Source organism: Phyllostomus discolor, chromosome 4, assembly GCF_004126475.2.
Source record: "Phyllostomus discolor isolate MPI-MPIP mPhyDis1 chromosome 4, mPhyDis1.pri.v3, whole genome shotgun sequence".
Lineage (NCBI taxonomy): Eukaryota > Metazoa > Chordata > Mammalia > Chiroptera > Phyllostomidae > Phyllostomus > Phyllostomus discolor.
Genome location: NC_040906.2, coordinates 180389307 through 180533485, shown reverse-complemented (window position 1 = coordinate 180533485; position 144179 = coordinate 180389307). Strand labels below are relative to the sequence as shown.

The 144179-nt window shown below is 35.4% G+C and overlaps 1 long non-coding RNA gene across 1 annotated transcript; it reads left to right on the top strand.

Moving 5' to 3' along the window:
- The first annotated feature begins 34474 nt into the window (after positions 1 to 34474).
- Positions 34475 to 122633, top strand: LOC118499924. The gene is made up of 3 exons (XR_004902462.1): positions 34475 to 34718; positions 37312 to 37448; positions 122605 to 122633. It is a non-coding gene; the product is annotated as an uncharacterized LOC118499924 (long non-coding RNA).
- The last annotated feature ends 21546 nt before the right edge of the window (positions 122634 to 144179 follow it).

The window sequence follows — 144179 nt, the reverse complement described above, 5'->3', positions numbered from 1 at the left end:
CACGGTTTGAGATGTGTCTTTAAATTACACAGGAATATTTTGAGTATTAAACCATTGTGACTCTACTAAGAATCTGCTGGCTTGCAATGTGCTCTTATAATGTGGTTGGTATCATTTTTTTTCTCTTCAGTTTCAGGTTGGCTCTTTATGCTATTGATAATGATGTAAGCGGTGGTAAAGTATAACACATATGGCAATATTAATAAAGTAGACATACATTTTATGAGGTTATCATAGAATTGACCACCCTCAGTATTTCAGATTGCCCCTCCCTCCCTCCCTCCCTCCTTCCTTCCTTCCCTTCCTCCCTTCCTTCCTTCCTTCCTTCCTTCCTTCCTTCCTTCTTTCCTGATTTTTCCTTAATTTATTTCTTATTCTTTTAATGGCTGGAAAGTATGGATTAACTTATGAATGGATGTGATTATGTATTGTGAACTCAAATATTTTTTGAAGCTAAAATGAATACTTAGAGCCATGAAAAAGCTTTTGGTAGTCATTGCTGCTTTTATCTTGGGTGTATGTTTTTTATTCTTCATATTTTATATGTTTCTGGATGCAGCTCATATCAAGGATAGAAATGAAGAGAAAAAATCACACAAACATCTTTCCTTTTAACTGCATAATTTCCTAAGGATTAATGGTAAGGACTTTGAAGGCATATATACATTTCTATAGTGTAATAATTCTCTCAAACATGTAGATAAGAGTTTGGGAAACCCACTAAATGTCCTCGAAGCAGAGAGGAAAAAACACTGAGGTTTTATTTACAACAATGAAGAAAAATATTAAAAAGTTTGGGAGGAAAAATAGCTATGTTGGGGCAGATGCACGGAAATAAACAACTTATCTCAATCATAATGAACTCTCTTGAAAGTCTTATCTGAATTATTACTAGTAATTTTTCTTGTTGTCCTTATACTTCAATATTGTATGAAGATTTTTAACAATACATATAAAAAATAGAGAAGTAAATCAGAGCTTTGCCATCAGCTTAAGGATTCATATTTTTCCTCCATGTTTCCTTCACTGACCCCATGAAAACATCTCAATGCCACTGTGGTTTCCATGATTTAGAAAAATAAGATGTTTTTTCGTGGTAGAAAACACAGAAATAGAGTCATGTTTCTACAACTATGGATAACTCAGATGCTATTAAAATGATTTAATGAAGCTTTTAGATGCAGACTTCCAACTGCTCAGCTCTGATTGTCAGGTTTTATGTGCAAACTCTATGCATGTTTGGACTTTCTTTCTATTTACAGCTGGGAATACTTTGCATTAGATGAAGGTAATATCTTAGTTTCTACACTGAGATATCTCAGAATTGCTGAGGAGTTTTTGCCAATAAATATTTGGATATTAGTTTGTTTGCTTTAATACTATGTATCATTGTCTCGTAATAGGGGAGTTAACCACATAGTATAATTTAAATATATGGTATTTCTTTTTAGTATTTTGTTTTATGCTTTCATGTTTTTGTATGAACTATATTTTTGTTTTTACTTGTCTAAGATTTGGAAAGTTAGCATTCTAGTTTTAATTCTATTAGTGGTTTACTAGTAAGATGAAAATACTTTTTAAAAAATCTTAGTTTTTTAATTTACTTATTACTGAAGGTAGTATTTATATTAATAACTTCTATTTGTTTAGTTCTTAATTTTTAATTCTGTAACTAGTGTATTTACCTAATTTAATATGTCATGGTGGACTAAGCATTCATACAGCTTTCCACCTTTACATGTCCCCATCTGCTTCCTGGTGTCTTGGCCACGTGCTCAGTGGAGATCTTTGGCCATCACACTGTGAAGCCACCTCCCCAAGTATCACTCGAGTCTCAAGTTTGCTTGGAAAGAACTCAGGCTCTATGCACTTGAAGAAGGCAGACCTGCAGCGGCCTCTCAAGCAGGCTCAACTCAACTAAATTCATGCCAATTCTTCCTCCTACCAAGGGTTCTGCATTCAGATGAGCACTGAGAATTGGGCATGAGATGTTTTTCTCAGAGGCTCTTTGGATAAGATGAATAATTCAAGTCAGAAGTTCAGGCAAGTTACCTGGTGAGGAAAAGTTGACCAATGAGGAATAGGAAATGAGAGTGAGTAACAGTATATGTTACATGAACTTGATTGCAATTTTTTATGTCAAATGACCTCAGTTGTAATTTTTTTCTCTCCCTTCTAGCTCTGTAACTTAAACTAGCTATTTTCCCACTGTTTGTATATCTATAAATATGAGGATATATTTTAAGAGAATTAGAGGGTAGAATGTATGTAAAGTCATTTGAAAAATGTTTTGTAAATATTTACTATTATTGTATATTTAAATATTTGCTACCTAGCCTACATATCCATCATTTAGGTTTTTTTATTTTCCCATAATATCTTGGGAGAATATTTCAGGCATGTCCACTCACTACATCATTGGTTTGATTTCCCACAGTGTGGAAATAATCATTTTAATCAAATAAAGTCTTGCAGTGTGGATTTTAATTCTGTTCCTTCATTTTAGCTCAGGAAATCAAAGCTTCCTTATCTCAACTCTATCAATGTCCTTGTGATTCTGCTAGATTTTCATCTGACCCTTATGGCTTTTTCTTGTTTCACAAATGCTCTACTATCTTGTATCCTAATTAAAATACCTACATTTCATACTTATTTTTTAAAGCTCTCTTTCTTCCATTGGTCCTTAAATTTGATGTAACCTTTCACAGGTTACATTACATTTTTTTCCTCAGAGATCCAGCTTTCTTTTATTTTATTTTTCTATTTATTCACTCTTGGGTTTTATCAAAACATTGCATGTATGTGTTACCCTTTGGCTTCAGAGTCTTTTTACTTTAGTGGTGGTTAAGTCTACTTCTTAAACTTTTGGCTAAAATGGTAGGTTGACACACAGAGTTTTTCCTCAGTTTTCATTATCTGCAACTGTTAACCTAGTGTTACTATCGAATATGCGATATACTTCTACATCCCACTGTCTGCTAGATGCCATTTTGAGCACATAAACATATTAAAAACTATAATCTTCAATACACCTTGCTTCCACAAATCTTGTTTTTACCTGTACCTGTACTGACTCAATTTGTAGTAAGTATACCTTCTGGAAATAATGGTGTCATTACTATTGTGCTCACACACTATTCTCTTCCTAGTTGCTCAGAGTTTGCAGGATTAGAACAGATGTGGAAAGGGAGGTCCACATGGGGCCTTGGGAAGTGGAAGTGGGAAAAAACCCTTTGCCGGCTTCAGTGACCTGCACCTACCAGGAGGGATTTATAAGGACTCCCTCTGGTTGGTTCACTTCTTGTCCAGCGAGCTGTGATGAATTAGTTTCCTACCTAAAGTACCTACTAGATGACTTGATACAAGGTAGGTGATCAGCAAATATATATTCCTTCCTTTTTTTTTATGGTGAACAGTGCCAGCTACTTTTCATTGGTATTTTTTTTCCAAATGCTTCTTCAATTCTTGTATTATTGTTAGTCTTAATTCCCAGTGTTATGTCATCTTTTCATAGACTTTTAGATGGTAAATAGTGAGATTTATCAGAGACTTCTGGCCTTTTTATACTGAAGTGTGTATGTTGTATTAAAAAGATTGCTTTGGTACCACTAGGGCAGGTGCATTGATGGGGATTGAGGCTGAATAAACAAAAAGAGTTAGTAGGCTACATTCATGTTTCTAACCCAAAATGATGAAAACTTGTACATTAGTGAGAGGTTTGCAGAGAAGAGAAATGATTCAAGAGGTATTTGGGAGGTATAGTAACAATACTTTGCAATAAATTATATGTGATGTCTGAAGGAGATAGATGAATAAGAGGAAAGGGCTCACAATAAGTAACAGATTCTAACTTGCACTATTAAGTCAATAAGAGTACAGGGGAGAGTAGATTGCAGGGTAGCGAATTAAAAAAATTCAGTTTCTGACATGTTAATCGCATGGAGTCTGCTGAATCTCCATTTGGAGATATTGAGAAGGTAGTTGTAATTATAGATGTGTAGTTTAAGAGATCAGTCAGGACAGGAGATGTGGGTTTGGGAGTTACCAGCATATGAATGAAGGATTAGAGTAGATGAATAATGTTGTGTATAAGAGGGCAGATGACAGAGGAAGGAAAGACGGTAGGTGAGGAAATCAGTTAGAAAGTCGCAATAGTCCTGGAAAGAAATGATCACTGTTTCCAGAGCACCAACAATGCAAATGGAGGGAAGGATCACATTTTAGGAAGCTTATTGTGACTATACAACTAAAAACATGGTAGGGAGGTAGTTTGGAAGAAATTTGCTGCTGGGACTCCAGTGGATGGGGCAGAGCACAGAGCCTAAGGAAAGGTGGGAAAATTTGGAACGCCTGATATGAGCCAACAGGAGGGAGAGGCAAGATTGGGACCAAGTGCTACACTGTAGACCCAAGTGAAGCCAGAAATAATACATTTTTAGGGGCTACAATTTTCACAAATATATGACTTTCTTTATATTTCATGGGTGTTAAGAAGGAAGTATGTGGGTTTGTTGCATTGATGCATTTTGGAGGTTTTCTGATCAGTGGAAATTGGTCCTGTCCAAAATGTCCTTGATATTTGGTCCTGTCCTAGTCATCTATGGAGACATTTGGTCAGTGTCAACCCAACTATCTCACTCCATGTACCGTTACTAATGAGGCTACTGAGATGAGAAGGGATATTATTGGCAATACAGTCTCAGAACAGTTATTAGACCAATAAAACATGATAATATTTTTTATAAATTAATTCTGTAAACTGAAAGTATGAATAAACACTATGGGTTATTTGACCCCAAGCAGGTTAAGCATGGATGTTTTTGACATTTGACATTTGGCAGATTTCTTAGTGGCAGTTTGTTTATGGCATGTCATGTCAATGTGATAATTATCCTGTGTATGACAACAGGGATGGCTGTCATAAGGGTGAACCCTGACAGAAAATAAATCAGATGATTGTTTGATTCCATCTGATGTCTACATTATCTCTATCCTGGCCATGCTATCTGAAACTTTCCTTAGATTACTTTCTTTGCATCAACTTTTTAAAAAAAGCAGCTCATGATGGCAGTGAACTCACAATAAGATGAGTGATGTAGCAGCTCCTTAACACAGGCAGAAAAGAATGACCAAGTTGAAGTGCCGGATGCATGGCTGAAGAATGGGGATTATAATGGTTATAGAAAAACTGAAGTTACTATTGTTATTCTTTTTAACCCAAGCTAGTTTTTATGCTTCTAATAACTTACAATTAAAAAAAAATTAATGACAAGAATGAACCACACCACTTGCAATTTTGTTTCACTTTCAACTTTGCAAAAGCATAGTAACAATTTTATATATATATATATATATATTAATATTTATAAAATGTCTTTTATTCTGATAGGTCAAGTCACTTAATACATATAGCAAGTTAAACCAGCTAACAACCTAAATATTTTTGTTAGAGTGGCAATGTGTGTTTGCTTCTGTGATGGTCTGTTTCCAGAGATAACTGCCCACTTTAAGTTCCTTTAGGGAAAGGATTTTTGTTTTGTTCATCATTTGGTATTCTGTGCTGAGTGAAATGCTTTAAATACAGTAGGTGATCAATGACTTTTACTGCATAGATAATGGAGCATAAAAATTATAAACTAAAAGAAAAATTACAGTTCAAGATATACCCAGGTAAATTCTACGGGAAAACTTCCATCAATGGAAATAAGAATCCTACTTACCCAGGATCCTATCACGCAGTCCTGAAAAAACCGAAACCATGAATTCCAGTGTGTAGTTACTGAAATAAACAATTTCTCCTTTTTGTGACATCAAGTTGAGTAAGCACACAAACCTGGTTTTGGCCAATTTGGTGTGGCCAGAAAGAGAGCTTAATTCATAGTATGGATTAGTTAGGGGGGGTGCACTGTTTCCCATCATCGCTGAAACTTCTCAGGCCTTTTGTCCCTATTGAATACCTTTTGTTCTTTAAAGCAATATTGCCTTTGCTTTTGAGTAGGAGGACTTGTTTGACCACAAACTTCCAGACTCAATTTTTGCATATCCTGATGGAAATTCTCAAATTTCCCTACTGAATGTAAACATCTGTGTGATGTTTAAACTGAAATTTACTGAGTGTTGGCAAGGATTTGCTGAAGTGAATAGGGTGGTGCCTTTGTATTGATTGAGCTGTTTGAAACATTAAAGTGATAAAACAGAGTCAGTTTAGTGTATGCTAGCCCCTCTGCCTCGGGTCACCTCTGATGCTTCTGTTTCCTCCCATCAAGGGGCTCCTCTGGAATTTACTAATCTCTTTACCTCTTTGCCTGAAATTCAGCTGAAGTCTCCACATTTTGTTTCTTCTCTATAATTTACATATTAAGATCCTTCATCCTATCTGCATCTTTCTCAAACTATATTTTAGGATGACTGCCCTAATCTAAATATAATAAAGACAACATTAGAAAATGAATTGTAACATTCCAAGGTGGCTCTATAAAGAATACCATGTAGATATGATTCATATTTCCTACAGTTTTTCATAAAAGGCTTACAGTGCTGGCCTGGAAAAAAATTAAATATTATAGATGTGATAACTGAAAAACTATGCAGACACCATTCAATTATAAATTATAACCATTTGAGACTGGCAGATGTACTAAACATCCTGAGGATACAAATATGAACTAAGTGTGAATTGGAGCAGAGATGAAGGACAACTGAAGTGAAACTCAAAGTTTATCAATTAAGCGTTATACAGTGTTATCAACACTTTATACCCTATTTAGGGGAATAGGATATATCTTATCATTTAGGATAGATAATGTACTTAATGTATCTTTAGGTATTAATGGGTTTATTTTTAATAGGAATGCATAGGCTCCTTAATAAAGTTATATTAAACCAATATCTTTTGGTACCTAAGATATAATTTAAATATGACATGAAGTACATACAGTGGTTTGTCCGGCCTTTAAGTTATCCCAAGCCAATGGTAAAGTATCACTTCTTGCTTTCAAGCAGTTAACAGAGGTGAATCTCTCTTAAGGTAGCTCTTTTACAAGTATTGTATTTTTAAATTATTTTTTATCTTATTTGAGATTTTATACTCTTTTTGCAAGCTAAAATGTTATCTTTTGCATTTTCATAGATGCTGGCAGAAGACACAAGATTCCCCCCTCGGGAAAAAAAAGAAAAAAAACCCAACCATATTATCAGCAATAGTCAGAGCATCGGCACTTTCTTGTACTGGCTCCTGACACCCCAGTTCTCATAAGACAGTGCAAAGAGAATGTAATGCCTGCCCATGCAGAGGCGTGGTACGAAAGGAGAGGGGTCCTGAGATTGGGCAATCTGAATCTTTTACAGTAGATAGTAACCATAAACATACTTTTTATTATACAGACAGTAGGCAAGCCTGCTTTTTGCTTTGGTGGGAAACACTATCTTTATCTTTGAAGGCTCTTCATTTTACAAACATTCTTATAAAGACAGTCTGGGAAAGTGACAGGAAGTGCCTCTGCTCACAAGAAGTGGAAAAATGAAAGAGAGCCATGGCAAATTGTCTACCTAACAAAATTTGACAAAAATATGACTCTTCTCTAGATATTGTATAGTTCAATTGTTGAGTGGTCTGAGGAGCCTATTACTTTTATTCTGTCAGAGCAATAGCGCTAAATTGGCTTCAGAGGGTCCAGAATATCTTAGGAGGGTTGGACATTTTTGTCTTCTCCACTGGTTAGCTGTGGTGGTAAGCATCCAGCCTAATTTTCTTCAAGTGGACCAATTGACACACCATTCAACATCCAAAATAATTTTTTTATAAAGGTCCCAACAGCCTTACTTCATTTATTCATAGGCAAGATAGTATCACAAACATTTCACTACATGCCACCTTCTCTGATTTCTGCCCTGCTCATGATCTTTTTAGCTTCTGACTTTTTGTCTTATTTCCTGTCTATGTCTTTACATTTGTTTCCTGGATCTTCCATCTAATAATATTCCTCTGATAGTGACCAGCAATCTCTGCGATAATACTAGTGCTCCGTCTTTGGTTTACATCTGCTGTCTAGTGCTCTGCAAAACAAATCTGATCCAGCCAGGCCTCCTGGATTATGTCTTGTGCTTCAGAACTAGTCCACAGGGTTGGAGTCCACACCCAGTTTTCACCAGCTTTCATGAAAAGAAGCCAGGCTCTACCCAAAGCATGAACACCCTCTGTATGATTCCCACCAGATGGTCATCAAGCTTTTACTTGATTTGTGTCTTCTGGGTTGACAATGCAGTCAAAAGGATCATATAGTAATGCACCCCTGGGAGTTATATTTTGAAAACCATTTCAATAAAGATTCAGACCTTGAATTTAAAACCTATTACACTATGGATCAGATATATACACATTAAAAATTAGAGAAAATACATGATTTTCCCAAGACATATAGAATTGCCCAGCCCTGAATGCCTCAAATATAATCTCTGGGACCTGGGGGTGTGTGTCAGGGCTTCTTCCCTTGGTTGGGATATTTTGAAAGAAAAAAACACACAAATATTTGAAAAAATAAAATCTTGAAAATAATAAATATTGTAATTTAACTACTCCACACAAATTTCTGTTATATTTAAGCACAGGAAAACAGTGTGCAGACTGACATGAAGGTCAATGTGAACAACAGTATCAAATCATGCCCATCTGCACAGCTCTGGTGTATTGTACCTCATGGCCTTTATCACCTCACAATTTCATCATTTTAATTTTTTGATATTTTTGTTTCCATACTATTTAGTATATTGTTTTATGCTGTGAACTAAAGCAAAATATTAACAAATTCATAACATCTTCACATATTTTGTTATCATGTATTTAATTCACCTGGATTAGAATAGTTTGGATTAAAACATGGCTTTTGCTGCAGGTACTGAATATTATTACCTTGGTGTTTGGCAACAAAGGCAATGTTGTGGATTTTTTGTAAGTCAGAAATTCATAGAATTATAGAATATATTGTATCTGTAGAAATTAAAACACTTTTCTGAACAAAGGACAAAACTGAGTTCCCGGGGGAAACACAGCTTGATTGATGCCATACAATTAATTAATGACAAAGCCTGGATCTCAGTTGAGGTCTCCCAATGTCAAATTCAACATTTTTTCCACTATAACCTGTTGTGATTATTTTAGCTTGATATTGAAACATGAATCAGAATTGAAGAATTAAAAAATGAAAGCTAATACTCCTTAACATAAGAGAGGATAATATTCTTAAGAAATATAGATCAAATGCATACAAATTACTTGGGAGAAATTGAACGCATAACCAATATAGAGAGACAGGTCATCAGGTTAAAAGGTGAACAATAGCATTAGAAGTTATATAAATCAGATAAAGATAATCAAATCTCATACCGAAGCACATAAATTGATTGCTCCAGGGATCCAGTGCCTCCTTCTCTTTCTCCCTCTCTCTCCCTTATGAAGTAATTTCTTGGCCCTTAGAACTGTTTTCACGATTTATTCAAAGTGTTGCTGCCAGAGACCCATCTCATTTGGCAGAAGGAAGGGAACAAAGCGCCCAACAACTCCACTGCTTTCTACAAAGGGTTTGACTCCCACTGTTTCTTCATTTCTTGGCTTTGGGCAATGACAGATTGCAGAATCAGATGTTGCACAGAAGTCCTGATAACAACTTAGAAAGATGACCATTGCTTGCTTCCTTCTTGCTCTGTTGTGTTTCACTCCCTGCCCCCACTGGAAAGGAAAGTTGACTGTGTATGCCTCCAGGCCTTAAGGAACTATTCTTATCTCCATCTTCACAGGTATCTAATTCTCTTCAGCAAGAGCACAACTGACCCTCCAGAGGAGGAGATTGATATTTCTATAGATCTACTATTTCACAGGCTGCTAGTGCACTTCCTTTACTCTAAGTATTCACTTGGCAACTTTTATGTGCTTGAATGCAATATGAAAATAAAAATCACTTTTTGTTAGTCTAATAAATAATTGTCTATATATGTAGAAATGAAGCTCAGGGGAGTGTGCTCTCTGCAGTAGGAAAAGCACATATGTACTTGGAGGCAGACTGGTTTTGAGTGAAGACTCAACTGCTAACTTACCAACTGGGTCATCCTAAGCAAGTTAGTCCGTAGCTTTACTGTCCTTACCTATAGAATAAGAATAATAATGTCTACTCTTTGTACTATAGAACAATGTGTGAGAATCAAATGGAAAGATGTGACTGAAGGCTTTTCTATAAATTGTATAATCCTGTGCAAATGGAAGTCATCACTGTTGGTTACTATTGAAGAATGTGAGAGGATTAGAGAACAGTTTTTCCATAGACAGTCAGACATATGAAAAATATCAACTTCAATTTGTCTTCAAGTGTTTGTGTATTTAATTGTCTCAGTTCTGTAATACTGTGATTTGTACTTGTGATGGAGAGTTACTACTGCCTTTTTATCAGAGCACTCATCTTGACCGTGGTAAGGATAAGGTTCTGGAAAGTACCTATATGGTGATGTTTGCTGAAGCAGAATGTCCACCATTAACAGAGATACCCAAGAAGAAGGCATAGTCCTGTTCAATACCATTCACTTGAAATTCTGTGGAGCACCTTGAAATGAAAGTGAAAAAATACTAAGCTAGGATTCATGAAGCCTGGGTTTGAGTATTGCCTCTGACTAGCCCTTAATAACAAGGATAATGAAGATGATGATGATGATAGTATTGGTAATGATGATGTTGAAGATAATAACAACAGTAATGACAATAACATTTATTGAACAGTTGCTCTGGGTCAAGCACTATGCTGAGTGCATTATAGACATTAAATTATTTAATCATCTTAACTATTCTATCAAGTAGGTATTATAATTACCCCCATTTATAGATGAGGTGGCTGAGAATCAAAGAATCCAACCTAGAAACTATTTTTAAAAGCCAGTCTTACTCTAAGGCTATGAATTATTTGAATATTCTAGTTCCTTAATGTGTCCATGTCTTATTTCATTTGTAAAATGGAAGAATTAGGGTAGATTCTCATGAAGTTTCTTCAAACTTTGTCATTTTGTAGGTATGATTAATTTTTAAAATTTTTTTGCAAAACACAGAATTCCTAAAGCAAACTTGGGGTATTCTACACCTCTGAAAGAAAAGAGAAAATGATACCACTTCATTTTAATATTATAAAAAATTAAATTACTAAAATAACTGGAAGAGTAGTAATTTTTACCTCTTGCCCCATTTCTCACCTTTCATCCATTTATTATGCATTCTTATTCTCACTAACTTCTTTATACATAGGTATATCTGTTTCTTTCTGTTATACAAATATATAAATGTTTCTTAGCATTTCCATATCAACTTTATACTCACCACTTGAAATTGTACTTCTATTTTACCCAAATTTTACATTCACTTTTCTAAGTATCTGAATGTGATTAAAAAGTTATCATTGTGCCAGTTCTCCTTGTTCTTTTCTTGCCTCTTTGGCTCTTGACTCCCTTAAATATTTCAAGTAATTTTATTTTCCTATATTCCATTTCCGTTCATGGCCAGCAACAATATGAAATCTAGGTACCTCTTAGAACATCTCACTTTATCAACAAGTCAGCTACTCTGCCAAGTTAATTCTATCATCACAAAGCCAACAGATGCAGCCCTTGGTCTCCGTTATCATAGTCAGTATTCTAGCACCGATTGCTGTCAAATCATTTCTGAAATGTTACAGTTACTATTTGATTGGTTTCTCCTCTTTTGATTCATCTGCATAGTTTTGGCAGGAAAAAAAATCAGCTTTGACTTGCCTTTTTTCTCCTCAAAATAATGCCTACTAATATAACTTCAAACAGGTTTTGAAGATTGCAGGCAGAATAAGTTGACCCTAGTTATGTGACTTGACTTCACGTTATTCCCAATAAGTCTTCCACGCCAACCAAGTTAGCTTGCTTACTGTGAGCACTCCTCCCTCCGTGTACCAGACTCACAGGGGCATTTGGCTCTTTCTCATATCATTTTCCCACCTAAAAGCACCAGTTTCCGGTGCACTTCTATAGGCATTATTTCATTTTATGTTTTCTATAATCATAAGAGATATGTAGGTATTAGTATTTTCCTGGTTTTTCAAATGAGAAACCTAAGGTTTATAAAGGTTAACTGGCTTGCAAATATCACATGACTCTCAATGGACCCAAAGTCTTGTGATTGCAAAAACTGGGGTGTACTGCTTCAGAACCCTTCTTAGAAAGCTCTCCCATGCCTTATTACCTTTCAATTTATTATTCAAACCCAATCAAATTTTCTCTTTTCCTTAAAATTTCTTATGGTTACCAAAGCTCACAGAGAAGTCTTAGATTAGAAAAACTATATACTAGATGTTTAATTAAAATATTTACTTTTTATTTCTACCTTCTGTTTTAGATCATAAATGGCTAGTGTAGTATACATTTTTTTTTTTCTTCTGAGGGCCTGCTATGGTTCTTTGATACTCAAATTACTTTTGTGAATAGTTTGTATTCTGTCTTTAAAGGTCAGAGCTTCCTATGCCTAACGCTCTTAAAGCAAGGGTTCACCTTTGTCTTTAATTATTATTTTTGTTAATTACCTTTTCAACAAAATTATTGTCAATATTTAAAAGCAGTATAAAAGAAGTCTATTTAAAAGGACAACATTTGTTTTTCCCATAGCAATTCAATAATAAAGTTAGTACATTTGACTCAGCAATGTCTAGTGTATTTGTCCCTTGCTTAACGCTTTTAATTTTAATATGAAAAATATAACTTGACATTACAAACTCACTTCAGTTCTCAGTTACTAAATCTTTTCTGAGAACAAGGCATGGCTGCTCAGTTTTTTCTGATAATGGAGGAGATACGGATTCGCTAAGTAAAAGTTAGTATTATTCCACCGTGTTTAACCCAAAGATCGACAAACAGAAATGTCAACTGACTACCTTATAAGACTTTTAATCATCTTTCTTGCTGTCATAGTGCTTTTACATTGCTAAATTCTCTCTACTGAGCTTGGTCTTATTCATATGATCACACATGACAAGCGAAGAAGAGACAATATCAAGTACATACTAACATTTCCTAGTCTTTTTGTATTGAAGAAATCTTAAGAAAAACACTAAATTAGAATTTTTTTTCACATGCAAAAATTAAATGATAAATTTTATACACATCTATTTTAAGTGAAGTTTGTTTACATTGACTTATCCACATTTCCTGTATCTACCTATAATTATTATTGAAACCTGCAGATCTGTCCAATTATATTTTGCAATTGCTTATTCATTGAAAACATTACAAACACTCAGATTTTTAAAAATATATCACAAATAATCACTGTGGATGGAATAGAAAGGTCATATCTACTAGGAAGAGATGAAACCTGTTTTCAGCCGTGTCTCCTATAAGAGGTGTTTCCAAAATTATCCCACTCTCAGTTATGCATTATTCAGATGGCTGGTTTCACTTGCAGAGGTTCTAATTAGTATGAATGGAATGGGGCTGAGGCATTCCTACTTTTAAAATATCCTAAAGATGATTCTTATGATGAGTCAACATTTTGAATTACAATTTTAGAGACTTGCTCAGGATTATCGTTCTCTCTGAAGACTTTTGTAGGTTGTTTGCTTCTTGAGTGGGGATGTCTTGTTTTAAATATTTTAGGCATGGGAAATTGACCTACAAAAACAGGAAAAAATTATTCATCCAACGAAAATTATTTGAATATAAAATCATTGCCGTAGGTACTCAGAATCCAAAAAAGATGCTACTCTAGCCCTTTGTGTAATTCTATACCCTTTAAGGAAAACAGCACCCTATCAAGATTGCATCATTTCATCTATTAACAATCATGAAAAAGTTATAATTCTTCAATTAAACAAGAATTGTTGAGCATAGGAAATGGTCTGTGTTAGACCAATCAATAATTCCACCATGGGTAAGAAGCAGCCCTTGCTATCTAAAGGCTTATAATAACAACAAACACCTGTAAAGACATAGGGGGTAAGATACAAATACAAAAAAAGAAAATTAAAAGTAAATCTCATAAGAATGACACAAGATTTGAGAAAGAGGATTTTACAGACAAATTCATGATCAACAAAGGCTGCATGAAAAAATGATATTTATGGCAGGCAATTGTTGATAAATAGTAGTTTTCCAGAGAGATGAAAGAGGATGGTGTTCCATAATAGGAAAAAGAGCTTAAGTGAATCTTCTGAAACTGGACAACACAGGACATAATTGGGAAACATGACATAGTTTACTTTAGTTCAAAATTATGGTCCAGGAACAGCACATAGTGGGTGGGTAGTCAACGAGCCAAGTGTCTAGATGTTGCACAAGTATTGAAATCATCAGACACAACACAGAGTTAACAGCAAAGAGAAAGACACTCTCCAGGAGATAAAATATTCAATGAATGAGAGGGAACTGGAGATTGACAAACATCTGCAACAAAGATAGCAGATAACAATAACGTGGGACCCTCCAAATAATCCCATTAAAGAAATGAACAAAGGCCTGAATAGACTTTTTTTTAAAAGGGCATACAAATGGCCAATAGATATGTGAAAGGGTTCTCAGTATCACTAATCATCAGGCAAATGCAGATCAAAACACAGTGAGGTATCACCTCATACCTGTTAAGATGGATCAAAAAAGGCAAGAAATAGCAAATGTTGGCCAGGATGTGGAGAAAAGGGAACACTTGCACACTGTGGCTAGGAATGATTATTGGTACAGCCACAGTGGAAACCACTAAAGAGGTCCTCAAAAAGGGGAAAATAGATATACCATATGATTCAGAAATTCCATTCCCAGGTATACATCCAAAGAAAATGGAATCAGTACATCAAAGACATATCTGCACTCCCACGTGTATTGTGCCATTAGTCACAATGGCCAAGATACAGAACAACCTACGTGTCTCTGAAAGGATGGATAAATAAAATACAGTGTAAAGGAATGTAATGGAATTATTATTTAGCTTTAAAAAGCGAGGAAGTTCTGCCATTTGTGAAAACATGGATGGACCTGCAGAGCATATGCTAAGTGAACTAAGGCAGACAACGAAGGACAATACTGTATGGCATTACTTAAATATGAGATTTTTTTTTAAAAAAACAGCTGATCTCATGAAACAGAGTAGAATAGTGGTTGCCAGGGGTTGGAGAGATGGGGAAATGCAGGGAGATTTAGGTCAGAGGATACAAAATTTTGTAGGTCAAAGATACAAAAAATAGCTATAAGAAGAATAAGTTCTGAGATCTAATTTATAGTATGTTGACTATAGTTAATAATACAGTATGGTATACTTGAAATTTATTGAAAGTAGATCCAAAACATGCTGACTACAAATAAAATGTTAACTATGAGGTGATGCATGTATTGATTAACGTGGTCTTGAGAATCATTTTATCATGTATATGTATATCAATTATGTTGTACACTTTAAATATATACAATTCTATTTACCAATTATTCCTCAGTGAAGCTGGAAAAAAGGATAGCTCAGAGTATCTACATGCAGCAGCTGTCAGTTATCTGAACAAAAATACAAAGCAGTAACTTCTGGTTGAGGAAATCAAAGGTAAAGATCAATTCAGGCACATGACTTCCAATAAGCCTGCATTTCTGGGCATTTAATTTTAATATTCTAAAAGTATTTAGAAAGTTGTGATAGAACCTCAATAACCTTTCTTCCAAAAGCACTACCAACTAATTCGTGGCTCACCCCAACTCTTTCTAATTTGTAATTTTTTCGTGCTTTGTATTTGTTTTAAGATGTTCAAGACAAGCCATAGTACAAAGTAGGGATGTAATGGAGCAGAAAATGCTGAAGATTTGCTTGAAATTAAAAGAGACATGCAGAGTACATTACTATGTATCCAGTGGGGCTTAACATATATTTATTTAATATTAGACATTTTGCATTTTGAGAGAGTTCATAAAAGAATAATCAGTTTTATGTAAATATATGTATGTATATGTATATTTTGTTAAATTATGGTTTAAGATGTTGCTTACTCTCTTATTAGAGAACCTATGTAGCAAATTTGCATTTATTTAGTTTTAAGATGAAATTTGTCGTTGTGGAGTGAATTGCATGCTTTCTTTAGCAAAACAAACAAATGAACAAATATCTATTGAACACAACATGTTTTGTTTTTGTTTTTTGCCTTAACTGCCAGAAAATTTAGAGAAAGTGTCAGTGTCAGATCTTTAATAACAGTCTTTATCCCTATGTTTGGTGGCGCCTGTCTGTTTCCTTTATAGAGTTCTAGAACTTTATAACTGGTCAGGGATTTGGAAATAATTTAGTGCAAACTCCTCCATTTCCAAAAGATTAGATATACAGATTAGTCACATTTCATACTTTTTTCTTTACCCACCTAGCTGCAACAAGCCCATCTTTGGTTTGCCTACTTGCCTCTTACTATTCTTTTCCCACCTCACTTGCAATCTAAATTTGTCTATCTCCTACTCTATTCCCTTAAGAGCAGAAATCTCTTTTGGGTGTTCATAAAAGAGAATGGGTTTCTTTTTAATTGGCAAATATTGACCCAGTCTCTCATCTTTATTCCAGCCCAATTCCAAAAATATCCATTTTTCATTTGGTATTCATCCTTTTATTTGTTCATTTCTTTTTTTCTATATGGCTGGTGAAACAGCAATGAAGAAGACAGAAAAAAGAATTATCTTCAAAGAACTGACATTTTAGTTAGTAAAGACATTCAATAAAAATTAATTACACAGATTTTAGACTTCGAAAGTGCTGTGGAGATAAAAGTAAGGCAGCAGATAAAGGATGTGAGGCAGGGAGGGGTTTGTAATTTTAAGTAGTATAGTCAGAAGCAGAATGATCAAGGAGATGATTGGTTAGCCATGGAATGGGGTGGAAGAGGAAGGAGCTGGGATCATTTTCTGGGCTGAGAGGGAGTGAAGGGGGAGTACTCAGAGATGAGTGGATATCAAAGGCAAGCAGCAACTAGGCAACATGGGGCTTATTTGACCACTGTCTAGATTTGGGATTTTACACCAAGTGAGATAGAGCCATTAAAGCAGAAGGTATTTGAATTTTGAGCAAAGAGTGTTACTCTGAGTAATTGTTTAAAGAAAGGACTATATGGAAGCAAGTGTGGAAGTAGAAACCCTTTAAGAAGATTTTGCAATAATTCAAGAGGGAGGAAATGTTGATTTAGAAAAAAGTGGTAGGGGAAAGGTTGGTGATAACTGGTCAGACTCTGGATCTACTCAGAAGGTGAAGCCACCAAGGATTTTAAATATTGGATTTGACTATAAGAAGAAGAGAGGGGTTAAGAATGACACCAAAGCATTTTGTCTTGAGCAACTGAAAGGATGGAGTTGTTATTCACACAGATGATAAAGATTGTCAAAGGAGAAGGGTTTGGGGGAGAATAGCAGGAGTTCATTTGGGATATATATATGTGTTTAAGAAATTAATTGAACATCTAAGTAGAAATTCTGAGTAGGCAGTTGGATATATGTCTATATGTAAGTAGTTTGGGGAAGAGGCATGGACAGGAGTATAAATCTGTGAGCTATCTATTTATATGATGTCTGTCCAGAAAGTATCCATCTCTGTAATATAAAAATAGAGACATTTATTGAAGAAGATAAATACAGGAAACAATATAATAGGACAATGACACCTCATGATTCATCTCTGGTTATGATCTTCTTGAGGGAATAGGGTTCATTGGCAGCAATTTGAATCAAGTCATTAACAACTGCAGCACAACCTTCCTTCTGCTCTAGTAGCAGAAGCCACAGAACGAATTTTGCCATGACATGTTTCATGCCAAAATCCTGTGTCAAAATATTGGACACAGTAGTTTTTGGAATCCCCAGATCAGCTTCTAGTTCTTGCACTGTCAGTTCTTGATCTTTGTTGATTGCAGCCTGTACATGTTCAGCATTCTCAGGTGTTCTGCTTGTTGCAGGCGTTCTAGAACACGGATCACTTTCAACAGATGCTCAGCCATCTTTAAAGTGTTTGTGCCATACTTAATCTGCACTGCACTCATTGCACCATCCCTGAAAGCCTTCTGAATCATCCAAATAGTTTCTGGGGAGGAATGTTCAAGCTTAATGCAAAATTTGTTGCAAATTTTTGCTCTACTAACTCAGTCATTTTGAATGCAATGGCCACCCACTACACATGCTCACTCAATGATATCTACGGCCCCCACTGACTGGTACAATGAGGTCATCATTGTTCATGCATGCACATTTCAGTCCACCTTCCTTGACTTCCAGGTTATATCGTTGTCATGCAAACAGTTCTCATTATATTAACAATGGCTGAGCTTTTTCCAGACAGACATCATATACAGTAAAAAATGAGGAAAAAGTGACCATTATTTTTTTTTTTGATGCTCTTCTGTTGGAATAATATGTCCTAATATAAAAATCTGGCTTCTACCAAATCCCTAGTATCAATAAATTATTTTATACTGAGTGAGATTGGGTGGCAAGATAGGAATTAATTTATCTTCCAAGTTCAACAAAAAATAATTTACATTCCTTTGAAAGGCAGAGTATATATCCTAAATGAAGAAGAAACACATACTCTTGTTATAAAGATAGATTTAGTGGTGACCCTTTTCTTGCATATTTTCTTGCATTTTTCCTTTTTAATTTTACTTAGTCTTAAAATCTGTCTCAATTTTCTCAAATGAATGTTTAATATAGTTAAACTATAAAGGACATATACTTGTATGTTTTTGTGTAAGCAAGTATGTATGGAAGAGACTGTGTATGTATGTTCATGTATATTCTTTTAGGTTAAGGGAGTGTTTAAAGTCAACGAAAATATTTCTTGTGTCCTATGTAGGTCTACATAGGAGATCTCTGAAAATATAAAGTACCTAGGGCCTAAATGTACTGATTAGAAGATCTGAATGTCGCCAGGAATGACCCACAGAGTGAATAATTTGTTTCCCTAGGAACATATGGAATGCACTGATTTCAGGAAATACTTTCAGAGTGCACACATATTTCTTCAAGACGTTAACATCCCAGGGGAGGAGGAGGAATAAAAACATGACAGGGAGTAATTTAAAATGGCAGGTACTGCAGTTTTCCTTTCCTGTGCTGGAAACCTGATATTTGATACGATTGTAGATGATTTTCTTATGATTGCTATTAAAAGTTGATACTGTTCTTCCCAAAATTCTCTAAGATTTATTTTTTCCTCCTCTTGTGTGGAATTTTGTTGTTTTTGAATGGCTTAGATTGTGGGTACAAAGAAATCAAAACATTGCACATTATTTCTTATAATGTAACCACAAGAAAATGCAAATGCTGAGGCTCTGATTCACAAAAGAATATTGCCTATTAGTTACGGTATGGTTCAGTGGGAAAATGGAGTCTGAAATTAAATTATATTTCACTAGACTGTAACACAATCAAACCTTGATTTTTGTATATCAGTTATATTGTTTTCCTTTTTAATTTTAATCTTTTCAATATTTTTTATAAGATTATGACACCTCAGGAGACTTAAATGCTGGACTTAAACACTGACAACCTGGGTTCCATGTCCAATTTTGCCAATAATAAGATGTGGAACTGAACAAATTATTTTAATTCTTTGGGTTCTATCTTTCTCAACCTATAAATGAGGACTGATGTTACGCATTTAAAGATTACTATGAGGATCACATAATGCAAATGAATAAATGTGTTTTTTATTTGCTTCCAAATGCCCAGTCTTTGGTGGATGTTATAAATATTAGACTTGCTGGGTATGTTATATCTACAAACCCTAGAGAATATAGTTTTCTATTGGAATATAAACTTTGAAAGAAAAAATTTTTGTAGAAAATAATTTTCAGGGTTACTTATATAAATGTCATCTTCCTTTTCTGAAATTAACCTTTGTTATACTGTGGAAAGATGGTTTCTGAATTTAAAAGCCATAGGCTTCATCTAAAGACACAGTTTTTTATAACAATGGCTTGATGATGATGACCACAGTAAGAAATACATCTTATATTACAACCTATTCCATTCATATATATGTATATACATATGCATGAAACAAAAGTTTCATAAACTTATACACATCTTTGTTATATGTGTAGCACTCTGATTTTCTATTCTTTTTTAGTCTATTTTATTATTTTAAAAAATTATGACTGCAATCCAATAATTTGATTTCAAGATTCCCTGATAGAGCACCATCCAATAGCTTGAAAACTCTTTAAAAAAATTAGAAATTAAGTATTCTGTAGAAGAGCCTTTTATCTGGTTGTATTCCTACAGATTATATTCATATAAGTTTAAAATTTACAGGATTCTTGGCAATCACCTTATTAGCATTCCTTTCTACTGTCACAAAGATAACATTATTTTTGGACACAAACTTAAGTGATCAAAAATCAGTCTTCAAGTTTCAACTTCAGGCAAACTTGTCACCTGCCTCCTAATGGTAGTAACATTTACAACATTTCACCATTAACTTACTCTGACAGATGAAGTTCTTGTGTAAAGGGCAACACAGACCCCATACAGGCTGGCTTCATCAGTGTACAACTGTGCAAGTCTCATGGGGCATTGCCCTTAGAAGAGATCTGTGATTGTTTTAATGCTCTGTTGTCTCATTTTCAATTCTTAATAGTATTATCTTAGAACTTGTGTTTTATAAATGGAGTTTGATGGGATAATAGAACATGCAGGCAAGCAAAGAATAAATGAACACTATCTGTGTTCACCATTCCTCACACCACATTTCTATTTAGCCTTTGCGATTTCTCATCAACACACAATTCTATGGATTCATGATGTGCTGGAGTTCTGGAAGACTCAAAGCAAGTATAAGGTAAGCATGTGATGGAAGTCACTGTTATAGAAGTAAAAAAAAAAACAAAAACAGGGAAGCCTAAAGTTCTTTTTCTTTTCAGTCTTCCTTACAGGTGAGCCACAAATAGAGTGTTGGAAGAATGTGTGTATACCAAGAAGTGAAGTAAAACAGTTAAGTTAGTTTTATGAAGAGTATTCTTTGTTGTAATAATAACAGAGTACATATGAATGTCCAAGCAAAGAAATTAAAATAACAATGTGTAATTTTAGTTATTCTGGGTAAGATTTTTATATCTGGTTGCATTTTTAACTGGCTTTGCATAATATAAACTTAACAGTACAATTCATAATAATTAAAATTTTAACCAATGTCACCCTATTAAACTTAACCTAAAATTTTTTTAAGTTAAAAAAGTAATTTAAAATTTAAATTTTCTCTATGTAGAATGACATTAACTAAGAATAAAAGCAGCATGACAGTCCAGAAGAGAAACACCAAAAGAAAGAAAAGAACTTTATATATTAGTAATTTTATGGTATTTTTTTTCTGCTTTATGAACAAGGGACTGTGGGGGGGCGGGGGCTCTGCCACAGAGCCCCCTCCCTCTGCTAAGGATGAGAGTAAGTCTACCAAAACATGATCTACTTGGGGAGGAAAAGTGGCCAATCTCTCAAAGGAGAAGGGTCAGGAGCCTTTTTCTCAATGGGCTTTTATTGGGTTCAATTTGCACAGGAATACAGGTAAAGCTCTTTAATCATTGTCAGGCAGTAAGGATCAAACAATAGATAACAAAGAACTCTGAGGGCCTATTTTGAGTCAGGGTCTGATAGCTAAAGAGCAATAAAACTTTTGAGGAACAAACTCACTTCTTGCTTGGACCCTTATCATTTAATTGTGAGCATTCTAAACAAAGCAGGTTTCACAGGATTTTACATATTCTTTCTTAGGCCCGATTGCCCAGGGATCCCGCCCTTTTCAGCACAGGGCTGCACCACCCTGCCATTGTTTCAGGCTTAAGTCAGGCAGGGGAGGTAAGGCAGCCAAGAGATTAGGAGACTTCTCACAGACAGAATGAGGACTCAGGCTTTGTCAAAACTGAAGGGTGAGGGTCCATCATCCCCTTTTGCTGTAGCTCCCTAAGTCCTTCCCAGGGGGCCTCCCAGGTGATCGTGCCTGTCTTAGATCATTCCCCCCTTGGGGAATCTTACGGGTCATTGGCTGATCAATCAAGCCTTGGGGGCCAGTTATGGACGAAGTAAAAGGAGCAGAAGCAGTGCTCCTGCCAGGGAGATAAGCTTTGTCTCCTTAGTGGCTTCTGGTCCAAAGGTCACTTTCTCAGCTTTAGCCTTTGTGGGGGTTACAGCTTTTGAAGCCAGGGAGGGCAGTTCCCAACAGTTCTTAGTAAAGCAGATTTCACAGGATTTTATGCATTCTTTCTTAGGCCTGATTGCCCTGGGGAACCGCCCATTCCTGCCCAGGGCTGCATTGCCCTCTGGCAATGTTTCAGGTTTAAGTCAGGCAGTGTAGGTAAGGCAGCCAAGAGATTAGGAGACTTCTTGCAGACAGAATGAGGACTCGGGCTATATCAAAACCAAGAGGCGAGGGTCCATCACTCCAACTTTCTGTAGCCCCCCAAGTCCTTCCCTGAGGTCCCCTTTATGACTGTGCTTGTCTTAGGTCATGCCTCCTTTGAGGAATCTTACCCATAATTGGCTAACCAGTCATCCACTGGGGACCAGGCAGGGTGAAGTAAAAGGGGGCATAGGCGGCACCCCTGCCAGGGATATAAGCTTTGTCTCCTTAGTGTCTTAAGGTCCCAAGGTCCTTTACTCAGCCTTAGCCATTGCGGGGGTTACAGCTTCTGAAACCAGGCCGGGCAGTTCTCAACAAGGGACTCCACATTTACATTTTGTGCTGAGCTTTACAAATGATGTAGTTGGCCCAGGCTATATGACTTATAATCTATATTATGTAATAATTAGATATATGTGAAATATATTTATTATATAATATGTATATGCATGTATGTATGTATATGTATTGCACACATATATGAGTTGATTAAGACAAACTAGCAGATACTTTAAAAATGATATGAATTAACTCCTAAGTCATTTCCTTATATTTATTTTATATTTAAATTTGTATTATTTATTATTTATTCTATACCTTCACTCAATGATTACTTTTTCCTATTAAGTTGTCCTAGACACTAGAGATTCACAGCAATGAACAAGACAGTTGGTATCCCTGCTTTCATGTATCTTAACATGTGGGGAATGCACCTGTTAAAATTGCTTGCATTGGTAATTATTTCATGACAAATATGTAAAGGGGAAGAAGGAAAGGTCCAAATGCTGCAAAGGAGTATAATAGACTATACCTGAACTGCTAATACTAATTCAAAAACAACTTTAAATTTCTACTTCTCTTTATTAACAATTTTCCCTCCCTAGTAGATATCAGGCAGTGTGTGAAGCCACAAGGATACAATGAACCTTGACCCCAAGCAGCTCCCAGTCCATTAAGAGTGTTACACTTGTTAGTTGTTAATATAGAATAACAGATGATAATGTTATGGCAGAGATAGGTTCGAGGTGGAGCAATGATGAAGTGATCATTCTCTGAGGTTCTGGGTCGTGAGCATGATGGGGTGATGGGGATTAAGATCCCTTAAAGAAGCCTTCTACAAAAAGGAATGTGGGTGCAACAAATTTTATTAGATTTCAGAAATCAATATTTTAAGTAGTGGCTTTTTAAGTCAAATGAATCAAAGCAGAACTTTCCTGTTATGTGGCCTTTTCCTCAGCTCTAATGAGAACATCTCCTCCAGATCTCCTCCTCTTCCTGTTGAAATCGAGATTTTACTAGCTCCAGTTCTAGAAAACTCTTTGGATACCAAGGAATTATTCCATCAGCTATTTAGAAGAAATTTGTTGTTAGGTTAGTTGGCTAATGTTATTACCTTCACATAAGTGAAAACAGCATACTTCACATTAGTAGGGCTTCTCTCTGTTTGATTGATTATTACTCCTTACTAGCCAAAAGCCTTGCTTTTCCCCCTAACTTTCAGAGTGTCCTGACATATTTCTCTTACATTCAATTTTATGTCTTTTAACATTTAATCTCCAGGATTCAATATTCATATATAAGTTTTTTTCTAATATTAAGTATTAACATAGTAAAGGAACCTTACCTTCCTAAACTTTTCAAAACATTTAACAAATTAAAATTTCTGTATGTATTACTTAGTACAAAGTAGCCTGAAACATTCCAAATAATGGAATATTTTCTCTTGATTTGTAATTAAACCATCTCTAATTACTCTTAGGCTAATGGCAGTTTTCCTTGTTTAAGAACTTGATTTTGAGGGATTCCATGTGAATTAATGGAATATGTACCTTAAATAATTTTTTATTATTTTCTTGAATGAACATGTTGATCTTGTATTTAACTGCATAGGTGCATTGCTGTGCAATTCATGACCTTCTTTTCCTAAATTCCCTTTCTCAGAATGCGTAATTTTCAGGTGGTCCAGTGTTGACCTACTTCACTGTTATTTTACAGTTTGTTTTCTGAAAGTGAATATACTCTCTTCTAATTACTGTTTTACATTGTCTTATGTGTGTGTTGATTTATAATTGGAGTCTGGTTGTACCTCATATTCTTGTGCTATTTCCTTCCTTGCAACTGAGAATCAGTCCACGTTTACACTTGTGGAGTTAGACATTTAGGAAACACACTTAGAACTGGTGCCTGTGTCATAACTACATGAATTTGAATAGTTCTGAAACAGTCTTAAATTTAATGGAAATTTTTCCCAAAATTAATTAGGACTCTCCAGGTAAACATACCCATTTCTTTTTGAAATTTTAGGAGAGAAGAATATTTAAGATTGTTTTTTTGAAATTAGAAACAGTGAAGTAATAGGACCTAGTAGAACCTGATGAACCTAGTATAAGTACCTCAGAAGAGAACCATGGCTATAGACATTAACAGAATGTCATTAAAGGTTTTCTCAGTTTCCTTCTTTGTCTGTGTAGTAAGGGAACTTAGGTACAAAATTCTAATCCTTAGAAAAAAATCCAACATTACAAAAATCTGACAACTAAATTTACTTCTAATAGCCCTCATACATAGCACAATGATTCTAGTTTCAGCATTGTGGATTTCTTTCCCTTTATGATTATATCGATTTATATAAAATCACAAAAAAAACTCAAAGCACCAAATAAATCACAAAATAAAATTTCCCAAGTGCATATTACATTCAAACATAAGAACCAAGAAGACTGCCCTGTAAATGTGTCTTACCCACTCTGGTCGGGCAGACCCCTGGCTGGCTGCTGTGTTTCGTGCCTGGTTCTGCAGCCGCCAGCCACGTATTCTGAGAGGACCAAGGGCAGAGTGCAAACCATGACAGAGCAAAATCAGAAGGAAAAGAGACTGCCATCCATTCTCTCACAGTTTTAGCTTTCGGTTTATAATTTGTAGAAGAATGTCCAGTTTGAGAATGGAACCAGCTAAATGAGACCTTATGTCTGTAGAGCTGCAGTTGCCCACAAGAGAGTGACTGTATCGTCAATCAATGTAAGAGAACAAATTATCTTATTTGAGTGAGGGCAGCAAACCAGGGAATTCCCACAGTCTGGCCTGTTACTGAGACATATAATATCACCACAAGTGATGTTTCCAGTGCCCGACATGCTGTGAACACCCCACTGAACAAAAGACTGTCATCACCAAGTAATATATTTAGAGTATGTTTGATGGAATCTGAGTGAAAAAGAAGTATCTGATTATGCTGTTCTGATTATTCTAAATTTCAAAGCATAGTTGTTTCACCAGGGAGGGGGAAAACACACACACAATAACCCTAAGATCGAATTACTCAATAACTTAGATAACAGGAGGACATGCCAAGCAGAACTAGGCCCGAGTGCCTTGGCTCGGAGATCATGTTCATTCTTCTCATATTCAGTTCTTAACTTAGTAATGAGTCATATACTATAAGTTCATTTGGCCTGCATTATCCTATAATAACAATATTTATAGTGGTGGTTGGTTTCCAGGATGGGTACAGAGGCCCACTTTATACAATAAAACATATGCTTAAAGTATAAATATTTACAGATTTATTTTTGTTTTTCACAATAAAATTATATAGAAATGCTTTAAAATATTTCTCCACAGGTTGGTGCTTGAAGAAAAGTACACCTCAATTAGAAGGGGAGTTAGAAAATGAAAGTTTCATGTAGGTTTTTAAGTGGATTCATGGGAATTTTTAAGTTCCTTAAAGATTAACAGCATTCATATAATATAGGTCTGATTCTACTTTAACACTGTTAACCTTTCTGTTTTCTCAGTTCAGGGCATATTCCACAGACCCACACTTGTGTTATCAGCCATGGCAGCATAGTAGAGGAAAAGAGTAGGAGAGAGGAATGACCATTTTTCCAAAAAACTGAGCATGCAATGAGAGATATATAAGAAGGGGTAAAGTGGTCAAAGTGGTATATTTACAAACAAGGGAAAACTTACCAAGATGGAATTACCTTTATTGTGGTAGAAGTGAAAATATAGGAAACTCACTGTAGAGTCAGATCTTTTCAGGCAAAGAAGTAGATAGTGGGGAAGACGTGCTCAATTAAACAAAGTGTGTGCAAAGCAACAGGACCAGGTAGGCCGAAACATTCACTAGTGCAGACAAAGGAAGGAAATGGAAACAAGAACCGGAAATGGAAACAAGAACCGGAACTGGAGAAAAGCTGCATCAGCATAATGAGTATCATCAGGGTGGTTTCAATCCAGCCAGAAGGACAAACTAGCTGAAAACACAAATTCTACTCAATTATTAAGTTCTAATGAAGAGCCATATACTGTGTTCATTTCTTCACATGAGGTATTGTACTTATTCCTCACAAGAACCTCAAGTGGATATTATGATCATCAAGGTTGGTACAGTAATATTATTATCCCAATTTTGCAGGTGAGAAAAGTATGACATAGGGAGGTTAAATAATTTGTCTAAGGTTATTCGGTGGGTGAGTGGGAGATTTGATAGTCAGACCTGGGAAGTTTGATATTGAGGAACTCACATTTTATGCAAACATCCCCAAAGATGATTAAATGGTCTAAACCTAGGACAAGAAGGTTTAGGGGCAATACTATCCACAGCCCAGATTGGGTTCTGCTGAGGTTTACTTGTGGCCCCTGCTGTCATCGATAACCTCTATTTCCAACTGCTTGGACTTCCCCTATCCCTTGGAGGTACCAGGTAACACGTATCAGATCAAATAGTTCCCCTTCCTAGCCACTAGGTGGTGGTTAGTACTGTCAACTTGAAAGAGTATTTCCTGATATGAATAAGGTGATAAAGGACAAAAAATGTGCAGTTTTCAGTGGTCACAGTAAGAATTCATTTTGTATTGTAAAGTGGTAAATTGCCAGTGGTGAGATGGGCAATTGTCATTGAAAAAGAAAAAAAAATGTAGAAAGGACAGATTTTCTCATTTCTAAACTTTTCCTGAGTATCTATTGAGGCAGACAGTAAGAACACAAAGATAAGCTCAACAGTGAAGCATGAGATATACAAACACATAATGGTAGTTCTGTATCAATGTGGTAATCGGCTACATAGAGATATAGATTGTAGAGATATGAAATGGAAGAGAAATGCCCTCAAATGAGGTGGACGCATGTGTGTGTGTGTGTGTGTGTGTGTATGGTCATCTACATGCATAGTCAAGGAAAGATTATAAAGGTTTAGGTATGGATGCACTAAAACCTAGATAAAGACTTTGTCAGTTAGGATATAGGATGCAGTAGCATGTATAGAACAAAGTTGGGCTGCATCAAAAATACCTATATTATCAGAATATAAATTACAGTTTTTTTATTTTTAGTGACAATAACTCAAATTATAATAAGTTATATCTTATCGTTCCATCAGTATTGAACTATGTGTTTGAAGAGTTTGTCTACCAATGCTTATTTAAATAATAAGTAATTCCTCGTTTTATATGAATTGAAAACATCAAACTTCTAGAAGTTCTGGTGAGATGATGTACTCAGCATTATTATACCCACTCAACAACAAATAAAATACAGCAAATTATATGAACATAAGTTGAAATAATTGTTTTCTGTTATTTTTATCAAGGACATCAATGTGGAAAACAATTTAGAATTTCAAGCTGAATAAGATCAATTTTCTCATTTGTCATTTTTGTGTTGTGGAAAGCCTGCATTTGGGGAGGTAAGCTCTATGGTATCAGATACACTTTTGTTCTTGGCATGCCAGCGAGTGTTCAGATTGATATCATATTTGTAGCTCAAGAAAACACCAGGGTTGATAGTATCACTATGTTGGCCAAAGTGAGTAGAAGCCTTTGAGTTTCCTCTGGGACCAACAGCATCAGAATGAACCCATGCACAGTTAGCCCACCTCCCAGAGGACCACTGGGAGTAGTTGGAGTGAGACTGAGCCAGTCCTAATGTTTGGAAGCCCTCAGTCGGTGTTCTATGATGTCTGGAAAAGTTGGGCTGTGCACATGGCATAAGGGTACACACACACTATGGACATAGACTTGGACCCTCTTGCTAGACATGCTAAAAGAATGACACTAAAATGTATATTTTTAAGATTGGCCATCTAATACATAAAACTATGCAGAGCAAGAGCAATAGAAATTCCTTTAATTATTAACTTAAACTATGTGTTGCAAGGAAGAAAATTTAAATTTTTATTCTACTTCTATCAACGTGTATGTCTGCAACCCTGAGAAAGCTTGAGTGCAAGTCCCTCACTAAGAAGCATACTACTTACTGTATATAACAAAAACAGGATCTCTTCACTTTATACCATAAGGATAGTCATAATTACACGATGATTAAATGCCTACTTATGTATATGAAAATTAACCAATCACTCTGATGATTACTCAGAATTTATTTAAAAAATCACACCTTGATTATGCAAATTGAACATGTTTGAGATTAAGAAAAAATCTGTAATTTGAAAGCTAAAAGAACCTAAAGAGCAACTCAATGATATTTTCATTGTGCCAAGGTTGACCTGGAATTTAATTAGTGGTGAAGATGGAAAGAGTTTAGTTATTTACATAATAAAAATAAAAGAATTTACATTTCTGTCAACAGAATAATGCATGAAAAGATGGAGTCTTAGCAATACAGACATTTTCTTCTCAATGGGCTAAACACAGGTGGAGTCATATATTTTTTTAAAAATGTCTAGGTCATTTTTATGTTACCTGCTGTGCTAATATCTTATCATCACTATCCTTACTTTCCTACCATTGCCACCAAATTGTCAGTAAAATATTGTAAGACAACACTTTTACCTGCATAGAGTTTTGAAGAAATCTTTGCATCAAGAGTGACAGAGAAAAGTGATAACCCCTGAGCGAAATAAGAAGTGCACCTCAGATGAAATGTGGGCTCAGGGAGAAGATGAGAATTTTTTCCAAATTCAGACTTTAAAGGAAAACAAAAACTTGTATTGATTTATGATGCTAGTTTTTATTACTTATGAGTTTCAAGAGTACTTCTAAGAAATTAATGAAATAAATGATCTAGAACCACGATACTTCTAAATTACCTAGCATAAGTAACTAAGAAGACAACTTTCACACCCTGGGTCATATACAAATACCACAAGAAAAAATAATGTCCTCTATAGATGAGCTCACAATAAAAAGTTACCAACCAAATGAGGAAAAAAATTACTATTAAGACATATAACAGCAGAATTAGGCGTATAGAGATTTTCAGTACAGAATTACAGGTTAAGAATTTTAAAGTAAGTATGTTTACATTCATATCAGCACACACACACAAGTATAAGATATTACAGAAAAATAAGAAGCTTTGAAAAATAACCAAATAAAATTCTTAGAAAAACAATATAATTTTTAGAAGACTAATTGAAGGAAAGGTAGGTGCAATAAAAAGGAAAATCTCTTAACATAGATCTCTGGAATCATCCAGAATGCAGGAGACAGACAAAAAAAAAGATTAAAAACATAGAAGATACATTAAGGTACCTGAGGGATGGTGACAAGAGTCCACATTTGTTATGGAGTGTAATAGAGCCAGTGTATGAAGACTTTCTCAGAAGTGCTGAAAGTCATAAACACTTTTATATTAAAAACAACCTGTTGAGTCCCAAGCAGGATTTATGAAAATAAATCCATACATATAAATTTTATAATGAACTACTGAATCACCAGTGAATACAAGAAAATCTTAAAAACAAACACCAAAATTATATTGTTCACAGAACATAAGTAGACTTTTTGAGAAAAAGACCCCAGTATGTACCTTTATTTAAAAATAGGTTCAATGCAGATATTATTAGTTAAATATGAGGTCATATTAGAATGGGGTGGATTTCATAATCTGATATGACTAGTGTCCTTAGGAAATGGTGAAATTTAGAGACAGACAGACAGTGAAGAATGATGATGGGAAAAGGCTTAGGTAGAAGATGGGCATTTCTAAGCCAAGGAAAGAAACTTGAATCAGATCCTCCCCTCATAGACCTCAGAAGGAACCAATCCTGATCACACTTTGATTTTGCATTTCTGGCTTCCAGAACTGTCTAGCAATAAATCTCCACTGTTTAAGTCGCCCAGTCTGTGGTACTTTGCTAACACCAGCTTAGCACCTTAGTATGCTACACAGCAACAACATAATAGTTTCACAATACTGAAAAAGAGTAATAACTTTTGATGAAAATTATATACCCAGTTCTTATTCACAGGTAATGGCAATAGGAAGATAGTTTAATTTTTTTCTATTCATAGAATGTTGTAAAAATTTCTGAAAAGTTTTATCTCAGGAAGAAGAAAATTGAATTCAGAAGGAAGAAATTGAATACATACATGATATACAATTAGGTTTTCAAACATGTAGATAAATTTAAGCAATCATTTGCTCAATAAAACAAAGGTCATGATGACTTTTAAATGATTATAATGCCATTAAAATAAAAACAGTATGTATATTTGGAAAAGAACAATTAAAGCATAATAAATTTCTTATATTGTTTGAGAGGGATGCAGAAATGAAAAAAGAAACCTAGGAAAGAGAAGATGCAACAATAGAAGAATATTAAATATGAGACGATAGAACTCATATTTAAGAGAAAAATATCAGAGATGAATTTGAAAAGAATGCTAGAAGAAAAACAGAGAGATTATTATAGAAGTAAGAAACCAAACACATTTAAGTAGAAATTAGAGAAATAGAAAATTACTAGAAAAAGTATGATAAGTTAGGATATGTTGGATATGTTATCCAACATATGCATAATTGGAATTTTTGAAGAAGAAAAATAATGGAAAATAACAAAAATATAAAGATATAATTGGCAACCATCAAAATGCTCTCCATATCCATGATTCTGTCTCTGATGGTTGCCAGATGGGAAGGGGGTTTTGGAGAATGGGTGAAGGAACGAGGGGATTAAGAAATACAAACAGGTAGTTACAGAATAGCCATAGGGATGTAAAGTACAGTATAGGAAATGGAGTAGCCAAAGAACTTATATGTGTGACCCATGGACATGAACAAAGGTGTGGGGATTGCCTGAGGGAGTGGTGGGTGCTGGTGGAGGGGGGCAAAGGGAGAAAAATTGAGACAACAGTCATAGCAACATCAATAAAATATAATTTAAAAATATATAATTTCTTTTAAAAATCTACATATTGAAGTACTACCATGTTTGCCTGGGAATATTCGTCCTGAAGAGTTGACATTAAGATATATTTTAGTAAAACTTCAATTTTAACTATAAAGGGAAAAATGCAAATAGTCATAGAACTAGATAAAATCACTTATAATATGTGTTTTGGGGTGGTGAGGGGTTGATGTTATTCTTAATTAGTTTCACTACTGTGAGTTTCCTGAACTTCATTCCTTCATTCATAGCAAGTATAAACTCCTCCAGACAAAATGCAAGAACAAACATGACAAGCTACTTCAAACTACCTAAAGTTGCTGAAAAGTAAAGAAAAGTCAATTTGTGGAGGAAGATATCCTATATGTCTCCAGCAGAATGAGTGAAAGGAGGTAGAGGGAGAAAGAAAGGAAGGGGAACACTGAATATGGTGGATTCGTAGGCTCATTTTTTACTCTGAACGATGTGAATTACATTTGGGAGATTTGGTCAATGGTGTCAAACAATCTGAACATTTTGAAACATCAAAAGCAATTTGCTGCACCATTATCCAGGCAGACAACCAAGATAGGGTTTCAAACTTTAGTGAGAATCAACCATGACAATGCTGGTAGGTGACACAATATAAAGGTTGAAATTTGATTATTGGGAATGTCATCTATGACCTTGACAGCGAGATAAATGTACAGTAATGGAGATGAATGCTCAAGAGAGAATGAGAGAGAATCCTGAAGACAGTCCCATCTTTGGATTTTCTAGTTAATAAAAGCTTCCTTTTTAATGAAGCTATTTTGAATTGAGTTTTGTCTTGTGATAGCAAAAGAGGCCCAATTAATTTTTTAAAAAGGCATAGGATGATTGCTAGTGTAACAGTTACACACAATATGTTATGCTCATAGAAAATAGTTTTCACAGGAGTACAACACTGACAAACCTCTGCTTACAGAAATAATTGATTTTTTAATCAAAATCCTTTATCTTGATTATTAGTACCACTATCAAGAGCTATGTCCTTAGATATTTGAGTAATGTGTTCCTAATATAGATCTTGTTAATGCTATGTTATAAATCTCTCAGATTGGTCACAATCTTTTCTGTGTTTTAGCTCAGTAATATCATGTGGTTTAGATTTTTAAATTCTGTGTGTATTAAGCTAATCGCTGGTCTGAAATAAACATAAATTTGTTTTTGCTTTTTATATATCGCAGTGATATCTCTGCTAACATCTGTCAAGAAAGTTTCTATGGAAACTGAGCATAATCTATCAAATTATACATACAAATTTAACATATTTTCCATATCCTTTCTAGTTGAAGTTTTGTGCATATGTTCTGTCTTATACTACTCTGTATTTCAATGTCTTAATTTTCTTTTTAATAAAAGCAGAAGTTATTTGATATGTTAACATTGTATTGTCATACAGAGGGAATTTCTTTAAGCTTTTAAAAATACTTTGGCAGGAGTGGTGGGGAGAAAATGCAGACAACTGTAATTGAACAGCAATAAAGTAATTAAAAAACAAAACAAAAAACAAAAGCAAACTTCAAAAAAATACTTTGGCAGTACTATTTTAGAAAATAGAGTATATCGAAAAAGACAGGCAAAGCAAATTGTACTCTTAGAGCACACTTTTGCATCTGGTACTTAGAAAAAACAACTTTTGAGTATTACAAATTCAAAATTATCTAGAAAATATTTGAATTGTTAAGAAGATTATGTCATTTAGAAAGGGATTGCAAGTAGTTGAATAAGCAAGATGATTTCTAACCTTTAAATTTTTATGCAAAATACTATGTCGTGACATAGGAATCATGGCAACAACCTTTGATATTTCTATTTAAAACAATAAGCAAGTAGAACACAGTAAAAAAACTAGATTCATGGAGCATCATTTAAAATTATTTAATTGGATACATAAGTAATTTAACCCAAGATATTTACTGGTCACTGAATTGAGCTGTTTACCGATCAGGTGTTAACATCGCAGATAGGTCATAGCACAGGTCAAAACTGTCATGTAGCAGGTCATTTCAATGTTCTAGGTCTTCTTGGAAGATGAGACACTGATGCTGGGTGGTGGTCTGGATTGGATTACCCTTGTGGTGACTTACAAAGCATCCCACATCGACTGCTAACTGTATTGTTTGTGCAGCATATTTAAAATTAGCAATATAGCAATTTTGCTTCACAAATATTAAATCACAATTGTTTAAATGCCAACTTCTGATTTTAAGGGAAAAAGTCTATCCCTTTACATTGCAACCAAATTTTAGGTTAAACTCCTGGATGCTTTAGTTTATTTTAACTGAGTTGTTTCATATCTATTTTTTATTTTTGCCAAAGACTTATTTCCTGTTCTATAAGGCTAAAAACATTGTCTTCTATGCATTCATATGCCACACATAGGGCAATAAATGATGCTTTAACACTGTATTTAAAATATCCCTATAACCACTGTGTGATAGATAGAATCCTAAAATGGCCCCCAAATTCTGTCTCACTGGTATACACAGACTCTATAACTTTCTTACCTGGAAAGTAGACAGTAACACTAGTGGTATTCAGCCAGAAAGATAGCAAAGAGGAACTAGACAATGAGTTTAATAAACTGGGAAGCATAAGCCTGCTTGTTAGCCAGGAAGCTACAGCTACACACTCCAGAAAACCAACATTTCTCCCTTTCCCCCTCCAGTACCAGATTGGGGGTGGGAATAGGAGTAGGCAGGCACAGGTGCAATAGAAGTCAAAATGGTGCAGGGGGAGGTGCTTGATCAGAGAGGCCTGTCAGCCTAGCCTGGGGAAAGAAGGGAATGGTTGTGAAGAGGACCCATCCAAAGCCCACAGAAGCTTAGGAAGTTAACTGGTCATTTTGAAAAAGCATCTGATCAGCCCCAATCCCAAACTAATATAATCCCAGAGGAACAAAGAAATGCTCTCTGGCTCTCTCTCTCTTTCTCTCCATCTCTTTCTCTCTTGCTCATGACCTGCTTTTACATGGTGCACTCTCTTGTTCTCTCTATGGCGATGTGGCCTTAGCAGTCACATGGCCCATGACGGTGCAACTCTACACACAGGCTCCAATAAGAAGCCTGGAATGAACCACAGCTAGAACCACATGCTAAGCTAACTTTGATATGGAGCAGAAACTCTGGGCAGTGACCTTCATCCTGGTCCTACTGAAGACAAGACTGGACATTTTCCATGGTGAGACAGATGGAAATGAGACATTGGGAAGTCAGGAGGGCAGCTCCCTTAATTGTGCATTATCAATAAACCATTCCACAAGGTCACATCCTCACATGCGGTCTCAGGAAATTCTTTTCCTTTAGACACCATGAGCCCCACTTCCACTGGTAACAAATGGCATTCCACCAGTAACAACAGGACCTGTGAATATACTGGACTATGGCTTCCTTGATCATGTTGTGCTGTATAAGACTCTGCCTTAATAGCCTGGAGGGAAGTTCTCCTGCTGGTTTTAAAGAAGCAGCTGCCAAATTATGACAGGGTCAAATGGCTAGGGCCTGAGGATTACTCTAGAAGCTGCAAGAAACTGAATTCTGCTAACTCTCTGAAATGAGCTTGGAAGAGGACCCTGAGCCCAGATAGGGATGCAGCCTATGTCAGTATCTTGGTGGTCCATGTTAAACCCTGAGGAGAGAACCCAGATGCAATGTGCCTGGCCTTCTGACCTACAGACACTGTGAGATGTTGTGTCAAGGTAGTAAGTGTGGTAATTGGTTATGCAGTAATAGGAAACTAATAAATACAATCTCACTTTCTTTTCTATATTCCTTTCCCTTCTCTTCTGCCATTGTAGTAACGGCAGTAGCAGAGGGCCTTACATGATTAATCTCAAAGTAAGCTATCAAGATGGTAATTATAACATGGCAAACCTAAGCTGGCTTTCTGTGTGTTAGGTGACATTCTGTAAGTGCTATTTTCCTGTGTCATTTCTATATTTATACTTGTGTGTTTTCTTAGTTCAGGCATATGTCTTTAAAAATTCCTGGAAGAGGTCCTTGTTCCCAAGAATTTGTAATGAAAATGAAACATTCTTCATAAATGACTGATATTATAAAATGAACTATTTGTATTAATTAAACATTTTCCCAATGGATTTGAATATTTTCTAGACCATGTTTTATCATGTTCATTTCTGAAATTGGGATGCAGTGCCTTAAACTAATACAGAAAGAATCTTGCTTCTCGAAGGCAGAGGACTGAGTTGTTTTGTAGCTCTTATTACCTGCACCTGTGTGGACTTAGCCTTGTGGGTGTTTTATATTTATACAATTGTTAGTTCATTTGAATTATTTGCACCAGGGTCAAATAAGCTCTTGCTTTATAAATGAAATATGTATCCTCAATTTTTGTGTGATCGCTAGAATCACACTGCTGATAGGCCTGCGGGCTGCTGCTAACTTTGCCATAATCAGAGAAGTGGTTGGTCAGGTGAATGCCATGTGAACTTCAGGTTTAAGGACACACCACTGGAGCTGTGATCCAGGCGTCAGGAAACTGCCGTGGATGCCTCCACTGCAGGTGCTTTTGAAGTCAGCAACTGGGCGCCAGAGTGATGCTGTTTCTGTTCTTATGTACTGACAGCAGGAGGCAAAACAAAAAGTTGTCCCCTACCTCGCTTGCACCTTCCCAATCTCAAGGTATGGGGTAGGCATTTTTTGGTGTAATCTAATTTATATCTACACCCCAAATCACCAGTTAACTCTGGAAATGTGGTTTTTAGCTTTCCAGGCTCTGTAGTATAAAAAGACTTCTAGACAATAGAATGAACATTGTTAATGTTTACCATATATATAACATATCCATGAGACTTCAAACAGGTATATATTTGAATGCAAATACTGTATTTTTAATGTTAAACAACTGAATGTGAAAAATCACAGTATTAGACCATGAATCAATAAAGCTAGTATCAATTTTATATATGCACACACATGCACATGCACACAAATAAAACAAACTCAACTACTGTAATTAAAAATTATCCTATGGAATTCTTGGATTGAATATGAAATTGAATCTGCAGGAGCCCTGTAAAATAATGAGATAAAATATCTCATAGCATTTTTAGTATGAGGCCAAAGATATAGAGAATCAAATACACAGCATCAAATGCTTTTATTCTTAAAAGGCCTTTCTGATGTTGTTGAACCAGCCACTCCTAATAACTGCCTGCAAATTAAAAATAAGAATATAGATTTTATATATCAAAATTTCAGTTTTAAGAAATTGTAATTCTCAGGGTCATCAAGGGTAGAGCGACCATGTACATTCTCAGACGAATTATAAATTGCTACAAAATCTTTGAAGGGTAATTTGGCAGTATGTATCAAAAGTCTTTAAAAAATATAAACTCTGATGCATTTTCATTTTGGAAATTTTATCCTAGGAAATTAATCTGAAATATACACAGAACATAGACTAGCTTATTTAGTACAGCATTATTTGGCAAAATTGTCCAATATTAGTGGAAGATTAGATAAAATATGTTACAACTTTAAGAATATTTAATGACTTGGGTAAATGTTCATTACATATTATTTGGAAAAGAAAATTTTACCAAAGAATAACATGTACAACATGCTCTAAATATCTATATAGATATATCTATGTGTAGAAAATTATATTGGAAAGTTAAATACAAATATGTGAAAAGTTTTTTTTATAGTGCCTGATAAATCAGTCAGTATAGGTTACAGTACAATTTGGAAATAAACAATACCAAAATCCCAGTGGCTTAATATATAACAGTTTATTTATTTGCTCTCTCAAGTTCTGCTGAGGGTATAGGCAGCGTTCCAGGGCAGCTGTCTTCCATGTGGAAGCGCAGAACCCCAAGTGAATTTTGTCACGTGGCACTTCCAGAGCAAGTCCTCCCATGGCTGCTGCGGCAGGACTACCGCCCTACAGGTAGTTTTCTCCCTTGAATTTATAGTTCACCTGTAAATAAGTGTAAGCCATGCAAAGCCTACGTATCTCAATCTAGAATCCAACACTACACTCACTCGGAATGGTTAAGTATTTCAAATCACTTTAATGCCTGAAAAGTAGTTCCCAATTCATTTCATTGTTGACAATAATATTCTGGCTAATCTTAAATGCATCATTTACTCCACTACAATCTCAATTACCCTAGCTAAAATGAGAAAGAAATGTTTATATCAAAGCCTTGATGATAATTCTGGACTATCTCATCAATAAAGAACAGTGAACTGGGATGTAATACACACAGCTTACATTTGTCTTTTAGACTTCTTTGGAAACAGTTCTGCTTTCTCTTTTAGATAATGCTCGTAAATGTTAAACACAATGGACTATGGGGTGATTTTACAGACAGAAATCATGTTGTTTATTCAACAGGACCTGCCTTTATTTTTCCCAGTGTTTGCCATTATTTTGGCTTTGCTGTTCTCGTAACTTTTGCCAGAGATTTTATGGCCTCTAATTTTTCAGCAGTTTGTATTGCCCAACATGGACAGGGCAGGGCAATATTTCAGTCATGCTCTTCGTCTTGTGGATAACCTTATGTTAGTTAGCCTTCCGCATTCCGGGTCATGGCTTATTCTGGTCTGAAATAAAATTGATTTTCCTTTTAAAGAAGGGTACTTACTTCTATAGTGAAACTTTAGGACGGAATAATGCCCTTTTGTTAGAACTGGATTTAACAGCAACCTGGCACCATAGTGAGAGGACCACTGTAGTTGGTACATAAGCATAATAGATAATAGAAAATTCACTGGCAGATTGCAACATCCCAAATTATTGGATGTGCATTAGGGACAAATCTTAAATCTCTTCTTTCAGGGTTTTTCCATCTCTGAGGTGAGAATGATGTGGTGCAGCAAGACACTGATAATTAAAATGCTCAGGTACAGATACTATGAATAAGTGAGTGATTCAGAATGGGTGACATGGAATAAATGATAGAAAAAGAAAGACAAAATTCTTTGCAAGGAAAATTGTATACAGTATTAAGTATATAAGATATATATAATATCTCGACTCCTTCTGCATGTGTTTATAATCAAATCCAAATTTTCCTATTTCACATACAAAATGAAGTAGGGAATTTGGCTGGGAAGGGAATTTCAATTGGCTTTGACAGGTTGGAGTAATTTTCAACATGGCTTTGAGATAGTGGTTTTGCTTGGCTAATACATATTTTTCAATTTTGTCAATTGAGACAGAAACCCCAAACATTAGAGAAGTGTTTGAATACTGACTTCTTCTGTGCCAGGAAGGCACATTGACTTTGGTACAATGGTAAGATCATGAATTTTGCTAAATGCAATTACAAACACATGTTTTATTGCAAAGCAGGCAATGAAGAACAAATTAAAAATAAACAACACAGAAATGGGTTTCACTTAGAAACACTGAATAACACCAAAGGTGTTTGTAAAAATTATTAAATTTGTGCAACTATTACAACTACTTTTTACATTGACAAAATATTTAAAAGCCAAACTGGGTGTGCTATTTTTGTTTTTTAGTAATTGGATCAAGGAGATTGAGTCATGAAAGCTAGTATATTATAAATTCAGCCCAGAGATTATTAGTAAAGAAATTTTAAATACATAAAAAACTACTTTCAGAATGATTGAAATTTTAATTTAATGACGAAAACAGTATTTTCTGAAATTTTGGTCAGATCAGAATAGTATGGATACTGGAGAACACCATTCTCCAATTACATCTAAAAACAAAAACAAACCATAATTACAATGTGATTTCCAAACTAATTATAAATAGAATAATTCTGAATTGGAAAACAGGCAGTATTTTAAAATGTATTTTATTAATGGAATTATATTTTATTCTCCATTCATCATTTTCATCACCTCTTTCTTTTAAACAGTCTAGAGATGTCCCATTATGCTAAAATATGAGACCATGATGTATGGAATCATTATTCAAGATCTGCCTGTGTGCAAAACAGTGTATCTTTTGTTCCTGATTTCGTATATCAAGTGGTCTAGCTTTCTAATCTTTCAATTTGCTAAGAATATTTTCTACCATTATAGCAACAGTACCTCTACAGAATTATTCCTGTGAGACTAACTGGTGGTGAAACTCCAAATCCAGAACCCTAGGGACATGCCAGCACTCTTTTACTCAACTTATAAACAATAGGAAGAATTTAGTTTATTTATTCTTTCATTTGCTCAATTTATATCTTCCTTTGAGGTGCATACGCTTGCCTATGCTGCTCTGACATTTCTCTGGGTAACATAGTCTGTCTTAAATCACAAGTTCCTATAGGACAGCGACCATGCTTATTTAATTTGCTTTTGACACATCCAACGCAATGCAATGAAAACATGCGGACTTAACACACGAGCCTGGATGATGATGGTGATTATAATAATTTATGTATTTTCTCCTGTGCTTCTCAGTGGGACTTAGTAGTTATTCACTTTTGCTGACAGCAAAATTCATATTTCTTCCAGCAAAACAACAACAACAAAAAAACAAAGACATAATACATAAAATTGAAATTTTAAAAATTGAATTTTAAAATTTTTTAAAATTTCATCCCACTTTTCTGGCTCTTTTCTATTTACCTGACAGGATTATACATGAGGCCAAATCTCTAAATTCTTTGCAATTTTTTCTTTGGATTTACAGCACAAGTCTGTTGATTATTTCATATCAGTCACTATTAATATAAGGCAAACATTAAAGAAATGGCAAATGGGCAGTTAAAAGAAAAATGCTACAGAGCAATGCTTGGCATTTCTCTTCCTACATTCTAATGTAATCCATCATGGCTAAGACTTTGCCAATCTGCTAGCTTCCCAGAGAATTATGAACATAATCTTTTTGTTGTTGTTTTCTGAGCCTTCCTCTTACCTCACAATCAAGTAACTTAATACTTTTTTTTATTGTTTGTTTCAAAGAGATCAACCACCCTTGACAAAGTAACTTACAGTCACCCTTCAATATAAATATGTAACTAAATAATAAACGCATTTGATAACAAGCCTTCACATTGGAAAATCACACCAATAGTTTTTATTAGTCATCATTTGTAGGCTCTACTATATTGTTTCATATGGCTTTCCCTAAGTTATATCAAAACAACTGAAGAAATTTAGGTGTTCCACAATGGGAAAAGTTTACAGAGAGATGATCCATCGACACAGTAGAATATTATATAGTCATTTAGAAGATAATTGTAAGGACCATATAAAATATGGAGTAATGTTAACAATGCTAAGTGAAAGAGTAGTCACAGAATTACAGAGATACACTTGTCTACAAAGATTGGGGTGGAAGGACAGAAACAGAAAGACTATCACAGAGCACAGAACTGTGAGCATAGACTTGGATCCAGGTTTCCTGAATTTGACTTCCAGATTTGGCACTCTTTAGTTGCCTTATCTTGAGCAAATTACAAAATCTATGTGCCTCAGTTTACTCATCTGACAAACAAGAATTGATGGCTGTGTCCACAGGCTGTTGTAAGGATTAAATGGTTAGAGTACATATGTTAAACACTGAGAACAATGCCTGGCACTTAGTCAAACTACACGTATTTATAAATTATTGAGAAAATGGTCATGTTATATTGGTGGGATTAAAGGATATTTTGTATTGTTTCTAGATAAAATGAATTAAAAAATTTCATCATCTGAATTAACTCTGTTTAAAAAGCCAAGAAATTACACAAATAATTGGGTAAAGACAATGATAATATAAAATACTTTTGGAATCTGAAAGAAATATAACCTAGTTATCTGAAAATTCAATCAACAGGTAGTTTTCTAAAAAGGTTTTAGATAGTCAAGAATTTACTAGTCTTAAATATTTTACTCTTTTTACAAACTGTCACCATATTCTCTAAATTTGTTATATCAATATGTATTTGGTCATCACAACCAAATTGGACATTTAGATTGCATGTCATATAATTTTTTTCATACAAATAGTGATAAAAAACCAAGTGTTATTGGATTTTGGTATTTTCTTTTCCACAGAAAAAGATTTTCTAGGTCAAAACTTGGCTTCTGCATGTCCATATGCACCTTTGCTGCATTCTTGAGTAATTTCTGTAACTCCCTCATCTTTCTTTTAGATTTTCCTTAGAATATCTCAGAAGAGACTTTGTAGGCATCCAAAATTATTTACAAGTCAGGTATAGAATTTCTTTATGGCTAATACAGTTTTGGAGGCTTTTGGCTGCCCTGACGCCTTTGTAGTTGCCAGGAAACTGCAGGTTAATGGTGGTCTCTCCACCTAAACAAGTCTCCAGAACTAAGTTCAGTTATCTCCACCAACATACCATAACATGGGCCTCTACTGAGTGCTTACGATACTTTCAATCTACTGCAGGCAAAAGGCGTTAGCCACAGAAATGGGTGAGTGCAGGGCAAAGACATCTATTTAGTGAGATAGGGAAGTCCTCTATTTGGCTGCTCTCCGTTAAGATATCTGTCTCTCTTCAGTTTGCCTGCAGAAAAACAGATTCACAATTATTTCTGGGAAGGAACAATGCCATCCTTAGCAAGCTAGTGGTGGGTGGAGTAGAACTGCCTTCCCTTTGCTTGCTTTTCTTTGGGTTAAATTACCCATAATAAGAGATGGAGGTATGGCCTTGGTAGTGACAGAAAGGCACAAGGAAAATAGCATGATCTTAGACTTGAGGGTTGGCATGTAATTCTGTGTATTTCAGCCTTATCTGCCAGCTAAGTAAGGGTTCCATGTTCATATTTGGAGCCAAAGTGAGCAGGTGATGGTAAATCATTATTTTGAGTGATGCTCTTGTATTTATATTTCACTTGGACTGTACTATTTCAGGAAAATATTAAGGACTTCAGGGCCCATTTCTCAATCTTAGAAACTCTCAGCTTAAGGGAAACATTTTATAAGTTTATAGAAGTTAATATTTTTCACTGATATAGCAGTGATACCTGCACCCAAGTCACACCAGACTTAGGATGATAGAAGTTGCACAGTAATTATATGGATCTGAGAAAACTGAGCAGCACCTGATGTCTATGACTGAGTTTGTGGCACCATGTTACTTATAATCACCTAGGAATATCTTTTCAAAAAGATTAATGGTCTAGATTATGAGGATCAAGTTCAATAGCAATGTCATTATAACATAGGTGATAATGGGCCAATATTTAAACACAGTTTCTTCTATCTTTTTGTTTACACATGTTCAGCTTTCACTCCATAGTGCCATTTGCTTACCTCAATCCACCAGGTTTCTCTAGACTCAAGATAAGGACTTTCATATAAAGTTGTGGTCAATGCTAAAACCAGGGAAGTGAGCAGAACTAAAAGCTGAGAGAAAAGTCTATGTGCCATCAGCCAATAAAGAAATTCTGAATGGATTATCAAAGTTAAAGTGCTAATTAGGTTTGTGGCTGGAATCTAAGAATAAGATTTGTAAGAATAAGAGCATTTGGGTTGAATTCCTGAAAACTGGGTATTTAATGCTCGGGACAGAAATTGTTAACAGCTGTGGTATAATGCTTGCTGAAGCAAGGTACTCAGGTGAGTCCTCCATATTTATAGGACTGTGGGAAGATAAAGCATCATGATTCTTTAATTCTAGACTATTTCTTCCAATTTCATAGATGTAAGTGTGTGTATGTGTGTGTGAGGGGTATGTTAATGGATTTGATGCATAAGAAAAAAAAATCTAGTTCTCCTTGAGGGCAAGCAGAATATACTTGATACTTGCATTAATATTTTTGTTATTTGAGCCCCACTGAGTACATTCATTTTTGTTATATTTAATGATGTTCTTCAGTTTCCAAACATGCTTTCTTCCAAATATAGCTCACTGGAAACATTGAAAAAACTCTGGAAAAAGTACTTACAATTTAGTCCCAAATCTAAGGGTATTAATTAGTAGCAGGTATTTTATTATGTTGTAATTAGTCTATCTAAAATAGGCTATTTGCCCTAGCTGTTGTGGCTCAGTGAATTGAGTGCTGGCCTGTGAACCAAAAGGTCGTTGGTTCGATTCCCAGTTAGGGCACATGCCTGGGTTGCAGGCCAGGTTTCCAGCAGGGGGTGTGCAAGAGACAACCACACATTGATGTTTCTCTCCCTCTCTTACTCCCTCTCTTCTCCTCTTTCTAAAACTAAATAAATAAAATATTTTAAAAAATAAAATAAAATGGATTCTTTATATTCATATATATAGACTTATTCACCTCTCTCCTTATAGAAGACAATAAGACCATAAGACTAGTAATATTAAAAATGGCTAATTAAATATTATGTCTTAAACTTAAAAAAAAGTGTTTTTTCTTACATTTTCCATCTCTTTGTTGATGTTTTCACTGTGTTCATACATTCTTCTCTCCAGGTCAGTGAGTACCTATATAACTCTTACTTTGAACTCTTTATCAGATAAATTATTCCCCTGTTTTATTAAGGTTATTTTCTGAGGTTTTATCATGTTATTTTATTTGGAACATTTTCCTGTATTTATTTATTTTGTTTAACTTCTATGTTGTTTTCTATACAGTAGATGAAGCAACTAACTCTCCCAAAAGCCCCTGTGTAGAAGATGAACTTTGTCATTCAACCCTGCCTCCGTTCTTTGTCATCTTTCAAACTTTTATGTTTTTCCAAGCCTATTATATTTTTAATAGCTTCCAGTATTTGAGTATGTGCCAAGACCTGTCAGTGTCCCTAAGAGGAAGATCTCCACAGTCCAGTTTAGGTTGTTTGGAAGCCAGATTCTCAGGCAGCAACTTTAAAAAGTGAGTAAATATGTACAGCCCTGTGAAACCACAAACACAAATCTTTCTGGCCAGGCAACTGGCCATATCTTTTAGGTGGCAGTCACAGAAATTAGGGTTCCAGATTGGTGTATAAGCTCTTTTCTGAGAGAAATCAGAGAGCTAGAGCAAAGCAAAGGGAGAGTGCCATGATAATATTCAGGGCCTATATTTCTTGAGAGCAAATCTGCAATTCACTAGGTGTGTATCAAAGCTTCAGAAACAAAGGGCTTTCCATAGAAAGACTGAGGGTGGGAGGGTTATGCCTCTCTGTGGTCTATGCAGTGCCCTGGGAATAACAGTCCACCAAGAATCATCTCTTTGACTGCCATAGTCTCATGGAACCCTAGAAAACAAATCCCCCTGGCAAAGCCAGAGGGCCATTCCTTGGGTGGCAGCTGTGAAAACTGGGACACAAGATGCAAATGCCAAGGCATCAGCAGTCTGTAAAGCTCACTTTCAGGAGATACCGTGGTGCAGCAGAGAGAGAATGCAAAGATAGCACCCACTCTCCTGTTTCTCTGGAAATGATTATAGTCAGCCCCTAGATGTGTTTAATTAGAAGTCTGCCCTTAGGCTATAGCTATGAAAATAAGCTAATGGGCTTCCTTTACAATAAGACTCAGCTCTTGCATCTATTGCCTCTTGCTGTGTGCTGGGGGTGGTGGCTGTTTAAGAAGTCTTTCTCTGTTGATTACAGTCCTGTGTGACCCACAAGCATAGGTCCCACTAGCTGCCAGATCCAGGCAATATAAAGGTGTCCCCTAGCAACAGCTGCAAAAATTGGGGCACCAGAAAGGGCATGAGCCTCTTTGTGGGTAACCCAAATTATTACAATTCTGTGGGATCAGGAATACAAGCTCTCCTGGCCTCCAGAGTCAGGCAGTCAAGAGGCATCCCTTGGGTGGCTGCTTCAAAGATCAGGATAAAACATGCTTCTAAAAGCTTGCTTGTAGGAGATATTGATACTCTGGAGCACAGCAAAAAAAGAGCAAGAAGATGGCACCCACCATTCTCTGTCCCCAGAGAGTGTTCCAGAAGATTCCTAGATGTATGTGATAAACTAGAAGCTTGCTTCTCAGGCTAACACTTAATATAAGCAAGTGAGCCTCTTTCACTTTAAGTCTGAATGCAATCAGCTGCCTCTGAACTGAGGCCTGAAGAGGGTAAGTCTGAGCATGTGGACCCTGTAAAGAATTATCTTCTAGATTGCTACAATCTAATGGTCCTTAGACAGAGCCCCACTGGTTTTCAAAGTCAGACATTTTAGGAGCTAAATTCTCAGGTGAAAGTCCTTAAAGTTGAGGTGTCCAATTTGGAGTTTGAAGTCTTTGCTCCTCAAAGAGACATTTTAGTGATTGAGTGGTGTCTGAGTTTTGGCTCACAATGAGGGGTATGGTTTATGATGAGATTGTGTCCCAGCCTCTCCTACCTACTTTGATGTGGTTTTCTTCTCATTTGTTTGATGTATACTCATTACTCAGCCAGTTATTTTTAAAAGAAAATTGCTTCATATGTAGCTGTAGATATAGTGTATTGCTGAAAGAAAGTAAGCTCAAAATTTTACTACATCACCATCTTGAACTGAAAGCAAATAGAAGTCACAGAGGTGAAGAGTAAAATAACAGAACTGAAAAATACTGTAGAGATGTTCAACAGCAGACTACATGAAGCAGAAGAAAGCATTGGTTAATTCAAAGACAAGGCAGTGAAACTCACTCAAAGTAGTAAAAAGAAAAAAGAAAGAAAGAAAGTGAAGATAGTTTGAGGGCTTGTGGGACAACATCAGAATAACTAACCTTTGCATTATAGAAGTCTCAGAAAAACAGTACAAGAAAAAAAATTTCAGAAATCTTGCTTGAAGATAAAGTGGCTAAAATTTTACCTAACCTGGAGAAGGAAATAGACATATAGACAAAGTAAGGCCAGAGAGTTCCAAAAAAGATGAATTGAAAGAGACCACACCAAGACATATTGTAATAAAAATAAAGTTAAAAACAAGGAGAGATTATTAAAAGCAGCAAGAGAAAAATAATTTGTTACATTCCAGGGAGCGCCCTCATAGACTTTCAGTAGCTTTTTTAGCAAAAACTTTGCAGGCCATAAGGAAATGGCATGATATATCCAAAGCACTGAAAGGAAAAAAAAATACAAACAAAAATATTCTGTCTGGCAAAGTTGTTGTTCAGAATTGCAGTATAAATAAAAAGATTTCCAGGCAAGCAAAGCTAAAGGAATTCATTATCACAAAACTGTCCTTACAAGAAATGTTAAAGGGTTAGAATTCATTCAATAAGCAATGTGCTACTGAAAAACCAATAGGTCAAAGAAATCAAAAGAGAAATAAAAAAAAATACCTTGAGAAAAATGAAAATGTAAATACTACATACCAAAATTTGTGGAATAAAGAAAGTTCATAATAATAAATATTTACCTCAGGATGCAACAAAAGCCTCAAAAATAAGCAACTGAATTTACCACCTCAAAGAACTAGACATAGGAAAACAAACAAAGCCCAAATTTAGTATAAGGGGGAAAAGTGGCAAAATTAGCAAAAATAAATAGAGACTAAAAATTAATAGAAAATATTGATGAAACTAAGAGCTAGTTCTTTGAAAAGATAAACAAAATTGACAAGCCCTTAACTAGATCTCACCAAAGGGGAAAAAAGAGGGCTCCAATAAATAAAATAAGAAGTGAAAGAGGCTGTGTGATGACTGATATCACAGAAACACAAAAAATAATAAGAGACTCTGATAAGCAATTACATGCCAACAATCTGGACAATCTAAAAGAAATGAAAAAATTTCTAGAAACACACAACCTACCAAAATTGAACCATGATAAAATAAAAAATATGAAACACAAATTAGTAGGAAAGAGATTGACAGCAATCAGAGTCTCCCAAAAAAATAAAGCCCAGGACCAGGCAGCTTCATTGTGAATTCTACAAAACACTGAAGAAGAATTAATATTAATATTTCTTAAACTGTCCCCCTGAAAACAGAAGAGAAAGGAACTTTTAACAGTCAAAGTCAGTATTATCAGATGAGACCCTGATACCGAAATCAGAGAAGCACACCACAAGAAAAGAAAAATGACATTCCAACATCCCTGTTGAACACAGATGCAAAAGTCTCAACAAAATCTTAGCAAACTGAATTCAGAAATACATTTTAAAAATAATACACCATGATCAAGTGGGATTTATCCAGAGATTTAAGGATGCTTAAACATTTGTAAATCAGTAAATGTGATACACCACATTAACAAAATTAAGGATGAAAATTATAAGATCATCTCAATAGATGCAGAAAAAGCATTTAACTAAGTTCCACATTCATTCAGGAGACAAGCCCTTAACAAACTGGATATAGAGGGAAAATAGCTCAAGATAATAAAGGCTATATATGACAAGTCCACAGATAACATCATGCTCAATGGTAAAAAGATAAAATGTTTTCTCTAAGATTAAGAACAAGGATGACCACTATTAGCACTTCTATTCAACAGTTTTTAAAGTCTAACCAGAGCAATTGGAAAAAAAATAAATGAAATAACAGGCATCCAAATCAGAACTGAAGAAGTAAAGCTGTCTTTGTTTGCAGACAATGTTTTTATACAGAGACAACCCTAAAGACACCACCAAAAACTGTTAGAATTAATATAAAACATTTGGTAAAATTGTAGGATACAAAATCAATGTACAAAAATCAGTTATGTTTTTATACACTAATAACAAAAAGTCAGAAAAGGAAAATAAGATAACAATCCATTTACAACTGTATCAAAAAGAATAAAATACCTAGGAGTAAATTTAACCAAGGAGGTAAAAGATTGGTACATAAGTTAATAAAAGATATTGGAAAAAAACAAATAAATGAAAAGATATGAATGCTCATGAACTGGAAGATTCAATATGGTTAAAATGTCATACTATCCTAAGCAATATACAGGTTCAATGCAATTCCAATGAAAATATCAATGGCATTTTACAAAGAAATAAAACAAATTATCCTAAAATTTTTATGGAACCAACCCCCCCCAAAACAAAAACCCAAAGAAACCCCAAATAGCCAAAGCAATCTTGAAAAAGAACAAAGCGGGAGGCATTGAGCTCTGTGATTTCAAACTGTATTATAAAACTATAGTAATTATAACAATATGGTATTGGCATAAAAACAGACATAGATCAACGCAACAGAATAGAGAACCCAGGAATAAACCATACATAAATGGTCAATTAGTTTACAACAAAGCAGCTAACAATATATATTCAATAAATGGTGTTGGAAAAATTGGGCAACCACATTCAAAATAAACTTGACTGCTATCTTATACCATATACAAAAATTAATTCACAATGGATTAACAACTTTAACTTAAAGCCTGAAACCATAAAACTCCTAGGAAAAAATTATATGGTGAGCTCTTTGGCATAAATATTGGAAATAATTTTTTAATCTGACACCAAAAACAAAAGAAACAGAAGCAAAAATAAATAAGTGGGACTACATCATACTAAAAAGCTTCTGTATGACAAAGGAAACCATTAACAAAATGAAAAGGCAAATGGGAGAAAGTGTTTGCACATCATATCTCTGAAAATATCCAAACTAGTACAAAACTAATATAATTCAATACCAAAAAAATTTATTAAAAAATGAAAAGATTGGAGTATCCTGACATATTTCCAAAAAAGATATAAAGATGGTCAACAGATATATGAAAAGATGCTCAATATCATTAATCATCAGAGAAATGCAAATAAAAAAGCACATTGAGACATTACATTATACCTGTTAGAATGGCTATTACCAAAAAGACAAGAAGTAACAAGTGCTGGCAAGGATGTGGAGAAGAGGAAACCCTTGAGAGTTCTTGGTGGGAATGTAAATTGGTGCAGCTGCTATGGAAGACAGTATGGAGGGTCCTCAAAAAAATAAAAATGAGACTGCACATGACTAAGCAGTTGCACCTCTGGGTATTTAGCTGATGCATTTCAAACACTAAGTTAAAAAGATATGTGTACTCCTATGTTCATTGCAGCATTATTTACAACAGCCAAGATATAGAAACAACCTAAGTGTTTATCAGTGGATGAATAGATAAAGAAGTTATATATATATCAGTATTACTCAGCCATAAAAAAGAATGAAACCTTGTCACATTCAACAACATGGATAAACCTCAGGTATAATGCTAAATGAAATATGTCAGGCAGAGAAAGCACATAATCTCTCTTATAGGTGGATCTGAAAAAAAGTCCCCCAAACAATAAACAAAAACCAAGTTCCCAGACACAGAGAACAGATTGGTGGTTGCCAGAGGCTGGGGGTGGGAGAAATGGGGCAAGGTGGTTGGTCAAAACGTAAGAAAAAAACAGGCAAATACTGTAGATATCTGTTAAATATTAGTTCAGCTGCATTAAATCTGAATATGTTTTATAATAAGTGGTAAAGAGCAAAAATTATTTCATCTACTTTGTACCACAGTGACTGTAGTAAGATATATATACAGATATATGTAATTTATAAAGTTTTCTTTGTGATGACACCTTGAGATAGAGAAATAACAAAAACATTTTAACTTTGATATGAATCATGTATTTCCACCTCTGACATCAAAGACATCCCAATAAACTTGCCAAAGTATTCTTCAACAGGGGTGTGTTTTTAGTGGCTTCTTCCAATTTTCATTGAAATTTTCTGCATCACGAAAGCATAGTACCATCATTTTCAGTATATTTTCAAGATCAAGCATTTAGGCAATGGAAAAATGTTCTAATTTAGAAGTAGAACTAGAGAAGATTTTGAGGAATGTAGTAATTCAGCTTTATGGAAAACAGGAAAATGACTCAATAAACCATCTGGTCACTGAGAAAAAAAGTGTATGCCACACTTATGTGTCCCTGCTGTGTCAGTGGTCTAGCATGGTATGGGGCCTGCTTAAAGTCACCACTAACAGATGGTTATTCTTCAGTTGCTAGTGTCGGTGCCCAGTTATTTTCAGTTTGGCTTGACGTTGGCAGTGGCTTACATCTGATAAGTGCTGGGTCAATTTTTTGGCCCACCTCTTCAGATTCTAAATGCTCCTGAATTCACGTTAAGGGGTCCTCTAGGCCTATGTTGAGCTTCTGTGAATTTGACTTGAATGCTTACAAGAGGTGGCAAGCCATCATGGTTTCCTGGCTTTTACACAGCCTGGACCTTCCTTATGGGATATTTTGCTACCCATCCCAGCCTCTTAGGACTTGGTGAGCTCCTTCTCAAAGTGGCTATAGGAGGATATTATTTGTAGTTTTGGCAACTAGATAACCACTTTTAATAGTTTTGGGATTTCTGCCACATAGGGCTATCTTTAATGAGAACTCTATTTACATACAGTTGTGTGCATTGGTGGCTGTGAAGCACAGATGTTTGCTGTACATTTAGCTGGTGATTGTACCAGGAATCAACTAGACATTGGAAGTTGGCTTTGGGATTTTGTATCTACTGCTAGGTCACAGGTTGTATTTGGAAGTTCAGAAGGCGAAAGGCCCAAGTGGTAGTGAAAACAATGAAAATATTATCTACTCTGGTTGAGGAACTGGCCAGTCTCCAGCTTCTTTTTTGCTCATATTTATTTTTCCCTATTTAGAGTTCCTAGAAGTTAGAAAATCCTTGCTGGTATCCCATTGTCCTTTTCTTCCTTCTAAGACAAAGAAGTCATTTATTTTAGGAACCCAGTGGTCTTTAGCATCATTTTAATGTATGTTTGAGTGAATTTTAGAGTAGGAGGATTAAATGAAATGCAGTATTTACATTTTGCTAATTTTCTTCTCTTGTTAGAAAGCTGCTATTTTGCAGAAAGAGAAATATGTTGAAAATGTATGTATTTCAACTATAAAAATCAATTGTCATAAATTGTATATATAGCAAATCACATGGGAAGTCTTTATTTCCTAATTTAAAAAAGCTGCCTCAAAGAAATGTTTCAGCACACAGAGGCACATGGGCCACTTGGCAGACAGCCTAATTGAAACCAAGGGCCCGGGAGAAGAGCTGAACTCTGCATCTGCCGTCCAGAACTGGCTGCGCTACACTTTGAACCAGTGCTGATGGCTTTGTACACAAAGATCAAAATGAGTTTGTTTTATTCAGCTGGGTTGTGGAGGTGCACGTATTTTGGCTTCTGGATGCAATAAAGCATTGAGCTCTCAGATAAACAAACTATAAATCTAATCAAGCCTGGGCACAATGATAAGTAGATTGCTTGAGAGAGGGAGGAGAGAGAGAAAAGAGAGAGACACTCACAAGATAAAATGGCTCAATCCCATTTGATGCAGTGGAGTACTAAACAGGAACCTTGGTATGTTGCCCGTTCTAACAACTATTTCTTCTCCTTCTTTTCCTTCTCCTCTTCCTCCTCTTCTTCCCCCTCCTTCTCTTCCTCCTCTCCTCCCTTCTAGTCATGTTGCAGTGAAATTGCAGGTATATTCTCTGTTAAAAAATGTCTACATCAGACTTCTTGAATGGAAGCAGGTGAATTAATATAAAATGTTTCTTATTAAGTTTGAGTTTCAGGACTTTTACATTTTTCCTTCTCTATTTCTGAAGGCAATATAAGCAAAGCATATGTAGGTAGTGTGTTCCTTATGTGCTATTTGTAACCATCATTATCATACAACCTTTATGTGTCCCCATTTAGGTGCCAGGAAGTAAAACAAAAGAATGGTGAATGCTCTGTCTTAAACATGTTTATATACAACCACTCCTAAGCATAGTTGAGTGTTTCGGCTATGATGAAGAAATGGAAAGGTGTCATTGATTTATTCATATGCTTTGGATGCTTTGGTCCACCACACAGCCTCGAATATTGTTGGAATCAATCCATCTCCTTACTTTACTAAGTAGCTGCCAGATAAATCTCCAGATATAATGAAATATGTGTCCATTAGGAATGACTGAATTCCACAGCTAGATTTCACCTGAAATCTGAATGATGAAGTTTTTATTTAAAGTGAATACATAAGTTGACAGGTTTAGAAACTGCCCAAGAAATAAATAACAGTGATTTAGAAATTTGCTCCAGTAATATAGAAATCCTGGCTATGCAATAAATAATACATTTCTAAAAAGTAGACACCTATAATCTGAATCATTAATTAGATATCCAGAGAATGGTTAATTGCTTTAAAAAAACCCTTTTTTATTGAAATACAACTCACTTACCATAAAATTCATGTTTTCAAAGTATGCAATTCAAATGGTAATTAGTATATTCATGAAGTTGTATACCCATTACTTTTAATTCCAGAACATTTTCATCACCTCAAAAAAATGCTGTACCACATGAACTGTCTTTTGTGGAATTTATTGATGGAAATTTGAGGGAACTCCCTTCTTTCTAACTTCCCATTTGAATAAATTATAGTTTTGAAAAATCAACTTTGATATACTTTTCATCTCTACTTTCCATACTATTAAGATTCTTTTCTGTAGATAACCAAAATATTTCAAGTATCTAGTGAAATGTAGCAGAGTTTAAAGAGTTCAGCACTAAGCTGGATAGCTTATTGTATGAACTACCTAAGTCCCTTAGCATCTCAAAATTTTTAGCCTTATTGCATATAAGCCAAGCAGGCTAATAAATTAGATTTGGAATACATTGTCCAGAGTATTATGCTAGGAGTCATTTTTCTTGTTTAAACTATATACAGAGTTCAATAATAATTGTTATAATAATATCCTCAATACAATCCATATACCTAAAGAGAATAATACAGTATTGAGTGTAACTTAGGTCCAAGTAGCAAATAAGCAGTGAGTTTACTGGAAGTGTCTAGAGGTTCTAGTGTCAGGAGGAGGGAAAATGATATTCTTACTGAGTAAAAGACAACAAGGAAGCTATAGGAGACTGGGCAGCAGAAATATGGCAGCAGTCATGCCTCAGAAACGATCTGATGCCAGGCTACTTCCGCTACTGCAGTTGTAATGAATATGACCTCCTGCTTTCCTGACACTATTATGTGAATTGCTTAAGATTCAACAACCAAGAAAAGAGGATCCGATTTACTGAAGTTATACTAGGTGTCCACTCCGTGGAGAAACAAGGGAGGAATAATAAGTCTGTTTGGCTTCTGTGATGGTTAATTTTATGTATTAACTTGGCGGGGCAGCAGTGCCTAGATATTTGGTCAAATGTTATTCTGGATGTTTCTATTAAGGTGTTTTTTTGAACAAAATTAACATTTAAGTGGGTTGTACTTTGAGTAAAGCAGATTATACTTCATAATGTGGACAAACCTCATCCAATCAATTGAAATCCTTAAAAGAAGGAATTTGGACAGCAGATTGCCTTTGGGCTTAAAATGAATATTTTCTGGAGTCTCCAGCCTGCTGGACTAGTCCATTAGATTTTGGATTCACCAAACCGCAGAACAATGTGAGCTAGTTCCTTCAAGTAAATCTCTCTCTTTCTCTCTCACATACACGCACACCCTGTTGTTTATATTTCGCCTAAGAACCCTGACTAATACAAGTTATTTTGTTGGAGATGGCCAAAACCACTGAAAATTTCTACAAAATGAGAGATTACGCAAATAAATTGGGATTACTCATAGGAATGGAGGGGCTCAATGATGAACAGTCAAAAAAACAAGAAATGTTCATTACATAAAATATTTGAAGATACTGTCTAAATTCTGAGGGAGAGAACTCAGAGATATGGAGTTAATCTGAAAATAAGTCACAGAAGAATGTTTGCCAAAGGAAAGGAAGGAAATGAATTGGATAATAGGAAGGAGAAAGTTATTCTACATCAGGAGAATATCAATGGACACACGATATCCTATTGAGGTGGCAGTATCATCATGTATGGAGGAAGTGATGCTGTGTCAGACCTTTGTAGAGCCTGAACTCCTCTACTTTCTGTCTCTGAGAAAGCAGCTGCCATGTAAGAACTGCAACTACCCAGAAACCACTGTACTATGAAAAGTCCAAGCCACAGGGAAAAGCCCTGCAGAGAGGACAGGGGGAGGAGAGGAGAGTGGGGAGGGGGCAAGAGAGAATGAGAGAGAGAATATACACACAAGGAACACCTAAATACAAGACATGAGCAAAGAAGCCTTCCAGGAAGGATACTGTTTATGCTGCTGTCAAGTTCTTTTGGGCACCCAAGCTTCAAATCATAAGCCAAATAATATGGTTGTTTTTTTGTCATTATATTGTTTTGGGGCAGTTTGTCAATACAGTGGTAGATTCCTTCCACATTTATAATCCATTTGATGTGGTATTTTAAAAGACTGAAAGTGTAGAACCAAAGTCAGCTGAACAAATGAAGTTCCTGAGGAAGAAGTTTAGAGGTTACAAAGGGCAGGGACTGAGGTTGAGAGATACCAGTATTAATGATAATGGTAAAAAATATGTGCCATGTTAGTGAAGGGAGTAAAATCATTAGAAAGATCTACATTGCACTGGAAAACACATTGCCATAGGAGCCCAGGATATCGAAGGGCACAGTGGGGACCAATATATGCAGCAGAAAGAACGAGGGTTCAATGAAGACAATTCCTTTTGTTAAGGTCAATATTGATCTTATATGGAGCAATTGTATTAAAGTGAATAGTGACACTAAAATGAAGCAATAATGAAATTTGGTTTTGGTAAATGTTCAATAGTTTAGTTATATTTTAGATTACTATCAACTATAGGTGAGTCGTTTTAAAACAAAAGAAACAAAACTAATGTTTTATCATTATAAATTCATTTTTATAAATGATGATTTTTATAAATAAAACATGTATACAAATATATTTTATGTGATAACATAGTAGGAAATTTATCTAAAAATTTTAAATTTATAGAGCTTATAAAACATAAAAAGGGTATTTTTCTTAAATAAAAAAATGAAATGTGGACTTATGGTTCAAATTTATGACCTGTCTTAAATCAAATCAGTAGTCTAATCATTTGAATAATTTGTTTTGATACCACAATCCTGAGATGCTCTGTGGTACTTTCACTTGTCCAATGTTACAGAAGTGGGTGTGCACAGGTGTAAACAATTAAAGAGACCAGTACAAAGTTATAAACTTCCTAGTGACTGTCGCATTTGCAAGAAGTTCAAAATATACATAGAGGTGGCAGAAAAAGCTTTACACCAAACTCTGCATAAAAACAATTTAACCTAGGAGTCAAGATGAGTACCACAGTTTCTCCAGTACATTAAAATATGCCACATATTGTATTATACATTTTTCTAGCTTTTATAATTGTCAAAATATGTTCAAAAATTAGTTTCTATCAAACATTCATGTGACTCTTAAACCTTCTCTATAGACTTCTGTGGAAAAAGTACTGATTTAGGTTAAACAAAGAGAAATCTTTAAGGCACTTCACTGTCATCAAAATTACTTTGGATATAAAGTAATTTCATTTGGGTAGAAAAATTGTATTGTCCATGCTCTAGTGTGTGCTTATTTTATCTTTAATCACTTGTAGTTTCACCAAATTTCAAATAGATCTGTTCTTTAATTTTTTTCTCATGAAAATTGGGTTTTTTCTCTCTGTGTGTCAGCTTCCCATAAGTTTGCCTTTTTTGGAAGAAGACCTTGATGGCCAGCTCTGTGGCTCACTAAGTTCTGCTCAATACCATGCAAGGACAATGGGATAGTATTTCAGTATGCTTATATTATTAGGTATTATGTCAGTATTAAAGATATCAGAAGGCATTTTAGCTTCATAGATGAGGCAGACAGTATCTAAATAAGTACTGTGACACCTGTTAGTCTCAATTACGACTTTGGGTATCGTTAGCAAAGAAGCATGTTGGGGCTTGAGTGGAGGCTTGACCATCTCTACTTCAAGGTTGGAATTGCCCTAATTCTGCTGATATCTGTGTAGTATGGACACCTCTGTTTTGGATACAAGGGGAAGAGAACTGTTTTGAAGCTACAGTTGTGAAATGTAACACCATTGTCTGATTCTGCTATTAAGTGCAGTTGTTCACTCCTAACCACATATTTATCATCTTTCATTGTTAACTCAACATGTTTATTCTCTAATGGGACCCTAAAAGCTTTATGTGGGAGGGCTTGTTTTCCTAGTTTAACCGTAAGCTCTTTGAAGACAATGGGTAATGTCTCATAATTTTAGTTGCTACTTTGTTCAGAGTAGTTTTGGACCCATACTAAGAATACAGTAGAGGTTAATTAATTAATTAATATAATGTTTATTGGGCTCCTGTGCCATGCCAGTGGCTATGCTCAGTACTATGTGCACAATAGTGATAGGGCACAGGTTCTACTCAATAAATTAATAAATTGTAAAAGTAAAAAGTATGTATGCATATATATATGCTATGATTATAGGATATATATATACACTATGTACATACTATATATGCATATGTGTATAGTATATATACTGTATATACTCTGTTATATGTATCATGTATATACTATATATAATATATTGTATACATATACTATGTATAGTGTGTATATATATATACAATATGCACACATAATTGTTGACCTTTCTTTTTGTCTATCTAAATAAAAACACTGAGCTTTAAAACTTACTTGAATTTCAAACTTACATTATTAATTTTATTGTAGGTAATATAGTGTTTTCTGTTAATTTATGGAAGAACATTTATTATCAATATTATTATAAAAACATGAAGGGTTTTTTATTAAGATTTTTTAATTTCTATTATTATTAGAGAAAAGATTTATTAACACTCTGTGCCTTAATTAAAGTTCTTAATTAAATTATTCTCAATTTTCTGTTTTCTAAGAAGCCGGTTAAAAAATGGTTCCCATCGGGATTTCTCATACTTATGCTTTAGAAGTGGAAAGTAATTTAAAGTAAACCTTAATGCTAGTGAGACATTCAGCTCTGAGTTGCAAGTTACTTTAAAATCTGCACGATCTTAAATCTCTTGAACTATAAGCTTTCCCTCAGGCCTCTACATCAGGAATATTTCTTCTTAGCACAAGCTGTGGTCCAGAATTTCCCATTAGTCAGCATGCAACAAGATCATTAATTAAGGCTGGATGGAAAATAAAGGAAGAAAGAATTAAAACCTGGGAAGTTTGGTAAAATGAAATTGGAGTGCATGTTGAACCTAATGTTTCATTTTCTCCTTTATCTCTCAGAATCTCTAAATTTCTTGCATGAAACAGAGTTTTCTTCCTGGGTTTAAGCTCTGAACTTCTAATAAATGGTATATTCCTTTCAGCGTAAAACTAACTGGGCAATTCTTAATGGAGTTCTCAAAATATCAGATATATAGGCTATTAGAAAGACAATCAATTTAACCTTTTATAAGTAATAAACTTGAATATACTGTACAGTCAGTCACATAGATAATTGTCTTAATATTGGCAAATGCAATCTCCCAGGCAGGAACTAGGCCTGCTCTGGCTGTACTCGGACTATTCAGCGGGTGCTATAAGGCTTCAGAAAGCTATGGTAGGGGGCGGGGTGGATTACTGTGAATTCCAGTTGCTGGCATCTGAATTAGTGCAGCTGTTGCTTCTTTGATCTAGAACCCTGAAATAAATCCAGAATCTGAAACCTATGCTAGTGTTAAGATAAAGAAAAAAAAGGAAAGGAGATCATTATTATACCCATTTTTACTAGTAAATGTCTACTTACAGGAGAATGTTGACTTAATGGGAATTTTTGCTTATAGTGAAATATATACGAATTAGTGGTAACTTATTTTTTTCAATTGTGGACAAGCTTTTAATGAAATTTCAAATTTAGTGGGTGATTACAATGTGGAGGTGATAAATACACCTGCACAGGATAGCTGTCCTTATTTTTTTATAGCTGTGATTTAGGTATGTAGGAAGTTGTGTAGGCTTTCCAGTGGAATTTAAATTTCATGATGCAAAACAGCATTTTGTAAAACTGCTATAAACAATTAGTCTTATAAGGGATACTTAATAAAGAAATAACAGTGAGGAAAGTTTATTTCAAACAGAGAATCAGACGTAACAGAGGAATGTTAACTTAATAAGCTAAATATTTTCTATTCTTGAAGTCATAAATAGCAGCACATACAATTTCTGGCTTGGGTTACACTGTACTGTGATATCTCCATGAGAAGTCATTCAACACATTAGCATCTATAATTTTTGTGCATATTACTAATTGATTCTTTTTCTCTGAATTCTTCATGATAGTATAGTATAGATTTAGTCATTGTATTTATAAAAAAGAGAATGTCATTGTTTTGGAGTTGTCTTTCCCTGGTTAAAAAATATTTTTTATGTTTAGAAATGCTGACTATATTTTTGAAATGAAAATTTTATGTCTCAAAATTCAAGTCAGTGAATTCTCACATAAGATTAAAGTCTTTGTATAAAAATTGAAGGGAAGTTAGTGATTATGCCATCACTGTCAGCAACATGTATTTAGTGATAAGAATTTGTGACTTATGTTTTCAAAATTTGATACCCAATTGGAACTTACTGAAGGTAGCTACTTTCACATTCTCCCTAAAATGTTTGTGTTTTAAGGAAAAATCTTTATGTAAACCAGAGACCAACAAAAACTGGAGACATGGTCCAACCCTCAGGTATTCTGTGATTCAGTTTCAGAGATCTCTTTATGTGTGGGGTATCTCTATTTCAAATTCAACATTTTCCTCAAACTAAATTCTTCATCTTTTACTTATAAACTGGCTACTTCTTCTGGCATATACTATCCTAATTTATAGCATCATTATTCACAACACCCCATCCTCTGCCAAAGCCAGTAACCTGGGAGTGATCCCAGACTCCTTACAGACCTTCATTCCATATCAAATCAGTCACCACACCCTGGAGATAAAACCTTGGAAGAGCTCATGAATCTAACTGTTCCACATCCACTTCAGTGATACTGCCTTAGGATAGGTCTTTATTCGGTCCAACCTGCGTTATTACCTTAGCCTCCAACAGTATGTTTCAGAAACCATTGCTATTGCTTTCAATTTCAGATCTACACTATTGCAAGAGCGGTTTTTACTTTTTAAATAATATATAAAAATTACTCTAACCTTCTTTTGTTCATAAAATAAGGGATAAATTCCTTAACAGTATGGTAAAGGCCCTCACGTTTCTCTACCAGCTTTGCAGTAGGAGAGAAATGTGATGGACACTGACTTTACCCTCAGCCAGTTCTTAGGTTCTCATGCCAGCTTTGCCACTTACTATCTAACCATGGGCGAAGTACTTGGGTTTTTCATGGGTAAAATGTGGGTCAGTATATATAACCATGGTTAGCATGAAAGGAAACCATGTATGTGATGCATTCAGTCCATAAACAATGCTCAATACATTTACTTTCCTCTTTTCTCTCATTTTATTCTCTTTACTCTATGGTTCTGCATGCTGGAATGCATGAAACACCTTGAATCTATTCTCTGGTTTCATCTATAGCTATTTCATATGGTAAGCCTTCTAAAAAATAACTCCCTCTCCCTGCTGGAAAGTTCCTTCTCATTCTAGAAGTTGAGGTGGATGTGATGTCATTTCTTCTATAAAGCAATCCCTAACACCTAAGGCAAAGGTAACCATTCCATCCTCTTTCCATATCTTTTTCATTTGCCAAGTCAGATCTTATGTAATCGTACATACCATAATAATGAGGCACTTGGACATGGAGGGCATGCAGCCAGTCACATGGTGCTGTTCTGAGAAGTTGGCATCACACCAATACAAATTAAAAAAGCACATAAAAGGACATGAGATGACCATCCAACGTCGTGCAATCCTGCACGCTCCAGACTTACTGCAAGACTGTACCATAAGAATGAGTATGGAAAATTTGTATGGGACTTATTGAAAATTATTGCTTTATAAAACAAAGCCTATGAGGAAAGACTATTATACTGACAATACTCAGTCTAAACAGGAGGTAGAAATCATTGAAAACAACTCTCAGCCATGACACATTTTAACACAGAGGAGACAACTGGATATTTTCTGGCATCAGTGAGCACCAGATGACTATAGATAGCTCAAATTGCTGCAGGAAATATGTATATAGTAACCAAAAATTTTCCTGAAGGTGGAGAATACTAAATGATGAAATATTTATTCAGGTGGCTGTGGTATTCCCTCAATACCATCTTTCAGGGATTAAAAGTGATCCTCTTCACTGACAGAGAGAATGGGCCAGTTGGTCCATCAAGGTCTCATCCAACCACAGGAGCTTATAAATGCCTTCAAATGGTGAAGACTTTACTCTCATGCAAATGTCAGCATAATAAATTTTCCTTAAAGTGAATAAACCCTTTTTATTGTAAGCAGTACTTGCACCGGGGGAGACCAAGGTTCACAGATGGATAGCATAAACTCATATAATTATACAACATATCTGCAAATAATTTTTTGGCTTTGTGCATGTAATTTGTGTGTCATTGCCCAAACATCCTCTTTCAAAAATATAACTCAAATGTGCTTAACGGGGCATCAAGCTTTCTAGTCTTTACAGTGACATATTTCAAGAATAAGTTACAACAGACATGAAAGTAGATAGTTGGCCTTTCTTGGGGCCTAGGTGACTGAAGAGTGATTGTAAAGGTAGAAGGGACCATTGGATTCCAGACAGAAAATTACCATGTTGTGAGCTATAACATAGCATGTGGGAAGTTGGCAATCAGCCAGATGGAGCCTGAGCTGGGCTTTACTACTGTTTTTTTTCTTCCAGTGAACTGGAGGAATGCACCTCCTGTGTGTTCTCCTCCCTTTCCTTCCCACAGATGATAACTCTGTATGGCGACTGACCATCTTACCACTTCCACAATTTCTGATCTGCCTCTCTTTCCCTCCTTCCTTAATCTGTAATATGATTTCACCCCAGAGCAGTGGCTTAGTCCAAATCAGCCTCTGGCAGCATGCTATCTGCTCCTATAACGTTCTTGGATTAGGATAAAAATGGTGTAACCATTCAGGGCAAGTCCAGGGCTGCTTTTTGCATCTATACAGCTGCTGCTTTCTGACTGTAGAACATTGTAAGGATGAGCTCACTGGTTTCTTTTTTGTGTGTTTGTTTAATGATGTTATATTGTTCTGTGAATCTAATGAAATCTTTAGCAGAAAAGGGCACTAACTGCTCAAATGAATTTTACAAAAAAAAAGAAGTCATTGGAATCAAATAATTATACATTTAAACATATGAGATACTGTCAACAATAGAAAATCAGGGTATGTATATTTTTTAAAAATTCTTTTTTTAGCTCACTGGTTCTTAACCAGGGGAATTATCAGCCCCAGAAAGATTGTATTTCTCTGGGGGCCTTTTGGAACCATTGCTATTTAGTGGGTGGCAGCCAGGGATGGAAGTGTCCTTCAGTGACTAAAGAAATTCAGCCCTGCAAAGGTTTGCGTTGCCCCAAATGCTAATAGTACCTCTGTTAAGAAGTAGGTTAGATTTAGAATTGTACCCAATGTTTGTCAGAATGGCCAGGTTTAAACCTAAAGTTACCTTGACTCAAGAAGACTTTGTGTAGAAGAGAAGATGGTTCTATATTATTTTTGAGACACCAGACTTTTATATAAAAGGTAAGAATTAATGTTATCTAGGAACTTGAGATACAAACAAGGAATCTAGAGCAACAGTCTGTTTAGGACTTTGAGCATTTCTACAACTCCAGTGAAATACAGGGGAAAAAAGAAGTATATTTAAGAGTTAACAACTATTTAGTAAAAATTCCCTAAATCATGATAGATTCAGAGAGTCCTATTGAATAGCCTCCTCATCACTTATTACCCCTGTGACTTTAACCAAGGTTCTTACTCCTGAACCTTTATTTACATCTGTAGATTCCTCTCTGTAGAAGGAGTATTACAATGGGTTGTTGAGAAAATTAGTTTAATGCTTAAGTCTTACCACATATCTTGGCACTTAAAATGGTAGCTAATAATAATAAATATTATTATCATTATTAATATGTAATTATTCGGAATAAGAAAAAAATGAACTCTTATTATCTGAATCTAATGGATAGTCCACTAAATGTCTTATATAAAATAAATATAGTACTTATACTTAAGTCCTGATGAGGTAATAAGCAATATAATACTTTTTGGTAATAAATACATAAAATGTGTGTAAAGGAGGAAATGTAGTAAAGTTGAAAATTATTTTGGTTTCTGGGACTGTTTCTTCCCCACATTAACTGTATAGCTCCTTCCCATCCCAGGTGTGATTGACTTTAACTTTAAAAGCTGAGGACCTCTTAAGGGGTTAAAGATTCAATTATTCAATATTATAATACTATTCATTAACATCACCTACTGTGAGTTTTGTTGCTGTGAGCTTTCATTTAGAAGAATTATTGTGTAATTAGCAGCATCTTGGAATAATTCAGTTTTGGAGGGTGAGAACATTGAAACCATGGGCCCTTGCTCTATTGATCCATCATGTACATCTGTGTACAAGAAAGAGCTATACTATGTTGAAGTACAAACTTAGAGGAAAAAAATACGGTGATGACTTTTTGAATTCATATAAGACAAATAATAGTCCTATGTCATTTCTTCCTATCAATTCCAGATGCATGCGAAGATTTACCAGACTTTCCAGTAGTTGCTTTGTTGCTCATGTCTCCAGTGAATCTATGAGATCTATTGTTCTCTTAAAACAATACTCTGTTGCCCAATCACCCTGGTGTAGCTGAAAATTTGCAGGTTCAGTGGGGGTTGGTGTGTCGGGAGGGGGTTATTTAGTTTCCCTAAATGGTAATGTATTTTTAAGTTCTTTATCAGAAACTTAGTTGATGCAGATTAATTTTTGGTTATACCTAAAGAGGTTAGCTAGAAACTAAGTAAATAAGAAGAATGCCTGAGAAAGGGCAACTTTCAATTTACATATTTAGGAACTTTTCCTCATTGCAGCCCTTGGCTTGAGAGTTTGACCATTTTACCACTGCCTTACTTGTAGCTTGTGCTCTCGATTCACAGGGATAGAACATGAGTTCTTTTCTTCATAAATCTGAACTGTAGTAGCTTAACTGCTCCATAAACCTTTTATAAGGCAATGAAAGGCTAAAAAACTGGGAAAAGTCTTTGGGGGAATACTGGCTGATAAAACGAATTATCCCAAATAAACAAAATAGTGTAGAAAAATATGAAATTATATGTAATATAAATTATTAGTGTTTTATAGTAGTTTATATGTACAATATTAAACTCTATTATAAATATAACTTTTTATAATGTGTTAAAATTATACAGTTCTATTTAATTGATAATTAATTTTACATAATTTATATAATTTTACATAATTTATTATTATTTTATCCTTCCTAATCTTTATTTTTTTAAATTATTTATCATTCAGTTACAGTTGTTTGCATTTTGCCCCCACCACTGCCCCCCACCCCAGCCAAACCGACCTCCCTCCCTTGCTTCCACCCTCTCCCTTGGTTTTGTCCATGTGTCCTTTATAGGGAATTCAGGTGATAAGAAAATAAAACTTTATTGTCAACATGAAGATGATTCCTTTGAAGGTAGAAACATGTATTCAGACACTATTTTCTCCATTTCTGTCCCCAGAGCTGTATTTGCATTCCAAAACATTAGGGCAGGCAGAGCCAAGGCCTTGGGAGAGAAGAGTCAGCAGTCTGATCCTTACTGTTGTTTGCCTGTGTATGCAAGCAAGAGTCCGCCATCCCACAGGTACTCAGTGCTGGCAGACATCTTTCAGTATCTTCATTTCTGCAGAGTCCTTTCAGGTCTTACCACAGCTGAGACTTGCACACGTCTGGTCAAAGTGCTAGAACTATTAACCGGTTCATTTTAAGTGCCTTTGTGATCCCAGTGCTATTGTTGTCACTTTCATCATTAAAAGGAAACTAAAGAAATTGTGACTGTGAACAAGAATGAAAGGCCCTCAATATTAGGTGCCAAAGAGTTTTTTGAAGGCTAGATTGCACAGAAATAGAACCAAAACATATTGATAATTATCGTTATTACTTTATCTTTCCTATTGAGAGTCTGTTATAATCTGGGGAATATGAGTTTCACTCATCTTTCTAAAAATTTGCAAGATAAAAATGATGCATATATAATAGGTAAAAAGAGGTTTTCATCAGACTTCTAGATCTCAAATCAATTCCTTTTTTAAAATGAGAGATGTCATTTTGTTTATTTATTTATTTTTAGAAAGAGGGGGAGGGAGGGAGAAAGAGATGAAGAGAAACAACAACGTGTGGTGGCCTCTCACGTATCCCCAACTGGGGGCCTTGCCTTCAACCCAGGCATTTGCCCTGACTGGGAATTGAACTCACAACCCTTTGTCTTGTAGGCTGGCACTCAATTCAATGAGCCACACCAGCCAGTGCTCAATTCCTTTTTTAAAAGTAATTTATGTAGTTTTCAAACCCCACAGCCAAATCTTCAGAAACTCATAAAAATGTAAAGCGCTTCAGAAGAGAACATTCAGAATATGAACAAAGAAATGATCAGTTGAGAGGTGATAAGCATTATAAGAAACAATAGTTTGCCTTTCTTCTTTCCCTTCCTGGTTATCTTTCCTGTCACAAGAGAAACAAAAACACCAGAAGGAGTCAGGTTACCATCATGTACACCAGTCACTGTCATTAGTTAAGTATTTACTTAATACATCTTCATAGAAGATGGTGCCTGAGCTATCATTCACAGTACATGTTTTCTGAGCCGTTTCACATGAATACCACATTGCAGAAGTGTCTTGGTCACTATGAGGCCTAGTCCTCTAAAGCAGGAGTTTTCAATCTTCATTGTTCTTGTCTCAGAACCCTTTGTTCAAAAGGCCAAGATGTAAACCAGATGAAAACCGTTGTTCTGTTACAAGCAGACACACGAGGGGGTTCATCATGCTGCTCCTTTGCTCTTCCGAGGGCTCTGAGGACACTTGCTCTGTGGCAATCCTAACTTCTTTATTAAAACAAAAACACTGTGGGTTTTCCCTGAAAGGAGATTCTTCAAGTGGAAAGGCACAACTGATTGATTACTCTGTCTCTGCTTCCTGTAGTTTCACATTTGTCTTAAGATGTGTGCATTTTAGACCAGCTCCATACTCATGATGAGCTCCTATTAAGTCATTGGCTTTTGGCTTTTACTCACAGACATGATAAGGTAGTGATTTCCTTATTCTAGTTATTTCCTATTCCTAGTTATTCTCCCCAACTATAAATTGTAGATGATAGAGACTATGCATTCATGCATTCAGTGGCATAATGCTGTGTCTGGCATATACTGGACATTCATTAAGTATTTGTAAACTGAGTGAATGAGAGAGCAAATGAATAGCAAAAGGAGAAGGAGTATAGAGAGTTTAGGAAATAGAAAATAAATGCAATAAATGCAGCATCAGTGTCATTGGGCCAATACAATAAAATGCATAAATGCAGACCTATGGTGTTCTAAAGCTGTGATTAGCCATCTTGCCACTAGACTTATGAATTTGTCTCACCTCATTCTCCATTTTGAGTCAGATGACTCAAGAGGTCCTTACAATTTTCCCTGGGTTCTTATGACCTATCTTGTAGCTGTTTCATTTAGCAACGTCATGAAACTACCCTTTGGGTATGTGTTATATGCAGTTCTTTGTGATGTATCTTGATATGCCTATGATTAAGGCAAAGGTAGCCTGTGTTTTCCTGTAGCTAGTGGAGGGCTGTCCTTTGGTTTCTGTGTATTTTTATTTGCTTGTTTTGTCTGAGAATTACCAGAAATAAGCTCATTAGTCATATTAGTCCCTGCCCCATAAAGAGTAATGAGCTTTACATGAGCAATCCTTAATATATAACCATGCAATTCATATGATAAGAACAGTGCACATGGAGTAATAGGAGCCAGTAATAGGAGCCCTGGATGTCCACAGAAAGCACCCAGAAAGAGAGGAGAGTGGTTGGAGGGTGCAGAAAGCTGAATAACGCCCCTCCCCAGAGATATTGGGTCCTAATTCCCAAGACCAGTCACCTTATTAGGAAAAAAAGTTCTTTGCAAACATGATTGATTTGAGGATTTCCAGATAGGGAGATTATCCTGGATAATCAGTGTGGACTCTAAATTTAATTGCATGCCTCATTATGCAAGAGGCAGAGGGAGGTTTGACACAGATATCAGAGAAGAAAATGTACATGCAGAAAAGAAGCCATGTGACGACAGAGGCAGAGACTAAGGTGATGAGGCCACAAGCCAAGGAATGGCAGCAGACACCAGAAACCAGAAAAAATAAGGAACTAGTTCCCACAGAGCCTCTCTGAGGGAATGTGGCCCTGCTGACACCTTGATGTGGCCCAATGACACTGATGCTGGAATTCTGGTTCCCAGAACTGTGAGAGAATAATTAATCTCTGTCGTTTAAAGTCACCAAGTTTGTGGTAATGTGTTTTAGCAGCCACAGGAAACAAATACAAAAGGAAATTTACTCTTTTTAAAATTCAGTGTTATATGTTCCTAAAGCTGCTCATTGCCTAGAGTTTGTGGGTTTAAGAACATATCCGTATTGCTAGTTACAATGTAACCTTGGTTCTTGAACTTAGTTTGTTCCGGAAAGCTGTTTGTGAACCTCTTTTTGTTTGTCACTTGAAAGGCATGTGACTGATCCTACAGGCCTCAGCATGAAAGTGTTGACAGGTAGAGAATCGACACTTGATATTTTTTTAGATGACTGAGACACTTTTTATGTGAACAACTTAGTTGAGAACTGAATTGTTCAAGAACCAAGACATTTGAGTACTGAGATTTGACTTTATTTCCTTGTGTTCGAAATGTGTACAGGTTTTCTAATCCTTAGAGGAAGAGAGAGTTTTGAGAAGCCAAACCACCATAAAGAGCAATTCTAGTCTGGAAAACTAGGAGAAGAAAGTATAAGAGTGAATCTAAAGAGATCATGCTGAGGGCAACCAATGGGGTTGAGGACAAATAATTAGGATTATTTAGTGGACAGATTTCTGGCATTCCCTGTTGGGTAGCCCCTGTGTGGAGAACTTCGAGGTATTAGACCTTAAAGGCCTTAATTCGACTCAGGCCAGTCTTTGTTCTCTGATAGAAGCATGAGCAGTTTCTGCTACTTGCTAACTGTGCCCAGTAAGTTTGGGGGTAGGAGCAGATGACCCCTCCCCATGAAATGTAGCTTTGTATTTGCCCATAGGTCTTTGTGGCCTGTTTATCTTAAGCTATTGAAGCAGTGTGTTCACACATATATCTACATTCTCATGAGTCTTTTCAGGACTGGAAATCTTCTCTTCAAGAGGCCAGACAGGAGTAAAGAATGCAGCCTTTGCCTCAAAGCAGAAAAAGACCTTGGACTTTCTTTAGAATTGTGTTCTAGCCAGACTTGCTGTGTATGTTATAGATGTAAAATATCCTCTAAGTGTTCTGGTTAGTGGAAAGCACAGAATAGATAGTTTGACATTTTAAAGCCTCTGTGCATATGCTTTAAATTCTCGTTATGATATCTAATGACTCCATAGTTCTGGAATTCTGAAAAATGTGTGTATGTTTTGAGATGAAAACTCACCATTCTGACTTCCCCAAAGGCTTTAACTCATTTATACTTCCTATGGGGCCCCTCTGTATTTGTGAAAATATGGGACCCTCCGACTTGTAATGTAACTTGTTAACTTTTTTCTCAGCTGAGCATACGTTTTCATATTTACCAGAGAAATGACTGTGTTGTCATCACTGCGGTGCTGATGAGTGCGGCTTAGTCTTACCATGGTTATGTAGGATGTGAGATTTCCTCCAGCTTTTGAAGTTCATAAAATTACAGCTTCTAGCAATGTTTTAATATTTCTCTAAAGAAATAGCAAAGCTATAAAACCCATGTTTGTTTGATTCTGTTCCATATTACAGGCCTTCAAAGTTCAGCATCTCCAGAACTCCAATATTCCCCATTCCAGAAGGTCAATGACTAATTGGATCCTAGTATGTATGGAAGCACTGGCAAAGTAGCAGTACATACCAAATGTTTCTTTTTAATGATTCTAAAAGCAGTTGAAACATAGATTTGCCTCTAAAACAATAGTGAAGAGCCTGCATTAGGTGAATAAACACAGTCTTCCATTTGTAAATCATTTTGTTATATTCTGTTTAGAAGAAATTAATTAAAGCTATATTTCTGGAAAAAAGGGTCAGACAGAGATAGCATAGCCCCCTAGTAAAAAACACTAAAGCCTTTTATTTCCTCATTCATTCATTAATGAAATATTTTCTTAGTGACTAATTTATATTAGGCAATATAACACACTTTTGCCGAAGAATTCAGTGAAATAATATGTCTGCATTGACCTCTGCTGTTAAGGAATTTACAGGATTTAAGTTGCACTAAGATACTAGTATAAGTACCAAAAGATAATTTTTAACTTTTATTTGGCTCTATGTGTCAAGCAGAATGTATTAACATGAATATACCTATTTTTCACAATAATCATCTAAGGAAGATAGTAATTTTCTCATTTTGTACATGAGAATTTTCAAGCCCAAGATGCTATGGTAGATAAATAGTGGAGTTGAGATAAAACAAAGTGCTTTGTCTCTGGAACTTGGAACCCTATTCTTTTTTCATTATGCTAGAATGCTCAGTACAATCTAGTACAAGTAGTGGCATTGCTGGGTCAAGAGCTGAAAAAAATGTTGTATTAATTTAGGAATAGTCTAATGATGACCTAGACTAAAACAAAATCAGTAAGTATAGAAAATAGGAAAGAGTGGAAAATATTACAAAAAAAGTAATGTAAAATATTTGGTGATTGCTGGGGAGAGGGTAGTAAAGGGAGACTAATTGGTAATGGAAAAATGTAATAAAGATTAAACCGATCAATCAATCGAATCCAAATCTAAAAAAAATAATAAAATAAAGCGTTTGATACCAATAGAGGGATAAATAAAGATACAAGAAATTCTGAAGTGGGTATGAAGAAAATGGTGTTATCATTAATATGTGTAGGTAAAGAGAGAATTCGTTTTGTAGTTATCTGGTTACTGCTTATAGACACTCACAGACCAGTAACATGGCAGTCTTTGATGGGAAATTAAAGGGATAATTGGAACAGGAATTAGGCAAAGGTCAGCTATGGAGATGATCTCTGCTGCCTAAACACATTGGCTTAGAAGAGAACAAACTCCTGTTAGTTATTATAGAATCCAGCAAACAAGAATTTACGTACCTACGAAGGAACATCTGACATGAGTTTCCTTATTTACAACTTACTAACATTTGCACATGTGTCTCATCTCTCTGAAATGCCTTCTCCCAACGGCTCCACCTTGTTCATTAACTTAAAAACATAGTTGAAATATTGCCTTATTGGTGGATTCCCCCATCTTCTATGATTTCCCACTCACCTTTATGACAGAGTTTACTGTACCTTTCTGGAAGTGTATGTTTCTTATGCATCTGTCCTTGTGTTCTACGCTCTAGCACAGGGTTTGCTACTTATGCATAAAAATATTTGCTAAATGAGTGAGGTGTTTCCATTGCTATCCTTTCTACTTCAAAATGTCTATTTCTTCACTCTTTCCTCTTTCCTTTATTCTTTCTTCATTTAAAATTAATCATTTCTCTCTATCACTATCTGATATCTACCCACAATATGTATTGTTATTGCATACCCTCTATTTTTTTGCTTCTTTGGTATCATTGAAAAATTCTATACTTATATACAGCTGATAGTCTTCTCCCATATTAAAATATAGTTCTCTTAATTTTACTACCTTTTGTCGTTACTCTCTTAAGTCGCTCCTTCCTTGCACAGTTAAAGTTCTAGGAAGAGTTGTTTTCACTACTTTTTTTAGTTCCTTACTACGTACTCCTTAAAAACTATGATTTTTTTTCTATTGTTCTGATGGCTCTATGAAAATAGTCTTCTCAAAAGTCACCTACAGTCAACTAGTCGGCACATCCAGTGGCTTTAACTCTAGCTTAAATTCCTCAATACATCCCAATATTTGACTGGAAAATCTTTACCATAATGGAATTTTTTTTGTAGGCGTTCTTAACGTTCTGCCACCCTTAACATCTATTATGTGACAAAGTGCTAGATGCATTATAAATGTTAGGACATTTGACCAATGCAGATTCTTCTCCAATATCTTCTTTAAGACCAGAATACCGTCCAAAATCTTTAGCTTACATTCAAACACTCTAGGAGTTATTCTCACCAAATATTTTTATTTTTTTCTCTAACTGTCCTTTCAGTCCCTCTACATCTACTTTACCAAGACGGTATTCATTACAACTTATACCCACTGAATACATTCCTACTCATAATTGGAATAGTAATAATTTTATTTTTCTAGGACTACTATGTGCTTATGCTATACTGTGGGTTTATGTATATCATGTAATTTAATTATAAGAACAACTTTGTGATGTATAATTATCACCACTTGATTAGTAAAAAGCAGGGGCTCACATTGGTTCAGTAGCAAAGATTACTGGTGTATAATGCACAGAGGAGCCACAGGTAAATTGATTTGCATATTACTTAACTTGTGCTGACAATGCCACCTCCATCTTCACTCCTTCTTTTTCTTCTGCCAGAATGTCCTTACCCTGCACTGAGATATCGAGTTATCTAAATCCTAACCATTTGTGAAAGTCTATTTGGAATGTCATCTCTTCCAAGTACTTTTATTTTCCTTGATTTTTTTTTTGACTGGAAAATTTTTTTCCTCTGAACTCTTGTAGCATTTTAAAAAATTATGAATAATCTTTATTTTTAGAGCAGTTTTAGGTTTACAGAAAAATCAATCACAAAATACAGAGTACCCACATATTCTTCTTTCCCCACATACATTTTCCACTACTACACTACCTTGTGTGAGTGTGGTACATTAGTTACAACTGATGAGCTAATATTACATTATTATTGACTAACACACATGGTTTAGATTCTTTGTGTGTTACATCCTATGGATTTTTACAAATCCTTACTATTATACATATACAAAAGCAGGCAGAATATGTTCATTGCCCTCAAAATCCTTTATGTTCTGCTGACTCATTTCTATCTCCCAGCCTAAACTCCTGGTTACCACGGACATTTTTACTATTTCCATAGTTTTGCCCTTTCTAAAATGTCACATGATAGAAATCATACAGTAGGTAGCCTTTTCAGATTAGCTTCTTTAACAATAATAGCAATATGCATTTAAGCTATCTCCATGTCTTTTCATGGCTTGATAGCTCATTTTTGTGCTAAATACTATTCTATTATCCTTATCACTATAGTTTATTTACTTCCAAAATAACATTTTTAGTGCTAAATAATGTTCCATTGTCTATATTACCACCTTATTTATTCATTTATGAAGTATCATATATTAAATTTTATGGGAATCAAGACAATATGATATTTATGAAAGATTAAATAAATAGATCAGTAGAACAGAAGAAAAGAAGGGAACTCAGGAATATACCTACACAAATAAAGTCAACTGATTGCTGATAAAGGTGCAAAGGCCTTCAGTGGAGGAAGGACAGTCTTTTCAAGATATGTTTCTGAAATAACTGAATGTTTCCATGTTGAAAAAGTGAATCTAGACAAAGACTTTATACCTTTCACAAAAACTAACTGAAATGGTCCATAGACCTAAATGTAAAGCTCAAAATTATAAATCATTTAGAATGTAAAGTAGCAAAAATATCTAGATGACCTTGGGTTTGGAAATCAATTCATAGATACAACACCAAAAGCATAACCCATAAAAAATTAATAAGTTGGACTTCACTCATATTAAAAATGTCTACTTCATGAAAGGCTCCATTAACACCATAAAAACACAAAGCACTTACTGGGAGAAAATATTTTCAAAGTACCTATCTGTTAAAGAAGTTGTATCCAATACCTACAAAGAACTCTTAAAACTCAACAATAAGAAAACAAGCAACACAATTAAAAACGGGCAAAATATCTAACAGACAACTCACTGAAGATGATATACAGATAGAAAATATCTATATGAAAAGATGTTCAACATCATGTGTCATTAAGAAATTGAAAATTAAAACAACAATGAAATATCACTGCATGCTGAGAAAAGGTACAGTTTGAAACCCTGACAATGTCAAATGCTGAGGAGGATGTGGTGCATTAGGAACTCTCATCCATTGTTAATGGAATGTAAAATGTACCAACACTTTGGAAGACAGTTTGACAGTTTCTTACAAAACTGAACATACACTAGACATATGAACCAGCAATTGGGCTACTTGGCATTTACCAAAATGAACTAAAAATTTATGTCCACACAAAAACCTGCACATGGATGTTTATGGCAGCACACGTTAGGTCAAAGGAAGTATTGCATAATGCAATCTTCATTTTGTACATAATAAACATTTGCATATTTTGAACAAATATATAGACACTAATGAAACTGACAGATGGGGAAAGCACAGTGGATGATTCTGCTCACCAGTTAGGATTAAAACAGTGAAAATAGCAGGACTTCAATTTTGGTTTAGACAAAGTGGTTCACGTCTTTGAGTTTCCATCACCTCCTCTGAAAAATGAAAACATCTTTACATCACTGTGAAATGTAAACAGGTTAATATATGAAACCACTTTCCATAGTTTCTATCATATGGCAAGCATTTAACAAATGTTCATTTCTTTTTATAGTGATAATACATTAGTATATAAAATATAAATATCATATTAATATAATATTGTTTCTGCTTTGTTTTAGGTTTTCTTCCAAAGCTTTTCTCCATCCTAGTTTTTATGTATCTTTTATTTTGATGGCTCCTCTGTCATGCAGTCTTTGAGACTCTATCACTGAAATGACCTGCACCATTGTCACCTCTTTCCATTGTCAGTTCCACCTCCTTTTTCTGACTCTGTAGCTTTGTGTTTCTTTACAGAGATGTTGAGCCTTCCTGAATACATTGCCTCCTCTCTGTGAGGTTAGATAGGAGGATATAATGCTGTCATAGCCATATATTATAAAAGCTCTTCTCTTCCCACTATGAATGCTATTCACTAAAAACACAAGAGCAAAACCAATGAAAAAATACCTAAACTATCCAAACAGAATTTTGGGGAAAAAATCGCATCTTATTAAAATAGTTGCATATTTTGTTTAGTCATAGGTACAGCAGTAGTAAAATAACCTACTCTGCACCTAATATCCCCTAATACACTTAAGACATGCAAAGAACGTCTTACTTATATACAAGTGTATACAAATACTTGTTTTACGTATACAATTATAATGGACTAAATAACCATATATTAGGCAGGTACTACTAGCATTAGATCTTGTTCCACTGGTGGGAATAGCTCTAGACTTTATCCTTAAGGAGCTTATAGTCTAGTAGGGATGGCCAGATATGGATAATGTAGACCCTTTGTGTTCTGTTATGCTTTTCAATAGATTAAATTTTGATATCAGACTAATGTAGTATATGGCAGTACTGTTCAAACATTTATGTGTTTGTGAATCTCATGGGGATTTTGTTAAAAATATTCATTATGGTCCTAGCTGGTGTAGCTCAGTGGATTGAGCATGGGCTGCGAACTAGGCATCGCAGGTTAGATTCCCAGTCAGGGCACATACCTAGGTTGCAGGCCACATCCCCCAGTAACCGCATATTCGTGTTTCTCTCTCTCTCTCTCTCTCTTTCTCTCTCCCTTCCCTCTCTAAAAATAAATAAATAAAATCTTAAAAAAGTATTCATTATGTTGAGAGTGTGATCCAAGATTCTATGTATCTACCAAGTTCCCAGGTGATGCTGATGCTGCTTGTCTGTGAACCATGGATTTACAAGGGTCTAGGATAGTCTGTTTGGCTGGAATTTGAATGCAAGCTCTGCCATTCATTAATTGTGCCATTCTAGGCAAATTACTCATCCTCTATAAAATTCTCCAATAAGTATAAATGAAATAATGCCTATCTCACAAGAGTCTGAAAAATTAATTTAAATAACATATAAATCACTTATGATGGATCTCACATGTAGAGACTATAATTTTGAGCTCTCCGGCTTTCTCAGTATTTAATAACTTTATTAGATTCCTAAAAAGTATTTTTAAAAACACTAACTTATAACTGGAATTCATGAGCTCGAAGATTAATTCTGCCCTTGATCAGTTATGTAACTAGAGGCAAGTTAAAACACTCTTTATATTTCCAATTTTATCATCCACAATAAGGTTAATAAAAATGTAATACAGGAGTGTAGAAATGATCAAATAAGCCAAAAATAAAGTTAATTTATAAATTATATGTGTAAGATATTCCATTTGGAGAAAATCTTCATTGTTAAAAATTATCTTCTTTTTAATTTAGGCAGCATGGACTGAGGGGAAAAAAGAGCAATATTCTGGTGACATGATTAAGTGGAGGAAAACCAAGATATTTAATTCTGACAGAGTTCCCTGATATTTTCTTAAATAGCAAATATATTTTGGTTTAAAAAATCTAGAAAATTTTCTCTATGTTGCATTTATTGTGTAGGATGCAATAAAAGCACTAGACAACTTCAGCCTAATGTAATTTGACAACCTTTTAATTAACACCAATATTGGGAACACCATGTTTACAGGCTGAATTTCATAAATAATAAAAGCATCACATCTACTTTTATAGTTGTAAGAAAGTTTTCTCTGACTTTATATTTTAATCGAGTAGCCGAGATAACTGACCACAAAAAATGATAGAGCTGTTCCATTAAGAATGTAGAAAAAAATAAATTTGTATTTTAAAGGGCATACAACTGGATATTCACTAACATTTATTTTAAAAAAAACATGATGGTGTTAATTCAAAATATAATGAAATAAAAACTTGTTTTAAGAAAACTGTTAAAGTTGTGTTAGTTTTGATGAAAATGATATTTTCAAACTACTTTTATTAAAAATCAATGGGTATAAGTTGTATAAGTACACTATGTATAAGGTATTTTGCATTAAAATTCATGTTTATGACATTCTCCAATGTATTATTATTTTTTATTTTTTATTATTTTAATGTATTTTATTGATTATGCTATTACAGTTGTCCCATTACCCCCTTCATTCCCCTCCACCCTGCATACCCTCTCCTACCCACACTTCCCCCCTTTAGTTCATGTCCATGTGTCATAAGTTCTTTAGCTTGTACATTTCCCATATTGTTCTTACCCTCCCCCTGTCTATTTTATACCTACCATCTATGCTACTTACTCTCCATACCTTTTCCCCCTCTCTCCTCCTCCCACTCCCCTGTTGCTAACCCTCCATGTGATCTCCATTTCTGTGGTTCTGTTCCTGTTTTAGTTGTTTGCTTAGACTGTTTTTGTTTTTGTTTTAGTTGTGGTTGTTAATAATTGTGAATTCACTGTCATTTTACTGTACATGTTTTTTACCTTCTCTTTCCTAGATAAGTCCCTTTAACATTTCATAAAATAAGGGCTTGGTGATGATGAACTCCTTTAACTTGACCTATATGAGAAGCACTTTATCTGTCCTTCCATTCTAAATGAAAGCTTTGCTGGATAGAGCAATCTTGGATATAGGTCCTTGCCTTTCATGACTTGGAATATTTCTTTCTAGCCCCTTCTTGCCTGTAAGGTCTCTTTGGAGAAATCAGCTGACAGTCTGATGGGGACTCTTTTGTAGGTTACTGTCTCCTTATCTCTTGCTGCTTCTAGGATTCTCTCCTTCACTTCAATCTTGGCTAATGTAATGATAATGTGCCTTGGTGTGTTCCTTCTTGGGTCCAACTTCTTTGGGACTCTCTGAGCTTCCTGGACTTCCTGGAAGTCTAATTCCTTTGCCAGATTGGGGAAGTTCTCCTTCATTATTTGTTCAAATGAGTTTTCCACTTGTTGCTCTTCCTCTTCCCCTTCTGGTACCCCTATAATTTGGATGTTGGAATGTTTAAAGGTGTCCTGGAGGTTCCTAAGCCTCTCCTCATTTTTTTCAATTCTTATTTCTTCATTCTTTTCCATTTGGTTTTTTCTTTCTTCCTTCTGGCCTACTCCATTGATTTGAGTCCCAGTTTTCTTCCCATCACTATTGGTTCCCTGTGTGTTTCCTTTATTTCACTTAGTATAGCCTTCATTTTTTCATCTAATTTGCGACCAAATTCAACCAACTCTATGAGCATCCTGATCACCAGTGCTTTGAACTGTGCATCTGATAGGTTGGCTATCTCTTGGTCCCTTAGTTGTATTTGCTATGGAGCTTTGAGCTGTTCTTCCATTTGGGCCATTTTCCTTTGTCCTGTCATGCCTGTTATTGTTGAGGGGTGGAGCCTTAGGTGTTCACCAGGGCAGGGCAGCTCAGTTGCTGGGTTTTGATGCTGTATGTGGGGGCTGGGTCCAAGAGGGAATGATGGCACTTGCTTCGCTCTCCGTGGGACTTCAGTCTCTCCTGCTGCTTCCCCCAAGCAAACTGGGCCCTTCTGGTGCTGATTCCTGGGTGGGTGGGCTTGTGCATTTTCTAGGGCCGCATGGGTCTCTCCAATGAACTCTCCTGTGAGGCTGGGAGTCTCTCGCACCTCAATTCCCACAGGTGTTTTCAATCAGTGCACCAAGGCTCTATTTCTGGGCACTGGGACCCTGTGTTGCTGCAGTAACTCGCTTCACAATCACTGCCCTGCTGGGTCTGCTGGTTGCCACCCCACACCTAGGGTCTGCCAGCTGCCGCTTGCACACATAGGGGTGCCCGCTGCGGTCTTGGGCACCTGGGATGCCTTACACGCCTGGTACCACTGCTCTTTGTGCCTCAACCCCTCTCCGCCCAGCTGCCTGACTCTGCCCTTCCTACTGGTCTGGATGAACATGTATATTTTAATTCCTTGGTTGTCCAACTTCCATACAGTTCAATTTTCTGTCAGTTCTGGTTGTTATTCTGTTTCTAAATTGTTGTTGTCCCTATCTTGGTTGTGTGAGGAGGCACAGTGTGTCTACCTATGCCTCCATCTTGGCCAGAGGTCATTGTATTATTTTTAAGTAATTAATTAGTATTTGGAACTTCACAGTGAATGTATCCCATACAGATTTTGCCCTTCAGTGACATTTGGTGACCTCTTTGAGAAATTACCTTAATATAGCAACTTTCAAGCCTCATGGCATGGCACACCGTTGCACTGCAAGGATTTTTAAAACATGCAGTACCTGATTATTTAGTGGGGGGCACTGACCTCTTTTTCCTTAGACTTCCAAACAAAAAGAATGACAACAGCCAACATAATAGCCACTCAGTTTGAATGAATTAAAATTGTATGTATTTTTTTAGTCAGATAGGCAAAATATATTTTTGGTGTGTCACAGAATTTTAGTAATTAGTTTATGTGTGCCATGAAATTAAAAAGGTTGGAAATCTTTGCTTTAACATTTCGTGTTCTGCCCTGCTATGCCTGAGCAGGTGCTGCTAATCTAAATACTTTGGAAGGGAAAACTGTCCTTATTGATTACATGTGGCTAAAAATGGAATCTGGGAAGCTTTTTCATTCAGGGGATGCCTGTCTTCACCCTAATTTTTGTCTTGATTATGTGGTTCTCTTCCCAGCAGCTCCCTTCCTCTGCTGGTCTGCTGCACACTGCACAGATGTTTCTCCTATTGCTGCTACATGGTAATTTTTTAAGCAGTTCCATAGACAGATGTTTCCAGATGTGTTCCCCCATTTCTCTGGATAGACCTTTTCTCCTTACAAAGAGCAGATCACAATGCTACGCAGGCTTTTGATCTATTGACTATAGAAAAAACCAACAGCACTCTATTGATGTTGTGTTTTAGGGGGGCTTTGGCAATAGCACACACAGTAAGTGTATTCTTCATTCTTTGAAACACTACTGGCAGATGTTTTCCATGGACTTCTCCACCCAATAGTTTTTATTCTCACCCCAGCTCCTCCTCCAGGGGGAAGATGGATTAATGTGGTTTAGTCCTGTTTTATATATATCAAGGCCATCTTTATCTTTATTTTGAGGTCAAAAGCAAAATTTAGTTCTTACCAAATTAAGATCTAGGTACTATATCAGTAATCAGTAATTTCAGGAAACATATACTTATTGACAAAAGGAAAATTTGATCATCAATTATTTATTTTACACTTTTATTTACCCATAGATAAATAAAAAGGAAGGAAAATCATAAGCCCACATTGTCTCAGAATATTTATTTCTTCATTCATTTACCCATTTATGTATTCACTCATTCATTTTGGCACCTGGTAATTTAGTACCTGATAATTGGTTGTAACAGATATTGGTGACACAGAGGCTGAAGAGGTGGAATCCCTGAGCTCAGGACCATCATGACCCAGTTGTGGAGACCAATGAGAAAAATGTAGTGTTAGTTATGTGATAGCAGTCTGTATGGAGTTCTGAAAGGATAAAAGGAAGGGACAACTGGGTGAGGCACATACAGAAACTTTAAGCACTTTAAGACTGCAACCAAATTTAAAACAGAGAATAAACTGTTGGCTATTCAGAAGAATGCTTCTGGTGATTGAGAAGAACTCTTTTGTGTTGAATGAACAATAGACATTTTACAAAGCAAGAGTAGGCAAGGGCATGTTTTCATTAGCACTTTGAAATGAGGGAGTTAAACAGCTGAGTCATAATGTTTTATAGGGACAATAAAAATAAAACAGGTTATTATCAACAGATAGTCTCTGATTCTAAAATTAGGTAAGCAGACACTACCTTCCTGTTGAAATTTCATGATACACTTTTAGGTAATAAAATAAACAGGGCAACTAATATAATGTGAAATATTTTTGGTTGTCCTTCACTTCCTCAAGGAAGTTACATATGCTTTTTGAAATTCTTTTTTTTAGGATATTTTGGTAAAATAGAGCTTTGCCAGTATAATTCTCACAGGTCACTTTCTATGATGAGGATTAATAGTACTGCATTTAGCTAAAGTGAAAGATTAGACTCAACAAAATGGTAACATGTTATAACTTAATCAGGGAAACATTTGAACTTGAATTGAGTTTGGGTTTGGTGTTTTATCCTGCTCTGCAAGTTAATTTGGAACTAGAAGGTAATCGATGAAAAGTCCAAGAAAGAAAAGTTTTGTTGTGTGTTCACATAGGATTGGAAGTGTCCTAAAATTATGACAGCCACCTCTGAGCTGCCCCGCCCCACAGGCTTATCAGTAGGCTTGGCTTTAGGGAAAACTTTGGAAGAGTAAGCAAATGTTGAGCTTTCACTTAGAGTAGCACAAAATTTAACAACTAAGTATTAGTTAGAAGACAGCCCAAGTTGCTATAATGAAGACACACCGACAACATTGTTCTAAGTAAGTAGTTTATTTCTTTCACAGGATCGAATGTAGGTGGGTGATGAGCTAGTAGATGAATTCTGTTATCTTCAACTTGCTTGATCAGGCATCCAACATGAGCCATTGGCAGCTCCTTAAATTGTTTCTGTCCAGGAAAAGTGGTTTTACCTTTAAGATTTCTCAAAAGTTGCACACGTTATTTCCATTTACAAACTACTGGTATATAGCTTGCTATAGGGTCACACTAACTGCAAAGGAGACCAGAAATTAAGGCTATTGTAAGGCATGATCTCACTTCATATGAGGATTCTGCTATTACACGGATGAGGGAAAGAAAAGATGCTGGGAGACAGTTGTTGCAAACTAGCTAATGTGCTTCTTCCTCGGGCTGAAAGAAATCATTGACAGCCAAGAAGGTTCATTGGTCAGAGACCAGTGTGCTAGTATTTTTTAAGATTTCTTTTAACCTATGTCTTTTTTAAAGGTTATTCTGATTATTTTCTCCCTTGGTTTGCTTTAGATTGTGAAAAAGCATGAAATAAAAGCATAAGGTTGGTTATATGTTCATCTGGAGTTTCAGCTGAGTCAATATTAAGTCAAAGAGGAGAGGGAAATTTTGTTGAGTGCCTACAGTATTAGCTTGATTTTGTTATTGTTTCTCAATATTTTCCCCTCATGGGGAAGGGTTATATTTCTCTGAATAGGTAAAATCAGCCTTTAACAAGTGACTTGTGTTGGGTAATAAACAGTAAGTTATGATGTTCTCTGTTACTTCCAGCCTGAGATTTTAAGAGGCCAATCCTCCTTCACTGTATTCTCTCTTTTCCCTCTGTCACCCTGACTTGGAATGCACTACATAGGAGCTACTTTCCAGCCTGGGTTCTAGAGTATAAACAAAGACAATGGGAACTGCAAATGACTTATAACATGAACAAGAAGCAACCCTTTGTCATTAAAACCCACTGAGATTGTTTTTACAGCATTCCTTGGCTTGTCCTCACTGATAGATTGGAAAGAGGGGCAGACTACTCAAATCCATAGACACTGAGGAGAGGACAAGTGGGTAAACAGGAACATGATTTAGGAGGAGCTATATCTTCCTAGAGATTAACCATTAAAAACTCTTTTATTTCATTCAGGCTCTTCTCTTTCCCCATCAGAACTCTTTTCAGCTGCAAAACATCAGATTTTGAATGACCCAATTGTTGATACCTGGAACCTCCATAACACAAATTCTTTACTTTGTCTCTGTAATACCTGGGACCATATCCTTTAACAAAAAAATCTATATCCTACTTCCTATTTTAATTAATGCCATCTCCTCTATATGAAATGTTTGTCAAGTTCCTTGAAATCCACTATTTTCAACCAATATAAATTATATCCATTCCCTTAAGCTCCAGTTTCCATCAGAGATATTCCACAAATGTTATCAAGCAGATATTACATCTTACATGTCTAAATTCAATTCCAATTGGTCTTTTTATCTTTGCTGAGGTTCTCTAGAATAAAAACCCAAGGCAAAAGAACTAATGTTTTGTTGGTAGGTGCAAGTTCAGCTCAGCAAAATGAGGAAAAACGGACCTCAGATAAGGGAGGATGGGAAGTAAGTCTAAGGTAATATGGTTTTGCTTTGTGAATATGAAGGCATACTTAGTTGCTTGGTAAATAGGCATCTTTGGAAAATCCTTATAGGAAATTATGACTTGTGTTGCTAGCATTACGTTCATGATATATGTTCCCTTTAAGTCAGCCAGACAACTGCTCTACTAGCTGCCTGCTGAGCAGCCCAGCACCAAGGAACAGACAAGAGTCACAGAAAGTAACTATGCTATTTACTCAGCTTTTATTGAATGTAGGTTCACTCAAAGTAGAACATTAACATACTTTACTATCCTACTTATACCCTAACAATTTAAGATAATTATAACACACACATACACACAGCAACTAACAGGGAATAACGAACCCGAGTCCCAGAGTTTCAGTCTGCAGGTCCAGGAGACAGCATGGTGGGCAAGGGAGTCTTCAGCATCTTGCAGGGAAGGATCTCTGGAGCCAGGAGGGCAGAAGGGGGGACAAAGTCCTTAGTCCAGCAGGGCAGAACCTCCAGCGGCTGATGCCAAGGGAGATCAGTGTGGCATGGAGCAGCACTCTGGTGTGTGGAGCTCGGCTGTCCCAGCAGTGGTCTGGAGCCTGCCTGTTATACCTTTGAGAGTGGTGCACTCCACCCTTCTGGGTCTCTTGATAAGTGTCTTGGCACCCCTAATGGCAAGTGGGGAATTTCCCCAGGAGCCCATCTGTGGGTGGGCTTGCTCTGCAGACATGGCTGTTCTGATCATGTGTACAAGTACCTTAGGTATGCTTTCTTGCTAGATATATTTAGTGTGACTTAGTTTCCCTCTTGAACCAAAGTGTCATGGTTTACTGGCAGCCAACTTGGTTGACATGAGTGACTCCATTTTGTTTTATATATTTTATGCTATCTTGACAAGACCAAGGCCATTTTATTGGTCCTGCTCTCCACAACTTGTAACAGGGAGAATAGGAGAAAGTTAGCTTTAGTTCTTCTCTTACCCCACCTTCTGTCTTTCATTAGTTAAAGTTTGCCCCAGTAGAAGTTGACCTCAATATATTTACAAATTGTGCCACCTGGCCCCTTTGGTATGATGTTGGGAATGTAAATTTTATGTCTTCCAAGTGGGCACTCAGCTTAATTTGATGAACATGAATGAAGAATTTATAAATATGACATATATTAGGCCGTAAAGAAAATCTCACAAATTTCAAAAGAAATAATTCAGAATATGTTCCTTAATGTAACATACAGGGTAAGGCAATAGTTGGTTTACAATTGTTTATACAGAAGATAATTCAATAATTAATAAAAAATAATATAAGAATAAACTGTTTCACATACAACTATAAACCTACTTCTTCCCCACCCTGTATGTATGTATGTATCATGAAATATTAGCCCTATCTAAATGTTATAGTTTTAGGTAATTTTCATATCTCATACATGCAATTATTGCTGCATACCTATGTACATCCCAATTAACTTATAATTTTTACTTCCCCTGTATTGCCTAAATATAATATTAAGACCAAAAATGTTTCATATATATCTTATCATACTATAATACTTTTTTGTATAGTATTCAAATAGGATATATATTATATAGTATCAATAGTATTACATATTGCATTGAGATTTCTGTGGTTATTTACATTTGTTATACTATAGCACATTACCTATTTGTAGTATTATGGCACATATAGTAAAATATTTTATGTATACATATATATGCTATGTATGAAATAATGTTATGTATTTTATGAAGATTTCTGAGGCTGTTTGTTGTCATCAGCCCAGTTATAAACTAACTTCTCTTGATTGATAGGGCTAATGTTCGCACTTTTGTTAATTTCTAAAAGAATTTGTATAATATTGACATTAATTCTTTGTTAGATAAAATTTTTGCCTATGTGGGTTCAGAGTTCTCTTTGTGAAAAGGTTTTAATGTAAAGATTTAATTACTTTACTAAAGACTTACTAACAATTACTACAAATTGCCTTAGGCATTTTTAGTTTGTCTATTTCTTCTTCTACCTGTTTTGATTGGTTATATTATTAAGCAATTTGCCTTTTTCATATGAATTTTTAAAATTGTTGGCCTAAAGTTGTTTACAATATCTGCAGAATCTGACATTGGTTATTTGTTTTTTCTTTCTTTTTTTTAAAAAAATAATCTCAGTAGAAGTTTATCAAGTTTACTTTTGTTTAAAATAACTTTTGGTTTCATTGATTCTTTTCATTAATCTCTTTTTTAATCTTATTCTTCTACTCTTTTTACCATTATTTTTTCATTTTTCAAATCTCCTGAAAAAATGATTAGCATACTAATTTTCAGTACTTCTTCTTTAATGGACATATTTGGGGGTATACATTTTTCCTAAAGCACTGTTTTAGCTGAATCATACAAGTTTTATGAGACTTCCATTGAATGATAACAAAAATAAACCATAACACAACACTGGCCCTGATAGTGTTGAATCACTGGGCAAACACCAGCAGCTACATGCCCAGATTGGTTTTTAAGGTCATAATTGTGTATAATAAAACTCACTAGTTTTAGATGTATGGTTCTATGACTTTTCCAAATGTGTAGTCATCTAAGCATTGCTACAATAAATATTTAGAACATTTTTGTCACCCTAGAAAGTTTTCTGAGCCATCTGCTCTAGGCTCAGTGACTGCAGTGAACCATACTCAGTCCTGAGAGATTCCCTTCACAATCTTCCTCCTGTTGCTATGGCACAGTTTGAGTATAAATCAATTGGTCATAAATCCTTCTGGTATTTCTTATATCAATTATTTAAAATGGTAGATTTTATTTTAAGGTAATAGGCTATTTCACTCATGTATTTTGACCATTTTTTTATATTAAAATGCTGACACCAAGAATATTGAGACCTTTTTGTTAACATTAAGAACAGGACTAATAATGTTGTGTTTTCTAAATAACAAGGGAGACTTTCTTTCCTAAAAATAAAATTACATTATTTTGTGCTCCTATCTCCTCTAAGCCCATGTTGGCTCTCTTCAACATTTCAAAATACACTGGTAAACCATAAGGTAGGCAACAGATTTCATTTCCTTTTTAAATAATTGTGAGCAAAATGGATAATAGCTGTGGGAATAAATAAAACATTCTTATTTAAGTAAATTTTACCTTAGTCGATTTTTACCTTGGATAATTTGATTGGAGAAGAAATGCAGCCTTCTAGAATTTCCATTGCCTTTCTTAAAAAATTGTCAATAAAAGGATTTCTAAACTGCTAATGCCAGAACTGATTTCAATAAACTGTAATTAAGCCAATATTGGTAAACAAGTGTTATTCTTCAGCTACTCTTCTTAGTAACACTCTATTATTGTTTCTAAAGCCCTGCATTTAAATTCTTTTATCTTAAATTAATGATATTTTAATCTGAGACATCAGCAGCCCCTGAAATTCGAGGTCTGTCTGGAAAAAGTTGCAGTGACTGTTAATATAATGAGAATGTTTTGCATAACGTTGATTTAACCTGGCAGCCAAGGAGGTGGACTGGAATGTGCAAGCATGAACAATGACGTCTTCACTGTACTAGTCAGTGGGGGCAGTAGATGCCATTGAGGGAGCATGTGTACTGGGTGGTCTTCGTATATAAAAAGACTGAGCAAGTACAGAATGAATCTGCATCAAATCTTATGTTAAGCTTGAACAGTCTTCTGGGAAAACTATTCAGAGGATTCAGAAGGCCACAGTCATGGGCTATGAACTGGTGATTGGCAGCTTCATCACAACAACATGCCTGCTCAGGCATCATGTCCCATGCGGAGATTTTTGGCGAAACATCAAATCACTTAGGTGACTTAGCCCCACTACAGCCTGGATTTGGTGCCCTGTAACTTCTGGCTTTTCACAAAATTAAAATCACCTTAGAAAGGGAAGAGATTTCAGACTATCAGTGAGATTCAGGAAAATACAATGGGGCAGTTGATAGTCATTGGGAGAACTGTGTGAGGTCCCAAGGTGCCTATTTTGAAGGGAACTGAGGCATCATTGTCCTATGTATAATATTTCTTGTATCTCATATCTCCTTCAATAAATGTCTCTGTTTGTAATAGTATGCGGCTGGATACTTTATGGACAAACTAGAAATTGTCTCTGTGTTTATATTTCATTGATGTTCTCGAGAGGTAGGGAAACAAATAAAACCACATCTTTATATTTATTGCTATTTACATTTCTATGGAAGGAGACAGGGATATTTGGTGTCATGCACCATGTGGGGTGACCCCCATAATAGATAATTAGCTCCCATCCTGCATGACTTTTGAATATTCTAGAAAAGGCATAAACGAAATCAGTTTGTAAATATGTGAGCCTTAATACAATCATTCAATGCATGAATACAAGTATTTAGGACATTTTTATATGAGCTGAATTTTCCAGAAATTATAGATTAAAATTAAATTAAAATATTTAAAATATGTATCATTTTCAAAAATTACATTATCAACTACATTGCCACTTCAGTATTTGAATTGCCATGCAACAGATCCCTTATTAATCTTTTTTTGTTCCTGTACCATTTATACGATTTTATTCATTACAAGTAGGTGAAGAAATGAGATCTGATGATCTCATTTTGTCTTGCAGGGTTGTCACACCTCAGCATTTCCATATTGAACTCTATATTTGCTTGGGAAAATTCCTTTTATTTTATTTCCCCATAATGTTAGAAATAAGATTTCATATTACATTTTCTTAAACAGATGTATTTAAGTAAGTTATATTGTCTGTGAATTACTTTTCAGGAAAGAAGGGGCATTATTAAATATTTACTTCTTAAAGGGTTATCGGTCTGGTAAGTTTGAGGACCACTGTTCTAAGCTCTTCAGAGAGTAGAGATCAGATTTTTTAACACTTATTCAATCATTTTAGTTTATATCTTTCTAGGAATTTTCCTATTTTGTTTGTTATCTATTTTGTTGGCATATGATTCTTCACAATATTCTCTTATAATTCTTTTTATTTCTAAAAGGTTAGGAGAAATGTTCCTTCTTTCATTTCTGATTTTAGTAATTTGAATCTTCTCTTTTTTTTCTCTTGTTTAGGTTGATTTTTTCAATTTTGTTGATCTTTATTTAAAAACAACTTTTGGTTTCAATGATTTTCTTCTTTTCAAATCTATATTCTGTTTATTTCTATTCTTTGTATTGTCTTTCATTTGCTTGCCTTGGGTTTAATTTACTCTTTCCTAATTTCTTGAGGTGAACGATTTTGATCTTTTTTCTTTTTTAATGCAGACATTTATAGCTATAAATTTTCCTTTGAGCATTGTTTTCCTATAGGCCATAATTTTTAGTATTTCAACTTTCCTCTGTTATTGATTTCTAATTTTATCCCATTATGATCAGAGAACATACTTTGCATGATTTCAATCTCTTTAAATTCATTCACATTTGCTTTATGGCCTGTGTATCGTCTATCCTGGAGAATATTCCATGTGCACTTGAGAAAAATGTGTATTTTACTGTTAATGGGTGATGTATTCTATAGATGGATGATAGGTTTATTTATATCGTTTATAGAAGTCTTCTATTTCTTGCTGACAGTGTAGTCACTCTATTTTTGTATGCTAATAGTGTAGTCACTACAATTATATTTTGGTCACTGTTTGAATAGTACATCTTTTTCCATCCTTTTACTTTCAACCTATCTGTGTCTTTGAATCTAGAGTGAGTCACTTGTTGAGAGCATAGAATTGGATCATATTTTATGCATTTTACCAACCTCTGACTTTTGATTAGAGAGTTTAATCCATCCACATTTAACCTAATTACTGATAAGGTAAGATGTAAATCTTCTAATTTGCTATTCATTTTCTGTATGTATTATGTCTCCCCCAGTTCTTCCATTAATTCTTTTGTGTTATAGATTTTTTTCTACTATACCATTTTAATTCCTTTGTTGTTTATAATATACTTTTAAGTTATTTTCTTAGTGACTGCTTTGAAAATTACCATAACATTTTAATTTATAACAATCTAGGTCAGAGTAATACCAACTTAATTTTGACAGTACACAAAAATTTTGCTCCTGTATAGCTCTATTTATTCACTTTTTATGCTGTTATAGTCACATATTTATAAATGTGTGCTCATAAATTTAGATTTATGATTATTCCTTTTTTCAGTTATCTTTTAAAACAGGAGAAAAAGACAAAAATACATTTACGCTGTGTTTTATATTTATCTGTATAGTTAACATGTGCTTTTTATTTCTTCATGTGAAATTGAATTTCAGTTTAGTGTCCTTTCACAATTTGAAGTGGAATTAAAAATGAAAAATCACGTTACTATTATATATGACTTTATATACTGAAAGCTCAAATTTAATCAAATGGGAAAATATTCATAATATATTAATTACTGAGTCAGTTAAAAATCAGCATGCACATAATGATATTATTTATGTAAAAAGTGAGTAGATTTTATACACACAGGAAAATAAAAAAAACAGATAAATTTGTATGTCAAGTTGTTAACAATGTCTATCTCTGTGTAGTGAAATTAATGGTGATTTTAAAATTGAAAATAGTAATTTTTAACAGTATTGACTATTCCTTAATAATTTCTTATTCCTCAATTAGACATTCATAGGGAGATTAAGAGAACATAGTGTTGAAAATAATTTGTTCTGGCAATTTAAAATTGGATTTTAAACAGTTGATTTTCCAACCAGAACTCAACCAGAATGGAAGCTCTTTAATACTTCTTTATATAGTCTGAAATCCATACAGTGTTAAACACACATGAACGCGATATAAATATTTGTTCAGGATATGGATCAGTGACTCAATGACTCCATGAATGAATGTATGAATAAACAAAAGAAAATGACTGTAGTCTGTACATACCTTTCTTCTAGAGCTACCTGAGAGGAATTGCTTATTAGAACTCTAATTGACGCTCCTTAGTTGCCATTCAGGAATGATTTATTGTTTATAAAATGGTATGAGATAGTAGGTGAAAAGTCCTATATAAATGTGAAATACTATTTTATTCATTGTGACTTTTAGAATGATCTGAAAGGTTTATAACATATTGTGATTGCCAAAAGCAGCTGACAAACCTAGTTAGCTTGGTGTGTTTGCTTTTAACAAATAAAAGTGAAATTGAGAGAAAAAATTATATTCAAAGTTATTCCATATAAGCTGAGACTTACCAGACTTACCAAGCCAAATGAATAATATTTACTTTCATTTAAAAATTATATAATCCAACCATAGAATGTTTACATAGCAGAATTAAATATAGTTATTAATTTATACCATGGGTCCATGATTAATGTTTTTCTGCCCCAAGACTTTATTTTTTTCTTCCTTTTCTCAAACATGTTTGGCATTTAGAAGTTTTAAAGTAATTTCCCCCTTTGGCTTCACCTGGGGTCTCTGCTGTCCCAGAACCTCCTCCTGACCTCAGTGTTGTGTTTTCATTTAAAATAGGGCATGTCTATAAATGTCAGCAATACAGGGCAATTAGAAGTTTGAAAAGGGCTGTAACATAAACCAGCATTATAGTGAAATGGATATTGCCTTAAGCTGCCTGCAATTCACTTGCTGTTGGAAAGACAATATCCTGCCATTCTCCCATGGTGGCCTTCAACTGAACACATTTGGCTGAGGATTGACCCATTATTAAGATAAGTCCCCGCCTGGCTTGAAACAATGAAGAAACACAGAGTGAGTGAAGCCAGCAAATTGGGCTGGTAGTTAGCCAGCACTGGGCAGAAATGTGACACTGGATTAGTCCTTAATAGCTGTCTGTGGTGTTATCTGTGAAATCCAATGCTGTCTTGATTCCCAGGAACTGGACGATAGGTGCGTGCTGTTTGGGCTTGCCCAACGTTTTCAGGGTTTTGAAGGAATTGCTCTCTATGTATTTAGGCATGTGTTTGTGTTATTTTTATCTTTACCACCACCGCCACCACCACGCCGCCACCATCATGAACAACAAAACTCCAGCAACTTCTGACATTAACTTACTTTTATTCACTTTCATTTCCTCTCTTGCTAAGAACCCAGGCCACAAAAACAAACTGCTTTTGTAAAGTTAGAAAATGGGATATGTTTTTAGACACATTATATCATATTGTTCCAATTTACCCACTTCCAAAGATGCCCGACCTTTGCGCTCTCACCGCGCTGTCTTGCGCTAGCTGGAGGCCTTTTGACACACTGTCAGCTGGCTCTAGCTCGCCTCATGTGACCTCGGAGCAAACTTTCAAACAAGATAAGGTTGCTGTTGAAAGTCTCTCCTGAGCTTGCACACTTGGTTCTGCCTGTTCTGGTTTTTGAAGGATAACAAAATGCAAAAGCAAACATGTATTCCTTTCCAGATTCTATCCACACTAGGTCAAGAGTTCTTTTTGTAAGACCAAGTGAGCTCTGGTGGCAAGGAGAAACGACAGTTTGGGGGACAATCTACAAAATTACCTGTTCTTTTGCTGTTGGGGCGAGTCATTTTAATTAAATGTATCTCTGGTGAGGTGTTTCCATGATCCTGCCTTTTAGCTCCTAACAACATTTCATCTCGTCAAACTCAGCTTTGTAAAACTCATAGGCAAAGCCGAACTGAAAGGAGGGAATGTAATTGAGTGTAGGAGGGAAGTCTATATCACTGCTCTGCTTGTAAAAATCAAGGTTTCTATGCAGGCTATGAGCTATAGTTTTGGCTGTCTTAGGAAAGACTTTTAAAAATTCTTGCTGTCAACAGGCTTTTGAGGTTTTCCAGACTTCAGGAAAAGTTAAATAGACCATGAAACATGTAAGAAAGTATGCCCAGGGCATGAGGATTGGGAGAAACTGGAATGGTCTGTCTACAAAAGAAGTTGACTAAATATTTCTTGTTGGAAGTTTAGTGAAATGTGAAGGCTTACACCATTTTATTTGAGATACGTTAAGGGACACCGATGCTGGCGGGCCTAAGGTACTTTAAATGGTGACCATCTCTAAGTAAGTGTGTGGATCCCAACAGGTTTCTCCTGTCGAGCTCATTATTCTAGATCAGTTTAGGTGCTTTATCTTCGCTTTCCTTGCACACTTTTCCATATAATTAACTGTAATTGTTTCCAAAGAGATCTATAATACCCTTTTACAGTGAACACACTATAGAAACATTTCTCACTAGGTGAAGAAACTAGGTCTCAGAGACAGCTTGAATGGTGTGTATGATGTACTTCATAAACCAAGATGGTTCCTGCATCACTGACATCAGAGAACTTACTAAAGCTGTAGATAGGGGTTCCCTCTTTCTGGGGTTTCAGGTGTGAGCACTTCTATGTTGATTATTTTCTTATTTTATTAACTATAGATTTGTTAATCAGTTAGTTAACCATAGTCATATATCTTAAAAGTATAGTAAAAGCACAATATTTTCCATGGTTCCTGACTTTTTAAAAACACCTGGATTTATTTTAAAATTCATAGTTGCTGGAATTGTCCCCAACAGTCATCAGATTATTTGATACCTGGAACCTTTTTTTTGTTTTATCTTACTAGAGGTCAACCTAGCTCTGTTTCACCTAACTCAGTGGGTAAAAATACCTGTGAATTTCATGCATAACTGAAATCCTTGTTTTCTAAAATTTTCCCAATATTTTAATAGAACATAATCTCTTTGATTGTGACATTAAGTGTAAAAGTAATTACAGGCCAATTTCAGATGAGTGTTAAGCTATAAGGCTATACAACCTAATTATGACAGGTGTAAATTCAGATTGAGTGTGTCAAATTGAACCTGCCAAAAAACCTTTTTTTCTAAGAAGGGCCTCTTTCATTTAATATAAGCCAACATTCCCAGAACATGCAAAGGGGATGATGGAAGAAGCTTTTGGACACTGTATAGGTCAGTTTGGAATTTCAACTTTACCTCAGTTTTCCCATCTGTTAAATGAGGATGTTAAAAGTGAGCAACACAGCCCAATCAGTGTGGCTTAGTTGGTTGAAACTTCGCCTCATGTACCAAAGGATTGTGGAATCAATTTCTGGTCAGGGCATATACCTAGGGTGTAGGTTCTGTCCCCGGTTGAGGTGTGGGTGGAGACAACTATTGATGTTTCTCTCCCATCAATGCAAATAGTCTCAGCTTGACCTTACTGCCCTATAAATGTTAGTTATTATCATTCAGAAATTATAATGTCACCTCTTATCATCAAGCTTAAAATGTCATTGAATCTCACATAAAGGTTTTTTAGCTTATAATGATTTTTATAATTCTATAGAGGAATTGATATTCTACTAATAGTGAAAAGATAAAAATTGAGTTAAAAACTATCATGAACAAATAAAAGTTAAGGCAGTCCTTTTAACTACTCCTAGTCCTCAAATAAGGATGTTTGATGCTTTAAAGAGCTAAGATGGCATGAAGTAAGTCAAAATTATTCTGTAAACTCCATTTTTAAGTATAAGGTATTTTATTATCAACAACATTTTAAAGACTTAATTTCTCATTGCATATATAAATATATGTAGAATTATTATAGAATCATTTAGGGTAGTTTTACATCAATTGCATCAAATAGTTTGAATAGTTCTATGGAAGTAATAGAATTAGAAGTATTTCACAGAGAAACTCAACCCACTTTAGTTTACAGTAATCTGTCTAAACTTTTGTGATATGTCAATGTTGCTGGCTGTTACATCTAAGATATACTGCTATTTAACTCATTAAGTATTTATGCTTGTTATCTCTTAATTAAATAGAATGCAGCTTGGAAGTAGAGATGATAATTTAGACTTCATGTTTTCTTCATTTTTCCAGCTCAGTTTTGGGTAAATAAAACATATTAAGAGTGATGGTAAATGTATTTATAATAAAAATAATTTATTATATTCCTCTTTCACCAAAAGAAAACATAATCTTAAGAAAACAAAAGTAAGATAAATAAAGGTAAGTGGCTTAAGCTCTTCCTAGTCTATTGTCTTAATGTTTGTGTTAGTCATCTGAGATAAAGGTTGAAGGGTAAGGGAATAGTTTATTGAAGATTGTTTGTTTCAACTTTCTTATTTTTTTCTAAGAGATGCAAATTCTCAAATTATCAGATGTACTTATTATTACTGCTAAAAGAATAAATTCCAAGGTAGGATATGGATTGTTCTTGGATTAGATGCTATTTTGAATTAATTTATGACCTGGATCACCCTTATTAGGAACATTTGAGTTGCTTTAGCTTGGTTCTCTGCATTAACTAAGGATTGTCATTGAACTCTGTTAGTAAGCACCTGCTTATATACTATTTCTTCTTTTATTGAATGATTTTGGAAAACACATAGGATATTTTTTAAGCAAAGACCACAAAATCTATTACCATAAGCAACTTTTATATAAAGGATTGGGCTTGAGAGTTCTAATGATGAGACAGTTATGCATATTTGCTTTTCTATATTAAAGTATCAAGGTATAAAATAAAAATGAGAGAAAAGCAATGCATAATCATAAAGCTTTTCTCTTTTATAAATAGCATTTTAAAATTTACAAAGCCTTTCTTCTTACATTATCATGATGAACCTAAATATAACGTACAAATAGCACAGCATGTCAAACTGTGAGGCTGGAGCTTAATTCTACATTAAATGCAAGAGATGTAGATGGCATGAATATTGCTTTGTTAAAGCTCATGATTTCTTGGAGATTTCTGATCTTGATTGGAGAAGAAAATTGTAATTTTAAAAAATTTGGGTATAGTTGCCTATTAGAGTAGTAATCTGAGAATCTGTGCTTTGAATATTTTTCTTTCTTTGGATACATAAAGTAGCAGAGCATGACTCCATATGGGTTGGTTCCACTTTGTGTTTTGGCTTTTGTATTCTAAAATGGAATAGTTTTCTTTGGCAGACTCAGCAGTAGAGTAATACTGGAGTAGGTGAAGTCCGTGTATTTTATTTTTTTAAAGGGAGAGTAAGATTTACACAGTGACCCAGATGTGTGCTCTCTGAACTCCAACTGTCTGTGTTCAAATATGCAACATGAAGTGAACAGGGTTTAAAGAGACCCCTTTGGATACCTTGGGGGTATTTCTTGCACAGTGTTTTGGCAGCGTGCTCTTCTAGTTGAATTAGATTTATTGCTGAAGCACTAAATCTTCATTATACATGACAACCTTACTCCCCTGCCGCCCTGGTCCCTTTCTATTCACAGTCTTTTTTTTTTTTTTTTTTAATTCCAACATCTTGTTTCCTCCCCTTCCCTAGCCCCAAGATCCCAAAATATTCTACATTCCAGTCTATCTCAGAGAAATTGCATTAAATTTGTGAATGTGTCATTCACAGATGTCAAAAAGGAGAAAACAAAGTAAAGGTTAAAGATGTCTCATCCAATCCATCAGTATTTAGCTAGGAGTGCACTGGAGCTTTTAAAAGTGATCTATATGGCTGGATGCCTGACATAACTCTATCAATGAGAAGCAGTCACAAACATTCTGGCTAGGTGTAGTTACAAGTGAGTATTGAAAAGCGATGCCATCTTAGCTGTGTGGTTCTGATGCTGTCACTTTTCTATCCCACATTGTATGCAGGCCACTGTAAGGAGTCTGCACAAATACTGACTGGACTTACTCTCCTATTAAACTGTTCTGGAATGTACAATAACTTAAAAAAAGACTAGACCACAGGGATTCTAGAATAATCAGGTAAATTCAGAAATATTAAAAAAGCTAATTTTCAGCCCTGGCTGGCATAGCTCAGTGGATTGAGCGCGGGCTGCGAACCAAAATGTCGCAGGTTCGATTACCAGTCAGGGTACATGCCTGGGTTGCAGGCCATGACCCCCAGCAACCGCACATTGATGTTTCTCTTTCTCTCTCTCTCTTTCTCCCTCCCTTCCCTCTCTAAAAAAATAAATAAATAAAATCTTTAAAAAAAATTTAAAAGAAGCTAATTTTATTAATCCCAGCTGTGTAGGAAATTCCACCCATGCCCAAATTGTTTAGATCTACTATCTACCTCATTTAAATGTTGTGATATTGCTATGTATAATTTTTCTGTCTGCTTACCACCATAACAGTGAATTAGAGCAATAATATTAATCATTATGTATAAAGTCAGCAAATATTACTTTGGCACACCATATATAGGTATTACATCAAAGTCATTCATTTATTCATTCACTCATTTATTCACGCAATGTATATTTATTGAGTGTTTACCATGTGCAGACACTGTAAGATACATAATTGAGAACAAGATGAACAAAGTATGCCCCTCTCAGTACACTTACAGTAAGGAGTGAGAGTTAGACCAGTAAGCAGGCAATTGTACCATAAGTGCCTACCCAGTGTAAGGATAGCATATGAACTCTAGAAATACAAAGGGCTACTGAGTCGCACATATGTGTATGTGTAGCAAGGAGAAGAGTAGGAAAGAGAAGGACCATGGTTAGGTAAAATCTGAATGATTAGTAGGGTTAGCCGCTTGAAATAGGTGGTATCTGCTTATAGGCACATAAAAAGTTTTGAAGATGAGAAAGGATGTGACTGATAGGAACTGAGTGGGTGGCTGTTCTGTCTGCCTGGAGCATCCAAGAGGAGAAGAGCAAGAATGGAGATTCCTAAAGGAAGCAAGATGCTTGCAGATGTGAACTTGGCCAAGAACTTCCCCTGTATACTGTTCATAGACGCTGCTTATGGAGCTTCCTGATACCTACAGAAAAGCATTTCACATGCCCAGTATACTTCAAAACATGAAATGCCACTTTCAAGTGCTATTGTGTCCAGCTTCTATTATATGACAGCGTGACTGAAATAGAGAGAGACAAATAGCCAGCCAGTAAATATTTTCTTATCCCATTAATAAACTGAACATCTTTTGTGGTCAAGGGTGAGGCAATGTCATTGTTACATCAATTAGAAAGATATGTATAAAAACAAGTAACACATGAGGAATATAAATGACAAAGCTACTAGATGATAAAAACAAAGCTAATCTTAGAAAAAGTTAAAATATAGTTTACCTAAACCTAAAGCAGGTAATAAATTATGATTTTTCCTAAAAGTTAAATAGAAGAAATTGTTCTCCAACAAGTCAAAGTAACACACCATGGTCTGGACTTCTTTGGAGAGGACTTGGTCCCTGTCATGAAATAAGCAAGCAGGTGGCTGTACGTCCATTTATCTAAGTTGTGGATGGATTCCTACAGATGCAGGAAAATATTCTTCGTGCATGATTTGAGGACAGGCGCAGCTCAAAATCACACAATGTCATCTTCCACTAAAGTCTTATCCCTTTCCCTGATGCCAGTAGCATGTGTTCGTAAGAATTTGGTCCACTGTCTTAAAGACCAGTTTGCTGAGGTATTTTTAGTCTAATCTTAGCCCCAGAACCTCAACACAGCTTAATTTTACTAATTAATTCACTTATTCGAGTTTTATTTATTTATTTAAATTTTATTTATTCATTTTAATTTTATTTATTTATTTACTTATTTGTTGCGGTTTAATGTAATAAAAATTTATTTCCTGCTCATGTTAAATCAGAAGCGATCCATTATCTTTCCAGTTAGTGCCTTTGTCATCTTCTAGGGCCTCTAAATCTTCCAAAGCTTTTTTCCCTTGATGACAGAACAATGATAGAAGAAGAGAAAGAGAATGTGATAGACATTAGAGCAGGGCAGGCCTGGAACTGATGCTGGTCACTGTGTCCATATTCATATGGACAGAACTCAGTCACAGGGCCCGACCTACCTGCAACCACCGCTGGGAAATACAGTAAAGCACCATGACAAAGAAGAGAGAACAGATAATGCTGAGAAAGTGGTAGGCTCTCCCTCGCTATCATTATTTAGACTATGGAGCAATATTCCAACAACACGTCAACCAGTTATCCAGGTGTTAAATATATACATACTGCAATGTAAATCTCAGAACTGGAAATAGCATACCTTAATGCTAAATTCTTTGTGGTGGGTGGTTTGCTAAAACTGTTTTTGGTATGTTCATTTATATATGAGAACAGATAGATTCATTACTTTAAATTTGGCCAAGATGAAAATATGATAACCCAGATTTTTAGAAAAATGTCTCCAATTTTTCCCCCAGGCACATTTTCCCTGTAGATTTAATAAATCTTACCTGAAATAAACTCTCATATGCCGAAGACTTAAGTTCTTTTATAAGACATACCAAGTAAAATGGAAACTGTTTGTCACGTATCTATAAAAAAGGAAGTAAATAGCGCATCCAATTTTATACAGTTTATAAAGTATGTTTAATGATGCAATTCATCATTACATAATTCTTCCAATCCCTTAAAAACTCTGTGAAATGCCATCTTCTTCATGGACTTTTTTTTCTGAATTTTGCACATCAAGTTTGATATTAACTTTATTTTAATTCCTTAGTACTAGTTTCAACTTCTCATCATACTTTGTCTTCTACTTATTTGTAAACTCTTATCTATTAACTTTTAAGACGATTAGTGTTAGGGACCTTGCATTATCTGTTTTCATTACCCTCCATTGCACACATGGATACCTCATATAGAAGAGGCCTTCAGAAGGAATGTGTGGTACACTGGAAGACAATGGGGCTTAGGAGTCAGACACGCCAGGTTTTGAGTCCTGTTTTTGCAATTCCCTGGCACAGTAGCTTTAGGAAACACACTTAACCTCTCTGTTACTTGGTTTTCTCACTTGTGAAATAAGAACATTAACACATACTTTGCAGTTTTGCTGTGAGGATGCAAAAAGAGAACACATCTAACTGCACTTAGAGGACTGTAAATAATTGCAAACTTTTCCTATGCTTTTGTAGATTTTGTCAATTATTCATTCAATAGAAGTATCTTGTGGCATTTAAGGCATAGGATTTTCTTAAACACACACTATTTATAAAGTATAATGGTTTTTGCAGTTATGATAACCTATTAGTCTAATTTATTTCCAATAACCATAGTGTATTATTCTTGTCCAAAGGAACAGCCTCACTTTGCATGTAGTATACAGTCATGTGTCCTGTTAAAGACACGTATAACCTTTTTCTTTATGCACGTGGAGATCCCCTGTCATGAAATAGAGTGTTGTTACAAAAACAGTGATAAGTTAATGAACCAACAACAGCCCAATGAGTTATTATTTGCAGTAACATCACAACCATGATTTATGTCCATGAGGCTCCTAGGTGACAGGGGAACTGAGATTGTAAATTAATGTAGATTTAAATTGTTGCACAGGAGGTGCCTGTGGTCTTTGTTTTCTATTTTGAGGCACAACAAAGGACAGAGGGATTACATACTAGCCCAGACACCAGCTAAGCTCACATTACATTTTATACTCTGGCCCATCTTGTTTCTTTCTTTCTTTTTTTTTCTTTTTGAGAAACTTGTGCTATTTTCTTTTGTTGCTGTGATCCTCCTCATGCAGGGTCATAACTAATTCTAAATTACTGAGTATTTTCCATTCTATTACTTTCCAGGTCCAAAGCTATCTGCTCTCCTTGCATAACAGACACAATGACTTGTTCTCATTGTGGTGATCATCAGGCATTTGTACTTTAAAGTAGCCAAAGGTATTTATGCAGATTATATGCAAAGACAGTGTGAACTCTGAATAGGAGAATGTCAAAGTCATTGAAGAGGATTACAACCTGATAAAATTCAGTAGGGTTATAAAATTTTGGTTTCTGAGTTTGCTGTGTACATGAAAATTTCCAAAGAATTATTCCTATTGTGAAGGTTAAGGTTAGACTTTTAATTTTAATTTGTTTTAGATGATTATTTGGGAAATGTAAAAATAGAGCTGATAATTTTAAAGACACTTTTAAAAATATGTTTTAAAGGACTTTCACTATAAGAGAAATATTTTTTTATTTTTTAATTTTTTTTAAATTTTAATCATTGTTCAAGTACAGTTTTCTCCCTTTTACTCCCAATCTAGCCCACTGAGAAATATTGTCTTAGTATTATGGAGGAGCTTAATAATATTCCCAACGTATCCTGGTTAGTACAATTTGGAACCAGAACAAGAATCTAGGTCTCCTGAGTCTCCCTCCATGTTCTTTCTATTGTAGAATTGCCTCTCTGACCATTTCTGATATAAACAGTGTAATTTTTTTGTTTAACAGGCAAATTTATAATGCAAACATGTATATAAATATACATATATATACATATGTATTCTGTGTGCATACATCTATCTACATAAGTATCTACATAACTATCTACACCTTACATTAACAAAGAAGAACTAATAAAAAAGAATGAATTGAGCAGTTATCTCGGGAAGGTAGAAACAACAAATTGTAAGAAAAAGAATGAGTATAGTTATAAAAGAAAAGTAGAAGGTAATAAATTAGAAAATGGAAAAATATTGAACTACTAAATAAATCCAAGACCAAGTTCCTTAAAAATTAGGTAAACAAGGAAAAGAAGAGGAGAAAGCACAAACACAAGTAAGAATGGACAAAGGGGAGGTATCTATAGATTGGGAGGAATGGAAAAGGACAGCATTTAACTTTATTCAAATAACTTTGCACCTCTTGACAGAATGGGAGATTTTCTAGGAAAAGATAAATTTCCAAAACAGTCTCTACCCCCTAAAAGTAAATATTCCAACTGTCATAAAAACAAAGAATTTCTGCTGTTAACTTCTTTCTATCTACCCTAAAGCATTAAGCCATGCATTATTTCTTAATGTATGGAGCAGAACTCTCATTTATTTAAGTGCTTTAGAATAGAAAAAAGAAACAAATTTTTGAATTATTTTTATCAAATTTTATAAACAAAGCTGGCAACATACACCATTAAAATTAAATTAAAATTTATTGATTATAAGTTAAAGTTACCATAATCAAAGAAAAAAACTTATTTTAAAGGAGAAAAGCTAAAAGGACAACTCTGAGAATTATTCTCAGTAATGTAGGACAAGAAAAATTGGCTTTTATAGATGTTATTTAAGATTGTCCTAAAAGTACTAGCTAGTTCAAATTATAGGGAATGTAATTTGAATAATTACATTTATTTATGAGAAACAAATAAGCAGAATATAATTGTTAAGACCAGGTTACAATTATAATTATTATAGAAAATTTGATAGTACAGTATATTTGTAAAACCCAAGAGACTGGTGTGGAAAACTAGTTGCATTTACATATAGTGCAGTAAACAATTAGATTATGTAATATAAGGAAGGCTCCATGAGCCTTTACAATAGCAACAAATAGATAAAATAATTAGTAAAAGAATTAACAAAAAAAGTATAAGACAAATGTATAGACAAAAGAAACCACATGTTATAAGGAAATGAAAAAAATGCATATGCTTATTAATGCATGGAATAGCTTTGGAAGTCTACTAAAAAAAACTTGTAAAAATTGTTCACTCTGGGAAGAGATGTCAAAATATTGATGTCAAAATGACATCCTTTAATAGATGGCATTGGGAAAACTGGACAAATACATGCAAAAAAATGAAATTTGACCACCCTTTTACACCACACACAAAAACAAATTCAAAATGGATTAAAAACTTAAATGTTATACTCAAAATCATAAAAGTCCTAGATGAAAACATAGGCAGTGAAACCTCAGACATTTCTCATAGCAGTATTTTTTCTGATGTATCTCTTTGGGCAAGGGAGACGAAAGAAAAATAAACACATTGGGCTACCTCACAGCAAAGGAAACCATCAGCAAAATGAAAAGATAACCCACTGAATGTAAGAACATAATTTGCTGATGTGTCTGATAAGGGATTAATATTCAAAATTTATAAAGCATTATAAAACTCAACACTAAAAAAATAAGCACTTCAATTTTAAAAATGGGCGAAAGACCTGAATGGACACTGCTCCAAAGAGGACATAGAGATAGCCTGGCTATCTAATTTAGGAAAATAGTAACTGAACAACCAACAACAAAGTAATGGTCATATACATAATTTACATTGTTCAAAAAGAAAAGTATATACATTTCTTAAGGAAAGAAAAGCTGACTCTGGTTTATGTTTGAAATAAATTTTACACATTTATCTCTCCCAAGTTAAAATCAAAGTAAAACAAGTTACAGTGTGGCAGAGAGTATACACTGGTCCCCCAAATTCTGGTCTGCTTTTCCATAATGTACAGTCATCAATGGGAAGATGCTGCCTAGCTAGGGACCACATATCTCATCACTCTTTGAAATGAGGTGTGACCATTCACCTATTTTCTACCAATGGAAAATGAGCATAATACATGTGTGCTGTTTTCTGGCTAAGACTTTCAAGAAGAGATGTGCCCCTCCAGGCTTTCCATCATCTTCTACCATTGGATGATGCAGACCTAGGGTGTGGAAGAGCCGCAGAATATTCCAAAATCATCATATGGATGAGACTTGTGCACCTACATGGAGCACCAATTTTTGACTATTATGTGAGTGAGAAATGAACTTCTATTGGGTTTGACACATGTTTGGGTCTATTTATTAAAGTAGTGTAGCTTATAATAAATAGATCCAAATAGCTTTTGTTTTGTTTTTCTTATAGTAGTCTTTAGTATAAGTCTTGGATATAATACCAACATATAATTCAGTAAAAAATAAGTCTGTAGGGAGATATGATCATGTACTCTGGTGTTTTGATGGTACAGGTTGAACTAAGGATATAAGCCAGTTATTAGAGGATTATTTATATGTGATGTTCCCTTTCATAAATATATTTTCTCTCAGGTTTTTAATAAATATAAGACAACAAATGGTTGAAGATTTGTTCTCTGACATAAGTTTTCAATCCAAGTATTTTGTGTTGCTGAGCAATAAAGATTTTGTTTATTTACTAACATAAAGTAAATGATAGAACTGATACTTTTTTATGAAAATTGAGGATGCTAACCATGTCTTTTGTGTAAATAGATAGTCAAGCCTCTTCACACAGGCTAGCCACACTAGTATCTATAGGCAGTTCTAGTATTGCCTTAAGGCATATGTATAAAATAAAGCAATCAGTCTATTGATTAGCCTTTATGATATAGAAATAAATAAACAATAAGCTCTCAAATGTTGATAACATAGTTGAGTTGATTTCCACTTGCATATTTTTCAAAACAGAAGATATGATATGCCATCCATGGTCACTAAAAATCCAAAAAATGTACTCATACTACATTTGGTTTGATCAAGTAATAAATAGGCTGGAGATTCTACCTATGGGAGTTGATTGCTCTCAGAGTATTAATGTATTGACTTTCTGTAGAGTAAAATTGGAAGGAGACAACATCATGGCATACTAAATTTGTCTAGATCTACCCAATGAAATACAATCAAGCATTTGTTTTCAGTATGCATCCAATAATTATTATACTCCAAGACTCTAGGGAGATGAAGTATATAATATCTATTGTTTCTACTGATTGTTTTTCATAATCATAATTTCTAGTTTTTAAACCCTGTACTTTCTCCATAATTTTCTTTTTAATTGATCTTATTTTTACTTGTCTCTTTACATTTTATAGTTTTATAATTGTCCTTTTTTGGTTGTTCAATTTTTTGTTTTATTTTATTTATAGTGGATTAACATTTTGAATTTGCAGGCACCCTTTCTTAGGGTTGTTTAGTTCTAAATAGTTTGAAATTTTAGTTTTGATGCTTATCTGATGGGCTTGTTTCTCTTAATCTCTCTCTGTCTCTCTCTCTTGCTCTCTTGCTCTCTCTCTCTCCTCTAAGTTTACAGATTCTTTCTCCTACCCTTTCCCCCATCCTGGGAACTCTGCTTTAGGACCATGTTTTATATTATTGGCTCTGGGTTCCCATATCACAATTAATTCAAGATTGTGCTAATATCCCCAAGTCAGCTTCCTACAGAGTCTCTTCAATCACCCCACTGAATATGGAATACTTTTATCTGTGTAATGTGTAGGACTTTAATTTCCTGTGGTTTCTGGACTCATAAACCAATGAACATATGGCTTTAGCTTTTATTCCCCCACCACTCTCAGCTACTTCATATTATTACCAGTCAGAGTCCAGAAAATAGAAATAACTGCAGTTATTTCAGAGAGGGCACTTAATTCAGACAACTGTTTACACAGTGAGTTGAGAAGACAAACAGGGGACAGTAATTCACCTCAGAGATGATCAACAGTGAGAAGGTGATACTGGTCTTATTACTGGAGAGACTTGAGGACAAATTGCCATGATTAGAGACTAGCCACCAATGCCACCGGACAGAAACTGGGACCAGCCTGAGGCAGGAGTGGCATGGGGGTGGCTGGATCCACGGGGGAATGAGTCTGGCAGTAGAGTGAGCCCCTGGAGAGACACAATTACAGCCAAATACCAGTGAAGCCTAGAGAAGGGGCAAGATAGCCCAGTTTTTCCTTTCTCTTGTTATCCAGTTTCTTGCCATTGTTTCCCATTGGCTAACATTGCCAAAGCTTTCTGTCAATGGAGCCTGGGAAATGTGGCTACATGAAATGTAGACAGAATGAAGGCAGGGAATGGGATGGAGTGCAAACAGAAAGTTGACCATCACATACACGTGGGTGTGCACATACTAGTCCATAGTGGTTTCTCTTTCACTAGAGAGTCACAGAGATCTCCAACTCAGTTTTCTTGAATTTGGCTCTATCATTTAATTGCTTAATTTAATTTCTTCTTTATAACTGCTGTGTTTGGAATGGCATGGGAAAGGAGAGCATGATCGCAAAACATGAAAGCCCAACATAGGCTTAATCAGAGAGATCATATTCTCACTTTAGTCCTGGTGTTTCACTTTATTATTATTTTTTAGGCAGGTTTTCTGAGAGAAAAGAGCATAGGTTTTCAATACAGTCAGAGTTATCTGAGTTTCAGCGTCACATGAACTGTGTGATTATTTATGGACAAGCTAGTTGATGAGTTTCCTTATCTGTAAAATGGGAATGATAATGCAAACCCTAATATTTGTTTAATGATTAAATAAAAGAGAATATTCAAATTGCCATACTGTGAACCGGGTATTCTGTGGGTTCTCAACATGTAGTTATTATTGTTATTATTATTGTTATCATTATTATGTTCCACTTCCTAGTTAAGTGAAGCCCTATAGCATTGACTTGCATTTTCTGGTATATGACCTTCATCTGGTTTTATCAGGGGGCATTGATTACTAAAGCCCACAGTAGAATAGGCTGTAACCAAGTTAGGTATCTAACAGAATGTGGTGTTTGTTTGTTTTGGTGTAATGGATATGCTTAGGCACTAATAGAGTGCCTATACATGTCATTGTTTTATCAACTGAGTTTATGCATCTTGTACCATGTTAGTAATTACCTAAGAAAACCAGAGAAAGTTTTAAGAAAAAAAAGTTTCACTCAAAATACATTTTAAAAGCCTTTGCCTACGATCAACTAATATATTCATATTTTACAACCTTTGAGCACCAAAATTTTATGAAGAAAATCATTTTACCCTACAAATGTTAACTAATGTTGACATATACAGTCCAATGGGAAACATGGTTTTAATACACTTCTCCCCTCTCATTTTGAAACCTCATCAAAAAGTTTTAGGCTGTTTTGTTACTTCTATCAAAGAATGGCTCGGCTGACACTTTGACCTCTATTGCTCAACTGGTCTCCTTCGGTGGGTGTCTTCTTTAATGGGTTGGTTTTATATAAAAAGGGCTATATTCAATATTAAAACAAACACCAATTAACATATTTGTTGGGTTTTTATGCTGCCAAGTCATTGGTTAGACTAGCTTTCCAAGCTTGTTTTGGCATTGTCAAAACTATGTCTGAGCTACCCAGACGCTTTCCTAACTTCAGAATCCAAGTGCTTGGTTTCAATATCGGGAGGCAATGAATCATTAGGATTCATCAGGCTTCACAGGGCCACGTAAGTGGTGTAAAAGTTAGAAAGTTGTTTCATTGCCTAATATCTACCCTGTCCCATTTAATTCACATTTAAATTTGATTACAAGCAACGTATGCTATTTTCTACATTGCTAATGAAAATATCCAATACAAAGGCTGAAATCGGATGATGTGGTAACTGTCTTTCTAGTATTTCCAACATGAAAAGTCCTTGATTACTAAATGTTATGAAGGGCTGAAATTTTTACCAGTGCAAATATAAATTATTGCGAAGGTTGTAAGGGCCTTTCTGGGCAATGAGAAATTCAATTTGTTCTTGTCAAAATAAAAACAAAAGAACAAAAACATCAGTTGGATGGAACCTTTGAGTTAGTGGAAAGCTTTCATCAGAGATTAATTGGAGAGGGTGCTAATTAGAAAATGGTTTAACTGCATCAGTTTTGCATTGATCTGGCTCTAATAAATGTCTTTTTGTGCAGCTTTAAGAATGGTGGCAGTTGTTTTAAGGTCAAAATATCCACAGGGAGTTTGTTTAAAGTGGTGTGAAGGGACATCATAGAGAAGTGAAACAAAGGAAAATGATTAATTGTATGTTGAGGGCTTTATTCTGTGAGAATAATTTAAAAGTTTTAGTATTTTTTCAATACTATTTTAAAATTTCTCTCTTATGTAACTGAATTATGGTACAGCCCAGTTTAACTTTACATGGGTCCACATGTATGGGCCCCATAATATTCAGTTCCTTATTTGAAATGAAATGAGAATCTTAGTTACTATGTCAAAGGCCACATAAATATTTATTCTCAAGATATATTCTCCAAATACTGAGAAGCTGACCCCTATGAGAAATGGTGAGTGTTAAGACATATTGACTTCAGAAAAGCCACATTATTTCAAAACACAAATTTCATCTTAGACTACCAATTACACACACACACAAATCTCTGAAAATATAGTATGGATATAGTAACAGCATGGGAGACCAATAAAATATATTTTTCCTGTATTGCACTAGAAAAAGATCAAATTAAAATCACATGAGTAGAAAAAATCAGAGCCTCTTTTTTTTAACCTTAAGAAGTATCTTACATTTAGATGACCTATTAGTAACCACAATATACTGAGCGTAACATATGTGCAACACACTGTGTTTTCAAAACTATAGTGTGTTGTTATCTGGTGTAATAAAATCAGAATACATTAAAAGGAAAAAAACTACAAAGAAAAAACCCCATGGACAAATTGCATGCTTTATCAGTGATGACCTATGTATCATGAAATTATATAGGCTATAAACATGGTTGTTAGGTGAGAAAGTAAGGAGAAAAGCTCTGTAGGATAAATATATCAGCTGGTCTTATTACTTTTTGATCATTTCTTAAATTAAAGAATCATCTTAACCCTTTAAATTCAAAAGCAGGCAAAAACATACAATTAGAAAACATGAAGAAAGAAAGGGAAGAGAAAGTCACGAGGTTGTTGTGGAAATGTGAGAGGTCTTTTATTACTGTTTTTATTTTGACTAGGCTAAGAGTTTTACTCCCTCAAAAGATCCAATTGTGAGAACTTGCCCTAAAGTCCCAGGTTGTTGACGGACAGGCATCTTCTCCCAAAGTAGTTGGGAAGCTGTTTGAGTAACTCTTATATTTTTGGAAAAGTCAGTGTTTGCTGTAATTTGATCCTAACTGCAACCTGTATCTCACCTGCATTTATCAATGCCAAGCCACAGAAATGCCTGGAAGGGCCTGAATATTTGCAGCTTATGATATGCATCTGTGGTATTTTGGCTGCTTCACTGTAAAAATATTATGCCACAAAAAATACATTCTGATTTTATGTAGCAACTCAACCCACAAACATGAAGTATTGGTTTTATTACCCTTAACTAATTTGTGGTTCCTTGAGAATAGAAAGCAATAGTAAATTCATGAACTCATGTAATTGTGCTTAAAAAAAAATAGCAACTTTAATATCGTTTCAAAATTTTTATTCTTATCTATAACATGAATGCTTTCTTTCTATTATTATGTGATATTTATCTATGATAATTTTAAGCAGTTATATTTATGAGCTACTCACATTTTCACTCATCTATAATGGTAGCAACTCTTCAATATATTTGATCAAAAGAATAAGAAATTCGAAAAACTATTCAGAAATTACTAATAATTTTTACCAGAGAAAAAAAGAAAAGGTACTCTTAAACTTATGTTTTGTGTTTAAATATTTGAGAGCAATTTATTGGAAATTGAGAGGTCAAAGGTAAACAAGTCATGACCCAAACTATTAAAAAACCCATGGAGGGAGACAGACATTGATACAAATGTAATTGCAATAAATGGAGATGAGCACTTTATAATAATATTATTTTAAAGTTATGTCTGCTCTTTTAAAGTCATATGTTCTTATATTAAACCATGGTTTTGGAGCTATTAACTTGTTTTTCACTATACTATCTAGATAATTGTTTGGCCATATCATTTCCAGTATCAGTATCTGTATAATGTCAACTACTGGAGACTGTCTAGTGTGTGTAAAGGAAGCATTTTAATGTAAGGAATCACACTTGTCCTACTGGTGATTTTATTATTTTGGTAACAAGCAAAAATATTGTTTCCCAGCTCCTCCTCTCTGCCCTGGGATGTGAACTGACTCTCCTTTCATGGTTAGAGGAGTAAATTAAACACTTAGCATCAGAAGAAGGATCATTTGGGTATACTCATCTTCTTTTTTAAAACTATCAATGAGAATTATTACCAATGGGGCCTGTTAATTTTTTGTAGCTCTCTAGGAGAATTACTAGGCTTTCAAAATGCTTTGGATCTTTGCCCTTATTTAGGAACGTTTTAATGTGATATTTTAGTCATGGATAGAGATATACATAGATATAGACATAGACATAATATATGTTTATTCAATTAAATTGCTCTTTATGTGATAATTAAGATAATTTGCCTTTTATTGTGGAATTTAGTAATGTATGCAACACCTTTCTTTACATCCCTTGAATAATTATGCCAATAAATCTGGTAGGTGGGGGTTTTCCAATGCTGGTTGTATCCACAAATCTATAAATATGTGAGAAATATGCCTGAGGTGTAAAATACCTCAACCTTACCTCCACGTACCCCACTCATTATGCAACTATCAGTAGGAGGTAAATCTTATGGAGAAGCAATGAAGAAAGATATATTTCTAAGTTCATTTTCATGGAAGAAAAAATATTAATATTCAGATTTTAGATTTATTGAGTGTTCAGTAGGTTATTTGAGAACCTTAGATGATTTTTATTATTTTTTATGTACAAGTTTCTTCATCCATATTATAGAGATAACAAATAGCCTGTGTTTAATAATCTGTCACTTAAACCAGTGATAAGTGCTGTATAAATATCAGTTGTATCATTTTGTAAATCCTCTGCTCTACACTTTATTATAAAACTTAAATCTTCTTTAGAAGATTCTCTGTGTGCCCAGTATTTCTACAGTTGGAGTTAACATCAACTCCTTTAAATACATTTATTCATTTTTTAATGATCAATAACACTTTTCTACTATAACTCTTTCCCTTACTTTATTTGCACAAAGAACTTAAATTCAAATTTGGAAAAAAAGCTACCCCTACACATGCCCAAAGAAGGGCTTCCAGTTTATATTCTATCATATAAGGGACATAGAAGTTGCTATTCATCTTAACAACAAGTATAAAGCTGAATAACTGAAAAGTCAATGATTCAGACCTGTTAGAGAAGTGAGGTCTCATGGCAAACTGCTGCCCCCCCCAAACTGGAAAGACAGATGGAGAATATAGAGAAACCCATGGCAGAAACCTCCATGGGAACCAATGCCATTTGAGGAAAACTCACACTGTGATTGATAAATTGCTGGAGGCTCAGTATGGACAAACTTGAGCGTTAAAACATCAGGAGGACCCAGTCATTGCAGGGCACCTACACTTTTGTGAGTTTTACCTCTAGGACTTCCACCAGGTCCTCACAGTTGGAGAAAAATGCCTTCATGCTTCCAACAGGAAGAGGAAAAGGAAGCATTTTAAAACATGCTACAGTACTCAGTTCTTCTTAAGGCCTGCCCTCAGGAGAAACTATTTCATCACACACTAACCTTCTGGGGTTTCATCAGGGCCTAACCTATCTGTGGAAGGAGAAATATCCAACTCCAGTTAGCCATAGCCTTACACGCAGGAGAAGGCAAATACCCAACCATCTCCCTCTCCAGCTATCCTATCTCACTTAGGGGAAGAAAAGAAAAACTAAGGAGCATGGATGACATTCACAGTCCAGGAGCACAGGCTCACCCAAAGCCTGGGACTTAATCATAGGACTATAGAAAGCTACCTGTTCCCCCACACTTACCACTTCCTTGGTAGGAACCTGCTTTAGCATGTTTGAAGACACCCACTGGTGGAAAGATCCTGTGCAAGCAGCATGCATGACCTGAGAGAGAATGAGGCAAGGACAACACATGGGCCAGTATACTCAAGTATTTTAGGCCAGGATACAGAGTTGAGATTTTATTTTAAGTGTTATAGGAAGACTCAAGCAAGCAGGCAGATGATTTTCTCTGGTTTGTCATTCAAGGAGGAGATGCCAGCTGTTGTATAGAGAACAGAATGAAGTAGAATATGAGTAAGACCAGAGAGATCATTTAAGAGCCCTTGGCAAAAGTCAAGGTGATAGTGCTGTGGACTTGGGCAGCAATGGTGGAAGTAGTGAGAAGTTGCTTAATTTAGAAGATATATAAATGTATAGATGATAAGGCTTACTGATGAATTAGATGTGAGAGATGAGGGAAAGAAAGACTTAGTGACAACTAGTAGTTTTTTGGAACAAGAAGTTGTATGAAAGTGTGGTACATATTGCTTAGAAGGAGAGTATAGAAGAGGGAGCAGACTTGGAGGATTAGTAGTAGATCAAAATTCTGTTTGGGTTCTTGTAAGTTTGAGGTGCTTACTAAATAATCAGTGAGTAAAAAATCACTAACACTTTCTACACACAAGGCATTTTTAAGTGTTTTGAATACAGTAATTCACTTAATCTTCACAGTAACTTTGCAATAAAAGTGCCATTAATTTCAACCACCCCCACTTTCAGGTTTAATACTTACCTAAAGAGACAATGAGTGGAAAAAGGTCTGGTTTGGGCAGTCTGTGCTCTTAAACCTTGTAATGTAATAACCTTTAGGTGAATATGTCAACCAGGCATTGAGGAAATGGAAGGGTTATTCTTTTTATTAAAAAATAGTCTAATAAATTTGACAACTTTATAAACAGAAGAAAAATTACTGGAGTGATGCACTAACAAAAATTGAACTATCCTTAAAATTATTATCAGAACTTGCCCTGGCTGGCATAGCTCAGTGGATTGAGCGTGGGCTGCGAACCAAAGTGTCTCAGGTTCGATTTCCAGCCAGGGAACATGCCTGGGTTGCAGGCCATGACCCCCAGCAACTGCACATTGATGTTTCTCTCTCTCTATCTATCTCCCTCTCTTCCTTCTCTAAAAATAAATAAATAAAATCTTTAAAAAAATACTATCGGAACTTGATTTCCTAGAGACCTTCCTCTCAAAACTTTATGGCACAAATGTTCCTTATACTATGTGGACTTGAAAAATATAGAAAAGTAAAATATGTTATTATCCTTTTCATATTATGAAACATTCAGTTTCAGTATCAAAATTCAAAATGTAAAAATATACAAATGAAGGGGACCCTCCAAAAACAAATTATCTTCTGGAGGGTGGGCCCCTTGTAGTACAGGCTTCCCTCTGCTACATGCATGTTCTAGGAACCTATCTGTATCAGTGCACCAGCTGGCGTTTTTGTGAGAGGCTGAGTCCAGCTTCAGTAAATTTTTTTTTGAAGACTCAACGTGTTTGTCCATTTTATGATGGGTGATTTATGAGCACACCTGGGCACACTGCATTGAGTATTCAGTAGTTTTTGACCCAAAACGACCTGACTCCCATGTCCCACCCTCCCTATTTACCCAATCTCGTCCCCAAGAGACTTTTGTTTTCCCAGATGAAAAAAAGGCCTGAAAGAGAAATGTTTTGCCAACTGGAAGAGCTGAAACAAAACACAGCAGAAGCGCTAAAAGGTATCAAGATTGAAGAGTTAAAAAACTGTTTTAGGCAATGGAAAAAAGTCTCGATAGGTATATTGCATCAAATGGAGAATACTTTGAAGGTGACTGAAGTTTAAACATGTAAGAATAAATACACAATTTTTTATAAATAAATTCTTTTTGGGGGGTCCCCCCTCATAATTCAGCATTATTTATGAATACTTTAATAAGAACTCTATATAAGATTTTAGAAAATAGTATGTAACATAGAAATAATAATCCATTGTGATTATACAGGGTTTATTCTGAGAAGCAAACTTGTATAAGGAAAACCATTAGCAGGACACAGTGCATTAGTAGGATAAATAATAAACATGCTATTAGGTAATTATCATGATTAAAAAAAGATCACATATTTATATATGGTGTTACATAATTAAAGAATTCCTTAATGTTTAAAACCAGGAAGATGGAAGTCTTCATGGATGGGAAATGTAGATTGTTCAATCTAATAAAAACAGATAAATTAAGATCATGAAGTTCTCATATGCTATGCTAAAGACCTTAAATTTTTCCCTGAGAGGTAAGATACAGCCAAAGATGGAGCTTTATTATAGGTGCTTTCCTATAGAGAAAGAACAAATAGTCCTCAGTGAGTAGTCAAGCCAAACAGGTAGCAACTTGATTGGACTACAATAGACCTGCTTATCTGGGAAGGCAGATGTCATTTATCCCAAAGAATGGCATCACAGGTTAGGCTAAAGTCAATAATCTTCCAGAGATTAAGATCCAAGCAGTTAAAAATGCCTGAAATAAGTAGATAACTTTGTATTCTGCTCTGATCAGATTAAAACACTTGAATCTACTTTAGATTGGCTAAAAAGAATTGATAAAATGGGGTTCCAGAAGGCAGAAGAAATATTTAAGAAGGGACAAAATTTACTGTTCCTCAATTTATACCTCAATACTTCGATATACTTTAAGAAAAATTAAATATACAAGTTGAATCAGAACTCACATTGCACTGAAAGCTACTCACTCATGAGCTAAGCAAATTACCATACTGACCCTAGCTGGTGTAGCTCAGTGGATTGAGTGCAGGCCAGTGAACCAGAGTCACTAATTCAATTCCCAGTTGAGACACATGCCTGGGTTGTGGGCCAGGTCCCTGTTTGAGAGTACATGAGAAGCAACCACACACGTACAGAGAAGGATGTTTCTCTCCTTCTCTTTCTACCTCCTTTGCCCTCTCTCTCAAAATAGATAAGTAAAATCTTAAAAAAATTTCCATACTGATCCTGGGGGCCAGGGGTTCACTTAATCATCACTAACCACGCAAAGAACTTCATATTATTTGATATCATAGAAATGTGAAACATAGACTGGGTTCTTCTGGAATGGGAATAATTTCTGATACTCAAATTGAGATTCCATCTCTTGTTCACTAACCTCATTCTCCTTCAAGGGAGAAATTGAAAGATAAGACAATGGTTCTTATCTCCCCTCCTCTTCCTTCTCCCAGTACACACACATAAATACAATACATCAGAAAAAAGTTAATAGAAGTATGGGTTTCCAAGCTCTGATTCACTAAAATATTTAGGTTTTAGACAAATATTCTCCACATAAAGCAAAAAAAAAAATAAATAAATAAAAAAGAAAGAAAAATCTCTTTCCTTTAAGTTGAGCATAACTAATTAAATCATATCTTTAATTCAATGATACAGATTCCTCAACAAACACCCTCTATTCAAGAGTAATATAATGATCTCTCAACTTTTCTTCCCCCATTGGTCTATTTCTGTCTAATATAAACACTCTCATGAATGGAGATGAATACATGCATATTGAGATGGGTCATAAATGAATTTGGAAAATGTAAATAGAGTTTGTATTCTCTATAAACATTAGTTAAAGTTACCTAAATTCAAAATGTTACTGGTAGAACCAGGCTTCTGCCTGGCCTCTCCCTCATTCTTTTCCCTTAGGAATTTGAACAGGGAAATAAATCTTACACTGTGATCTCCTGCTTATGGAATTGTAGTGGGGTAGGAGCATGCCTGCCTATTAATTTCACCTTGACTTTCAAGTATTTTAATTTTAATTCCAGCTAATAGTTTGCATAGCTAAAGAAAGTTAGTTTTGTTATTTGTCTCTCTTAATGTGGATTTACATTGCAATGTTTTTAAGATTATTGTTTAGTGTGTGTGTGTGTGTGTGTGCACGCACACACACGTGCATTCTGGTATCCATGGGAGACCTGGTACCATGAGAAAAATTCAACAACATATTATTCAAGAGCCTTTAGATTGTGACAGGAAATTAACTCGTATGGGCTTAGGTTAAAAAAAAGTCTTGGTTTTCATACTGAAAATTCCAGCAGTACCAGCTTCAATCATGGCTAGATCTAAGAGACTGCAATGCCGTCATCAGAGCCAATCTGTCTTTACATCTCAGTGCTGCTTGCTTTTTGATTGGCCTTCATTTTGCTTTTATGATTCCTGATAGGAAGCTCAGACTTTATCCTGTAGGCTAGCAGTCTTAGAAAAAAATAAAATAAAACTTGTCTTTCCTACTTGCTGCAGAAAAATTCTTTCGGTTACTTCGATTAGAGCCAAGAGTGATTAACCAATCACCAGTGCCAGATCCCAATACCAATTGGTCAGATCAGGGTCGTGAGTGCACTTCTGATTCCAGGAGTGGGGCTGCTCCACCTAAACCACATGGAATGAAACTGAGGGAAGTTGATCCCTAAGGAAAGTCAAGAGAGTATTACAAGCATAAGGGGAAAAACATTGGGTATGCAAATCAACTCGGCAGCCTACCCTGGCTTCCCCTCATACTAGCTGAGAGGCATGGTGAACAGACTTTAAGCTGCAGAACCCATTATGAACTATTTTCTGCAGGCCCTTCTCTCAAATCTAACTCCCTCCCACTGCCATTATGATCTTACTTTGAACTCACTATCTCGGTTGTTGGGAAATTCCTTGCGGGACGACTATTACATCCCAGGAGTTCCCAGATTGAGAAAATACCATGTAAAACCAACCCGCGTCAGTATCAGGCATTTTTTTTTCTCCCAAGACCAAACTAAAGAGTTTTACTTGCAACAATCTCCAAACGTGCAGCTAAATCTGCAATATCCAAAGACTTTGTGGGTAGGTTTTAATGGGAGCGACATGATAGGTTAATGATAGAAAACGTGGCCCTCAGGAATCAACACTATCTCACCAAGAAAGTCCCAAGTTCCAGGTTGCAAATAGCAGTGAAAAGAGCCGTGACCGAAGGCTGTGCCGAAAGCAGGGCTGAGAGGAGCACATGACCTAGACAAGATTTGCCAAGTCAGTGACTCAGGAGTTGACGTGAGACAAACCCTCTTGTTCGTTATTTTCCAAATAAACTAGAAGGTGACCCTTAGATGCAGGAGGCTGACATTTCAGTTACACAATAATAAAAACTAAAAAATTAGAAGCAACAGCAAAAGGTACAATGAATTATTATTTTCAGATGGGAAAGCTGGGGTGGAATGACTATTTCACAGTGACTATTTTAAGCCTTGAAGACATAGCACAATATTGCAAAGTGATTTGGCATTTTAATAGGCCACAATCAAAGGTTGATTAAAAATTGGAAGCTTGGGCTTCCCTTGGATGAAAATTTGCTTCATCTGCTCTTCAGATGTAACATTTTTATCCCTGCCACCTTAATTTAATATTGTACTCATCAGTTTTCTACACACTACCAATCCAAACTAGATTGGGGCAGAGAGAAAAACTCAAGAACTTCGTGGAAAAGAATAAAAGATAGAGACTTTTTGACCCCCATAAATTACAAAAAATTAGGGATTTAATAATGAAATAATAGTCACTGAGATTCTACAGTGCAGTGTTCTCTATGTCTGTATTAGTTGGAAGGGAGAGAAAGAACTTCTGAAGTCATATAGACATATCCTTGACACTTTGAGAGCTTCCAGTACCCTGTCACAGATTCAGATGCAAAAGATCATTTATGTAAATATGTACTAAACAGAATAAGTGATGTACCAGAAAGAGCACAAATGCAGTGAGATTTTTGTGCGGCAACTGTTTCAATCAGTTGAATTTTCAGACAGTGACCTCAGGAAGTGCCTATCCTTCCTTGAAGCTTGAAGGGCTTATAGGTAATAGGATTATGATTCTGCTTTCATCCCGTGTGAACTCCTTTCCTAGCAAATGTGGAGTGAAAGAACGCTTTCCACCCTCTGAATTTTTCTCACTGTGGTGTTGGTACTGATCATAGACAATCTGCTGAACTTTGGACCCAGCTAATGTGAGCAAATAGAAAGGAATCAAACTTTCAGAGAAATTGTTGACAATTTCCAGCCATCATTAATGTTCAGCGCTCCCTTGGATTTTAGCCACGTTCTTACCTTTAATCACTGGACACCCTTACGATAATGCACTACACCTGGGACTGGGGAAAATTTACCACTTACAGATGGGTTAGTGCTGCAGTTCACTCAGACAGAGTTTTGCATTTATTTTGGGTCCCAGAGGCCTTCCTTTTATAGTGCAGTTATATCCACTAAAATTATAACTTCCAAAATTCTGTTCTATTTTATTGCTCTCACGAAGTATTTATGACCTCTACTGCTTAAGTGGACATTTTTAAAGATTTACTGCTGAAAGCTTTTAGGAGAACCGCATGAGATTGGTGTGGTCAGTGCTGAACTATTAGACTGAGATTCCGTAAGAACTTTTTAATAAGATGCCAACAGCTTGTTCAGTTTTCATTTCTGATATCTGAGAGCAAATCATGTAGACATATGGAAAGTTTATCTTGTGGAGCATCACCATCCAGTAGACTTAATAAGGATCTCATGTTATGAAAATTAATGTAGTGATGTTTTCCCCTAATTTAGTGTAATTTCAGGTAGCCAGAGATTGCATTACTTCCTAATATTTTAGGAATCCAGTTAGTTAATTGTGCCTTTTAAATCTTTTATTCTTATATTCAAGAGAGATCTCTTTTGTCAACTTTTCATATCAGTTTCTTTCTCTGCTAAGTTATTCAGCATTCTTACTTATATAGTAATTTTGGCAGGCAGAATTTCCAGGGAGTGTTACTGGGGAGAGTCCCAGGAAAACATAGGCAAAAGAATTCTCTTGTTCAAACGGCCTTTTCTGCCAGGTTGAAAGATTTCACATAATCTAGACTAGAGCATACCAGAGAAAGGAGTACCTGTTTCAACTATTCCTAAAAGCCTGGGCTGAGAAGAGTATTGGCTAGGGGAAGCCTGAATCTTTGCCACACGCTGTCACCAGAGAAAAAGACAACTGGTCATTTCTTGTTATATTCTCAGCACCTCCTGGTCTCCTCATCCCGTTTCTGTCACTTCCATGGGCACAAAAACCGCCAATTGTACCCTTGTTCTAAATACATAGCTATGTGTGCAAATAGGAATATTAAAAGGGCATGCTTGTTCACCATGACTTCTGGGGCTGACAAAATATAAAATTCTTTCTCTCTCTCTTTCTACTCCACCCCTACATGGCTGGCTATGTACACCGACACTGCATGCATATAATTTTCAACAAAGTAATTTGATCTCACAATAATTTCTAAGAAATGCTTTATGTTTCACTGGCCTTATTAGCTGTGACATGGTAAAATTCAATAATAGACCCCAATCCCGCTGAGTCACTTGGTGACACCATTAGCCACTCAACTGTCCCAGCCTGAAGACAGAAAATGGCCCTTCCAGATGCTCAGGTCACCCCAGGCCAGTCTTCTCAGAGTTGCATGGATTCACTGCCTTCCCCAGAACCAGAAACAGGAACTTCCAAGCATCTCTCATCTAGTCACACTAGGGAGGATGGTGGGAGGAGGAGAAGGAAGATGAAAGAGACATATTAAACCTATTTGGGCACATGATTTCTCAACTACCCCCACCTCTTCCTCTACGTCTTGGGCCTCCACCCACGCTCCCTCTATTAAAGCCACAGTGAGCAACTACTTCATGAACACATCATGCTTTTGCGGCTTCATGCTCTGCAAAATATGGTTTATCTCAGGCTAGGGAGTACCCAGTTGTCCTTAGGCACTTACTCAAGTGTTAAATCCTCTGACAACACCCCTGACTCTCCAGACAGAACTCATCATTCCTCCCTCCGAGCACCTCTGGTACTTATACTCATTAACTCAGGACTTTATTGTAATGTTTCTGTGCTTTTATCAAGTTCTTCCACAAGGCTACAAATTTTTGAGTTCAGAAGTCATGTTTTTATTTAATTTTTTCATCCTAGAAATCACCTCTCTTTTTTCCTGGCTCTAGTGTCTAATAGGATGAATGCTTTGCCCAGGGAAGGTACTACATAACATAGTATTGAATGGTTGATGAATAAAAAAAAAGGCAGAGAAACTAAAGTAAGCGAAGGACACACATGCTCTCTAGCACCCAGCCATAGATCTAAATCTGTGAGTAGTCTTGAATGCCTGAAAAGTGGTTGATCAGAAGTATCCAAAAGATGCCAAGGCTAGTAAGTCCCTTTATTTCTCTCATTCTTTTCCTCCTCTAAACCTTAACCTTAATGAATGCTGCCTTAATTCTAAGACTATTTTTTCCTGTATCCTTTAATGATCTTTTCCTGTCTCAGATCTCTGGACCCTTCCTTTTGTCTTCTTATTATGTTTAAATTTGCAGACAACTCATGGAAATAAACATGTACTCAAAGTCCAGAGAATCTAAGAATCTGCTACCCCAAGCCCTCCTGCCTGCAATACTTGACTCCAGAATACTGAGCCCAGAGTATGTACTCAGTCAATCTCATTGAAGAAAAGAAGGTGGAAAGAAATCCAACAGTGGTGCCCAGCAGGGGCAGTCGTGAATCACACACATGACCAAAAGAAGCCCATTTTATCTCAAATAAGTTCCCAAGCCATTGTGCCTTAACCCAATTTCCTGTGCAAATTATGTGATGGTGATGCAAAAATGACCAAATGCCATATAGTTTTACAATAAAATCATTCATAATATTAAATGTTGACTAGAAAAAATAACTGAGAAATAAAAATATTTTAATTTCAAGCTAACAATTTCTGGATGTTTAGTATTTTGCCCAGTATTATTCTAGGGGGTTTGCATATATCATATAATTTAGTTACCACTACAATACAATAAAGAGGTTTAGCTATTGCTCCATTTTGCAATGAAGGAAGGGTTAAATAAGTTGTTATAGCTCATACTAGTTGGTAAGTGGTAGAGATGGGTTTCAAAAGGCCAGCAGCCTGGTTTCAGAGTCTGCCATTTTATGCTGATACAGTCTCTTCAAATATTAACAAAAAGCTCAATTTTAATGTAATATTATGAAAGCAATGTTAACAGGTTAATTTATTATTTATGAATTATATTTAGCAGCATAAATACCTAGCAACACATCATTATCTAGGTACTAAATAAGCTACTGTGATTTTTTAAATTAGTTAAATTTATTGTGATGACATTAATTCATAAGATTATTCAGGTTTCAAGTGTACATTTCCATGATACATAATTTGTATATCACACTGTGTGCCCAGCACACAAATGATCTTGTATAACCATATATTTGGCTCCCTTTACCCTCTTCTACACCACACTGTTCTCTGATAATCACCATACCAGTCTGTGTCTATGAGTTTTAGTTTTATATTCCGCATATGAGTGAAATCATATGGTTCTTAGCTTTTTCTGCCTTACTTATTTTGCTTAGCATAATATTCTAAAGGTCCACCCATATTGTTGTAAATGGCTGTATGTCATATTTGTTTATGACTGAGTAGTATTCCAATATATACATATATATGTACCACATCATTTTTTATCAAATCCTCTACTGAAGGATGCCTCAGTAATCTCCACATCTTGGTTACTGTGAATATAGGGGCACATATATCTTTGAGAATAAATTTTTTTATTGTTGCTCGAGTACAATTGTCTCCATTTCCCCCACCACCACTCCCACCCACCCCAGCCATCCCCACCTCCTATCCTCAGTCCTACCCCCCTTTGGTGCCCTTTGGGGCTTTGCCTATGTGTCCTTTATATGTGTTCCTTGACTACCCTTCCCTCTTTCCCCCTTTTATCCTCTCCCACCTCCCCTCTGGTTACTGTCAGTTTGTTCTTAATTTTAATGTCTCTGGTTATATTTTGCTTGCTTGTTTGTTTTGTTGATTAGGTTCCTCTCACAGGTGAGGTCTTATGGTATTTGTCTTTCACTGTCTGGCCTGCTTCACTTAGCATAATGCTCTCTACTTCCATCCATGCTATTGTGGAGGGTAGGAACTCCTTTCTTTGTGCTGCATAGTATTCCATTGTGTAAATGTACCACAGTTTTTTAATCCACTCATTTACTGATGGGCACTTAGGTTGCTTCCAACACTTGGCATGCAACAATATTTTTACTGATATGTTCACTAGAACAAGGGACATAAAAGAAAGAATAAACAAATGGACTTCATCAAAATAAAAAGTTTCTGTGCAGCTAAAGAAAACATCAGCCAAATGAACAGAAAACAACTGTATGGGAAAATATGCTTGCCAATGATACCTAAGACAAGGGTTTGATCTCCAAAATATATGATTAACTCACAGGACTCCAATCCAAGAAGACAATCCAATTAAAAAATGAGCAACAGACCTGAACAGACAATTCTCCAAGGAGGGCATATAGAGGACCGACAGACATATGAAAGGATGCTGAGCATCACTAGCCATCAGAGAGATTCAAATTAAAACTACAATGAGATACTACTTTACACCAGCCAGAATGACCATCGTAACCAAATCAACCAACAACAAGTGCTGGTGAGGATGTGGAGAAAAGGGAGCCCTAGTGCACTGTTGGTGGGAGTGCAGACTGGTGCAGCCACTGTGGAAAACAGTGTGGAAGTTCCTAAGAAAACTAAAAATTGAACTGCCTTTTGATATTGGCAATTCCACTGCTGAGATTATACCCTAAGCATCCTGAAACACCAATTCAAAATAACCTATGCACCCCTACGTTCATAGAGAATAAATGTTTTTTTAAAAATTGGGTAAATACCCAGAAGAGGGATTGTCGGGTCAGCTATTGTGATTTTAATTTTATAAAATAGTAAAATGTATGTATATAAAAATCAGTGTTCACAATTTAAAGCTCATGCTATATAATTTCTCAATTTCTATGATTCATATTTTATAAATGCTGAATTTAAGGAACAAAAATATTTGACTAATGAGCACAGTTTGGTTTAAAAGTTCACACCAGAATTTCTGAATCCAGATTTCTCCTTCTTCACTTTCATAAAACCATGTTGTAGAGCATTGGCTTTTATGTTGGATTTTTATACAAATACTAAGATCTTTAATGTAACTATAGAAGAATTTGTAACTTCAAATGACTGAGCAGTTATAGAATGAAACCTGAGAGACTCAGTGAGGTTTGAAGGCAAATGACTGAGGCACTCTTAAAACTAATAACTGAATTGTATTTCATGCTTCTTTTACATCAGAAACTGTTCTGTTTTATTTATGTATTAACTCCTTACATTCTCTAAAAATTCTAAGGTGTATTTATAAGTGTTATCTTCATTTTCCAAATGAGGAAACTAAGGTTAAGATGAGTAACTTGCCCAAAGTTACATAGCAAATACTCAGGCAAGTGAGGACCATGGCTGGAATATAGCAGTTTGTGCTTTAATCACTAAATATACTGCTTTGCTATGCCCATGACCATTAATTTATAGTCAGGAAAATTTAGCCAATATGAAATATAATTATTAGCCCAAGACCTTTAGTTAGTCAGGTGAATGGCTAAGTTATATCTCAGAATTTGGGACTCTTTATTCTCTATGACAAGTAACCAAAGTTTTATACAGTCTTCCAGGATATTCTGGATATTAAAACACGAAGCTTTAAGTTTGGGTAAGAATAAAATTTTTTTAAGTTTTAATTTTTTCCTTTATAGTAGATCACAAGATAAAGAGACTATAGTATTCAGTGCTATTCTGTCCTCAATAGCATTACAACTATGCAGTTTGTGGTAAAGTATCAATTTCAGGAAACTTCTTTTGACCAAATATCATTCTTATGAAGAACATTTTCAAGTCACACATCTTTAATTTTGGTATACAAGGAATGTGGGCTTTAGCGGAGTGGCAGTGGGAATGACCAGTACCATCTGTCAAGGCTTGTCTGGTAGCTACTCTTTCCCTGAAAAAGAACATCTCTTTTTTCCTTCTTACTTTATTCCCTCTTTCATTTTCATCTAGCTATTTATTCTCTCCACCCATGGTCTTTAATCTTGTTCTAGCTGATAAGGCAAGTCCTCTTGGTTAGTCAAAGTCTTAGAAGACAGCTGCAGCTTTGTGGGTCATGTCAGCATTGGTGGAAGTGGGATCTGTACAGAGAAGGGGAGAGAAGTAGATCATTTGTAATAAGGATGGCATGTAACCACTTATGTGTTTTTCTAACCAACAGTTCAGGGTGTTTTGAAGTTAGTAGATGAGGAGAAAGAAAAGAAATATTTTAAGCCAAAAAAGTGGGTTAGTTAAAAATGGGTGGAAAAATTAAAAATCTACAGATAGATCATGGTCAACAGATGGGAGAAATACTGCAAAAAGATGATTAAATAAAAAACTATGGAAAAGTGAGAAAAAATGGAAAAGAAGGTAAGAAATACAATACAACAGACTCAAGTGAAAATGATATGTGTTTCAGTCATAGGCACCTAGATTTTAAAGTTCATTTCCATGAGCGCAGGACTGGTGGATGACTGGGGATTGATTAGTAGGGGAGAGACGTTCTTTTAGGAAGATTCCATCCTATCCGTTTAACCACAGAAGCAGAATTAATGGGCTTGCTGCCCTTGGGACACATTTTGTCTCTTTCCTGTATGTGCAAAGCCTAGGAAAAGAAAAAAATGTTGGCAACAGCTATCAATACTTAAAACTGTGTGCTTACTGTGTGGGTTTGCGTAGGTTAAACAGTGAAGTGTTTCTGGGGTCTTGTAACAAAACTTGGGTGAAAGGAGCTACTGGAAATTTGGCCAAAAGCAGAGTTTATGAGAATCTGCTATACGACACAAGATCTATGCTGTTCCACTTAATTAGAGCAATCCAGGACCTTACTGAACAGCTTAGCATTTAAAACGTCTATTTGTGTTATCTGACACTTTGTTATTGGGGCTTTTATTGGTATGTTATAAATTATAAAATATATTTGGTACATGAGTATATATCTGCATAGGTTTATCTTCATATAAATAAAGCCAGCTAACTCAGAACAATTTTCTAATTCTTGACTGGATTATAATTCTACCTGTCTTAGCTCACGGTGCCATGACAAAATACCACAAACAGGCTGTTTTAATCAACCCAAATTAATTTCTTACAGTTCTGGAGGCTGGAAGTCTGAGATCAGGGTGTCAGTATGGTCATCTTCTGATGAGATCACTCTCTCTGCCTTGGCGACAATCTCACTGTGTGCTCTCGTGGACTTTCCTTGGAGCAGGGAGTGGCAGCAGGAGCAAAAGGACTTGGATTTCTCTTCTCATGAGGGCACTAACCCCATCATGAGAACCCCATCCTCATTACCTCATCAGCTTAATACCCCTTTAATGCCCATCTCCAAATGCCATCACATTGGGGGTGAGGGCAACATATGAACCTTGGAAACACTATTAAGTCCATAGCACTACCCTCCAAAGTGTTATCTCTGACCTCTCATGTCCACAGAACATATTGAAGCACAGTGTTATAGTTATTTACTATTGTATTATTTGGAAAGGTAGGAATAAATAGAAATGCCAAGATATACAATGTTTTTTTTTTAACCAAGAAATACTTAGAGAATAAAAAAGTGTAGGTTGCAAACTTGAAGTGTGAACCATGCCACACCAACCAGCAAGGGTCCAAACAGTATTAATATAACCACTTTCTAACTTCTCCAAAAAAGGCTTTTCTTTTATTCTGTGTCTGACAGCAATGGTTTACACAGAAATCTGTATTTTCTCTCACTTTGTTTGGAGCATTCTAATGCAGCATCTTTGACAAATCTTTGAGGACAGTCACGCAGTCATTAATGGCAATATCTTATAAGCCAATAAATTACTAAGAGATCCTGTTATGATGAGCTTGGTATTATGGATTATACCCTCCTCAGTACTATTACAGATACTTTGTACAAGAGTTCTGATTTTGCTCTTGTATTCTAGAGTAGTTATTCTAGAAATTTATCTACTAAATTTCCTTTTAAAGCATTTTTAGCATACTTCAGGCATAATGACAAACATAACACATGTGAAAACATATCATACTATAGTACAAAAAATACTACTATATATTTATAAGTGATTAAGGCCTATCAATTGAATTCAATAGTTGTCCATTATTTATTGAGTTGTACATTCCACAATCTCAACTGAGTATTTGTAATTCTTCTCTGAATCTCTATATATTAAAATAATGCATATATGCACATGACTTCATGCATATAACATGCAAATGTGTGTACACACATGTGTATGCATGCATACACATATGTGTACACGCACGTGTGCGTGTATACATGTATATCCCATACCTGTATCTATACTTATAACAACATCTGCACCTATACTTAGCATTTTTAAAAGTCAGAATAAAATTGTTTATTGTGTATTGCAGGGCACTGCTGACAGCTGAACTAGGAAAGGTAAATATGGATGTTTGTTTTCTCCATCCTTCTTCTATTACTACAATTTTAACATTGAGAACTTAGTTTTCCAACATCTAACACACTCCTGAAGATAATTAAAGAGCCATAATGGCAGATGTAGTGGGCACAGTGTACTTAGAGACCTGGGCTGTGCAGAAACTGAAGAATAAACTTGGTGAAAATACCCTGGTCTATGTGAAATATTCTATATCTCTTCCCCTTTCAGGCAGAATTAGTTGCTACCTCTTCTGTTTTGAGGGGTCTTATAAATTGTGAATTATTAAATTTATTTTATTTAAAGATCTAAATCCTCTGATTTCAGTAAACAAACTTCTTTATTCTCCATTAAATAAGAATTGTTAAGTGTGAGGTACAAAGCCTCTATATTTTTATATTTTATCTACTGTTGATTTCTTATGGGCATACTATAGTCTTAAATTGTAATACAAAATTTCTTAATTTCTTTCAATATTTCTCCCAGTTTATATATAGTCTAAACTATGCTATTTATTATTATACATTTTATTACAGCATAGCTTTCAAAAACATGAAATGTCACTCTGACATTTAAATACTTTTAAGTCTAAAGTTGTTTTGCCTTATATTAACTTTACCACACTGCTTATCTGTTGTTTTTGTTTGTCTTTTATATTTTTTCTAGCTCATGATAGAATTGCATATAGCCTGAATTTTGAAACTTTATCAGATTATCTCTGTATTTTAATGATCACTTCAACACTTTAACATTTGTGTGTCTGTGATTAATAATGTGTTTAATTTACTTGTCAAATTCCAAAATTTTCTCTTTCCCTCTTTTTGTTAAATAGACAAATTTGTTGACAATAGAAGAAATAGATGATGTGAAATGTTCTTGCCACATGATCTTTTTTCTCTTGTGGATTTGGCAATTTACACAACTAATTTGTATATATTAGTCATAAAATGTTAACTTATGTTAAACTTATTTCTATCAGTTTTTGTTTAGATCTAATTTACAAGTTTACTATTATTTATTATAATTGCATGTCTCTATATACCATAGTATGTATTAATATTTGTATTCATTTAGTTGAATTTATATACTCTCTGTGAAAGCTAAGAACCTTAGAACATTACAACCTGTCTCCCCAAAGCTCATACTCCTGTACATCTACCAATTTATTATGTGAAATCATCATAGATTTTAATTCCAGAAAATTGATTCCTATTTGTTATTCTATGTTATACTACAACAACAATTTAAACTTCACTAAGATTATTGATTTCTTGCTCATCACTTTTTCTGGCATCCTACTTCTTCCCACATCTTTTTCCTGTGTTAGGCTTAAGAGTATTTTTTTTAAGGCAACAGCTGTGGGTGGTAAACTTTCTGATGCATCGCACATGTGAAAATGTCATTGGTTTGACCTCCAATTTGAATATTCAGTTAAGTATAGTATTTTAGTTTTAAAATCTTTTCTTGTGACTATATTAAAAATATAGCTTTATTATCATCTGATTTGTTGGGGTTTTTTTGGTAGATAACCTATATTTTCTACTCTAAAATCTTGTAGGCTTTTCTTTTCATGTTCAGAGAAATTCTGAAACCTCAGCATGGTGGCCTAGGAACATGTCTATTTTTGATTCATCTTGCTTGCTACTACATATGCTCTTTCAGTTGTGCCTTTAGAGTCAAAATTTTCTTCTATAATTTATGTGATTTCTTTGTCATCTCTCCCATTCCAGTTCTTTTGTTCCTTCTGGAAATCTTATTAAATAGATGTTGGAATTTGTTTTCCTTGTCTATTAACTTTTCTGTTGTTCTTTCCATTTCTTTGTTCTTTTGTGCTGTGATCTGAGAGATTTCCTTGGCTCCATCTTCAGCTCATGGGTGTACTATCTAGCTGTGCTTATTCATGGTTCAATTTATCTCTAGATTTTTTCTGTTGTTTGTTTATTTGTTTGTTATGCTTCAAGTACATTAGCTATCATTTATGCAAAATCTATTTTCTTTATTTTGTAGATACAGAATTCTCAAAGAGCTGAGGATAATTTTAAATGTTTTTATTGTATTGTCTTTTTTGTTATTTTTATAGTTATTTGTTTATTTGCTTGCATAGTTTCTTTGTTTTGATTTTTCTCACATTATCGATAATTTCTTTTGCTTTCTGAAAATTTTATATTTAGCTATTCCTGCATACCTGAGTAGGGTTTCTAGTTATGTTTATCATAAATTCTTTAGTGAATTTGGGTAAAAGGTTAAAATATTTCATATTATGTAAACTAACAATGGACTGCTTTCTTATTTTCAAAATCTACAGATTTTATATATTTTAAATATAAATATATTTTATTTCATTATATTTTAGACCAAAGAGCATTTGGACATATATGTTCCATCCTCCATATTGATCTAATTCTCTTTTAGTGGTCTGAAATTGTCCATATAAAGATCATTATATTCTCTCTTACTGTATTCATTGATAGATATGGGTGCAGATATGGTTACAAATACAAGTATTTGTTTTTTCATGGTACCATAGTCATAAGAAGAGGTAGAGATATGTGTTTATTCTTCCACATTGATCTAATCTTCTCTGAGTATTTTGTAACTGTTAAAATGATGATTAGCAAATTTACTACTCTGGATCACAGCTCTTAAATATGTATACTGAATCTTATTTTCTTTGTACTCCATATATGCTTTGATGTCAGATATATCAGAATTCTCGTGCTTCGCTGTGAGAACATAAGAAGGTGCAACCAACTGTGAAAACACTATAGTTGTTCCTCAAGAAATTAAAAATAGAATTACCATTTGATCCAGCCATTTTTCCTTTGGATGTGTACCCAAAGGAACTGAAAACAAAGACTCAGATAGATATTTGCACACTTATGTTCATACTAGCATTATTCACAATACCCAAAAGGTAGATGCAGCCCAAGTATGATATTTATCAATAGATGAATGGATAAACAAAATGTGATGTACACATACAATGGAGTATTATTCAGCCTTAAAAAAGAAATTCTGTCATATGCTACAATATGGCTAAATCTTAAAGAAATCATGCTAAGTGAAATAAGACAGTCACAAAAAGACAATTACTGCATGTTTCCAATTATATGAGGTACCTAGAGTAGTCAAAATCATAGAGACAAAAAGTGGAAGGATGTTTGCCAGGGGCTGAAAAGAGGAGGAAATGAAAATTTGTTGTTTAGTAAGTGTAGATTTTCAGATGGGGAAGATAAAAATGTTATGGAGATAGAAGGTGGTGATAGCCAAATAGCATGCATGAATGCATTTAATACCACAGGACTGTCCACTTAAAAATGATAAAATTTATGTTATATATATTTTTACCACACACACATAAAAGAACTCGGAAATGTTAAGTAATGTTCCTAAATTCTGCTGTTGGTAAATGGTAAAGTGAGAATTCTAATCCAGACACATCTTCAATCAGCAAACTTTACTGAGTTCCTGCTATATGTCAGGCACCTGTGCTAGTGCTAGGTTATCGGAGAACAAGAGAAAGAATCCTGCCATTTGGAACTTACACATTAAAGTTGGAGGATAGAGACAAGAAATCAAAATAATTTAAGTATAAATTATGTGGTATATGAGAAAGTGATAAATGCTAGCAATAAAAAGAAAATTGGAACAAGGTAAGAGAAATTGAGGTTGCCAGTGTAACTGACTTCTAGACTTAGCTTTTATCCGTAAACCAATACTGTCTGTCGAGATATAATATTTCAGAAAAATATGGAGTTTTCTTTATTGTGGATGTGTTTTTGTTATATCTGTTTTAGTTATTCTGCAAGTAATTTTTTAAGAAAGTAAAAATAAAGCATGTTTAATTTCTCTAAGAACCTGTATTGAGCTCTTTAGAACAATGCACTGAAATAATATTTCTCCTCTAAGAAAACCTCAGCATGTAGGTTACTGTCCTTTTTATAAATCTAGGAAATAAAAGCCATGTGGGATGTGGAAAAGACTCATGCACCTTACATGAGCAAAATGCTCTAGAGCAATACATGAATTCTCAAACTTCCAAATATTGTTATAATATATGCTCTTTTTCCCCCCACTATATACAAAGAGGATTTTGGAACACCCATACTTGCTCTAAGTGCACACGAAGACCTTAGTTTCCATTCTCATAATGGAAAGGAGGAAAAGAAGAACCAACTTCTTCCCATCCCAGTGCCAGTGGAAGCACAGTAGCTCTAACCTCATATGATCAGTTGGTGTCCTTACAACTAGCCATTTGATACAGGTACCCTGAAGTTTTCTTGACTTCAGTATTTTTTCTCTACTGGTAAAATAATTCTTTCCTTTTCATATTCATAAATATGTGAGTTCAATAAATGGTGAAAACTTGAAGACCAAACAACGTACATAATTTACAGCCACTGCCAGTGTAACAGATCTGAATTTACTCACCACAAGAAAATGTTCAAGTTGAATATGAATTAGGTCACCCACTGGTGTGTAAGAGTAGAAAGATAGACAGGTAGACAGAGATGTATGTCTGTACATACTGAGGCACTGCCTTGTCCCACGCTGGAGCTAAGTATGCCTACTCTAGGAGGATGTGACTGCTGGTTTGCAAGACTGAAAACTCAATTCATGAGGCAGCTTCAAAAATTAATGCAGTATATTTATATTTCATATCTATTATAGTATATTACAACTATATATACAGTTGTTTGAATCTCCCTTTATATTGTGAGTTATTAGAAGATAGAGTCTAAAAAACAGAAATCTTACTCAGCTAATGTCCTTAGTGTTTAGGGCAATAGTTGGCATATAGATCAGGTAGAATATTATAGTAGGTATCTTGTGGAGAATTCACTGTTGAAAGCCTGAGTGGTCAAGGTTTGTAATTTGATAGAGGCAACTTGTGATAGCAAAGGAGGCTTGCTCGGGAGAGAATTTGGGAAAGGCTTAGAGATGCCTGGTACCAGCCAAGAAGACAAAGATTCAGGACATGGCTTTAATATCTGCACATGTGCTGGTACACTACTTTATATCCATACTGGGTTTTGTCTAGGAAACTCTTAGTTATGTAGAGCAAAAATCAGAAACCAGTATCTGGGGAAAGGGAGTTCAAACTTAAAGGCCTATGTATTGTGATGCCACAAATAAGACAGGGAAAGGACAGAGAGAATAAATTGAAACAGAATGAATCAGGAAAAAAGTGGGGAGGGAAGAATAAAACACAATGTTAAAGTATAAAGCTGACTCAAACACAATAGAACAAGCCGAGAGAGAGAGAGAGAGAGAGAGAGAGAGAGAGAGAGAGAGAGAGAGAGAGAATATATGTCAATAGGAAATGTTAAAATGGCAGCACTGACCCTACAGAAGTGTTCTAGGAGATGGTCCTATATATTATAAGATATTACATGATGATTTCCACACATCTACCATGAAACACAACAGAAAGGTGTAGTATTGTAGATGATTAGGCCTCATATGACCAAAATACAGCCAAGCAAGGACACCAACTTGGACACCTTGGCTACCCATGCCCAGCGTACGACAGTCCTCTACAGAGAGCTGCCGCAGTCATCCCGAGAGCAGTCCTCTGCTGCAGAGCACTCTTCCCGCCTCAGCGTCAGATTCCCTTGCTCTCATATGCTTCCCCTTCTTTTCCAGATTATTTGGTTAGCCCTTCAGAAGGCTGACGCAGATAGTCTGTGTGGATTGAGCTTCAGCTCAAGATGCGGCCTTCTGTATTTTTATTCTTACCTTCAAGCCCTGCAGCCTGCTGGAAAGTGATACCGCTCATTGTCATCTACTCTAATGTCCCGAGACACAAGAGCCCCGGTAGAGTACACTATATATCCAAAATTCTAGTTATTTGGGAAACCAATGTCTTAAAATTTTTAAAATTACATGTACATGTTTCTGTTCATGCACAGTTTAGTTCACAGGATAAACAAATAGCTTTGATAAGCTCCTTTTCAGACATGATGAGTTTGGTGTAAGCAGGTAAGACTGCCCTGTAGGCAGATCAGTTTAAGGGTCTAGAGTTCAGGTGAAGGTTTAAGCAGAGGAAACCAAGTTAGGAACTACCATCCTCCAGTTGCTCCTCTCTGCTCTTCTTCTCACACACTTTTAGTTATCTTTATAAGACACAGATATAACCATGTCATTGCCTATATACAAAAACTTCAACAAACTTCTATAATATAAAAAAATAAAGCTTAAATATTTTAATATAAACATTCAAATACCAAGGTTTGGCTTTTTCTAGTTTCATCTAATGGGCACAGCATCAGCCCACGTGCTCATTTATTTTCCTACAAACACCTGGGGACTAGCTCATCTGCAGACCTTTGTGTAAATTGCATTTTCCCCTAAACAGTCAATTTCTCCATCAAGGCCCTTGTAAAATGTTTGTTCCTCTAAGAATTCCTCTATACTGTGTAATAGTTAAATCTTTATTTGCTATGAAGCCGTTTGTATAGCAAGTTGTTCCTCCATTTTGTCACTATATCTATTTATGAACTTACTGCTAAACATTTTTATTTGGTCTCTCAAGAAATCAGAATAACATATTTAAGATACATTCTGAATTGTTTGTGGGCTTTGAAGTATTCAGAAGGAAAAGGATCTCTCCTCTTTTATTCCAGTGAAGTAATTAATCTCCATGAGGAAGAGGCTCTGAATGAGAAACAGGGAAGACTGTAGGAAGAATACACTTCCTTAGTTCTAGGGTGGATCACACCCGCTAGCCTGAGGGAAAGTAAGTAAAGTTTGTGCTTATAAAGTGATAGGAGACAATTGAATAGTTAATTAATGATTTAACAGATGACTCCAGGGACCTGAGCTATTTTGAGACTGAGGGGGAGGAGGAAAGCAGCTATGGCTTTTTTTGTAAGCTATAAAGGAAAAAAATATATTTTTGTTAAAAAATTCAAAAACCAAAAATGAAGCCTAGCCTATTTAGTAGAATGGGATTGTAAGAGAACTTGCTGTATAAAGAGAATACCAGCATACCAGTTCAGGTGAAGCATCATGGGCATTGGTCAATAGAGTCAGGCAAAGATTAGAACTTCAGTGAATGTTTGGTAATTTTGGATCACTATTTTACTAATTATAAATTCCATTGTATTGACTTGTTATGACTTATTTAAGGATGACTTAGGTATTGAGTATTTAAGAATCTTTTTACTTTTCACTATTATAAACATCTCAATAGTCAACTTCTTTGTACATCTTTGTAATAGTCTATCTCTCTTGTTTTCTAGAAGAGGCACTTCTGAGGTAAGACTAGAAGCATATTAGGCTCATAGGAGCCAGACATAATCATGGCCCTACTCCAAGTTCTCATCTTTCCTTAAATTAGAAAAAATGTTGGATTGCTACAACAGCCTATTAATTAATCTCACCGCTTCCAGTCTTGCACCCCTCCAATCCATTCCCTATGTTAAGCCAAAGTAAACTTGCCAAATATAAATCTGATCCTGTCCTCCCTACTAAACCTCAGACAATGGTTCCTCAATGTGTCATGTATAGATTCAAGAATACTTTAAGACTTTTAATACATGTTACCAAATTGCTTGCAGAAAGGTTGCAGCAATTTATACATTTCCATAAGCAGTGTACAAAATACGGACCTTACCATGGCTTCACCAACATATGGTTTTCTCATTTGTCACACATATTGTAATGATCGACTACTGTCTGTCTGTCTCATTAATGTATTAATTTCTTACAATGAGGAATGCCATCCTATTCATCATTGGAGAATGCCCAATGCAATGTTAGTGAACAATGAATAAATTAATTCTACCTGACACAAGCATTTCATCTGTATGTAGAATTTAAGATCCTTTTCTCTGCTGAGATTTAGGCTCAGACAAGGTCAAGGCCAGGAACTGAGGGTTCAAACAAAGGCTGAGGTATTCAACATGTAACCAAAGGTCAGAGTAGGTAACACACAAACCGTTAGTTTGGAACATGGGACAAAAACTGACCTCCTATCAAACAGTTTCATACAGAAGTCAGGCATGGTCGTGGAGGGCCCATTCACTCACATGAGAACCTACTGACTATGGATTCCCTTTAAGGTAGTGTGTCCATCAAACCTTAATATGTAGTAGAAAAATTACTGGATGCTGATTTGGAAAATCTGGCTTGGGTCCTAGTATTCTGCATTTATAACAAACTTCCAGATAATGGTACTGATACAGGGACCACACTTTGAGTAGGGATCTTCAAGCATATTTTCCGTTTCTTCATCTGCCTCATGAGAATTTTCCTACTTCAAAATCTTGTGAGACTGAGATATTAAAACTCCGGGCAATGTACCTGGTTATAGAAGTACTTCATGCTCCTTGTAAAATTATTGTTTCATCCTTTCCAGTGGGTCTCCAACTTGGCTACACATTAAAGTTACCTGAGGAGCTTTTAAAACATACTGATGGTAAGGCCTCACCCAAACCAATTAAGCCAAAATCTTTTGGTTTAATAGAGACCAGAAATGGGTATTTTTGTAAAGCTTCATAGATGACTTTATTAGACAAGCAAAGTTGAATTGATGCCAAAGGTGTTTTTATCAATTTTTCAATTATTTCCAAGGGTCTTTGAATATTTTATTTCTTTGTGTTGCTAGGTTTGGTGGCTGCTTTTAAACATCTCCTATAAAGTGACTGTGTGCTGATGAATTGAGGGTACACCTGAACTCCGAGTGTGGGGCTCCAGGCTCTCTTCTTGTTGGACACCAGGCACCTCACAAAGGTATAGGGCAGTGACTCGTGGGGATCCACTCAAATTTTAGGACATATAAAGGGGTCTCCAGCCCAGCAGAGTGTCAGAAATTAGACCCAACTCTGGATCTTTGCACATATACAGATTCCCAGGCCCCATCAATGGGTGAACAAGGCTGTTTAAAAATGTTTGTTTCTTGTGATTCTGATGCCCACCAAGTTCCAAGTTTGAGATTGTAATATAATGCATGTTAGAGAAATAGAAAATAAAATTCATTAAGTATGCACTCTGATAATGCCTCTGCTAATAAACAAAGGTCTACTTGTATCTTTAATATCCCCCAATAATTGTTATTTTACTGAAGCAAACTATTTGCTCTCAAATTCTCACAAAATAACAAATTTTATCACTTCTTATCTGTTTTGTAGGGTTTTGCCAGCAGTGTTGTGACCATAATCCACACTCTGAGAAGCACTTGAGCCTCCCCTTTGCTTTGACCTGAGCTTTTTTGTGCCTTGAGTTTTCCAGCTCCTTATATGCATTGATAAGCCTCATAGAAGAAGGTGCAATAAGTGTTCTGTTGCACCTTAACTATAAAGCACCCTTTAAAGAACTCTCTTTTTTTATGGAAAAATCCAATTAAAGTGTCTTGTGATGACCAAACATAATTATTTACAGAGCAGTACATTGCTTCAAAGACAGGGTCCTTGACCTGAGAAGCTTAAGCCATAAGATAGGGGTAAACAAATGTAAGATGACAATAAAATAGAGTCAGTCTCAAGGCTGTAGAGGGATCAGCCTGGAGTCACATTATTACCTCCACAGCTTCGCAAAGTAAAACGACTTCTGGAAAACCCTAGTAACCTTGGGACCCGAGAAGAGCATAGATCTTGAGGGTTTCATTTCAGGATTTTCCCAGGGAAAGTTGAAAATAAAATCATCAATTCAAATTGTGGCTTGTGTTTGCTTTAGTTAATATTTTATACATGAGGTATATCACAATCTAGGCCAGATTAACTACTAAGTTGATTTTAAAGATTTTATGGGTGGAAGTTTTCATGCTGCCAGGACTTTTTCATGGGTTCAGTTACCGTTCAATATCTTTATTGTTTTTGTTAGATTACGAAATTTACTTTTTTAATTTTTATTTTTACTAATGTAGTCCACTATAATACATCAAATAAATATGATAGAAGTTAATCAACTGCTTATCAGTCTCAATTTCATTTGTAATTAGTTTTTCTGAGTTTTGTGGCTTTGGCTCTATAACATTAGTATAAGAAGGAAAATATAGTCAATGACCAAATACTCTGATATTTGGTCATTAAAAGTTTAATAGGTGTTTACCATTTCCTTCCAGATTTTTATTCCCAAAAATAAATTGTGGATTATGTTCTTAAAGTAATTAGAACTATTTTCATGTATCTTTTGCTTAAAACCTTCTAGGCTTCCACCCGCCCCCCCACCCCTGCACCTACCCCATGCCTACCCTTTGTGTTTCCTTATAAAGGTTTAACACTGGTAGCCCTGGAATCTGATGACCTCTTTCTTTCCTTTGACTAGGTAAGGTAGCACAGCTGCTAGTAAGTTTTCCCACAGACGCTGCCAATGGCAGTGGTTAGGGAGGGGTATCCCTCTGTGGACAGGGAGGTAATGCGATCTTCACACGAATCAGACCTGGGCCTTGTCAGAGTTGAGGCTGTGTGCTATATTAAATTACATTCAGTGCTCTCTGTTCTGTTCCTTAAACTACTGTTCATAGAGACCACCCAACCTACAGCACTTCCTTGAGTCCATGGGGACCCCGCTTATAACTGTCCTCACTGCCATTCAGCCAGCACGCTGTCTGGACCTGGCTTCTTCGGAACCTACTGGTGAGGTTTCTGGCAGAATGATTTCACATTTCCAGTGAAATCTCATCACATAAGGAAAGTTAATAATCTTTGGTGAGAAACGACTTGTACTATGAAGCTGCAGAGCAGGGAATTCGGAAGCAGTCAAGCAAAGTTTAGAGAGGAACAGTTTGGTGCGTTGCTTTTACCTAGCTTTCCCTAACCATAAAGCCATAGTTTGTGTCTGCTTTGTAATTTCTCGTGCCTTACCCTTACCCTCTCACTCACTGATTTTCAAATGCTAGTGTGTTAGCAGACTCAGGGGCCAGGTCCTCACCCCTCTGGAGATTCTGATTCAGAAGTCCGGTGTTAATGTTTTTAACCAGCTTCCCGGGTGCTCCTGACTCGCGCGGTCCAAGGATCGCACTTGGAGAGAGGCGTCAGTGACAAAAAGCTCTCACCAGCCTCTTTCCATAGATCAAGGGGAACGTATACTTCATAGATTACTCATACTTCACTGTGAATTAGCTTAATGTATAAACCTATCTCCAAAAATAAAATTATATCGGGAGACAGAATAATACCTATTCCAATACACATGCAAAAACAGCCAATAAGGACAGTAAATGTGGGGTGAGTTTGATAAAAGGAACAGTTAGGATTAGCAGCTGTGGTCATGGAAGTCTTCCCAACGCTTTCGTTTCTCCACTTTCAGAAAAGCTGTTTTTGAAACAGAAAATTTTAAGTGAGGAGGGAACCAGTGATTTTTGAAAACATTTCCAGGAGATGATAGAAATGAGTTTTTTGAGTGGCTTCAGTTATAAAAACAGAATGTATTAAGCACATGTCATGTGAAAGATATTTATTTTGTTCTGAAGCTCCCTTATATCTACTGTGGTTACAAATTAAGTCCTCACCCTTCTTTTATTCCTCTAAAGCAGTATACCATGTTCAGTATATTTGAAGAGAAAAAAGTTAATATTAAGGAAAACACTGAGGCTCTTTAAAAAGTCAATGCACCGTCACAAAAATCTAACAAGGGATTTAAAGATATGTAGGGTGGCTCCAGTTATTACAACAGCAGCTAGTGCTGTCGTTGCTACTGTTGTTCACGATGTGTCTTTTTTCTTTTGGCACAGAAATGTGGAAATACACAATAGTAAATTTTTCTTAGGTAAAAATACAGTAGTAGAAAGACGCAAAGGCTGTGAGGTGATGAAGGTTCTAATTTTAAGGCTGGAATCCACTAACTGTATGACTTTAAGTAAATAAATTTTTCTGTGCACTGGTCTTTCATGAAATGGAGTCCACACTTATTCTTTATATATTAGTGTAAAATATGTACATATAAAATAAATACATATATATATTTTTCCCTGGCAACCCCATAAGACAAGCTGTGTGATAGAGTTAGCTTTTTCAATGGAGCTTTGTATTCTCTCGTTTTCTTTCTTTTTTTTTTTCTTATTTTCTGGTTTTCATGGGTGCATTTCTCTCCTACCCTAATTTCACACTGTTGGCGATGCAAGAAGAGGGTTCATAATACTTAGCCAAATTAATATGAGCTTATAGCATTTCTAGAAATACTATATTAAAGTTAAGTTGTATAATGATCTTACCACAATGATGACTAATAGGTAATGTTGTTATCAAGGCTATAATATTTGCTAGTGATTTATTGATAACAAATGACAGTTGTTCAGTTTTAATCCAATAATAAGAAAGTAAGTTAAATTTTAAGAATTATTATTTTACTTGCATAGCGTATTTGTTGGGATCTCTAAAAAGAGTATTTTAGGTTCACAAACCTGGGATTCCCATGGAAGAAGAAAGGATCTTTGTTATTAGCAGTGGCCATTTTCAGCTTGGCCAGGGTGTTTTAAACTAAGGTATAGACTTGGTTACTTTTTAAAAAATATTGAACACCTACTGTGTGTGAGAGACTGTATTGCTCATGTGAGGGGTGCAGAAGTATTTAAATACTGTTACAATTAAACAGTATCTTGACAGAAACACCAACAAAGAGAAACAGAAGTTTAAGAGAGGTGTCTCAGAAACTTGGGAGAATCAGTGGTCGAGTCAAAGATGCCTGAACTGACCTGTGAAGGAAAGAGGCTTGAGACATGTGGAGAAGGGGGAAGGGGCATGCCAGGAAGAAAGATTATTAGAAGCGAGTATATAAAGGAAGAAAGGGAAGAGAATGCATAAGAAAAAGCAAGCTCTTTAACCCATTTTACTCAAATTTCAAAGAGAAAAAAGAACGTCTGTTTTGAAATTTACTGGTTGCTAACTGCTATGGTCTGAATGCCTGCCTCCCGCCAAAATGTGTGTATTGAAATCCTAACTCCCAAAGTGAAGGTATTAGGAGTGAGGGCTTTTGGGAGGTGCTTAGGTCAGGAGAGTGAAGCCCTTATGAAAGAGGTTCATTTACATATAAAAGGGACCCCACAGACAGCCATGTGACAACACAATGAAAGGACACTACGAACCAGGAAGAGAGCCTTCACCAGACACCCAATCTGCCAGTGCCTTGATCTTGGACTTCCCAGCCTCCAGAAACGTGGGAAATAAATGTTGTTGTTTCTAAGGCACCCAGTCTATGGTATTCTGTTAGGGCAGCGCGAACAGACTAAGACAATTACATTTATAATTGTACTTTATTCAGTTAATTAAAAGCCAAGAGAAAAAATATTGACTCTCTTCTTAAATATGCTTAAAATAAAACACAGTTTTGTTGTAAATACTTCCTTGAGCTATTTAGAAAACAGTTGCTCAGCTGTTAGAGACACTGTAATAGAACACAGAACAGAAGTAGCTAGAGCTTCCTCCTTTCCCCACTCTGACCTTACTGTGTGAATCTGGGCAGGTCACTTAATTTTGCTGAGTCTCCTTTTCCTGGGATGTGGGGTTAATAAGGGGAATTGAGCTAAGTGACGTTTAGAATCCATCCCAGCACTAAATATTTGCAATTCTTATTTCCAGGATTTATACATTTTAATGCTTGCTTTCTTTCTCCTCCACAGTCACCCCCAAATTCCCCTAACTTCCCCTTCCCCCCAAGATCCACACATCTCCCCCTTTGTTTGCTAGTATTTGAAATATTATAAAACTAAATTAGGTAGACTGGATGTCATCTGCAAAATATCCTAAGTTTAACAAAGAAAGACAAAAAATGAATAATTATCACTTTTGTGTACACTGTGTCTGTATTTTATGTCTTTACGTGACGTGAGATTGTAGGTGATCTGGAGGTGGGCTTCTTCAGAGAGGCGTCTCTCTGTGCTCAGGAAGGGGCGCTGAGAGCATGGCTTGGCTCTCTAAGGGAAACCCAGAGGCCCAGAGCCCTGAGTGGATTCACATTTCAGACTACAGAAACTGTGAAAGAACTAGGAATAAGAAAATGTATGACTATATTAATAAATATTGAACATAAAATACAGCTTATCATATACTATGCATTTTACCAGGTTTATTCTCATTTAATTCAAATGATTACATGAGGTAGACATTATTATATGTCCCCATTTCACACTAATGGGGACACAGACATGGAAGGCCTCATATAAATCACCTAAGATTAAACATTGGCAGAGCCAAGATACAAAACTAACTCTTGATTTGCTTTCATTATTGCTTTACCATACTCCCCTGTATCATTTAATTTAATAGCAAAGAGGGACCACAAAGCACGCTTGCTTGTAACTGAACACGAGTTTTATTTTGCTTCTTTATAAGTCTCATAATGTGCTTTTCTTACATTGTTAAGAGAAGAAAATAAGGTACTTGAAATGTTTCACCTCAGTGCAAGAAATAACCTTAATGACTGAACCAATATAGAGTATAATCAGGACACATTGCCGACTCTTTCTCTTTGCTTTGGATTTTTGTGCACTATGGCATCATTCCACTGAACAGCTAGCCCCCGCCATTAACAATCCCTAGAGGTAGTAGAATTAGTTATGGCTTCCAAACAAACTCCGTGTTTATAGAGTGAAATGGTCCCATCCAAGAGCCTCTTCACTTGCCTAAACTTATTATATAAGCTTCCATGTTTTCTTCCAACAGTTTAACAAATACTGTTTTTTACTAGTTGTGGGGAAAGTGGCCAAAATCATTTACACTTCTCTACCTTGTACCTAACAACATGTGTTAGGATGCCTTGGAATCCTTGATATCATTTCTTCCTCTTGAGCACATGCAGTAGAGCAAAAAGACGGTATTATTTCCTTGCTGGAATTGCATAAAGCCTAGTCAGCCAGGGCAATTTCCCAGGGCCTGACCAAAACACCTTGGCTGCTGCCCCAATGCATATGTGAGATGTGTTTGGATGGGGATGATGGCTTGAGTCAGTGATTGCTGAGCGCCCTGTATTTGGCATTCTACTTTTCATGTAAACAGTGGGGAGAACAGAACAGGCCTTCATGGTTGATTATTCCTTTACATACTGAGAGATTTTGGTGAGCAAACATCCACCTTGTAGTTGACTTCACTGTTTTTTGTAGGTTAATATCTTTTATTTAGAAGTTTTAGCTTATGTTGGGATTGTTTTTGGTATTTGTTGATCAAATATCAAATTGATTTTTCCTAAACTACTCTGACATATGAATACAGAAGCATCTTTTTAGCACACATAATATTTCCCTGAGATTACTTCTTATATTATATTTAGCTTTATTTTCTTAACTCTACAGAAGTTCTTGAGAGCATGTTTCAGATTTTCAAGACTCATTCATTCTGTATGTGTTGAGTGTTTGGAGCAGTGCTGAAGGTAGAACAAATATTTATTAACTTCTTAACTGAATTTATTTGGCTATTGGCTGACTCCATGGAAGTAATGAACAGGTATTTAGAGTGGGCTGATTAACTCAATTTGTCAGAGCATAATGTAGTTGTTTCTTGGGGGTGGGGAGTGTTTGTTTCCAGATGGACCAATTTAATTTGAGTTGTTGGCTATTGTGTTCAACCAACTTCCTCATGAATGTGTGAGTCTAATTGCAAGAAAGAAACTGTACTAATTTCAATAGTAAGAAGCAATATCCTAAGGGTATGCCCCCAAACGGTGGTTGCGAATGACCTTCACAAATTAAGTATTTGAGAGCAAGTAGAATAATAAAATAAAATTTCTTTTTTCTTTCTCTCTCTTCCTTTATCCTATCTACCTCTCTTTTCCTTTCTTCAAAAAATATTGATTGACTCCTTTTATGGGCTGGGCACAGTGTTACAGAGAAGAAATGCAATGGCAAAGGAGCTACCCCTAGATTCCACTCGCATTCTAGTGGAGGAGACAGACAAGCAGTGTAATAATCAGGGCTACACACAGTATCATAGGACCATCTAATCCAGAGTCAACTGGCTGGAGATGGCAGGTGGAGTTAACTAAATTAAAGGGAATGAGTGCATTCTGTGGAGGGAAGAGCACAGCATGTACAGACATAGACATGAGGGAAGGAAAGTCTGAATAGGAAAGCTGAAATAATGTTAACTTACCACACAACAAATCCAACGTACAAGGAAACTGAGATTAAGAGACATTAAGTAAATCGCCCAAGATTATGCAGCTAGTGAGAGGATGAATCACACTCAGATCTGTCTGACTGTCAAATGGACGCACTTTCCATCATACTTTTCTGTCTCCTAAAGCACATCCTCACTTAGCTCAATCAAACTTTTAATAAAAAGTGAATCACCATATGACATTTTCAATGAAGAACAAGCTCTTGGCAAGATCTTTTAACAGAAAAGATACCAAAGAAAGAACTATTTTAAAGACACACTCCTGGACCTGGCTTCTGGTACATCCTGAACTTTAGTGAGAAAAACACAGTTCTACTGGATTACCCAGAAGAGGCAACTGGAAACTTTGTGGAGGAAAATAAAAAGAATGGATTGGGTCTGAACAAGGAGTAAGGAAATATCAACCTTAATCCAGGTTTTCTATTTAATTCACTAATGCATCTTAAATGCATTTAGGTTTGCTATTCCAAACATCTGAAAAGTGTAAGTAGGTAGTTAGCATACAACATTATGTAAACAATGCTGAGTAATTTTTTTCACTGGTTTTTCAAAAACTACCTTCTTTACTCTCTATTTTATCCATACAGCCCTATGACCTCATGGAGAATGTAGCACTGGAGAGTGATTATCATAGAATCTGGCCCCAAAGAGTGGTTAAACATGCGTAAAAATCACCTAGAAATCTGACAAACAACAAATGTCCTGACCCTACCTGCAGAAATTCTCATTCAACAGGTCTAAGGAGAGACCTGACAATCTGTACCTCTAACAAGATCTAAGGAGATGCTGTTGCTTCTGGTCTGTGGACCACATTTCTGAGCTGTACTATTTTAGATGGTGAGGGATGGGTGAGGTGGCAGAATTATGAAGTCAGTTTGTCATTTGTTCTGTGGAAGTGCTTCTGGACTTCCTGACCTTTCCTCCTTTTGGCTCATCCCACCTGAACTTTATACATTCCATTAAGGAATATTCTGATTTGTTCAAAGAAAAAAGCAAGCATAACTTCATGAGTTCTTAAGTCCTGTTTGGATGCTTACCATTATTGACCACTATATGGCAAATGTAAATTCAGGGCTCGCCAGTCAAAGCAGGAACAATTGCAAACATATTATCAAAGAGTTTGAGAATCTTCAAATTTATGAAAACTCCTGACCTGGAAAATTTATGTTCTAGAAAACTGACAAAATAAAATATTAAATTGATAAGTATAGTGATCTCTCAAGAACTGCAGTGAAGGAAATGAGCTGAGTGTAGAAAATTGGCACATTTTCTGATTCTTAAAAAAAAGAAAAGACAGAAATCTGTTTCTACCATTAACAGCACAATAGCAGTGCCCTCATTTTGAGGTTATTCTTGAATAATGGCATGTGATTACTGATTGAAACATTTTTGAGTACTGTAAGAACAAAACTGGTAGTCATTGAACCCATCATGGCTTCTCTGAAAACAATGTATCCTGTCTCCTTGTTTGAGTGGGTTCTACCATGAGATAAGGAAGTGTGATTTTTAAAAACAGTAAAAGTAAATTTAAGCAGAGAGCTGACATCCACTCTTATATCTCCTTCTGGACAAAATGTAGACACTTACCAAATGCAAGGACAATAAGAACTGAAAGGCCGATGTAATAAATTATAAGATTTTTTCCCCTCTAGCATAGGTGGTTATTAGAAAGATACACCTTTGTCCTTGGCTTCATTTTCCATTTCTAAGCAAAATGTAGATAAAACTGCATGTGGTATGCTTATCAAGTTTATGATCACTAAATTATGAAGAAGGTGTGATTATTCTGATGAATAATATAGTTAGGGCAGAAAATTTAGAGGGAATGACTGATTCTAATAAAGTGAATTTGAAATAACAATTGTACATGTAAATGATGATAGAAACTTGGTATAGTAGCATGTATTATCAAAAATACTGAATTATAGCAAAAAATTCTATATGAGTCAGTGTTAGAATAAAGCAAAAGAAAAAAAAACAAAACAAGGCTTGGCAATCTGAGTTAAAACACAATATTTAGAACAAGAAAATTATTTGTCCTGCTTCACTTCCATTATTCACATTAAAAATATGCTGTATTTTGCCACATATACTGCACACTTTTTGCCCACATTTTTGAGGGGAAAAATATGGATATGTATTATACATGGGTATAACGATTACATACCCTGGGTATAATGAGTATAATAATCTCATGTATAATGCATACAAAAATTTGGGTGCACATTATACATGGCAAAATATGGTACTATTGAGTTCAGTTTTGGGAGCCCTATTTTATAATGGCTATAAACAAACCAGAACAAACTCAGAGGGTAGTGCCAATTTTGCTTTGAGTTATTGCCCTGTGTTCTACCAACACACCATTTTGTTATTGGTGTTGTCATTGTTGTTGTCGTTATTGTTCTTGACCAAACCTTCATTAGGACACAGTCTGCAGACGGTCATAAACATTCCTAGAACTTATAATGTGAAACCCCTATGCATGTTCTCTGTTCTGGTGATGCGAGACATACAAGGAAAGATTTCTGAATTACACAGTTCATAAGATATTTTATTGATATCTTAAACACAGAAGTCTTTTGGTGACTAGGTAGAACAAATACTGGGGCACCTATTTTTCTACCTTATTCTCCCTGGGACAATATTGCCTTGACCTCTACTACTTTTATTCCTCTAGGAAAACCCAATATAAAAAGCAAACATTTTTCAGTTCAACAAACCTGGATAAGAATTACAGCTCTTCCATTCAATAGCTACATGACCTCAGGCAAGCCACATTACTTTTCTGAAACTCAGTTTCCTTATCCATAAAATTGGATAATGTCATTTACCTCATATAAGATTTTTATGGGTATTAAATGAGACATTGGATCTCAAGTGTCTACTATAATTCTTGGCAATAGTAGGCTCTGCAACTGATGAAGTCAATGCTGGTGATATTGGTAAGTATGATTAAGTACCTGTTTGTTTCTTTTTCTCTGAAGAATATCAAATTCTAAGTGATACTATAAATGCGAGAAAAAAAAACAATCTCAGGGCATTGCCTATTTTGAGTATTTCCCATGAGGCTTGATTAAGCAGTTTTAACAAGCTGAGAAATCTGTCATTTACTTAAAAAGTGCCAAGACAGCCAGACTATCACCTTTGTAGTGAAGTCTGCATTCATTTTAACTATATTGAAATCTTATACTGAGTAAGTCCATAGTGAAAGGATAACCCAAAGTCATGCTGAGGAAAACATGGTTTGGCCCAAATTCATTCAGTTGTAAATAAATTTGAACCTTTCTTGATGAATAGGAGTTAGGCTTCTTTATCATCATGCAGAAAAAGAAGTAGAGACTATAAAATAAATTTACATAAAATATTTACGCAAGTCTTTGATACATTAATTCATTAAGTCCTATGGACTGAAGCCTGTTTTTGCCTTTACTACTTTATTTATAAACATATTGTTCAGGAAAACTAGAATTGGAAACTTATTTCTATCATTTGACACTAATTTGGTTGTTTTATTTGGTGTACCATGCCAGTTTTAAATGAGAGAAATAAAGACATAATTATATAGCAATACTGACTTTTCTCTCTGTCTAAGAATAATGAGGACCATAACACAATAAATCTGAGCATGAAGAACAGTATTGTCCGTGAGGATGGCCATGAAGAGTTGGGCTGGCTAAGCTGTCTTCTCATTAGGCTTATAAACCCAGGTGCTCTGGGTACCAGCAGGCTGTGCATTTATGTCTGTCATTGTTCAATGATACTGAGTTTACATAGAATAAAAGAGCAAAGCAATGAGCTCTTTTGACTCTGAGATAAATACTGTCCAGAACAGTTGTATAATTGGCACCAAAAAAAAATCATTTGAAGTAGGCTACCTTCTAACATTTAATGCTAAAAATGTAGTCAAGTGCTTAATAGGACTCCAATAGGAGTTGTAAAAGTATGGTTATTTAAAAGTGCAAATCTGGTATATCTTCCAAGTATTAAAAACAGACATTCTCCTTGGCAGCTGTCAGAAGAAATGTGTCTTAGCAAATTTCCTGACTGAAATAAAATATTCAGCATTTACTTAAAGATTTTGAAGCTATGGCCCAAATTGTAATTAGCATATTTGTTACTGGCACTGAATTCTTTCTTTCCAGGAAACAGATGTAAGAGCAAAGCTGAAAAGTGATAAAAATTTCATTCTTCATCAGTGTAGAAAACCATTCAATGATATTTTTTCTTTTCTACTCTTGTCATTCAAAGCACAAATTTTACCAGTATTTCCTATTCATGCACAAAAACAATCAAAGGCTAATGCTCTGAAGACACATGCCTCCATATTGCTGAGATGGCAGGCAGCCATGGATAAACAATTTTATCTATATCTTGAGTGCCCTACTATCATAATGCTTTTGACTGCAGTAAACCCAACTGAAGATTTAAACTGTTCATGGCAGTTAACATTCAGATAAAATTTGAAAATGACAGACAGCCAGAGGGAAGAATGATGAAATTTGGCATCAGTCAAAATCTAAGCAAAATATAATATTTTTGTCCCAGATTCTTTTTAAAAGTGAGAACCTGTCAACTTAGGAGTTGTTTTGGGTCTAAACCAAGAAAGACTGAGTTGCTGAAGAAAGATCCACTACTTTTCTAGTCACAAGAAGCTACCTTCCTTTAATTGACCTATGAAGGCCTGAGTTCTTACCCAGCCTGGCACTGGTGGGTGTATTATTGTGCTCAGTCAACCATTTCAGCCAAATAGCAGAGTTGGGTAATTTATTTGTTTTGGATTTTTTGGACTTGATCAGCTATTGGAATGAATTTACTAAATCAGCTGGTCATACCACTGGCTCTGACTCACTCTCTAGGCTTATTAGAGGCCTACGATAGCGTTTAAAACCACATGCAAATCATATTAGACTGAATAAACGTATGTGGGTATCTATGCATATATACGAGGACCTATCTCTGCCTCTTACTGTTACCTCACCTTTGAACTGGGTTAGGAAGTTTTGCAGCTTTTTAAACCTTGTTCATGTCTTATTAGCAGAAGATATTTACAATATTGTCATCCTTGTGTTGCCATCATTATCACGATCATCATTCAGCTTAAACCAGGGAAAGTCACAGAACAAAACAAGGAAATAAGGACTATTTGTTTTTACTCCTTCCCATATTAATTCAAAAATCAGAAAATCCGAGTTTTTTTCATCCAAATTGAATGGCACACTTTACTCTTAAACACATGGTCTGTGTCTTTGTTAAACAAAGGAGTGTCTGGTAACTTTCAATGGAAAGTCTGTCAGTTTTTACTGTTGTTGAAGCTACAGCTTGACCAAATTCTTCTGTGAACTTGTAAAGAAACCCCCTCTCTCTTTCTTTCCTTTTTTTTCTCTATCTTTCACTCCTTCTTCCCTTTTGTTTTTAAACAAAATCCAAACATAAAAATGTCATTTTCCAAAGTGTACCCTGGGGTTCTCATTCACAGCTTATTTCTAAATCCAGG